The 144,179-nt window shown below is 40.5% G+C and overlaps 6 protein-coding genes and 5 long non-coding RNA genes across 13 annotated transcripts; 4 read left to right on the plus strand and 7 right to left on the minus strand.

The window, feature by feature from the left end:
- Window positions 1-6,999: 6,999 nt before the first annotated feature.
- Window positions 7,000-9,845, minus strand: LOC120717694 (coxsackievirus and adenovirus receptor homolog). Its single transcript, XM_040005896.1, has 3 exons — window positions 9,532-9,845; window positions 7,989-8,348; window positions 7,000-7,750 (listed from the first exon to the last, which is right to left on the minus strand). The coding sequence occupies exons 1-3, from the start codon at window positions 9,599-9,601 to the stop codon at window positions 7,638-7,640; spliced, it is 543 nt and encodes a 180-aa protein (XP_039861830.1). The 5' UTR covers window positions 9,602-9,845; the 3' UTR covers window positions 7,000-7,637.
- A 3,106-nt stretch (window positions 9,846-12,951) lies between these two features.
- Window positions 12,952-23,571, plus strand: LOC120717697. The gene is made up of 5 exons (XR_005692260.1): window positions 12,952-13,001; window positions 13,088-13,279; window positions 14,094-14,192; window positions 19,110-19,202; window positions 22,196-23,571. It is a non-coding gene; the product is annotated as an uncharacterized LOC120717697 (long non-coding RNA).
- A 4,704-nt stretch (window positions 23,572-28,275) lies between these two features.
- On the plus strand, window positions 28,276-60,698 carry LOC120717691 (programmed cell death 1 ligand 1-like). The gene is made up of 4 exons (XM_040005892.1): window positions 28,276-28,374; window positions 30,832-31,191; window positions 58,029-58,364; window positions 59,002-60,698. Exons 1-4 carry the CDS (start codon window positions 28,305-28,307, stop codon window positions 59,208-59,210), a joined length of 975 nt encoding a protein of 324 aa, XP_039861826.1. The 5' UTR covers window positions 28,276-28,304; the 3' UTR covers window positions 59,211-60,698.
- Window positions 43,479-50,094, minus strand: LOC120717696. The gene is made up of 5 exons (XR_005692259.1): window positions 50,047-50,094; window positions 49,823-49,960; window positions 47,932-48,009; window positions 46,979-47,063; window positions 43,479-43,727 (listed from the first exon to the last, which is right to left on the minus strand). It is a non-coding gene; the product is annotated as an uncharacterized LOC120717696 (long non-coding RNA).
- LOC120717700 lies at window positions 50,255-59,460 on the minus strand. Its single transcript, XR_005692263.1, has 4 exons — window positions 59,450-59,460; window positions 59,181-59,183; window positions 50,372-51,522; window positions 50,255-50,292 (listed from the first exon to the last, which is right to left on the minus strand). It is a non-coding gene; the product is annotated as an uncharacterized LOC120717700 (long non-coding RNA).
- A 7,256-nt stretch (window positions 60,699-67,954) lies between the features above and the next one.
- Window positions 67,955-76,861, minus strand: LOC120717690 (alpha-2,8-sialyltransferase 8E-like). Its single transcript, XM_040005891.1, has 7 exons — window positions 76,538-76,861; window positions 74,709-74,780; window positions 74,233-74,307; window positions 70,827-70,968; window positions 68,712-68,824; window positions 68,543-68,635; window positions 67,955-68,464 (listed from the first exon to the last, which is right to left on the minus strand). Exons 1-7 carry the CDS (start codon window positions 76,621-76,623, stop codon window positions 67,987-67,989), a joined length of 1,059 nt encoding a protein of 352 aa, XP_039861825.1. The 5' UTR covers window positions 76,624-76,861; the 3' UTR covers window positions 67,955-67,986.
- A 10,019-nt stretch (window positions 76,862-86,880) lies between these two features.
- Window positions 86,881-87,488, minus strand: LOC120717702. The gene is made up of 2 exons (XR_005692265.1): window positions 87,306-87,488; window positions 86,881-87,067 (listed from the first exon to the last, which is right to left on the minus strand). It is a non-coding gene; the product is annotated as an uncharacterized LOC120717702 (long non-coding RNA).
- A 7,265-nt stretch (window positions 87,489-94,753) lies between these two features.
- On the plus strand, window positions 94,754-111,099 carry LOC120717677 (hepatitis A virus cellular receptor 2 homolog). Of its 2 annotated transcripts, none has more exons than XM_040005874.1 (3): window positions 94,754-95,212; window positions 98,081-98,429; window positions 110,759-111,099. In XM_040005874.1, the coding sequence occupies exons 1-3, from the start codon at window positions 95,143-95,145 to the stop codon at window positions 110,916-110,918; spliced, it is 579 nt and encodes a 192-aa protein (XP_039861808.1). In that variant the 5' UTR covers window positions 94,754-95,142; the 3' UTR covers window positions 110,919-111,099. The 2 variants fall into 2 exon arrangements, with proteins under 2 accessions (XP_039861808.1, XP_039861809.1); XM_040005875.1 differs by lacking the exons at window positions 94,754-95,212; window positions 98,081-98,429 and adding exons at window positions 107,642-107,906; window positions 110,320-110,673 and having other exon boundaries at window positions 110,767-111,099.
- Window positions 111,100-119,681: 8,582 nt separating this feature from the next.
- Window positions 119,682-124,354, plus strand: LOC120717678. Its single transcript, XR_005692252.1, has 2 exons — window positions 119,682-123,163; window positions 123,706-124,354. It is a non-coding gene; the product is annotated as an uncharacterized LOC120717678 (long non-coding RNA).
- A 2,617-nt stretch (window positions 124,355-126,971) lies between these two features.
- Window positions 126,972-130,773, minus strand: LOC120717671. 2 transcript variants are annotated; one of them, XR_005692247.1, is made up of 4 exons: window positions 130,544-130,767; window positions 128,951-129,012; window positions 128,614-128,737; window positions 126,972-128,407 (listed from the first exon to the last, which is right to left on the minus strand). XR_005692247.1 is itself a non-coding variant. In XM_040005871.1 (3 exons), exons 2-3 carry the CDS (start codon window positions 128,670-128,672, stop codon window positions 127,615-127,617), a joined length of 852 nt encoding a protein of 283 aa, XP_039861805.1. In that variant the 5' UTR covers window positions 128,673-128,737; window positions 130,544-130,773; the 3' UTR covers window positions 126,972-127,614. The 2 variants fall into 2 exon arrangements, 1 of the variants encoding a protein (XP_039861805.1); XM_040005871.1 differs by lacking the exon at window positions 128,951-129,012 and having other exon boundaries at window positions 130,544-130,773.
- An 8,429-nt stretch (window positions 130,774-139,202) lies between these two features.
- On the minus strand, window positions 139,203-140,355 carry LOC120717687. The gene is made up of 2 exons (XM_040005885.1): window positions 139,411-140,355; window positions 139,203-139,329 (listed from the first exon to the last, which is right to left on the minus strand). The coding sequence occupies exon 1, from the start codon at window positions 140,286-140,288 to the stop codon at window positions 139,620-139,622; it is 669 nt and encodes a 222-aa protein (XP_039861819.1). The 5' UTR covers window positions 140,289-140,355; the 3' UTR covers window positions 139,203-139,329; window positions 139,411-139,619.
- Window positions 140,356-144,179: the final 3,824 nt, after the last annotated feature.

Raw genomic sequence — 144,179 nt, forward strand, 5'->3', positions numbered from 1 at the left:
TCATTAAGTGATTTTTTTATTCATTAATATTTGATCATGTTATTACAGTTGATGAATGTATGCAAACCTACCACCTTGGTTACACAACCTTCAAAATGGAGCTACCTATAGAAAAATATCCTTTATTATAGTAATGTCCTTGGGCAAGACACTTCACCTACCGCCTACTGGTGTTGGCCAGAGGGGCCGATGGCGCGATATGGCAGCCTCGCTTCTGTCTGTCAGTTTGAATGAAAACACACGCTGTTGTGACAGTGATGTACACTGTCTTGTTGGTATATGTATGATTTCTATACATTTTACATCAGATAAAAACTTTGGTCCCTGTTAATGCCCTACCTGGCCCCCTGGCAACACTTTGCTAGACCCGCCCCTGCACAGTTACCAGCTGTCAGCTACATAGAAAAGGTTCCTGGTGTTATTTGTCAGAAACAGTTCATAACTTCCCTTCAACTCATTCATGTCACCTACTGTACTTCATCAACAAAAGAGTCAGAGAAACTGAAGATGTCTTTGTGTGTAAGCGACTAGGGTGAAGACCTTTATTAGATTTCCATGGTCTTCGAGCCCTGAGAACAAACTGCATCACTCATCTGATTGTATCTCTCTAACATTACTAAATGGCCCAGGAATACTTCCAGAAATCTCTGTAGGTTAACACAATCCACTGTGCCACCTGCAGATGCCAACTAAAGCTCTATGATGCATATTTAAACATAGTCCAGAAGTGCCGTCATGTCTTGTGGGTAAAGACTCATTTGAAATGAACTGTTTCATAGTGGGCAAGTGTTCTTTGCTCATAACGGTCCAAATATACATTATTTTTGGTAATCATGGACGCTGCTTTCCCTGGTGCTAAAACAGAGGAAGACTTTCCAGTGTGTTATCAGCGCTTAGTTTAAAAGCCAGCATCTCTTATGGTATAAAGGTGCGTAAGCGCAGTATGGGCAGCTTGCATGTTTTAGAAGGAACTATGAATGCTGAAAGGTTTATAAAGCTTTTAGAGCAACATATGCTGCAGTCCAGATTACTTCTGTTCTTAGTTGCCTAAAACATGTCTTATAGGAGCCACTGTAGCTGCGATTATACACTTGAATTGGAAAGAAAGTTCAGCACACCCAGGGCATCTTTGCCTTATCTGGATTCTCTTACCCTAACAGTGGTGATCGGGATAAATGATCACACAAAGCTGATTATCAGCTCTCTAAGTTAACCCAGGGTTTACTCATTCACGTAAGGAATGAATTTGGAAATCTCTGGCCAACTAATGTACCAGCAGCCTAGTGACTGATTTTACCAAGACAGAGTAAATAATAATATAGGAAAACATGAAGAGGTTACAAATACAAAATACAAGTAACACAACTGCTGTGGATAAGCCTGTGGTGTGAGAGGAAAAGCAGTGTAGCACTTATCAATATCAAAACTTTATCATTAAGACATAGGAGAGTCAGAGTTATAATAAAGTATAAGAGTATTCTATTAGTTTAATATTAAAATACCATAAAACTAATTTAGTTTTATATATAAATGACCCACACGCTGCAGTGTGATTGCAAACTCTTTACTTTCAGTGTGCTTTTTCAACAAGTTTGTGCTTTTCAGGAGCAGCTTTTCAGCTCCTCGTCTCTTAGCAGTGCCTTCCTACTGCTGCTCCTGCTTCTCCCTCCTCTATGCTTTCGGTGGCTACTCAGGCATGATTAGTGCTCCACCCGTCCCCTGCAGCAGAGCAACTAACCACACCCCACTACAATTAATACTTACAGAGCAATACAATGAAATTAAAAACAAAAAAAACAAACAGGAAATTGTGTCTAAGAATCTAGCTTACTGAAGCTCATAACACAAGGACACCAGATGCTATTTAAAAAATACAATTGAGTTAATCAAGTAAATAAGTTACCATGGTGATTTACCCCAGTCACCCTGTCTTCATAGTTAAGAAAACCAAGGATTCACCCTGCATGAGACAAAATCCTGCTTTGTAGTACAGGCCTGTGGTCGTCTGTGACCTGTTAACAGTTATAGTTAGGTTCACATTTACGCCATCTAGTGGATCATTGGGGAGTTAGTGGAGAAGTAGAAATGAATGAAGCAGGAGCTGGCATACATATTGCACAATTCACTGCAGAGAGTCTGTTTATATTTTGACATGTTTGTCACAGACCAGGTCTTTGACTGCTGCAGGTTATAACATCACCTCAAGCAACAGGTAGTGAGTACATCAGACTGCTATATAAAAAAAATCAATCAACACTCATACAGGAAATATATAAAAGTCTGTGAAGTACACACAGAGGTATGTTTGTCTTTGCTTATTGTTTAGCATAGATGCTTGGTTTTTCCACAAGGTATATGAAGGTTTTTTAACCCGTTCAGCTCCACCTACAAAATGCATCATCCTTGGTTACAGACTTTAAAAAAAGTCTATAAAGTCAGGATTCATCTGGCTTCATTTAAAGCACTTTGAAGTTAATGATTTGATACCCTGGATGTTTGAAATTGCCTGGATTTAAATAGCTAACCTTTTTGAATTCACACACACCTTTTGTTTTCTGTCAGTGTCTGTGCTCTGTGATATATCAACTTTATTGATTTAGCTGTGTGATTATTGAAAACTGTAATTGTTTCTTTTCTTCTTTTTTTTCAGATCAAAGAAAAGTATCAGTCACACTTGGAGAAGATGCCACTCTGCAGCCATCATAATGTTAAAGTGGAAAAAGCACGGCCTGCAGTTGCACCATGTATTTTACCTTAGACATGACCACATTCATGATGACTACCAGCATGGATTTCTTAAAGGTCGAGTGACACTGAAAGATCCGGAGTGGAAGAAGACAGGAAATCTTTCAGTGATTCTCAAAAACATCACCATGAATGACGCAGGAACATATGAATGTCATGCTGGATACAACAATGATGTGAAGCTCAGTAAACTTGAGTGTTGTTGATCCTCCAGGTGAGTGAGTAGAGTTGAGTGTGTGTGTGATCAGAGGTGAAGCTGCTTCCTGGTTGTTGATGTTTGTTTCTAAAGATGTTGTTGATGAGACTTTGTAGAAAGCAGCTGGTCTGAGTGATGTGATCAGAGTGCAGTAGATAATGTCTGACAGCAGTTTGAAGAGGAAATGGATTCTGTTCTGTTCTTCACTCATCACCTACCTGACAGCTGACACCTCACACCTGTTTCTCACCTGCAGGTCAGACAGGAGGACACACAGAGGATGGATCTGTTGGACTGATAGTTGGTCTGCCAGTTTCAGTTGTGCTCCTTGTTGCTGCTGTTGTTGTTGTTGGGTTTTTGATCTACAAAAGACAAACAGGGCCATACCAGTCTGGACACACAGTAGAGAATGAGCTGCAGACTTCAAACATATAAAATCTGTTTCATTTCTGTCAAACCTCCTGTTTTGTTCTGTTTGTCAGTGGCTCTGTGAACTTCAGTGTGTGTTCATGTGTTTTGTTTGAAGATGCTGCTTAATCTTTAACAATGTTCTGTAGTCAAAATGATTCAAAGCTTTTCTTTTCTCAAGAAGGTTCAGAAAGTGTGTGGAGGTCTGTAATAAGTGACATTTTTAAGTTATGCGAGTGTTCCAGTTTGTCCTCATGGTGGCAGCTTTGTGTCTCTGTCATAGTGCTGCTGTATGGTAGGCTTAAAAAGCCCAATGCGTTTAAGCTTTCTTCCTGTTAAAGAGAAATTTGTCCTTCCCACTGTCACTGAATGCTTGCTCACAGTGGGGCGTCTGTTTGTTGGGGTTTTCTCTGTAATATTGTAGGGTCCTGAGGTGATTGTTATTATGTTTTGGTCCTCTATAAATAAAATTGAATTCAACTGACCTCACTGTAAACAATTTATTTTCCTGTGTTCAGTCACTGTCAGCACAGAAAAAGAAAGCAAAACCAAACAGAAAGTTTCCTTCACCAACGCTCCACTAGTCTTCTAGATTTATCACAATTGCACTGTTATCTTTTAAGTCATCTTGAGTCTCATTTTACCTCAGTGGAAAAAAACTAAAGAGAAAAGCTGTCACAAATACTGGAGTGGACTCAAGGGCAGGACTCAGAGGAATCAGAGTTCAGTGTGTTTATTTACAGTGGTCACAAAAAACGTGCTACGTACAAAGTGGAAGAGGAAAAGGGAACAGGCAACTCTATTCAGCTCAGGTAGGCTCACCACACTCCAGGGAGGTGACTCGGTGAACATCTGTACACAGGGAAGAACGAGGTGAATTTCTTCAATGCTGATGAGATCATCAATGACCAGTCAGGGATTTCCACAGGTGCATAAAGCCATGGGCGGGAATCCAAGGGAACAAACAACAGCAAGTGATCACAGATAGACGAGAGGAGAGACAGAAACTGAAGCAGAGAGAAAGAACAGATAAAACCTGGTGACATCAACCAGGAAGAAGCAAGTAAACGTGCACATTTAAGGAAGCTAGAGTCATGAGATAAAGTGTTTTTCTTTTGTTAATCATGTGATGTAGAAAAATAGATCACATGGTTGGTATTTTTAATGATTTAAAGCCTTGCCGTAATGGTCTATTTGATTCACCTTTTATTGTTTTTTTTATTTGTTTTTTATTTAAACTTGCTAGATACAGGACAGACTTGAATGAGGAAAAGAAAAGGGAGAAAGGAAGAGGGGGGAAAGACAGCGGAGAAGAGGGACGGGGATAAAGGGCAAAAAAACAAGAAACAACTAAATAAGCAGACAAAAAAATAAAAAGAAAGTTTGAGCTCGCTCTATCCTCACTCTCTATTTGACTAATTATTTAGCATGCTGGCTTTATACGTTTTTGTGCGTGTGTGAGAGTGATATGAGTATTCTGAGTGAATTTTAGGATCATGCTGTTAACACATATTTATCCAAATAACTGATCTTTTAGTAAAGCTTTTGTACAGTTATGGTTACAGGTGATCTTCTCAGCCCCAGAAACACTCAGCCTCCAGGGTTAATACAGCCTCGAGATTCATCTAAACACTATATAAATGATGACAGAATTTTATCAGAAACATGCATAATCATTAAAACATTTTTATTTTATTTTAAGCAGTGTTTTACAACATGCACAAAAATGTAAATAAATAACAACCAATGACAAAAAAATTTAATAAAAGTCAAATATTTGGAAATTTGCTCATTGTTAGGTTACTTAGAAGTGATGACTCATGTGGGAAAACGTAACTTTTCGTGTGACTTACTGTCACGTGATCTATAACCACCTTCTTGTTGATCTACACACAGCGAACATTCCTCCTTCAGAAACTTGTCTCGACATGTTCGGAAAGCTGTTTGAACTGCTATTGTTTGCATCTGTTTCTCATGAAAGAGGGTGTTCACACTACATACCTGAATCAACTTGTTTAATAGCTTTTACAAGTGCAAACAGAAACCCCCGGCTTATTGTGACTTTATTTTTAGCTGCTTACTTATTTACAAGAAGTCACAACATTTAATTCGGCACAAATCTTATACCCGATTCCCTTCTTGATGCAACCCTTCCAGGGACTTGTGTGTCATCCCAGTATTGAACTAGTGATCCTTCATGTCTTACACAAACATTATGGAGCTATTGAACCCTGCTTATTTCTCCCCATCACTAAAAAATGCATTCAAAACAGTTTTAAATCATTAGATGGACATTATGTTTTAAACACATCAGGGAGGAGTGGAAATTTTCTTAATTTCAAAACTTTCCCTGCTGCTGATACATGCAGCTGTGTAGAACACACACGCTGCTGATCAAGTGCAGATATCTCGTCATACACGAAGTACACACTGGTACAGAATGAATTGCCAAATGTTGCAGCACATTAGAAGACATGGACACAACAGCATCCTCATAGATGAGTACTCACATCATTATTGTCATTACCATTGACCAGAAAGTACCACTGAGATCAAGATTACCTGATCAAAGCAGAACCCACACAAAGTTAATAAAAGTCATAAAGAAAGGAAATGCAACAAATACAACAAAAAATATAACAGCAATAAAATATAACAGGTTTACAGCATAATATACAAAAACATGTGACCCCAAGTACACCACCCACAGATCTTCTTTACTGCATTACTTGTGATGCACGTAAAGTCTCCATAAATCAGAGTCTCTCTGTAACTGATTCCACATCCAACATACATAGTAAGAAAATGCTGTTTTTGACAGATTTACTGTAGGTCCCTCATTCAGAGTGGCTGATTAACTTTAACTATTGGCAGTAGTGCGCAGAAGGGTACAAAGGTGAACTGGAAGTTTACCTGGTGTCACTTTATTGAGAAAAATATCCCAAATCTGTTTTCTGTGAGTGGTCAGTGATGGCCAACCCACCAAATCATAAAGAATTCAATGGCGTGTTAGAGTCTTTGTCTTTTTAAACCTAGCATGCAACGCTGAATCAAGCCGCAACATACAAATAGTCACACAATCAATCCATTATTATATAGTAAAAATTCACTAGCTGGGACCACATCTATGAAACTATGAACTGGTGCTGCGGTTTGGGGAAGGCCTCGACGGGGACTGGAAGCGACTTCCGGGCCAAGCAGATCCCCATGTACTAGCAAGAAGTGAATGACGGCTGGAAGGGGCGTGAATGAGGTCCCGCTCCTGAAATTCAGATGATATCTCCACGTAAAGCAAGATTTAAGATTCCCAACAAGATTTTGTTAGAGAAAAAGAAACTTGTCATCTGTCCATATACCCAAGTACCTCAGATATATATAAGATATAACAATATGTTTACAGTAATATAATTTCCACAGTACTGAAATAAAATGTGTTCCTGAAACCAACTAATTTTATTTGCTACACACATGAATCTAAACCTCCTACAAACACAAAGACAAAAACAGCAGCTGTAACTGTACTGTTATAGCTTAAATGTGTTTAATGAAAAGTAACATGTCCCCTTAATGTGCAAACATAACAACAGTTTTTATGTATATGTTCCCTTTTTCACCAAATAATTAAAGAGATTTTTCACAAAGATGCTAGACACCAAATTCAGGATGTGTTTGATTATCTACAGCTGATGTGTATCTGCTGGTGTTTAGCATCTTTCTTTCTGTCTGTGTCACATCATCTGCCTTTCCTGATGCTTAAAGACATCTCACCTTCTCTTACATTGTTTCAAATGCTATGCTCATATACTCATATGCTATATGAACATAGATCTGAAGCTTTCATTTTCATTTTTGTTATAATAAACATGAACAGATATAAGAGCTGCAGAAGCTGATGATGATTTCTTTAAAGGGATGCAAAAGGTTTTTGCACAAATGATTCAGACCAAAAGACTAAACTTTGCTCAACAAGGTTGTGATGTCCACTTACGAGGACATTATGCCACTGTTCTATTGAAATTTAAAACGCATGTCCTCATGTGGATCTCATGTTTCTCTGAAACAAAAATCAGGTTAAAAAAACAAACAAAAAAAACATCTGGTAACTTTTTTTTTATAGTTTTTAAATATGTATCAGGTCCCAATCAGCCCAAATATCAAAGAGAAATTAAAAATGCATGCCATGGAAGAGTTCGGTCCTTAGGAGGTTAATGTCAGAATGAGCCAACTGTGGTTTATCTGCAGACAGAAAAAAAAAGAAAAACAAAAAAGACATACAAACTGTCTTGCTTCAAACTAGCTGAAGAGGTTTTAGTTTTATAAAGATCACCAAAGCAGCAATCACAGCAAAGAGTGACAAAGCCGCCACCAGTCCAGCATGTCCTCTGCTGACTCCTGTCTGACCTGCAGGTGAGAAACAGGTGTGAGGAGTCAGCTGTCAGGTAGGTGATGAGTGAAGAACAGAACAGAATCCATTTCCTCTTCAAACTGCTGTCAGACATTATCTACTGCACTCTGATCACATCACTCAGACCAGCTGCTTTCTACAAAGTCTCATCAACAACATCTTTAGAAACAAACATCAACAACCAGGAAGCAGCTTCACCTCTGATCACACACACACTCAACTCTACTCACTCACCTGGAGGATCAACATGAAGGTAGATGATGCTGATGAGGTTCAAAGTTGCTATTTCTTCGTTTGTTTTTCTCTGGGCTACTCGACACTCGTATGTTCCACTATCAGCAGTCGTCACATCCTTCAGAATCAGAGACACGTCTCCATCCTTCATCTGTCTGTCCTGCAGATCCACCCGGTCCTTAAAAGATGGATGCTGGTTGGCAGGATCAAAACCCTTGTTGCGGTAAAAAAAAACATATTCGTTCTTCAGATCAGTTCTAGTCCACTCTACAGCTGTGATGGTTATGTCGTCATTTGGAGCTCGACATGGCAGTGTCACGCTGTGTCCAGACTCAGCTGTGATGTGTTTTTGGTCTGAAACTGGAAACAACACAGAGCAAAGAGGTTAAAGGGACGAAAGTACAACTGTTCACCTGTACAGCATCCCATCAGTGTGACTACTAAGCTCTGCTGAACTGCAACATGAGGAATTTAAATTCGGTGGATATGTAAGAATGACTTTTCTAACAAATGATGCGCAAAAAGTTAACTGTGTGTTTTTATTTCACCATTTTTGTGAGCAAACATATTTTGCTGCCCTTTCTGTAATCATGAGAAAGAAGTAAATGAGGAACAAAAGCTTTGCTGTAAAAATGTTGGTAAGATACCAACACTGATACTGGTATATGATCAGTACCAGTGTGACAGGACTGATCATCAAGGTTAATGTTTCTTGTTACATCACAAAATAGACATGTCTGTGCAAACAGCACTCCGCTCACAACCCGTGTGACCACTTTGCTCCTGCTACCTTGCTCTGCTGTGTTTTGTGTTTTGACTGCGCAGACAAACTCCACCCACTGAGGTGGTGACAGAGAGAACTATGAGATGTCCGTGATAACTGTGAATGAAAATACTGACAATACTGCAGAGTTTGTAGGAGAGAAACTGTGGCAACAGTCTAATTTATACAAACACATGAAAAAGAGCAGAAGAAAACCGAAGAATAAATATGAAGAGAAATCCTACAAACTCCTTCACGTTTGTGTTTTTCTTTCTTCTGACCAGATGCAACTTTCTGCACTTTTTCTTCAATGTCCATATACTTTAACACGGTGACTATTTTTTTCCTCAAAATGAATAATAACAACAACAATAATAATAATAATAATAATAATAATAATAATAATAAAAATGTGCGTTTACTGTTTTTCTTGCTGTGGCCGTCCTTGGTGGACGTGGTTCATCAAATCAATACGGTAACAAAGAGATCTGATAATCTGACCATCAGAAACTGAAGCACAGCGGGTGATTTTACGAATAAAACTCTTAAAAAAAACAGCAGATGTGTGCGCGTGTGTGAAGAAAAGGCTTAAACTTGCTTCATGAGCTCCAAGAGCACCAATGTGTAAAACTACGAAGTTCAGCCGAATTTTAACCACGTCAGTTAAACGTCAGCATGCTCTTTTATTTAAACATTCAAACCTAGTCGAGAGGTTATGCTCTCCTCCTCTATATCACAGAGCGAAAAACTGCTTGTTTTAATTAATCAGATAAACCTCACCTGAAGAGACCAGCAGGAAGAAGACAAACAGTAAATTGCGCCAAAGTGGCGCTGATCCTCCAGCAGACATTCACCGCACCGAGTATTTGGGCTGTTCCACAACTACTGCTCTTAATGTCCGACAGTGCATTTCCAAAGAGTTTGATCTGTGAAACCTTACACGATCATCTAAATTCTAAGCTTTTATAAATTTTTGTTTGGGTTGAACTAAAAGTCACAGATGCCTATCTTTACCCTTACAGCTTGATTGCTGCGATCCCTGACGCACTCTGACGCACGCTTTCATCTCCGAGAAAGAGATGCACACAAACAACATACCACTGACCAGTCATAACAAAGTTATTAAACACATTTTTTGGAGGGGGTGGGGAGGGGGGTATTAGCACGTCATATCAGCCAGAACAGGCGGTAAAACATTTTTGTTTTAAGAAAAGGAATCATGGTGGGTCAGTCATATTGTGTCGTTAATATTATTATTGTTATTATTATACCTCCGACAATAGAGCTGAAATGTCATATCTCGGTAATGCGCAGAGACTGAGCAACTTTTGCTTGAGTTATATCTGGATTGTCTGCAGGCACGTGCGGGGGGGGCTTGAGCACCCGACCCTTTCCTGATGGTACCCAAAGTGCCCTTCTGTTGAGGCAACTTTGTTTTAATTTTTTATTTTTTAAAAATGTATGTGTGCGAATCCTGTCTGTGCCCCTCAACAATACCATTTAACAATTAATCACATTTTTACTAAATAAAAGGATCTGGCTTGCTTCAGTCACATGATCACATTTAACCAATGATCGCCCTTGACGGCAGAACGCGCTGGTTACGATCCGGGAACGAGCTCACAAAGAGCACGCGCATTTTTTGCGGTCTGGGGCTGTAGGAGAAACACAAGTTAACTCAGAGACGCAGACTGATGCGACAAAACCAGTAAGTAGGTGTACTTACTGGTTAGGAGTATTAGCTTATTATGGACACGTTGGTAAGTTGTCTTGTGGCAACTGGTGAGTTGAAACAAACGAGCGTGCTGTGTGTGCAACAGCGCGACAAACATTACCTGTCCTTTTATTAACTGCACACATCATATTATTATCAAATAAAACATGTTTTTATTTAGAGACACTTTTGATTAAATTTGCAACTTGGAGTCGTGTGACAGATATCACATCTCTTTTTTTTCTTCAATCACACAGAAAAAGTGAGGGGCAGAAACTCTGATCATCTTAGAGAACTGAAATAATTTAAAAAAGAGGACAAGCTGGTAAAGGAGTCCTCCTACCTCCATGGTCTCTATATTCCAGCTGTGGCCACACCTGCTTTAACCTGTGCATCCTCCATCAGCTCTTCCCACAGCCTCCCCTTTCATCCATCCTCCAGATACATTTTAGGAACTGGAGGATATTTCAGCATGGAACAGTGAGACTGAATTCTGTGTCACAGACAGGACGGTGGAGGAGATGAGGTCTCAAAAGCTTAGGTCTCAGGTGGAAATGTCTGGTTGATCTCCTGTAGCATTTAAGGTCAAAGGTCACATTAAAACTGTCAGGCACTGCTAAAACTAATGCTCCACTGCTACCACCTGCTGGCTGTTATCATGCAGTGACTGATGCCTCTATCCATTTACACTTACCGGCCACTTTATTAGGTATACATGTCACATAGTCTCTGTAGATTTGTCCATAAGGGGGCTCACCTGCTCCACCACATACTGGTCTGTTGGACTGATATCTGGTCCAGTCATCTAATTTCAGATGATTTGAGCTTTAAGGCATGGTGTATCATCTTGCTGGAAATGGCTCACACAAGATGGCTGACTACACTGATGGACACTGTAGTCATGAAGGGATAGACATGGTCATTAACAATACTCAGATATGCTGCAGTGTTTAAATGACCCTCAGGTGGTACTAAGTGGCTCAAAGTGCGGCAGTAAAAATGCCCCCACACCATTACACCACCAACAGCCTTAAGAAGAATGGATTCATACTTTGCTGTTGTTTACACCATATTCCGATCCTTCCATTGGAATGTTGCATATTCCAATTTTGTGAAGTTTTGATGAACTCATAGTTTTAAGCCCTTTAGTCAGAAAGGAATTTTCTAATACTGGACTGATCATACTGGACTGCTTGGGTTACAGTGTAACTGAAAGCTGCTATACAAACTGCTACTAAAAAAAACTATGATGCTGTGTGTTTTTATGCATATTTTCTGAAACTATTTTATAAATTACATCCCTACATAGTTAAAAATGGTAGTTACCTACCAGTGTATTTGCAAAGAAGGGGCAAACCCTCAATCAGATGAAGAGGGCGGGCTTTGCTATATATCGCTGACAAAAAGAAAAGCTCAAATGAGTGAGAAGGACGATGAAGGAAACATCTGTGCTGTGTCTGCTCTGTAAGTAGAATCTCTGTGTTTGTTTGCATTCTTGTACTTTGACTGTCTGCTCTCCTGATAACTGATGATGGAGGAGAAGACATGAAAAACAAATCAGGCTGAATTCAAGGTAAAAACAGCAGGCAGTGAAAAGCTCAAATCATTCAACTCATTACATGAACACAGCTGGACGGTGGACATGTGACTTTACTGTGTTAATTAAAAGTATCTATGTATGTATTTATGAGTTTGTATACACTCACAATAGAGCCAAACTTTATTGAAGCATGTTGCATCAATGCGAGTTTGTGCGTTTTTCAGCTGTTTGTGTCGAGTTGTTCTTCATGTTCACCTCAAATCCATCTGAGTGTCAATTTTCTCTTTAGTTCTGATCTCACTGCTGAGCTGCACAACAAGCCAAGGTCAGTAACCTTCTTCTGTCACAGTTGTAACAGTTTGAGACATTAAAAGATTTTATTTTATTTTATTTTTTCATTTTAACCCTCACAGCTCGTCTGACTGTGAGACCCATTAGCTCTCAGTTCTTTAAAGGAGCCTTTGTGTCTCTGAGCTGTGAGGAGGACGACAGCTCTGCTGGATGGACTCTGAGGAGAAACACAAGCAAACAACAGGGGACTCAGTGTGAAGATGGAAAATCAGAGGTCTCTTCCTGTAACATCAGCTTCATCATCCCATTCGACAGTGGAGTTTACTGGTGTGAGTCCAGAGAGGGTCCCATCAGTAACATGGTTAACCTGACAGTCACTGGTAAGCTGAGTGTGTGGAGTTAGTGTTGATGAAGCTGTGTGTAAATGGATGAAATGCTGTAGTTTGTCTCTGTGTTGAGGTGGATCAGTGATCCTGCAGAGTCCTGTCCTCCCTGTGATGGAGGGAGATGACGTCACTCTGCTCTGTAAAACAAAGACCACTCCCTCCAACCTCCCAGCTGCTTTCTATAAAGATGGCTCCCTCATCAGGAAGCAGCCTACAGGTCACATGACCATCCAGCATGTTTCCAGGTCTGATGAAGGCCTCTACAAGTGTGACATCAGCGGTCATGGAGAGTCTCCATCCAGCTGGATCACTGTCACAGGTGACACACTCACCTGTCTGTGTTTCTGCAGGTTTCAACGTTCACAGTGTCAAAAGAACTTAATGACTGTGTTTGCTTTGTTTTAGACAAACACACCACCACACCTCCACCTACATCCACACCTCCTCCTACGTCAGGATCGATCCCAACATCCTCATCTGCTTATGGCTCCTCTCCTGTTCTTGCTGTAGTGGTATTTGCTGGATTAGTCTGTTTTGTGGTTCTGCTGGTGTTTCTGGTTCTGCTGGTGATACGATGTGTTCGTTGGAAACCTGAAGGTGAGACTCAGACATCTGGATTTTGCATGTATGCCTTTATTTTGCAGAATAATCTAAAAATTTCTACCAGTCATTATATACTTTTGTATTTACATTTTGTGCAGATGTTGTCATTTCTATGTTTGTGTTATTTTTACGGATAATAGTTACAGAGATGTAGTTTCAGACCGATTAAAGCTTATATAAAGTGTCAAACTGTCAACTGTCATGTAATTTTTATAAAATGGGAATATTTTGGGACATCCATCCATCCATCCATTCATTCACTTCCGCTTATCCATTTCAGGGTTGCGGGGGGGAACTGGAGTCTATCCCAGCTGCCTTAGGGCGAGAGGCGGGGTACACCCTGGACAGGCCGCCAGTCTGTCTCAGGGCTAACACACAGGGACAGACAATCATGCGCGCTCACATTCACTCACGGATTCACACCTTTGGGCAATTAGATTTTTCAATTACCCAAGCACGGTGGTTAGCACTGTTGCCTCACATCAAGAAGGTCTTGAGTTTAATTCCACCATTAGGCTGGGGTCTTTCTGTGTGGAGTTGCAGGTTCTCCCTGGGCGGTCCAGCTTCCTCCCACAGTCCAAAGACATACATTTAGTGGGTTAGGTATTTTGGGGACAATTTAGGGAAATATTGTGAGGAATTTTAGAACTATACAGTATAATCTCTAGCTGTTTGGAAAGCAAGTACTTAAAAATGAGTTGAGCTGGACATATTATGAGAGAATAAGAATTCTGGATAGAAATCTATTGGAGCTTTGGTCAGATATATTACCTGCACTGATGTCCTCTGTATGCCTTTTGATATGCAGAGAATGACCCAGCTGCAATCTACTCGGGAACTAGATCTGAAGATGTCAGTTATGGACAAATCATCATCAAAGATAAGAGCAAAAACTTGCAGATAAGAGGTACACCTGGTCTTCTTTCCTTTTTGTCATGGTTCAGTTCTAGAGCCAGAGCTGTGAACCTTTGTCTTGCAGTTAATTAATGCAGGAACTGTTGCTCACCTAATTTAACTAACTGCTTAGTAAACTTTCATTAATTGTGATTCTACTGAGTCTTCTGTTCCTAGCACTACACTCTTCTATATTGCATCCACTTATCCACTTCAGGGTTGTTGGGACGTTCAGTTGGTTCAGTTTTAGTTCTATAGCACCAAACCACAACAACAGCCATCTCAAGTCCCTTTAAACTGTAATGTAAACATTGCATAATAATACAGAGAAAACCTCAACAATTAAACAAACTTCTTTGAGCAAGCTCTTGGTGGCAGTGTGAAGGGAAAAACCCTTTCAATAGCAAGAACTCTCCAGCAGAACCAGGCTCAGGGAGGAGCAGCCATCTGCTGCAACCAGTTGGGAGTTTGGAGACACTTCTCTGGTGTTGTACTTTGAATCTGTTTGAGCCACACTTCTATTTTGAGGATTACATCGTTTGATCACTGACACCAATTTTGACTTTCCACACCTGCTCAAGTCTTTCCTAAAGATGTACTTTCCATTTTTCATTTCTCTATTTTCTTGTGCTCCTTCTTCCTGATGTTGCTGTCTGCTGGGGTTGCCACATCTATCACAACTGCAGTCTTCTGCTCCTTGTCAACCACCAAATAAAGCTTGATGTCATCTATGTACTGAACAGGAGATCCAATCCCAAGTCTACATTTTCATCTGCTCATATTGATGAGCTGGTCCAGAGGGTTGAGGTCCATTCAGAACAGCAGTAGGGATAGTGCATCACTTTGGTATATTCCAGACTTGACGTTGACTTGTGTGATTGCGCAACACAAGCTTTTAGCTTGATGAGTTTGTTGATGTCTTGAGATGTGTGTAAGGAGGAAAAGACCTTTAATACAATGACTCATTTTCAAAGTTCTGCATGTAAAACCACAGCAGCTACTTCCTGTTTTTGACTCCAGCTTACTGTAGTTTTAAACTGATAAAAACTCTCACCATGGCCTGTCCTCGTTGTAGAACGTTTTTGCTTTGCACCCTGTGCAGAAGTGTGTCAGCCTGCATGGAAATATGATGGCATCTTTGTGGTCGTTCAATTATCTTTTTCACGGATATACCCTCGACTCTTTTTGGTTTCGGGGGTGGGGGAGATGCAGTGTCACCTCAGAGATAAAAACTAATAAAAGAAATCTGAAACTGTTCATAAAAGCCATTAAACAACATTATCATTATGCTGCATAAAACGATATTTAATAACCATTAGTGTTAAAATATAAATTACTGTTATACAGTTGAGCTGGATCACTTTCTGCATAATAAAAATATTGCAATTGCTGTAGGCACAAGTCTACTCAGAGATGAGGATAGTAGACATCAATTGTTATATCATCATCAATGGCAAGGGAAAATAACCTAAGTGGTACATCAGCTTTAGTCTCCAACGAGAGGTTTTGTGCTTGATGGTTAAAGAAAGTGAATCCTCAAAATTATGATTATCAAGTGAATTATTTTGGGAAACCATGATAGAAACTAATTCCCACAAAATATAGTGCACTATATTGCATTGCATGCACTATATTGCCAAAAGGATTCAGTCACCCATCCAAATCACTTGGGCCATGAGTCAGGCTCGAACCCAAGCCAGCTGCTCTCAGCCATGCACCATGTGGTGATCTGGAAAGCCTAGTGAGCAGTTGCTATGAGAACGGTACTTCCCTGACTGCATTGTGCCAAGTGTAAAGTTTGATAGAGGGGGGATTATGAGGGGGGTTGTTTTTTAGGAGTTGGGCTTGCCCCTTTAGTTCTAGTGAAAGAAACTCCCAATGCTTCAGCATCCTGAGACATTTTGGACAATTGCATGCTCCCAACATCGTGGGAGCAGTTTGGGTATGGCCCCTTCTTGTTCGATCATGACTCCATACAATGTGCAAAGTAAGGTCAACATAGATATGGATGAGTGAGATTGGTGTGGAAGAACTTGACTGGCCTGTGCTGAGTCCTGACCTCAACACAATGTTATACCTTTGGGAATACTGCGAGCCAGGCCTTCGCTTCCAACATCAGTGCCTGATGTCAGAAATGCACTTCTGGAAGAATGGTAAAAATTCCAATGAAAGCACTCCTAAGCCCTGCCAGAAACCTTCCTAGAGGATGTAAAGCTGTTATAACTTTAAAGGGTGACCAAACATCATATTAAATCCTATGGATTAAGAATGCCGTTCAAGTTCACATATGTGTAAATGCAGATAAGCGAATCAAAATTAGCCCCACATGTGTCTGCTGTCTGATTTTGGTACAAACACATGTTTTTAGCTGGATGAACAGAGAAAATCTGAACAGACCAAACATTCTTCACAGTGTGTTCTCAGCCCCTCAAACCTGTTCTTTAATACAGACTCATTTTCAAACATCGGCATGTAACCACAGCAGCTATTTCCTGTTGTTGACTCCAGTTTACTGTACTCTGAAACTGATAAGAGTTTTTACCACAGTATGGCCTAGTTTTGAAACATGTTTGCTTTGTGCTCTGTGCAGAGACATTTTGGAAGTCAGAGGGGCTTCAGAATTTTTGGTTACTGTGTGGTTCATGTAGAGTTGAAATACTTCAGAAGTTTTATAGCAGACAGCTAGAATATGTAAATACAAGGTAACAAACAGTAGCGGTTTTAGATACGGGCGACATGGGCGGTTGCCCGGGGCGGCATCACGGGTATCGGCAAAAAAAAAAATGCTCGTACTCATGCTGCCCCGACGTCAGCCAGCGCATATTGGGAATGGCATAGGCACCGATCGGTTTTCTATCGCCCATTTGCTGGGAGTAAGGGCGCCCTCCGTTTGCGAGGTGCGCCTGCTGCTTGCGGCACAGGGAGGAGAGGGCGGGACGGCGGGGGATTCCCTGAACGGCTGGAGCATCATCTAATAATCAGCTCGCAAAATAAAACAAAATAAAAACAAACTAACAAACACGTAAACATCAGACATTATGATACACACTTATAATTTGCACCGATGTTTTTCGAAATTCTATATACGAAAAGTGAGCGCGAGAGCCCTCGGTGCGCCTGCTCACTGCTGAAGTCAAAGTAAACTTTATTGTCATCTTCGCTACATACAGTCCAGTATATAGAGAGACGAGACAACGAGGCTCCAGTTACAGCAGTGCAAGTAAAAAGCCATCAGGTCCTCAGTTTAGAAAAAAGAGAAAAGAAGAGGAAGTGAAACGAGCAAAAGATACAGGTAAGCAGATGTGTCGCTGGATAATGGCAGGTCATCCTGAAACAACCAGAATCAGAATACTTTAGTAATCCCTAAGGAAATTATGTGGGTTACAGTTGCTCCAAGAAGAAATGGTAAAAATAGTAACAGTAACAGACTAAACTCCAAACAATACAATATGTTACAGATTTTAATATTAATTAGTAATTGTCAATTGTTGATTTATGCTGTTCTCGTTGTATAACGAATTATGATGGCTGTTTGGTAGCTGTTTGCATACAATGCATACTCTCCCTCTCTTCAAATGTGTGTCTGTGTACAACAGTTTTATGTTAATGTACAGTCCTTAATATGTTTTGTCTGTGTGTGTGTGTGTGTGTGTGTGTGTGTGTGTGGGGCGGGGGGGGGGGGGAGTGTCCGCCCAAGGCGCCAAACAGGCTAGGACCGCCACTGGTAACAAAAATAGCTTTTTTGGTATTTAGTGATCAAATAATAGATTTATGTAAATAGTTTGTATACCACAGAGAGGTACATGCACTTAGGTCAGGGTATTTTTATTTATAAGCCAAATGCAAACCTCGTCTGCCTTCTCTAGGTATTTTAGAGTAGTCATTCATTTGTTTGAACATTAAATGCTAATAAATCCAGCCCGCTAATCAGTCAAACCCTTATATGTATTACCATACACTGGGATAATATTATGACAGCTGTTGAGTGAAATAACTCATTTTCTCCTCAAAGCTGATGTGTTAGAACAGAAAAAAGTGGCCAAGTGTAAAACTTTGAGGGAGTTGTACAAAGGCCACATTGTGATTGCTAAATGACTGGATCTCACAAAACTAAAGTTATTGTCAGGTGCTCAAGGTCTGCAGTGGTCTGTATCTATCACATCTGGTCCATGGAAGGCAAATAGTGAACCAGTGACAGGGTCGTGGGTGGTCAAGGCTCACTGATGCATGTAGGGAGCAAAGTGTGGCTTCTGTTGTCCGATCCAAAACATAAGCTACTCTACCTCAAAGTGCCAAACAATTTAATGCTGGCTTTGGTGTAAAGGTGTCAAAATATAGAGAGCATCACAGTTTGTTTTGTACCTGGCAGTGCAATGGGCATATGAGCCTCAGACGTGCCAATGGAAGAAGAAGGGCTGGTGCTACGTTCCAACACCAACACCAGTAGGGTAAAGTGTCTTGCCCAAGGACACAACGACCAGGACAGAGAGGCCAGGGATCGAACCAGCGACCTTCCGGTTACAGATGCGCTTCCGAACCCCCTGAGGCACGGTCGCCCCAAAAAAGGGAGACAGGGAGGCACAATGGTTAAATTAAAGGGTTTTGATAACGTTCCTGTTACTAAATAAACTAAAAGAGATGGACAAGATGCTATCATCTTTTAAAGAAAGAAAACAACAAAACCCAGGTGTTGGTCAACAAACTGAAAAGTAATTCACAAAAAGCTGAGTCCCACCTTGCAAGTTACGGGGTTTAAAAAATCTGTTGTTAACATCTTGGTGCCAGATAAACCAGGACACTTTCAGGGGCCTAGTGGAGTCCATCACTCGACAGGTCAGGACTGTTTTGAGAAGAAAATGTTCAACACAGTGTCAGATTAACTATATGTTGTGCACGGACCCCTGTAATCTCTATGTGTTTTATTAAGCAGAGAGTGATCCAGCTTCAGTCTACTCAGCAGTGAGCATAGAAGACATCACTTGTGGATATCATCAGACTACAGGACAAGAGGTAAAGAAAAGAGGTAAAGTTGCCCTTTACTTTAAACTTTGAACAAAGCCAAGCTAGCTGCACAACCTGTTTTATGATGCTAAGCTGAGCTAACTATGTCCTGAGTCCTTATCAAACTTCTCTGCTGTCTTTTAGAAAGACATCAGTTTATTTAGAGCTACATGGGCAGCAGAATGTAGTTAATGATTGACTCAAAGCAATAGGTACCAGACAACAAGCCCCAGTTTTGAGATGATACTTAAGGGCACAACTCCGTATGATATTTTTTCTTATTACATAGAAACTGTGTAGTTTATGTCCTATATAATATAATTTTAGGAGTCGTTTTAATTTCATTCTTGCTGATGTCATGGAGTTACTCATACTCCATACTCCACTACTCATTCAGCAAAAAACTATTACTTTCATAATAGTTAGATGCCCTTAAAGTACATTTCTAAATGTAATATTTTCCAATCAGTACCAATTTCTAATACATTGATACATACAGAAGATAAACAGATAAACACTCCAGAGCTCAAAAAACACAAATTTAATCTTTGTTAAAAATGCAACCAAGTCAATATTAGACAGAATTTAAAGACAAAATGTTTTTGTTCAGCACAAATTAAGTTAGACTACTACTACTTGGACTCTTTTGATTATTTTAGGTTCTGTGATTTAGTGTTTGTATTGCTAGTTTCCTTACTTATGCCTTAGTTATTTTCTAGTCCTTTGGTTTTGTCACTGTGCCTTCCTTGCGTTTCATGTGTTACGTCTAGCGTTCCAGGTTTCTATGTTTATGTATTTCCTGTTTTACTTTGACATTCCCGTGCCTTCAGTTTTGCTCTCCTTTCCATCTCGTTATGTACGATTTGTCTCACCTGTGTTCCCCTCCTGTTTCCATTTTCCTCATTACCCTCCGTGTGTATATATATTGTGTGTTTCCCTTTGTTTCTCATTGGGTCGTCTGTGTTTCCCCTGCCATTACTCCCGATGTAGTTTCAGGTTTCTTGTTGAGCTTTTCCAGATTAGGGTTTTCTTTGTTTATCTCAGTGCCCTATTGTAGTGATGGGCAGATGAAGCTTCATGAAGCACTGAAGCTTTTCATCCAATTGGTTCACCCCAGTGCAAAGCGTCTTGAAGCTTCATTTGCTCTAGTAGGACACCTACTGGACGTAAAAATATTAGTTGGCATGAATTTGAAGAGTGTTGCATTTTGCACACAGCCTGTAAATGTCAACAACAAAAGGAGTGTGTAAAACATGTATATTGTAGTGATGGCAGTATACTGTGTATATTCATACTGGCAGTATGGAAAATGATCATTTGGAAATGCTTAAAATGGAAATGATCATTTACTGTGAGGTGAGGTGTGGTTGGGTGTGGACAGTGGTTGTGCTTTTGTAACGTTGAGGTATGGACAGCTACACACTGAGGCTTTGAGCCTCAGTCCTGCCTGTTCACATTTTATTCTGTAAAAACTAAATTTTCACTGCTTTTATGACCTTTTTAGTGGGGAGAACATAGCTAGGATTTAATGATTTAAAAAATCTTTTAAATCCTTTGTCCTCCACAATGCTAAATGGCTGGGAGTCCTCAATCACCATGCTAACCAGGTCTTCATCTATTGGAGATTGTTCTCCTGAGGAAAGACAATAAAGACAAAGCACAAATATAAATATCACACACGTAACTTATTGCATTGTATGATATTGTTATATCATTTAGTAACATTACAGCATGCTATATTATCATTGCATTTGATGGCTCACCTGGTCTTGCTCCACAATCGGTGTTCCCCTTATTCTCATGCAAAGCTCTGTAGTGCCTAAGCATGGATGAGGTGTTGTTGTTATATCCCAGCTCCCTGGCACATAGCAAACACTTCACCTTGTACAAAAGTACAGACAGCTTAACATAAATTGTATTGCACCATCAGTATTATGAAAATACATCTTCTGTAGAAATTTACATACCTTGTTGGGAGGAATAAGATCAAAATGTTCCCACACTAGCTGGCTCCATTCTTCTCTCCTCACTCTCATAAACCTCCAAACTGTCTCCAAACTCTCACATCTCGCGGCAAAGTTCGAACCACTTCATGAACCAGTCACGTGGTACAGCCGGGCAGCGAGGCTTCGGAACGTCATCATTTTCAGCTCCTCCCATGAATGAAACAAGCCTCGATACGTGCATCGCGGAAACGCCCCCTAAATTACTCGACACAAGCTTCGATACAGAACGTCACATCACTATCCTATTGCCATATTTTAGCCTATTGTTATTACCCACCTCATCTCTGTGTGTCTGTATTTTGGTCCACATTCACCTCACTCCAAACCATTGTCTTTGGCATATATGACAGTTAAAATAATAATCTTCAAATGTAGTCTTAATCTAAGACTCTACAAATTTTGAATTGGAAAATCACTCTTACTGCTAGCTAGTGTACCCCTAGTGCTGGTCCAGAGAACTGTGTGTAGTAAATGGTAAATGGCCTGTATTTATATAGCGCTTTACTAGTCCCTAAGGACCCCAAAGCGCTTTACATATCCAGTCATCCACCCATTCACACACACATTCACACACTGGTAGTGACAAATCACTCTTTATAAAATAAGGGACTATTTGAAAGAAAGCAGGTGAATGAAATAAAACTGAGTTTTAACCCTAGACAGATGTTAAGAGGTTAACAAAGCTCCATTCAAACCTCAAATGATGCTGCTTGGCCTGCCTGTATGTCAGGGTGGAGAGAAGAGAGAGAAAGAAAAGCAGAAAGGAACAAATGTTTTGATGCAATTTAATGTAGTTCCAGGTTTAAAATTTGTGAATTTAGTGGACGTCTCAAGAAATAATTAAACAGTGAAAAGTATGAAAGCTTAGTGATTTGTAGCTGAGCTGGTTCCCATAAAGTGTGAATCTACACTGTGTGTATCACAGACATATCAATGGAGATTGGAGGATTGAACTACAAAGCTTGCAATCATGTTTCCTGTTGTTTGAACTGTGCGTGTTTGTGTTCAGACTTTAAACCAGAGCCAGACGTTGTCGAAGCTTCACTGAAGTAGTCCACCAGTCCAACCACTGACATTCCCTACTGGTCTCCCCATCACCTCAAAAAACAATCTTCTTTTTTAATGGAATTTTTAAAAGTCTGTAAATTCTTAGTTATGCATATCATGGTAGTCTAAGGAGCTTGAAAACAGACCGCAACTGCTTTATTTAATTTTTTAGTTTTGTTTTTTATGATGTTTCACCTCACATTCACGAGGATTCTTCAGTTCTAAAACCACAAGGTTGAGAGTTTCAGGAATCCCGGGAAGGCAATCTGTCACTGTAGGTCCGCAGTCATCCAGAATTAAAATTTATATTAATCATGTGATGACACACAAGTTTAATAGCGGGTTAATGACCACCTCCTAAGGGAAAAGCTCCACCCTCCCACTCCAGTAGGGTAATAAGAACCTGGGATGCTCAATTTTTTTTTAAAGCTGAAACATCTTCAAAAAAAACTTAAACTTAAAGTCCACACACCTTTTATTCAAGCTCCTCTATTGTTGTTTATATGTATTCAGTAAATTTACTGTTACTTACTGTATATTTTATTCATATGTCATTATTTATTTCTATTGGATCCTGTTCTTGTTCCCACAGCAGCTATCTGGTAAATAAAACTTTGCTCTCGTTTGTATTTTTCGTGTTGTTGTGTCAGTTTTAATGATTGTGTGTGATGGGAAATTGTCTGGTTGTAGCTAACTGATACATGCCTGACTTTGGTGGAGAAAACAAACAGTAAGCATTGAACCACCGACTAAAAACACCAGCAACACCACTAGAAGATCTTGCATCCAGCCTATATCCTCACATTTGTTCTTTTAGAATTTCTATTATATTATGTTAAGTAAAAATATTAATTTAGTTTAAATGGGGACATCTAGTGGAGAGAGCAGCATGGTGGCCCGGTGGTGTTGGGATTCAGAGATTCTTTTATTGCTACCATATAATTTGCCTTATGAAGAATGTATTAATAACATGTTTCACAGTATCATTTATCAGTAATATTTCCTACAGGGTTTATATTGCATTGAATATGTCTGTCATCACATTGACCTTTCTATTTTTACAGGTTGAGTTCATTTTATACACAATGCATAAATGTGCTTGGTTAGAGTTGATGTTCCATTCTAGAAGGTTTTAAGCTTCACTGGTGAGAGTGTCCAGATGATACATGCTGAGGGGAGATGAGAACATAGCAGGTTAATTGCATGCACGCTTACGATACACATATTAATCTAGTAGCAGGTCTGTGCACTCACACTAAGAAGGCTTCATGGATACATATAACTGAGCATCATCAGCATAAAAGTTAAACTGTTTGCAGTCATTCACTATAATATTGACTAGGAAGCATGTGGAATATAAAAAGAAAGAAAAAGTACTGATTCAAATAACTAAAAATATTTAAATATAAAGGTCAAAATTGTGTTTTTTTCTGTCTAAACCCACTGGACTCATTGTGCTCTAGTTCATTGAAATTAGCTGTTATTAAAAATAAATGATGTCTGCCACAAGCCCCATCCAAAATTGAATTTTTACATGTTTACACTAAAATGTCACAAAGTCAGGGATAGCAGCTGTGTTGGGCATGCTGGAGCACACCCTAGTGGATACTGGAGGATCTCTATATTCACTGGAACTAATTCAAAAACCCTTAATGTGTATTTAAGGGGAGTGTGTAAGGACTTAGAGTTTGTAAAAGAACATATGACAACATATGATTCAACCCTCTGCTATTACATCAATCTAAGTGGCAAAATTAGGTGACTAAGTGCACAAGTTGAGAGATGATGACTTGTGTAACTTGTGTGAGGGAAAATCTCTTCAAATGGACAGCTAACCACATTTTCCAGACATATTCTGGCCACTTAATTCTCATCATGAATTCTTGTCCAGTTGTTCTTTTGCATGATAAACAGATTCATATATTATAGGAGGAAAGGATTTCTTAGTATCCAACATGATATAAAATTATATAATGATATATGATAAAATGATATAAGGAATATAACATAAAATAAAATATATTAAATATTACAGGCTGCAGAGCACATTTGCTAAGCAGGGCGACCATAGATTATGTGCATGTAGTTCTCCCTAAAAACAGTGAAGCAATTCAGATCAGTGAGAGGAGGCTGAAGAAGAATCGATATGTTAACAGACAACTTTTCATATAGAAACTGATGAGTCTGTGCCCGTGAGCTTGGTGACTGAGTTTCAGGTGGAGCTCAGGATTTACCCAGAGGAGAGCTGAAATATTGCAAACTGTTCTATTGTAGGAACCTGACATCTCTGCAAATATTATTTGCAAATAGATGTGTGTTAATTAGTACTGTTACTGTGCCACGTGCGCAGGTTTTAAAAATCTTTTATTTTATATTGAAACATTCAGACATGAATTCAGCACACTAACATAGTTTGACGTGATGAAGGTGATGGAGAGATTGGTTCTTGCCTGGCTCCGGACCCTTCTCAGTTTGTTTACGAGTCTCAGGTTTGAGACAACCACCCAAATGTCCTGTTACGCACTCGCTATGATAATATCTAACAGATAAATGAGAGGGAAAGGATAAACACTCCTAGAAGCAATTATCATATTCACATTAGGCACAGCACATGCTCTTTGACTTTTCTGGCAATTTGGAATAAAACACATGCAGCAAACCTTTGTAAATCCCATTTGTATGTTTATTTTAAATGTCTGCCCTTTGAAAAATAAACTTGTACAAACACAGATGTTGTATAGCCAGCCACAAAAATACCCCTGTCCACAACATTGAGTCATAAAACTTATACTGTGTCTCTTAAGTAAATCCAGCACCTTTTAAAGTCTGTTTATGCAGAAACCACAGGGTAAGAAAACACTATGGTGATGTACGATGCTGAGGTTCATCTTCTGCTCATAGCACTTTAAACATTATAATCATTATTTGACCTCATGGCCTTCAAGATCAGTAAAAAACAGTTAGGTGATATAAGGTAATTTGGGATGTTGTTTCTACAATAGCAACTTTCAGTTAAGAATGGGAGTCAGAGTTTAAAAGTTTTTTTTTTTTATCTTTCCCTCTTTTCTCATAGCTCGTGTACATCCTGTACATCCACCCAGAGAAGAGAGCAGAGGAGGTGAGGAAGAGGCAAAGATGAAGGCTGAAATGAGAAATCTTCACTTTAGAGCCTCATTTTAAAGTGACTGACACAACTATGTTTCATCATATTTATGACATTGTATATATACATTGTATATATTTAGATTTAGCTATTTCTAAGAAAATTACCAACATGAAGTAATGTGACCATTTTTTTCATGACATGCAGAAAATGTGTAGGGCAGAAAATTTGATTATCTTAAAGGACTGTGTGCGTTGTCTTTTATATTCCAGCTGTGCCTCTTATATATGTTAAAGGTAAAAATGTTTCTACCAGATCCACAAGTGAATCCTTCATTATGGTCCTCTTCCCACAGTCGCCTCCAGTTTAAACTCGTTTATCTCCAGACACTCCTCAGTCTTGGATTGTCAAGCCATGTGAAACGTCTGTGCTCCTCCTCTACATTTTACCACTTGCAACATCTTTGTTTACCTAAAGATCGATTTATGCATTCATAATTGTTGGGTATATTGTTGCATCATAAATGTACCACAGCAGTTAAAGCTTAAAGAGTTAACATGAGAACAAGTCAACAAGCTCTTTTCCATTCATTTTTCTTCATAAACAGTGTGCCCAGGAGATATTGTATTTTGTATTCTTATAATCAGTTATCATTGATTAATCATTTACCATTGTTGAATCAGTTGACAGAATAATCTTTGAATCACATCTATGTTACTCTGAGCAAATATTAATGCACACAGATTATCAGCACTTTAATCAGTCTATTGAGGTTCTGTATTATTCTTGTTATCTGTTTAAGTTGTTGCACCTCATTGCAATCACACCGCTCGGACCCATGAGTCCTGTTGGATTCGGGCCTGTCTGCGTTCAGTTCTGCACGTACCCAGGCCTGTAACAACATGCACTCTTATATAAGACACGCACGTTCACATACACACTTAGTAATAATAGGAGGGTCGTCTGAGGACAGTTTTTCTGATAGATACACTTTCACAAAATGCACAATGTAATACACACTTGTTTTTCTCTAAAGTAGCAGTTGATGTCTATATAAGGAGAACTTTTTGAGAGGTGGGGAGTTGTTATCATTTCCAGTAAACATCTAACTGTAATGTCATTATGGCAATATAAGGACGCGGGACGGTCCATTCGAAGAAGGATTGTATTGCAAATTGTCTTTCCCACACTGACTGCGCAAAGTGTGTAATAAAGATCACTATTTTTGACACCTACCTCGGATTGAGCCTGCTTTCTTCTCTTACCCAATCGAACCGACTTTAACAACAGCAACAGATGGTAGACAGATGGTAGCATGCTGATGTTATCACATTTGCTGTAACCAATCACAGGGCTACAGCGCCTAGAAAGGTCATTCTTATAAAGGCTGCCATTCCTTTTGATTGGGAAACAGAGAAGCAGCTTCGGAAATAGATTCAAGCTTTTCTCATCTTCGGGTGGATATTTCTGATTGGATATGTGAGTGAGTAATAACTGATATTTTATTGAATTAATATTTACTTTTATTTTACTGTGTCCTGTTTAATCTTTTTATTGGCTAATATTGGCTGAATTATTTACATTTATTATGTAAATATTAAATTATTATTCACATTTACAGAAGCCAAACCTGCTGTAAACAGCTGTTGGTCCTTTAAGGGTGGTGTTGTTGCCCGTTGTTTTTATTTCACCTCTGAACAGCCACCTCCTGACCCATCGGGGGTTTTTGAGGGCACAGGATAACCTGGTGGATAATGAATGGCAAACAGGTGGTTTGCTGGCCTGTTGGCTGGTAGGATAGGATAGCTGCTGGCTGGGTAAGATTAGAGGAGATAAAACAAAGGAAAAATTTAGTCCACCCTATTTTTGTCTTTTGCTTTGTGTTTGATAGCCCTATAACTGGGGTGTTTATGTTAACGAAACATGGACCACCCTTTTTTTTTTCCATTATCATGTGGTTTATCATTTAACGTCATCCTCTTCTTCTTCTTCTTTTCTTAAAGTAAATGCCACAAAATAGGAAAGAGCCAGCGACTGGCTTTAATCATTTAATGTAATCTACAGGTTACAGCTAAATGCTGCCTCCTCCATAGTACAATATACATGTTTATACAGTGACGTCACGTTGAAGTCCTTTTGCTGATGATGGTCTTTAGTACGTAGCTGATGATTGATGATGAGGTTATGTTTGTGTTGTTCTGTGGAGATCATTGAAGAACTGAACCTGTTAAACACTCTGTCACGGTCCGGGACAGCGGCCGTGTGAAGAGTGGAAGGAGGACTCAAATGCAGCACTTATTCGGATGTGAAGGGTGATTTATTAACAATACCAGACATAAAGTGGAGATGGCAAACAGAACTAAGGATGAACTAAACTGGGAGAAACTAAGCCGAGGAGTAGCAAACCTGAACATCGAAGTGAGAAACAGCAGGGAGAGCACGCAGGGAATTTCACAGGTATGAACACAGACGACGCGACGAGGAGCAGAGGAAATCACACACTATAAGTACACAAAGAGACACTGGGAAATCACACACAGGTGGGGGAAACAGCTGGACCTGATTAACCTGACGAGACAGGGGAACACTAACACCAGGGACCAACAGAGGGAGCACAAACCCAGAACCCAGTATCTAAAATCCCAAAACACAAACCATCCCAAAACAGCCCATGAATAATAAAGAGAATAATAACAATAAGGGACACAAACACAAAGTCACTAATGGCGCAGACCATCAGACCTGCTTCAGATTTCATCGCTTTGTTAGACACACTTATATCCTCGTCCAACTACGCACGTCACTTCTAAGCCATCACATCACGTTGATTTTGGTCCAGTCCAAAAAGAACATCGTTCTACATTAGAGATTTCAGATCAAAACATTCACGTGGCATTTAACCAGGCAGTTATTTCATAAAACATCCAACATTTAGAACATCGAAGCGTCGGAGTTCAAGAACACGGAAATGTCTGCTGTGCCTGCGTCGCTCTGCTCGACTTTGCTGTTTGTCGGCCTCTTTGTGTTTGTCTCTGCAGGTGAGATTCACTCTGTGGGACAGAGAGGAAAAGCATCAGTCTGCTTTACATGTTAACAACATTTCCTGAAGAGTTATTTTCATATTGATTCAGTTTTTCCGTGTTTGTGAAGGAGACACGAGGCTGGGTGGAGTCTGTGTGGACCTAACATGTCGGTGTGATCAGAGCCCACAGAGACAAAGAAGTGTGATGTGTGTGTCAGTGTGATGTGTTGTAGTTTCAGGAGTCAGTATACAGCTACAAAGCTTTTTTGTTCAGTGTAAACAAACAGCTGTAGCTACAGAAAGGCAGCATGCAGAGACTCACAGTGTTATATAATGAGAGGGCTGCTCGTCCACTTGGCCCTTCCTCACAGTTTCTGTCTGATTTCTCAGACTTTTATCTGATTTAGTGCTCAGCTCAGATAAAATGATAATTGTGGCTGATTTTAACATCCATGTAGATGCTAAAAATGTTGTTATTATTAACATTATTTCCTGAAAACCCTCTCTTGTCTCACACATTATGTTCACTTATTATCAGGACGTGTTTTTGTTTTTGGAACAGAGCTATTGTGTTTTTTTTCCTACTTAGTTTTTATTCTGTTTTGACTTTTTGTGTTTAGTTTAATTTAGATTCCAGATGATTTTCTTCTTTCAGTTCAAGTTTTATTATTTATTGCTTGAAAGGTTTTAATAGTTTTATTCTTTTTTTATTATTACTGTATGGAGGTTTTGTGTCAGAGGCAAGTTTTAGGAGCATCAGTCCACATATTACAATAAAAAGCAGGGACATCCAGAGTCTCAATGAACTCGACCATGTATAGGAATTTCTTTTACTTATGTATTAATCACATTATTTTATTGTATGATGCCTTGGTGCCACTGGATTTTAACATGTCTCACACTCATACAGTAAGACAAATGGTGGGGGTCTAGTAAGGAAGTTGGGGGAAGCAGACCACTCCACAGGAAGAGTCTTTTGTCTCTTTGAGGTCTCTGGGAGGTAGCAAGGGAGTGTGAACCTTAAGGTGTGAAAAAGCTGAGTACTGCCTTTTGTTCCTGGGGAAGGTATTTAACCATGTTAGGCTCAGGGAGACTGCTGACCGTCTGCCCCGCGGTCATGCAGGCTCTCCACAAGCTTGGTTGTCTGTTCTTTGTGTGTTTTGATTAAAGAATGTTAGCTACCGCTCGTCTGCAGGCTTTATTTAAACGGAAAACTTCCACAACAACCATCAATAAAACAAACAAACCAATTCTAAAACTAAAACTGGGCATACACCGTGTGATTTTTGGCCCATTTTGAGATGGCTTTTCACCTGTGTAACCATTTTGGGGATCCACCTGAGTTTCCCCTTAATCGTGTGTCATGCATCGTGTAGTATACATGGGGTAATGAGAAGCGATTAACACCTCACGACCGGCTCCCATTCAATGGTTATGATTGCAAGAAAATCAAACCTGTTTGAAATCCTGGTCACCCCTCGTGGAGGTATCACACTTTTGAAGCAGTGCCATGAGCCGATTTAACACAACCTCTCACACTGCACATGCGCAAACACAGAAATGGAAGTGAAAAAGACGGAGCAGCATGGCAGGGCAGCATGTGATCTGGAAACAAGCGATAGAGGCCCAATTTGTAGAACTTTGGCAAGTTCGTCCTTTTCAATGTCATCATTAAGCCTGTAGACTCCTGGTGGAGCATAGGGCATAGTTTGCTCTTCTCCACATCTGTTTGGGTCTCCCCACTTTCCTTTTTCCTTGTGGGTTCCAGTCCAGTGCTTGCCTTGTGTCGTTGTCGAATGGTTTTCGAAATGTGTGGCCTATCCAGCCCAATTTTCTATTCTTGATGTCTTGACCACCCGGGTTCTGTCTGGTTCTCTTCGACAGGTCTGTGTTCAAGACCTTCTCAGGACATCTGATGTTGAGGATGTGTCGCAAGCACTTGTTGATGAAGATCTCTATTTTGCTGGTAATAGTGTTGGTCACCAGCCACGTCTCGGACCCCAGCCTTTTCAATGGGGCCTCCCAAAATGATGTGTGTGCGTGTGTGATTGTGTGTGTGATGAGTGCTCACATCAAATTTAACATGCTCACAGTGTGAGCACTCAGGTCGTATCGGGCCGTATAGTGTGAGACCCTGCATTGTGACCTATGAACTTCTAACCCGATTCAGTCGTGCAGTTTTTATCAGGAGCTGAATAATGGGACTGAAAACATACACATACACACTGTATGCCCAGCTTTAGGATATATTTTGATTTGAGTTGCTGTCCTTTTGAGATAAAGAGGCAGAAGATTTGCTTTGGTGACCTCTGAAGGGAGCAGCTTAAAGAACACATACAGAATGAAAGGCTATCATCTAATAAGAGATCTTTTGTTGTTGTGTGTGTATTTCTGCCTCTGTCTGGCTGCTGTAGAAGTGAACAGTTGTACTTTGACCTTGAACCTCTCTACTCTGTGTTGTTCTCTCTTTTAGACAAGAAAAACATCACAGCTGAGTCAGGACAGAGCGTCACTCTGACATGTCGAGCTCCAAACAACAACAATGACATTGTAGAGTGGAGCAGACCTGACCTCGAGCCAAAACATGTCCTTGTGTACCGGGGTGGGAACTTGGTTTCAGATGACCAGCATCCATCTTTTAAGAACCGGGTGGATCTGCAGGACAGACAGATGAAGGATGGAGACATGTCTCTGATTGTGATGAATCTGACAATAAATGACACTGGAACATACGAGTGTCGTGCGTTCACAAGTGGAACAAACTGCAGGAAGAAAGCAAATCGCAGTGTCGAGCCCATCAGCATCATCAACCTGAGTGTTGTTGATCCTCCAGGTGAGTGAGTAGAGTTGAGTGTGTGTGTGATCAGAGGTGAAGCTGCTTCCTGGTTGTTGATGTTTGTTTCTAAAGATGTTGTTGATGAGACTTTGTAGAAAGCAGCTGGTCTGAGTGATGTGATCAGAGTGCAGTAGATAATGTCTGACAGCAGTTTGAAGAGGAAATGGATTCTGTTCTGTTCTTCACTCATCACCTACCTGACAGCTGACACCTCACACCTGTTTCTCACCTGCAGGTCAGACAGGAGGAGACACAGAGGGTGGAGTCAGTGGTCTGGTAGCAAGTCGGTCCTTTTTGGTGCTGGGTTTGTTGTTGTTGGGAGTGTTACTGGTTTTATGATCAATAGAAAAACATAAAACCAGTAGTTCATGTTCTAAGAGAACATGAACAACGAAACTTGTGAAAAAATCAGGTCAAAATTCACAGCAGTATACATAATCACAAGAAATTACACTAAATATTCAGTTCAGTAGAAATGTTTGGTGATTTCAAGGAAAAATGTCATCCATTAAAAATAACTGGAAACATTAGTGATGGAAAATATGTTTAAAATGATCTAATCTTAGGACAACTACAAAAAAGAAAAGAGATTAATGATGTGTTGTTCAAAGATCAATGCATTGGACTAAACCAGCTTGTTTAAACAGTCTGGTCACTCAATTTGTGACAGATGGATTTCAGTCATTAGTTAACACAGCATCTCAGATCATCTTTTTATCAGCAACTTAAAATAACTGCAGTCAGAGATCTGAGAAACTGACACTTTATTAATTCACACCATGTTTTTTCATCAAGCTACGACACGCCTAAAACAGATTCAGCATTAGTACAGTTACATGAAAACAACCATAATAGCTGTAAGCATGGGACAGAAGAGAAAGCCTCATCAACCACAGATGCTAACAAGTCAAAACCTCAACTTCTGGGCCCTGCACTCAGCAAAGTCACTGAGCATCTTTACAGACTTACCCCCCTTTTCACTTATGAAATGAGTATTATGGCTTGTGAACTTTGGAGTGTGTGGAATGAGCTGCTCTGCTTCTGTTTTGTAAACATGTTTCATTTTGGGAATGCTTCGTAAGCTTTATTTCAGTTTTTTTTAGTGCAAACTGGGATTCCATAACCAGCTAACTAAGGCTACGTCCACACGTATACACGGGTAGTTTTGAAAATGCAGATTTTTCTATGCATTTGCACCTTTCGTCCACACGTAAACAGCGTTTTCGGTCACTGAGAAAGGAGATTTTTAAAAACTCCTGCCAGGGTGGAGATTTTCGAAAACTCCAGTTTTGCATTTACATGTGGACGAGGAAAACGGAGAAAACGCAGCGTCGAAGGTGTGCACATTTTCTGACGTCACACTGTGCGCCACGTTATTGTTTTCGGTGAAATGAATTTCTACAATGGTGGACTTGGACAAAGTACTGTTACTGTTTAATTTTGCTCTCTGCAGTGTTTAAATGCTTACATATACACACACAGTTACTGTCCCTCCACACATTGGACTCCTTTCTGCTTCTATGCACCATCTTTGTTTATGCTTTCCCACCCAGGCTTCTACGCTTCTGATTGGCCAACATTTCTACACGGTTAGGAATATATCACCACCTGTAGCTTCGGCATGTTCTTAGTAGCATTTTCGGCGTTTATGTGTGGACAGGTTTTTTTTTTTTTTTTAAAGACGAAAACGGAAAATCTCCATTTTAAAAAATACCTGTGTACTTGAGGACGTAGCCTAAGACTAGTGTGAGGGTATTTTTGGTACCAACCAGCGAGAGCATGAGGCTCAAAGGATGTTGGTCAACATTTACTATATTTTATAGGATTTTTTTTGTTTTGTAAATAGCGAGCTACGTTAAACAAGAAGAAAAAAACAACAAACAGAAGGAACAAATGGCTACTGAAGTTTTATGTAGGTGTGTATTTTGTTTATTTCCATTATCTTTAAGTTTGATGGTTAACGTTAAGATTTACTGATTCATTGACTGATTCACATTTAATTTTACCTGTTAAAGTGAAAGAGGGAAATGCTAATGAAATTACCTGTTTATTTACAGCGCTTAACAAATTCACGACACCACTGATCACTTATCTAATGTACGCTTTAAGGCACAGCTGCCCTAAATTAAGTGTTGGTAATTACTGAAATACATTTTTATGTTTCTGTGATGGCTAATCCACCACTAAGTCCAAGCTCTTTAATAAACATGACTATTTATGTGACATTTTTTGATCTTTTGCATGTAACCTGCCAAGGCACTGAAAATGCAAATCAGCTTTAAGCTAACTACACTACAATGCGTACAGAAAAGGTCCCTTTTCAAACTAAGATAACGATAAACTTGATTAATCTCAGACTTTTCAGAGAAGTCCAATGTGCTAGCTCAAATCTGGGTAACAAATGTTGTTAGAGTTTGTATTGTTGATTGTCATTTATGCTTAGAAATATTTACTTATATATGCTTAGAGTTTTGTAATTAGTTGTAGATTGGTAGAGGTTTTGATCCTTGATAGTCTGCAAACTTTGTGTGTATTAGACAGCACTTTGGGAGCATGAGAGGTCACACCGTGTTTTATTGTTTTATGGTAAGATTAACGTAGTTGCGTCTGTTCTACTCTAAGTGCTCTTTGTTTAGATGAACTGCTGGACTTCCTTACTGTGTTATCTAGGATGAGGGGGGGTCTACCCTCTTCCTGACCAAGGATGTTTGCTTGTGTGCTTTTATGACCCTTTGATCAGCAGTACACACACACACACACACACACACACACACACACACACACACACAGGCAAGGTACTCTTTGTATGAATGTAGACGTCATATGTTAATGAACCTATGCATATTCATGTAACCTCAATAAAAGGACAGTGGTACGGGAGAACGGACGAGAGCAACTGGGGTCAAGCGAAGGAACGGTGCCTGTCCGGTTCTCTCCCGTGCACGAGAAACATGAAGAAGCTTGCCTACTTGTGTCTTGCTTTGCAGTGTAATTATATTGTCTTCAACGTTCCAGCGGATAGATTCAAGCTACAAACCTATCAAATGTAACTTCAGTTTGATATTTGCCTAAAAAGTAAAAATATAATTTTGATTTTTAAAAATCTTTGTAATACTTCTAATGTACTTGTGTTTTCTAATTTTTCTGAAAGGTGGTCAAACAAATTTCATAAACACTGTACTTGAGGGAAAAGTGAAAGTGAAGAAAAAAAAATCCTGAGAGTGCAAAGAAATGTTTGCATTATTGTTAACGTGTTACACGCTGAGAGAAGTTTTGTATCACTGTAAATATTTCATGATCAAACTGAATAAGCTGCTGAAAAGCAAACATCCGAATTGATTTACCCCCTTTTCAGAATGCAAAAGGTGCAGTTTGTGTTTGCTTTGCTACATTTCAAATTAAAATGACCAATTTGAGAATCAAATTTCACAATAATGCAGTAGTTGTCTTTCATATATAAAGGTTTACCAGGACAGCGTATTTTTAAACATTTCAAAAGTAGCAGCAGTGTAATAAGAACGAACTGATGTCAATCTGTTTTTATTTATTTTATTCATTATTGTGTCTCTTTGTGAGGTTTGATAGTGACTCTATGAACTACTCTGTTTAGTCATCATCAGTGATTTCATGGGATTTGCTGGTAAGTTGGGAAGTCCACTACATGTATTTAATGTCCTGTATGTTACTGTATGAGCGAGTCAGGCTCAGCTATTTGTAAAATCAAACTTGTTCTGTGGCGTTCGAACAGCACAAACTGATCCTGTGTAGAGATCAGCTGTTACAGTATAATTGCACACACGTACTGAAACAAGTGAGGACAAAAACACTGTATGTGATGACATCAGTGTAGATGGAGTGTTCTGTATTATGAACCCAATGAGAGAAGTATGTTCGACTTAACTCCAGAGGGAGCTCATATCATTTTAATTTAACTTTAAAGAGCTTTTCACATATTATTGATTCATCTCCTTTAATATAATAAAATGCTTCATCATCAAAAGTTCTCCATTATGTGAGTCTGTCTGTTCATTGCTAATAAAGTTTTGCATAATATTTTTATTAATTTAGTCTTTATTGTTTTTGAGATTTCACTGGTTTTATTGAAGATACTTTAATGCTACTGTCACGGGACCGAGTGGTCTGTACTGAACAGGACTCAGATGCAGAAACCCAGAGCAGAGACAGCAGATGATGTAACAATAATTTATTAGGCTTAAGTGCAAGAAACGTAACAAGGACTGTGACAAAGTGGGTGAGAAGACCATTTGTCTACATTCTTAGTTAACATTCTTGTTTTGATTTAACCATATTTCACATGTAATCTGCAATAGGCAAACATCTACTATCCCGGGTTTGTTTATGTTCTGCACTTTTACAGATTATATAATATAACATCTTGGTTTAAATCAATTCATACAAGTTTGTTAAGTTAACATGTTCTTTATTTTAACTGTTAATTTGTATTGTTTTGAACTTACCTTACCTACCTGTCTTGCAGAAGCAAAAGGAGGAAATGTAGTTTTACTTCCTGCTTTATACCTTCTGGGTTCATCTGAGGTCACAGGAAGAGACCAAGTGAGGAAGGGGAAGAATTCTTATAATTTAATAAAGTTGATTTTAAAGGGTTTATAAAGAAATAGATTTACTGTTGTGATATGTATTGATTACACCAGAGTTTGTTGCCAGTCAAGAAGAGTAGTAGAGGATTGAATATGATCATGTTCATCTTACGTACCTACTGAATGGAATAGTCCAGAGCAGAAATTGTTTGATTAAGTGGACTATTTAAGCAGACAAACTCAGGTGTTTCGGAAGAAAGGTTCAGGTCAGTGTAGCTGTGTGCAGTTTGACCTTAATTTCTGTTGATTTAAGTTTAGTTATGTTTATTTGAACTGAGTTAATTATAGAGTTGAGTTTCTTATTTGTTTCTTCGTAAATATTGTTGGGCCACAGAATGGTGAATAAATCACTTGCTACACTGGACAGCATCAGTCTCCTGCACTTCTTTGACCGCTTAAGTCGAGTCCTACCACATTTGGTGGCAGCAGTGGGATTCCAGGCCAATTAAGGAGTGGAGAAGATGTCTACCCGAGCAAAGAGCAGGCATGTTCCAGAATGTGAAGCAGATGATTTACAAGATGGCAGCGACCAACAAGGGGCAATAAGTGGCCATATTTCTGGACAAGAGAATGTGGCTGAATTGTCCAAACTTTTGCAAACTCTGATGCAACAGCAGGCTGAACGCGATGCTAAACTGGAGCAAGAGCACAAGCGCCAGGATGATAGATGGAGGCAAATCCGGCATCAGTTTGCCCAGCTTCAACAGCAGATGCAGCATGGCAATCTAGAGCATCAGTTACTTGAAGTACAAGCATCTACATCGGCTTCTTCGAGAGCACCTACTCCAGAACCATCTGCCAGCACACAAGAATCAAATAGGCTTGACTTGGAGCCGGCACATCAACGCAGTGAGGCACAGCTTTCAACACTGGTGAGACATTCAGGCTGGAAGGGGCCGAAAATGCAACCTTACAATGAAGGTGAGGACATTGAACATTATTTAATCACCTTTGAAAGAATTGCTCACGCTTGCCAGTGGCCGCGAGATGAGTGGGCTCTTCACCTAGCACCACTGCTAGCTGGTAAAGCACGTTCCGCTTATGTAGCCATGGATATTGATGACACTATGGACTATGCAAAAGTAAAGTGTGCTGTCTTGCAGAAATATGAAATAAGTGTTGACACCTATCGAATGAGGTTTCGTTCTAGTACCTTTGGAGCAGAGGAAACACCAAGGGAGCTGCAGGTCCGCCTAAAGGACTTGTACATCAAGTGGATGAATCCTGAAACAAAGACAAAGGATCAAATCGGAGATGCCATCATCATGGAACAGTTTCTCAAGGTTCTGAATTCTGATCTTCGGACGTGGGTTAAGGAACGTAACCCAAAGACTTCCAAGGAAGCAGCAGAACTGGCTGAAGCTTTCTTAGCAGCTCGTCGACCATCAAAAGACTTCACACCAGTTAAGTCAAATTCCAACATGCCATTCAACAAGTTAGGTGGTGGCCCTGACTTGAAAGTTAAGCACACAAGACAGAACTGGTATAACTCAGATCCTGCCAGATCTGAGACAAAAAATAAAACCAATAAAGCATGTCATTTGTGTGGTCAGATAGGTCATCTTAAAGCTCAGTGTACAAAGATGTCTGTTAGTAAAAATTACATGTGTTCTGCTAGACAAACTGAAGTCAGTGAGAATCACAAAAATGAAATTGAATGTCAGCAACGTGAGCCATCAATTGGGGTATTTGTTGAAGACAAACCCTGTGTAGCTCTGTTAGATTCAGGAAGTAATCGCTCTCTGGTTAGACAAGACAGTCTTCCCAGGGATGTGATCTTTTCAGGAGCAACAGTGGATGTGTGCTGTATTCATGGTGATAAGGTATCATACCCAGTTGCTGAAGTTGCAATTGAAGTAGAAGGCCAGTGTTACACTCTTTCAGTGGGAGTGCTGCAAACGCTGCCTTATCAAGTGGTGTTGGGCCGTGATCTCCCAATACTCACAGAGCTAATAGCCAAGCATCCCTGTCAGACTGAAACCGTTGAAAGTTTGTTAGCGGTCACAAGGTCAAAAGCTAAGGAGCTACAGGTTAATGCTTTGGGTTGGGATGAATTACCTTTTGCAAATGAGGATGTACCATTGGACGAGTCTAGCACTCGTTCTAAACCAAAAAAGAGCAAGAGACAGAGAAGACATGAAAAGGTGAAGGGAACAAGAGTAGCTGAACACATTTTAGATCCTTTAAAGACTGAATCTCTCCCCAGTGCTAGTCAGGTTGCTAGGCTTCAGAAAGAGGATCTAACACTTAAACCATTGTTCTCTAAATGTGTTCCAGAGTCAACTACAGTTGAGGGAAGGCAGGAAGTGTTTGTGGTTAAGGGAGATTTGTTGCATCGCCGTAGCAAGATTGGTGACCAGTTGGTGATTCCCCAGAGTTTGAGATCTACCATTTTGAAAATGAGTCATTCCATTCCCTGGGCAGGACATTTGGGACAATCTAAAACATTTTCCAGAATGATTCCCAGATTTTACTGGCCCCAACAGTTCAGTGATACGGTACAATACTGTAAAGCTTGCCCACAGTGCCAGTTAACAGCTCCAGGCAGGAAAGCAGATAGAGCTCCGCTTATCAGTATGCCCATCATTGATACACCCTTTTCACGCATTGCCATGGACATTGTTGGCCCATTAGAACAGAGTAAAGCAGGTCATAAGTACATACTTGTGGTTTGTGACTATGCCACAAAATATCCTGAAGCCTTCCCCCTGAAGAAAATAAAGGCTCGTCAGATTGTTAACTGCCTGATTCAGTTGTTTTCCAGAGTAGGTATCCCAAAAGAAATCATTACAGATCAGGGGACCAATTTCACTTCTAAGATGCTTAAAGAAGTATACAGTTTGTTAGGGATCCAGGGTGTCAAGACCAGTCCCTATCACCCACAGACTGATGGCCTTGTGGAGCGATTTAACAAGACCTTAAAATCAATGCTCAGGAAATTTGTGAATGAAACTGGGTCAGATTGGGACCAATGGCTCCCATTTTTGTTATTTGCCTACCGAGAGGTTCCACAAAGTTCTACTGGGTTTTCACCATTCCAGCTACTTTATGGGCATCCTGTCAGAGGTCCAATGGATGTTCTGAAAGAAGCTTGGGAGGGTTCGATGTCAGAGCGGAGGTTTAGTGAACTCTCACATGTCCTCAAAATGAGAGACAAGCTAGAACATTTCCAAGAACTTGCTAATAACAATCTGGCCCATGCGCAACAGCGGCAAAAACAAAGATATGATAAAGTGTCAAGAAGAAGAGTCTTCTGTGAGGGACAGAAAGTTCTTCTACTTTTGCCAACTTCCGAGAGCAGTCTTCTTGCAAAGTGGCAGGGGCCATATGAAATCACAAAGAAGACAGGCCCAGTCACATATGAGCTTCATTTACCAAACCGTCGAAAGAATCATCAAGTGTTCCACGTCAATCTTTTGAAAGAGTGGACTGACCAGCCACAGGACTCAACATCCATGTGGGCATGTACAGTTGTGGATGAAGAAGAGCCTCAGGAGCAGTACTTCCCTTCTTCAGCTGTCAAAACTGTGTTTCCGGATTTAAACCATTTGCCTTTGGAAAGACGTCAGGAGGTGCAATCACTTATGACCAAAGAACTCTTCAGTCTAAAGCCAGGTCGTACACACCTCATTGAACACAAAATCACTTTGCATTCTCCAGACCAACGGCCAATTAGAGATACCACTTGCCGTATCCCAGCTAGGCTATTGCCTGAGTTGAAAAGTGAGCTGGAGGAGATGCTGGCTGCAGGAATCATTGAGCCATCGCACAGTGAGTGGTGTAGCCCTGTTGTGCTTGTACCAAAGAAAGATGATCCTAAGCTTAGATTTTGTGTAAACTTTTCTAAATTAAATTCTGTGTCTGCTTTTGATCCTTATCCAATGCCGAGGGTTGACGAACTAATTGATCGTTTGGGAAATGCTAAATTTCTGACTACCCTTGACCTCTGTAAAGGTTATTGGCAGGTTCCCTTGACAGACTCATCTAAGGACTTAACAACATTCAGAGTGCCGAGTGGACTGTTTAGATTCACAGTGATGCCCTTTGGTTTGCATGGAGCACCAGCTACATTCCAAAGGTTGGTGGATCGAGTGTTGAAGGGTGCGGAACAATATGCAGCGGCCTACATTGATGACATTGTTGTTTACAGTGGTACATGGGAAGATCATCTGAAACATCTTGCTGATGTGTTTCGACGTATCGCAAATGCTGGACATAAGAATGTCATTGCTGATTTTCTGTCCCGTGACTCAGAGGAGTAACGGTCTTAAGGGGGGGGGAGTGTGACAAAGTGGGTGAGAAGACCATTTGTCTACATTCTTAGTTAACATTCTTGTTTTGATTTAACCATATTTCACATGTAATCTGCAATAGGCAAACATCTACTATCCCGGGTTTGTTTATGTTCTGCACTTTTACAGATTATATAATATAACATCTTGGTTTAAATCAATTCATACAAGTTTGTTAAGTTAACATGTTCTTTATTTTAACTGTTAATTTGTATTGTTTTGAACTTACCTTACCTACCTGTCTTGCAGAAGCAAAAGGAGGAAATGTAGTTTTACTTCCTGCTTTATACCTTCTGGGTTCATCTGAGGTCACAGGAAGAGACCAAGTGAGGAAGGGGAAGAATTCTTATAATTTAATAAAGTTGATTTTAAAGGGTTTATAAAGAAATAGATTTACTGTTGTGATATGTATTGATTACACCAGAGTTTGTTGCCAGTCAAGAAGAGTAGTAGAGGATTGAATATGATCATGTTCATCTTACGTACCTACTGAATGGAATAGTCCAGAGCAGAAATTGTTTGATTAAGTGGACTATTTAAGCAGACAAACTCAGGTGTTTCGGAAGAAAGGTTCAGGTCAGTGTAGCTGTGTGCAGTTTGACCTTAATTTCTGTTGATTTAAGTTTAGTTATGTTTATTTGAACTGAGTTAATTATAGAGTTGAGTTTCTTATTTGTTTCTTCGTAAATATTGTTGGGCCACAGAATGGTGAATAAATCACTTGCTACACTGGACAGCATCAGTCTCCTGCACTTCTTTGACCGCTTAAGTCGAGTCCTACCACAAGGACAAAAAAAAAACAATAAGACGTGGAGTTTGACATGGCTAGGGCGAGGGAACGGGGCCTGAGATGCAGAGCGGAGCTGAGCAGGGAACAGTCGTTGATGTGTTGATGACGAACTGACAGTGAATGAACATCAACGTGTGGCTTAAATCCCTCTGGCTTGATTGCCTGCAATAGGCTCCAGGTGTGCAGGAGCTGGAGGAGTTGGCCCTGCCCAGCGGTGGATCCCAGGTAAGTTCAGGAGCCTTATGGAAATTCCAGCTACCCACCGCAGACCATGACAGCTACTTCTTTAAAAGTGTATAAGAACTATTTTTTTTAATATTATTTGGTATTTTCACACAAGATTAAGGCTACGTCCACATGTAAGTTTTTGAAATGTACTGCGTAAGTTGCGTATTTTTGAAAATGCAGCTTCTTCTGTGCGTTTCGGCCTCTCGTCCACATGTAAACGGGATCAGTGAAAACTGAAATTTTTATAAACTAAACTGGAGCAATTCTTGAACGGTCTTTTAGTTCAGTTAGCCACACAGCAGCCATATTACTGGTCAGATAATTGCATTAAAAAGAATACAGCAGCACAATCACGGTCAGAGGTCCACATCCAACAATTAGCTGCCTAGTTAGCAGCTAGAGATGCCCGTGTTACCATGCTGTCAATCGAAGAGGCCACACCCCTAATAATGAAAGGGTTGGGCTTTAATACAAATTTAAAATATATTATATAAATAAATTTAAAACAATCTCCATCTGAGCTGCAGATACAGACCTCAGTCCTGGAATTAAACTTGAAGAATTGGATTCTTTTAATTTGAAGGACTGAATCAGAACGTTTATTCAAGAATAGGGGAGAGTGGAGCACTTTATTCTCCATCTGGCTGTTTTTCTGGCAAAGATATGTTTTGTTTGTGTTTAACCCTTTAAGAGCTACCATAGAACCAAGTCCGCCAGAGCTTATCTTTATATTTTTAGATGCTGTAGTGCCATTTGTGGGAGTATTTCAAGTTGCTATATATCAATACAACCATCACATCCCAAATTTTAATAATATGTATGCATTAAGTCTATAGTAACTACATCAATTCATAAAAAGTGCAATAAACTACAAAAAAACATGAAAATAGTTTTTGTGTTTTTTACATATATTTATAGTTAGAGAAATTTCAAACGTTTATCCCTCAAAACTGTAAATAGAAAAATGATGCACAAAGTAGTTTCCAACCACAGGAAGTTTATTTTGAGTGTCTTCATAATTTTATTTTTGAGATACACCAATTTTTATATACTGCAGGAAAAACGAAAGTAAATATAATGCAGATTTGCAAAAAGACAGCATGTGCATCAAAATAAACTACTTCAGTGTAACTTGAGTTCAACAGCCGATCAGATCGGCAAAGCGTGTTTCTGGAATATTGTGTTTTTGTTGCTACAAGTGCTTTTTATGCAGTTTTTGCAAAGCCACATGTGGAAGGAAACCGTGACCTAGGACAAGCTGAATGCATTACATGTAAGTACAATTCCTCATATGCAAAAAAAAGTGCCCTGGAGAGTAACAGCACCCTCTAGCAATCATTTCCCTGTACCTTATTAAAATTGGTATATTATTGTGAGAAGTATTATTATTATAACCTTAATTCACCTCAACTACTGACCATAAACAACACTCTCTGATTCCTTCTCCTTTTCCCTTCTCTGACAGCCTTGCAGTGTTTCAGCAGACGGACACTCAACTTTCTGTCCAGTTATTTTGAAACTTTTTCATAGAAATGAGAAAAGAGAGGGCAGCATGGTGGTTAGCACTGTGGCCTCACAGCAAGAAGATCCTGATTTCAATTCCACCATCAGGCCGGGGTGTTTCTGTGTGGAGTTTGCATGTTCTCCCCGTGTTTGCGTGGGTTCCCTCCGGGTACTCCGGCTTCCTCCCGCAGTCCAAAGACATGCAGCTTGTGGGGATAGGTTAATTGGTTAATCCAAATTGCCCATAGATGTGAATGTGAGCGCGAATGGTTGTCTGTCCCTGTGTGTTGGCCCTGCGACAGACTGGCGACTTGTCCAGGGTGTACCCCGCCTCTCGCCCTATGACAGCTGGGATAGGCTCCAGTGAAAAGGATAAGTGGAAGTGAATGGATGGATGGATGAGAAAAGAGTATTTTATTTAAAGCTACAATAAGATGTGAGGAAGATGAGACTAAGAGACAGATGACTGATAAAAAAAAAATCCCATTAACATTTGATCATGTGATCAACCGCTGTGGCTACACACACTCGGAAAAGGGGCAACGACTTAATAATGTCTGTGCACCAGATGCCATTACATGTCTGGATGTGACAGAAAACCACATGTGATCTCTGAAATTTCTGTTTAAATTAATTAATTGATAAAAGTGGAAACTTTCATGGAAAACGTCAAGCACAACAGAGGCTGTACCTAATCTTTTCTGTGCTGTTGTTATTTTGGAGTAGGGGTTTATTCTAAATAATAACCACAACCAAACCTAAACAAGTCAAATTTTCCATCTAAAACCTTTTTTAAACCCACAAAACCACACGAGAAAAACAAATGAGATAAAAAGTTTATTAATCCTGCAGAGAAACCATATTGCTGCCACAGAAACAAGAGAGAGATCCAACAAGCATGACTAATATCTAAATAACAGAGAAGCTTCTGAGGACATTAAAACATAATAACAACATAATAATAAAAGTTTTCAACCTAAAAAACCAGCTGTCTTCTGATCTGTATTGCAGGGGGATTACAGACCAGCAGCTGGACGTCAGTGGTTGGACTGGTGGACTACTTCAGTGAAGAGTAGACAACGTCTGGATCTGGTTTAACGTCTGAACACAAACACACACAGTTCAAAAAACAGGATTACAAGCTTGAAACAATTAGCTCATCACCTGCATTAAATGACATTAAGAAGTCAAACTCTCTCCACCTCGACAGAATATTTCTCTGACAAGCTGAGAAGTGAGATTTTGAAATGGGGACCATCACCATAGCTGCAGCCTGTCTGCAACACCTGAGAGTGAGCAATAACATTTGGTCACCCTTGTGCTGTGTTCAAATAATCTGCCAATGCTCACTGGTCTGGTGGACCTGCCAGATTATAATTTTATTATATCAATACAACCATAAAGGCGCATGTAAAGATATTTCAGGCAATTCCAAGCAATACAGACCACATGCAACACTTAATCCTTGGGATTTGTCTGAATTTAGAATTTACAGAATTACCAGATTCATATATATCAAACATACAAAACCAAGCCCATAATTATTCATACCTTTGACAATTTATGACTTAAAGTTAGTTTTATTCAACCAGCAAGTTATTTTTTGACTGGAAATGACACAGGTGTCTCCCAACAGATAAAAGGACCTGTGGCTGCACGTTGTGGCTGCGCAGTCAGGAAAGAGCTACAAGGCCATTTCTAAATGTTTCAAGTTCCAGTGGCTACAGTGCAAAGCATTATTAAAAAATACAAGATGTTCCGCTCAGAGGACATGGTCGGAAGCCAAAAGTGACACCTGTGCTCGCCAGGAGGATAGTGAGAGAGGTGAAAAAGAATCCAAGGATCAACACCAAGGGCATCCTGGTGAATCTGGGCTCTGCTGGTGATGTCTCAAGGCCGACAGTCCAATGGACGCTGCACACTGCTGGGTTCCACAGATGCAGACCAAGGAGGACGGTACTTCTCCAGATGAGGCACATAAAAGCTCACTTGGCCTTTGCAAATGCTCATCTAGACAAAGAACAAGACTTCTGGTCTTCTGTGTTATGGTCAGATGAAACAAAAGTTGAATTTTTTGGTCACAATGTTTCCTTCATTTGGCATGAAAACGGAGAAGCCTTCAACCCAAAGAACACCATCCCCACTGTCAAACATTGTGGTGGGAACATAATGCTTTGGGGGTGTTTTTAATCTGGCTGTCGGATTCAGCTCAGCTTCACGTTCGTAACCGCTACAAGACTCCTTTTTCTAACAACATATTAAATCATTAGCTTCACATATAAAAGGTTTTTAAAACTATTTACAGCAACTCAAATGTCTACTGTACCCGAATTTCCAGCTCGCAGAGGGCACGAGAGCAGCATGCGCCTCATTGGACGAACGGAAGGAAAAAAACTCTGTAGCTGGACTAGAGAGTGGCTATGCGCACGGCACAGTGGTGCGATCAGTGACTACAAATAATCAGAAATCCCATACTCAAACAATGATCTGGGTTACATAAGCCATGTACTGCAGAGGCCTGCTGTAAACTATTCCCTGTGTGCCATTCCCCAGCACTCTCTCTCCTCCCTCCGGTCTACTCCCTGTGTTGTCCAGTGAAGGCAAAAAGCTTCATGTTCTGAATACTCTTCATCTCCATTTTTTTTTCTGGCTAAACATTGGAAAGAATAAAAAAACACAGAGGTCCCAAAGACTCAAACATCAGTTGTTGTCAGAATTTCTTATGCACTCATGGGCTTGTTGGATGTCATGATACTTTGGGGCTTTTATTAATTTCTTTCAACTGTTATTTTTCCCGCATGTATTGGCTTTACAGGTGTTGCGAAATCAGTTTTACCCCGGTTCTTTTATTCGTCGAAACTTCCAGAGACGGCACCGGAACTCAGTAGTCATTTTCACAAAACCTTTATTCATCTTTCTTCATCTTCATTTTTAAGCATGCACTTCTAGAAGGGAAGACGAGGCCGGTGTGTCCCTCTGCAAAAATCTTCACCCCTTTGTTCGTTACAGCCAGCTTTATAGAAGCGACCCCATCATAAAACCCCCACGGTGTTCTGCACAACTCTGTCGTGTGGCTATGTGCACGAGCACATGCATGCCTACATGTGTCGTTCCCACGGTGTCTCTGTGAGTGACTCGTGTGTGGACGGTTTACGCATACCTGTGTGTATGTGTGAGTGCACATGCGTGAGTGTGCGTGTGGCTGTGTGGGTGTGACGTTTAAACCACTTGGGTGTAGGTGACTTCCTATTAAAGGTCATAAAAACCCCTCTCCCTTCCAGACCACAGTTATCCAGTTACAAATGTTGAGACCCCCACCCCAGCATCCTCTGGGGAATTTCCACTCAGTGGGGGAGGTCTCCTACAATCTACTCCTAAGTTCACAACACAATGAGCCCTTTATTATATCAAGGGCAGTATCAATGTCTCTACAATAGTTCTACATTCTATGATAACACATTTCTAACCTCTAAAATAAGCTAAACACTCCTACACAGGATATATTATTAATGACTTTAAAAACAATAATTGGAATTGCAAAAGTTGGAATTTATTTTTGAATTGTTAGTGACTTATTTTTTTGAATGGTTAAAGATGTATGCTACTTAGATAGAGAAAAAGAACCAACCAATGTTCATCCAGTAGATGGCTACATGTTACAGTTATCATGTCCAGCAAGTTCACAACTATCTTTTATATTTGGCTCTTTGATAGGAAACTGGTTGTTATCAAAATCTATTTCCATTGTACAGGATTTCTCTTTGTTAAATCAGACACCACAAAAAGAGGTTATGTAACCAAATTTAAAGGAGCTTGTTTGCTTCTTTTAAAATATTAATTTGTATTGCTGGACTCCAGGGTATGATGCATGATTCACAGTTTATTCTGGCTCTTGGTGCAGCCCCTCACTTGTTTTACCCCCCCCCCCCCCCCCCCCCCACACACACACACACACACACACTTCTTCTGATTATGAAAATTCACCAAGAGAGGATTTGGGTGGAGCTACTGTCCCTGAGGTGAACATTTTAAGTCCCCCCTCTTTGATCTCATATGAGTTAAAGAGTAGAACAATAACTGGTTCACAGGGATTACTTGTGCATGCACTAATGTAATTATTACAAATGCTGGTCATATTTGATATGAATATGTACCACGAACAGGATATAAATGACAGGAAATCAAATAAAAAGAGGTCCAGTTAAAAAAAGAAAATGAGCATTATCTGAATAAAAAAGTTGGCTTCTGTTTGGTTCTGCTTTTATTGTGCAGAATGTTCATTTTTCCCCTCTGAAAATACAATGTCCAGATGGTTAATTGAACATGCATTAAGACATACAGAGCAGCTGTACCTGGGCCTTCTTGTTCTGATGGTTTTTAGCCCATGACTGATGCCTTCAGTTCTCATTGCTGAGTATACAGCGACTGATTCTGTGTCTGCAGAATAAAAAGATTTCAGTTACTACAACAGAATGACTGCTGTTACATTACTGAACTAAAACAAAACCTCTGTTATTAATTTCTTTTATGCAGCAGCATGAAAAGATTTAGTGATGTTTTTCACAAACCACAGCATCTGATGAGCTTTTTTTTTTCCTAATCCTAATACCTCTGCTGTACCTGTGGTGTGAAACACACGATGACCACGTAGAAGTGGGGGAGAGTTCTTTGAAAAGGCAGGTGGACGGCCGCAAAACTGGCAACTTTTTTTTAATGCAGACTGACACTCTTCACCACAGAGCACAAAGTAAGCATGTTCTCACACCAGGAGGAAGCTGCAGCTGTGGTTTTAAAAAGTTCTTGTATTAAAGGACTGTGTGAGCTGATTTTGGCAATTATGTCTCATTAACACAGATTATAAAATATTAACTAGCACAGATATGAATCAAAAGTCCCAACACACCTTTCATTTAGCACATACTAGGAGGGTGAATCAATGCAGTAGCACCTTTAAGGTTACATGTGTCCCTAAGAAAATGAGCTGCAGGTTGAACAAAAAGATATTCTGTTCCTTCTAAAACAGTAATGATCACCATTAAACCGCCCGATCTGTTCCTACATCAATATTGAAAATATAACTGTAGTCGAATCAAGATTCTTTGCTTGAAGCCTCACAGACAGTGTATTGCTGTTGACACACACACACACACACACAACCTGTGGTGTTCCCACCAATGCACACAGTGCTAATTACTAAATATTAACAAGCTAATAAGATGGTAAAGATGATGAATTATACTATACCATTTCAAAGGTTTTAAATTGTTAGATCAGCCTCAGTTTTAGCTGTAAACTGGAGCTGTACCTCTCATCTTTGATTTGTTTTCCTTGTCTTTGATGTCTTCTGTTCTTGCTGTTGAGTAGACTGCATCTGTATCAATGCCTGCACAATAAAACACATATGAAGAGCATCACTGTTGGTTGTGCAGCTGATAATAGAGCTCTTTGTAGACTATTGGCTGCTGCAGAAATCATTATGTGAACATGAATCAGATCTTTTCATTTAAATTATTTAGTTTATTACAGTCAGATTTAGAATTTATATCTAGATGCTTCTAAAATGTTGGTATCATCTAAATATAAAGCACTTATGTATAACACATATATATTGCTATTTTTATGATGACAAACAGGAAACTGGACGGCTGCAGACCCATTAACATCTGTTAACCACAAACCACAGACAAACAGTTCAGCACACAAAGAACAACACTTGGTGATACACACACACACACACACACACACACACACTCAAAAATAATAATAACAATTTTGATTTCAGGGTTAAACTTGAGCCCTAATTATGAAATAAAGAATGTTCATTTAGTTCCTAATCATTCACCATTTTGTGTTTATCTAACTATTTATAATGCATAATCTCTTTAGTCTCTTAAGCCCCAAGCCTACCTGATCTCCTGCTTTTTGCCCCCGTATCAGGGGGCGTTGGGGCTTAAGAGGTTAATCGTCTATTATATTGTATAAACTATTATGAAAACACAGTAATATCTATCAACTTAAAACCAAGTCTAAATCATTGGAGGTTAGACAGTGTAGTCTTGTAAACCATGTTGCCAATTTCCTTACAAACCAACAGAAGATTTAAAATCCCGTCTTTCCTAACAGACCTCACTAAGCAGGCACACAGTTTTGTAACATTGTTGCTTCATTAACCCTTTAAGACCTACCATAGAACCAAGTCCGCCAGAGCTTATATTATATTTTTACATGCTGTGGAGCCATTTTTGGGAGCATTTCAAGTTGCTATACATCAATACAACCATTATAGCCCAGATTTTAATAATATGTATTCATTAAGTGCATAGTAATTACATAAATTGCAAAAAAGTGCAATAAACTACAAAAAAATTGAAAATCGTTTTTGATTTTTTAACATATATTTGTAGTTAGAGAAATTTAAGAGGCTTATCCCTCAAAACTGTAAATACAAAAAAGTTGCACAAAATAGTTTCCCACCACAGGAAATTTATTTTGAGTGTCTTCATAGTTTTATTTTTGAAATACACCAATTTTTATACACTGCAGGAAAAACGAAAATAAATATTATACTGCAAATTTGCAAAAAAGCAGCATATGCATCAAAATAAACTATTTCCAGCAGTGCAATATGAGTCCTAAGCATCCCAGAAACGACACAGAAAGTCATAAAGTCAAAGATAACTTTTAAAAAGACCAGTATAGGCCCTGAGGCCCTGATGGTAAAAAAAGACTACATTTCCGCGAAAATGACGTCACTTCCGGTTTCGGGCAGGTAATGGCGGAAATGCAAAAGTTCGCGCTGACGTCTATTCCAATGTAGGAAGTGTTATGAACAGCTGATCGGACCGGCAAAGCGTGTTTCTGGAATATTATGTTTTTGTTCCTGCAAGCGCTTTTTATGCAGTTTTTGCAAAGCTTTATGTGGAAGGAAACCGTGACCTAGGACAAGCTGATGGCATAAGCTGTAAGTACAACTCCTCCGGTTTCATATGCAAAAAAAAATTTTGCGCTAGCTTACGTGGTTGCAGAGCTACCAGGATTTAAAAATAGTTACGCAAAATGGAGCGTGTCCGCTCCGATCGGCTCTAAAGGGTTAACAGGTTAATTCACAGTCAATAAAATCAGTAGGCACGTACACACATATATTTATATTGAGTACAAACTCTAAAAAAGCTCAGACATCCGAATATCAACTTTACCTTTCCTATGAATATATCTCATGACCACTACCAGGAGAGCAAACGCAATGACTGATCCAACAGATGACAACACAGAGAGAACAGGAAGGGAGAGTGATGAAGGGACGGATATATCTGGAGGTGTGGTGCTGTGTTTGTCTAAAATAAAGCAAACACAGTCATTAAGTTGTCGTCACATTGTGAATGTTGAAACCTGCAGAAACACAGACAGGTGAGTGTGTCACCTGTGACAGTGATCCAGCTGGATGGAGACTCTCCATGATCGCTGATGTCACACTTGTAGAGGCCTTCATCAGACCTGGAAACATGCTGGATGGTCATGTGACCTGTAGGCTGCTTCCTGATGAGGGAGCCATCTTTATAGAAAGCAGCTGGGAGGTTGGAGGGAGTGGTCTTTGTTTTACAGAGCAGAGTGACGTCATCTCCCTCCATCACAGGGAGGACAGGACTCTGCAGGATCACTGATCCACCTCAACACAGAGACAAACTACAGCATTTCATCCATTTACACACAGCTTCATCAACACTAACTCCACACACTCAGCTTACCAGTGACTGTCAGGTTAACCATGTTACTGATGGGACCCTCTCTGGACTCACACCAGTAAACTCCACTCTCCAGTGTGTCAATGTAACTGATGTTACAGGAAGAACCAGCTGGTTTTCCAAATCCAGCTCCACACTTTGCTTTGGTGTCTGTTGTCGTGTTTCTCCTCAGAGTCCATCCAGCAGAGCTGTCGTCCTCCTCACAGCTCAGAGACACAAAGTCATATTTAAAGAACTGAGAGCTGCTGGGACTCACAGTCAGACGAGCTGTGAGGGTGAGAATGACATTGCCATTGTTAAAAGGATGTTTTGCTGTATCTGCATTGCAACTATCCAGTTTTAAAGATCCAATATGCAAACATGAACCCAATCAGGTCATATCAGTGAGCATTTATCAGGTTTAAACTGTGACAGAGGAAGGTTACTGACCTTGGTGTGTTCTGTAGCTCAGCAGTGACATCAGAACTAAAGAAATAGCACTTTGAGGTGAACATTCTTTTTTTTGAAAAGCCCATCCATGCATAACAGAACCAAAGAAGGTGCTCACTGTAGGAGTGGATGCTTTATTTTATCATCTGTCACATTTCCAGTTTAGAAGCCTTAGATGATGCAATAAAATGCTATCATTTTTTAGCAAACAGTATAGGATAAAAAGAAAATGTACTTTTTATTATAAACTGAGAATATTGCTGCAGATTTTACTTTTTTGTCATATTTTTCATGGATAATTTGAAATGAAATGATTGCAGACTTAATGAAAATATGAAAAATGGAAAATTAAGGTCTATGTTAAAGCCAGCTGTGAACACTCTTTTCTTCAATAACAGTGAAAATCTTTTGTGTCCATCTGATTTCATGCCTGTGTTTGCCTGTCTTTATGTTGAGTGGGGAGCCAATGTGTTGTGACTAATTCGTAAGGTTGTAGACAGGTCTGGCCTGGATCTGGTGTCAAGCCCGCACTGCTGGCTGACTTCTGGCGTGATCAGTGGTCTGTCATTCAGATGTGGGCCAGACCTGACGTAAATGGCACATTTATGTGATGCCATGCCACATCTGGACCGATTATGATTTGGTTTATGTGGCCCAGGCTCATAGAAAACTGTCTGGCCTGGATCCGGCATCAAGCTGGCACGTCTGACTGACTGGTGTCATGGCTCGGTGTATATCAACCAGATTGTTGCCAGGTCTGGCAATGATGACACTATTTATGTTCCTATTTTCCTATTTTAGTTAGAAAACCCAAATGCCATGTTGCAATACTATACTGCTATGGTAGCCAAAGTTTTTAAATGTACACATTATCCAAATCTTAGTGACGGTTTACTCATGTTTACCACTGCGTGGCTGTAGCTCAGGGGTACAGCAAGTCAGCTACTGATCAAAAGAAGTGTGTCTGCAACTGGCCTGGTGCTGGCCCAGATCTGGGCCACCAAAGGGCCGTCATTCTTTGTGGTATGTGGGCCATGTGTAAGCACATTGAGTGGGCCAGTTTTGCTATGTGCGATTAAGCACCATCTCTGATTGTGTTTCATTATGTCTTTGCCAAGATCTCTATTAATGATAAGAAACAAAGGGCCACATTGCTCAGACAGGGATCTGCAGAGAGAAAATGTCTTGGATACAGTTACTGAAGAGTAACTGTATCCAAGTTACTCTTGGATACATTGACCCACTCATGTTTCACATACTGTTGTTTTCTCAACAGACAGAAGCTACACTGAACTTTGGTTGAAAATATGGATGATCTGACTTTGCCTTGATGTGCAGGAAAGCTTAACTTAAAAAGCCCAAAATGTTTCTTGTGCTATTGGGACTGAAGTCCAAACACTTGTGTCTGACTATCTGTTTTTAAAATATGAGGAATCTATTTTGTAATCTGTTTAGTCTTCATTTGGGACAACTTCAGATATCTGAACTCGTGGGTCCCTTCCTAATTTCTTAGGTTTTTGTCACACTTACATGTTTCAGATCAGTAAACAGGCTTAACTTGTTTTGGGTGTTTTCTTTCACCTCAATTTGTTGTCAGCAACATGTTTCAATAAAGTTTTGATGAGAAAATAATAAATATGAAAATTATTAATTAAATAATTACTTTAAAAAACAGCTGATGAAACAAACACAGAGATTCTACTTACAGAGCAGACACAGCACAGATGTTTCCTTCATCGTCCTTTTCACTCATTTGAGCTCTTTTTCATTTCTGTCACTGACACCAAGTAAAGCCCGCCCTCTTCCTCTGAGAAGGAGATTTTCTATTGGTTCAAACACAGCGATGTGTACAAGTACACACATATACACAAAACTCGCAGCTAAAAACAATTCCCATCTAGTTAAAGAGAAAGACTTGTTTAAATGACTTTGTGGTTCACACTGGAACAATGCAGGAGAAGGACTCACAGCTTAAAGCCTTTTATCTTTTTCTCTTTCCTCGGTCTGTACATCCTGTTTTCATTTCCCGTGTCTCAGTATCTCACACCAGACGGGTAAGCATGTCAGGTGAGGAAGATTTATGAGGAGATAGGAGGCAAGGCAACAAGGGTTTAACTAAATGAAGTGTTCTCGGCAAGGAGTCTAATTTTAAAGTGATGTCATATATAATGTCTAAAAGAAACTGCATCATAAATTGTTGGTGTAGCCCTGTATTAGCCTATGATTTTATAATGCTAGGTGTAAGATTTTATACATGTAGTCTTCCTCCCTCCATAGTTCCAGCTGTGTCCCACACACTTCTTTTTACACAGTGGAGGTAAAAATTCTTGTACAGGATGTAAATGACCTTTAAATTTGGTAAATATTTTTACGTTTGTTTGAAAGGTACTTCGGTTTTATTTTGAAATCCAAGCTTTTATTTTGAAACAGGAAACTGGCGCAAAACCGTTACAGGGCTGTTAGTAACGTTTCTTTTAGGATATGGTAAATAGTGTGCCTTAAAGTGAAAAATATGTACGTTTACTTTGCCAATTAGTACCTGGCTGACAGTGGCACAAGGTTTGTTAATGTTTCCGCTAACGGAATAAGTTACATGCAATCAAAATGTCGTTTAATAGAGTTTATGTTGTTAACCTTGACCTTGACCTTTATGTGTAGTTGTAAGTTAGTGAGGTGATATAATGAATTGAGTGATGTAAATTTGATGTATATGCTATATGTGAGTGGGAGAAATTTGTTTCCTTTGATCTTATGGTATTAATATTGCTGGTTTTGTTTTGCTCCTAGCTCTTACGGTGTCTTCACTGAAAGTTTCAATAAAAACATTTCCAATAAAACCTCTGTGAAGCATCAGTATAAGAGACCATCATTCAGCCAGGGATGCTACACAGGATATACCTGTACATCCTCCATTGTGGGCCCTGCTGCATTATGGAGCATTATGGATGTAGGAGGCCTCAGAGTTTAAACACTTTTTATCTCGTCTTGAAAATCAAGCAAAAGTGTAGAACCTTTTCTCCACAGGTATAATGACAATTTATTTTCATCTCAAATCATTTATTCATTTATTTATCTTTTTTCATTTTCTCTTTTTAAAGACATGAGCAATGTTGTAGATGATCATGCCACACTCCAATAACACCCTACATTGAGTCACTCATTTTAAATGTGTTTGTGTTTGTAGCATAAACGTTCTGCACACATTCAAGTTTGTATCAAACGACGATTAAAATATCTCTTGTCACAGTGTTGGTTTGAGAGAAAGTCAAACAGGTTTTTTTTTCATTAAATCCTTTCTACCTGCAGGTTTCTGGCACTGCATTCCTGCTCAGTGGTTTGTTTGTTTTAAAGTAATTCCAATAATTCCAGTTAGAAAACGTCTGATCAAAACCCACAGCCATATGAAGGTAGTTCAGAATGGCCTACAGTATCTGAGTTGTACAAAGTCAAAACAGCATCAACAGAACAACAAGTGAGGGACAGGTACAGGATCATACTGATATGCCTGTACTTTGACTAACAAAGTATGGGCGCAACACAAAGTTTCCAGCAAATGTCAGTATTCAAACATTCAAAATCTTTCACCAGGATGTTAGAAGGATGTTGTCAGACCTACATAGTAAACCTCTACAGCAGTCTGTATGTGGGACTCATGCTGACTGCTTCCACAACATCCTTTATTGACTGGAAAACAGAAACAACACTTGGAAAATGGAATAAATGGGATTTCTAGCTTTTAAGATTTAGGTTTTTAAGGGAACAGCAGTAAGTGTTTTCCACTGTTTTCTATCTTTAAATAGAACAAACTGAGATACAAAACATGCAGAAGTCATTCGAAGCGTAACATAGTTCTTAAAAATTGGAGGCTGATGGATGAAATAAAATAGCTGTTGAGCTGGCTGCTGGGATGTTGTTAGCTGGTAGGATAATCAGAGTTGTAGAGTGATGTTGTTTGCAACGAAAGACAAAGAAAGTCCCGCTTTTTATTTCTGCCTAAGTCATTGACAGACACATATATACACACATGTACATACTGCAACAAGGGATATACAGTATATAGTAGAGCACTGGTTTCAGGGTGTGGTGTCAGGGGAGGCTGACATGCACCTGATCTCCATCAGCCTCCCCTTTAAGGATGGTGCCGGGACCGGAGGAGGGCGGTGTGTCAGTGTGTGCAGAGCAGCTGAAAACCAGCTCGAGTTACATAAAGGTAAAAAAAATAAAATAAAAGCCACCAGAACGTGCAAAGCTCGTCACAATATCCCTCACTGTTACCATTGTGACTCTTTTCCTACAACGCACTTATTTCGGTTCATCCAACAGTCCAGCCTACCAAACGTCACTCTGATGCGACTTGCATAAAAGTGACGTGTTCAAGGTGTTACAACAGTATCAGAACTCGAAATCGAAAATGGCTGCCATGAGAGCATCATCATGGTCCATTTTGTTCAGTGTTGCCCTCTTTGTGTTCGTCTCTGCAGGTGAGATTTTAGCTGATAAAAACCAAATGATGTTTCCGTGATGTTTACAGAAGATGGCTTATATTTTAACTATGTTTCCCTTAGGAGTTAATTATGAATGGGCTCGACATGTCCGTGTATGTGAAAGCAACACGAGGCTGGGTGGACTTAACATTTGTCACTGTGATCCAGAATGCACAGAAACAACAAGTCAACTTGTGTGTCAGTGTTACAATACAATAAAAAAGTATTTGCCCCCTTCCTGATTTTTTTATATATATATATACATATATTTGTGGAAAATGGCCCGTGGTTCAACGGAGTCCCAAAACCTTAGCCAACTTCACTTTGTCAGACAGGATCTATTTAATGGATTTCTTGATTCAACGGGTCTGGCAGCGATCAGGCCTGGTGGTTAATCACAGTTCCAAAAGTTCATTCTGATCAAGTTTCCTTCACTGAAAATGTTACTTCCAGTTAAACAAAATCAACTTTTGGGATTTCCTGGATGATTGAGCATACATTAAGGATTAAATTAGGATTTAACAAGGGTGGAACTTATATAACTTTTCTACACAAGGCCGAGAAGGGTTGGATAGGTTTGACAAACATGCCAAAAGTAAGAAATCAGGGAGGAGGCAAATACTTACACTGAACATGTAGTTTTAGGAGTCATATACATATACAGTCATATGTATACAGCTACAAAGGTCTTTGTTAAGCGCTGTACTGTAGCTACAGAAAAAGCAGCATGCAGAGACTTGAGATATAATGGCAGGGATGCTTTCTTTTCTGTACTGTGTTGGGTCGATATATAGACATTGCATATCAGAAATCTTCATATCCATTCTGACAAAATCATACAACAAACTGAACCTGGTAGTTCAGTTCAATACACAATTGTTGAATTCGAAGCTGTCGGCTAAGGCAAGTTAGCTTGGCTAGTTGTGTTGATGCATCACAAACATACTAGTTCATGTTCAGCTATTTGTGATGTGTTTATAGTTTTAGGGAATATTTTCAAGTCTTAAGAAATACAAAAGAAACCTATGGTCTTTCAAATTATTTTTAATTATTTGCTTATTTTTCTATGGTCTCATTAGAGTGAAAAAAGACAAACGTATCAATAGCTAACACAACTTGTCAATCACAAATAACCAATTAAGATTCAATGTGCCTCATATTCTCAGTCACACTCAGTTTCCAGACACCAACATGCTCAGCAAAAGGTTTGATCCTTTGAAGAAAGGACAAACCGATGAATGCTGCAAGCATGGTTATGTGTATTGTTCATATACAGTCTTTATAAAAAAAAAACCTTATAATAATTGCTTAACACACATCGATGCAAAGTCACCAAAATTAGTCAAATTTTGTGTAAAAGCAGCAATTAGTGAATTAATATTTGCATTTATTTAGTTTATTTGACAGTGTACACTAGTACACTGGATTTAAATCAAACAATCAAGATGCTAAAGGGTTGACCTTCATCTTCAATTAACAGGAATTTTAGGGTTTTTTTATACGCAGTCCCCTATTTTCAAAGGCTCAAAAAGTAACTACACAATTTACTGACAAAGAGATAAACTGAGTATGTGCTCATAGTTATTTACAAATGTCATTTGTATGTTTTTAGGCCTTTTTTTTTGGTTTGTTTGTTTCTGTTTTCTTTGCTTTGTGCAGACAGTAGTTTAAAAGATAAGAGTTGTGTTCAAAATAATAGCAGTCCAACATGACTAACCTGATGAATCAGTGTTTTTGGTATAAATCACATTATTACATGGCAAATAATTCACCAGTAGGTGTAGTGCAGAGGTCCCGAACCCCCAGGCCACGGACTGGAGTCGTTTGGTACCATGAGAGTTGAGGCTCGGGTGTGAAATTTATGGTTTTAAGGGTTTTTATTGGTTTTCATCATTTTTATCATTAACTCAGTTTCCCTGGGTCTTTTCCCGTGTGTTAGGAATAAATCTTCTCTTTTTTTGGTACTGCTACTGTTTTTATTTTGTTGTGTTTATCCACAACACCTTAAAGGTCGATCCATGAAAATATTGTCAGACATAAAACGGTTCTTGGTGCAAAAATTGCTGGGGACTGCTGGTGTAGTAGATTCCAACAGAAATTTCCAATAGAAACCAACAGACCCAACATTCATGATATGAATAGTGTGTGTAATTGAAGAATTAAGTGAAAGAGGCATGTTCAAAATATAGCAGTGTAGAGTCTAATCAGTGAGGTCATTCATTATGTGAAGAAACAGGTGGCCATGTGGTGGTATTTAAGGTGGTATTTTAGGATGAAGCACATGTTGTACATGCAATTCTCTCTGAAAACCTGAGAAAGACAGGTTGTGCCAGACATTGTTCAGAAGAACAGCATGCTTTAATCAAAACGTTAATTGGAGAGGGAAAAACATGTAAAGAAGTGCAGAAAATGATAGGCTGCTCAGCTAAAATGATCGCCAATGCTTTAAAATGGAAAGCCAAACCAGAGAGACATGGAAGAAAGTGGAAGACTACCATTCGAATGGATCGAACAATAGCCAGAATGGTAAAGACTCAGCCAATAATCAAGAGTAGAAAAAAAACAGGGCAGGAAAGAAATGTTCAGACAAATTCTTTACCATTATTGAATTCTTTACCATTATAAGTAAGAATAATACTTAGCAGGAAGAAAACAGCATAGGCTGCTATGTTACACCATTACTAATGCAAAGCTGCATTGTGTATTTGATTCCTTTAACCTCGCTGCTCTCTCAGTTTCTCTTTCAGACCCAAAAATCATCACAGCCGAGTCTGGACAGAGCGTCACTCTGCCATGTCGAGCTTCAAACAACAACTTCATAATTCTTGAGTGGAGCAGAGCTGGTCTGGGGACACAGCATGTTGTTGTGTGCCGGGATGGTCAGTTTACTCCAGACGACCAGCATCCATCTTTTAAGGACCGGGTGGATCTGCAGGACAGACAGATGAAGGACGGAGACGTGTCTTTGATTCTGAACAATGTGACAACTGCTGATAGTGGAACATACGAGTGTCGAGTCTTAATGGGAGAAATACACTCGTGGGAGCTCAACATTATTTACCTGAGTGTTGTTGGTCCTCCAGGTGAGTGAGCAGAGTTGAGTGTGTGTGTGATCAGAGGTGAAGCTGCTTCCTGGTTGTTGATGTTTGTTTCTAAAGATGTTGTTGATGAGACTTTGTAGAAAGCAGCTGGTCTGAGTGATGTGATCAGAGTGCAGTAGATAATGTCTGACAGCAGTTTGAAGAGGAAATGGATTCTGTTCTGTTCTTCACTCATCACCTACCTGACAAACCCAATATCACAGCAAAGCATTTAAAAGACACGTCGCTCCACTGGGTCCATTTCACACTTTGCATAAAACTGACACGGATGCACTAGCTGTAGTACTGGAAGGAGGAGATAATATATTTAAAGCCAATAAGTCGCTAGTGACAGAGGAAGATATAAAATACATTCCAGGCTCCTTCTTTGCCACAAACGATGAAGGTAGGCAACTAATTTGTACATGCAGGTAAATGTTTTAATAATGTCTGTTTCTGTTTTCATGTTGGCTTGAAATAATATATCTCCCTCTGCTGGTTCTGCATCCATGTACATTTCACACTTTGGAGATGCAAATCCATGAGATGGACATGGTGGATCAGTGTGTCTGTTACACGCCATGGAAGGATGCTGGGTTGACCTGACAGCTGATACCTCACACCTGTTTCTCACCTGCAGGTCAGACAGGAGGAGACACAGAGGATGGAGGGAAGAAGGATGGAGGGAAGAAGGATGGAGGGAAGAAGGATGGGTCTGTTGGACTGATATCTGGTCTGTCTGTTTGTGCTGTGCTTCTTGTTGTTGTTGGTGGTTTTTTGATCTACAGAAAATGTAAACAACAGAATGATGGTTCATACCAGCTTCCAGTTGAACTGCAGAAGGTTTGAAATGTGAGTCTCCTGCTGTTTTCACTTCTCAGTTTTGTCATTCAGCACTGCAAGATTATCTAAATGGCGTTATTATAAAATTCGGCCAGAATTATTTTTTTTCTTTCTTGAAGGACAAAACAAATGTGGAAACATCACAGTGAAGATGACAGTATTGTGATACTTGTGTTTACTGATGAAGTCATTAACAGATTCTGAATATTGTGATTACGTATCCTGTACATTACAGTATCACAAACAGAGAATGTGTTTGTTTTATCTTCTGGTTCAGCAACTCTTTGTAAGATCAAACTTGTTTAAACCACACAAACTGATCCTCACGTTGCAGTATAATTACATGGGCCAAACCAAGTGACGAGATAAACACAGCATATTACAGCCTAAGTCTGAGTGTACACAAAGTTGTGTCAATTATACTTGAGTTTAAGACCCTTTGATTTCTGGCGGAGATCAAAGATCTCCAAGGGAATCAACTCAGACACTAAAGAGTGTTATAACAGTTTCATTTATCAGCTAGTAAGTGGTCTTTAATGTGGTCTTTGTGGAATTTAATGTGTGTACTCTGATTTTGAAAGTTGTATTTGATTTTTTCTGACCTTGAAACAACTGCTTTGAATGTAAAGAAATTTTAAAGTCTGAATGTTTGGACTGAAATACTTTATAATTGGAAGTCAGAAGTGATCAAATAATGTAGATGTTCATGCTGAACTTGTCTGTGCAGTTTGCTGTTTGTTACGTTTCGGTGTTGTCAGTGTTTTGTTTTTGCGTGACTGTCATGTGTTTCCTGTTTTACTTTGAAGGCCTGTTGTTAGAATGTGGCAGTGTTACAATGCATATTTCATTTGTTTAAATGGAGCAGTTGTTGCTGTGTGTGGAGACACTCTGGCCCAGCATGAGCTTGCAGGATTTAAGGAAGGAGTTGGTTTTGCGTATAGCAAATGTCGTCATTGTGAGTGTACTTTTGATGAAATGCAAGAAAATTGGACGGACACATTAGGCAGTGCATTGAAATAGAAAGGGCAACTACTGAATTTTTTAAAATCCTTGCTCAAAACGACTTTTGGCATAAATAGACAAAGAAAATTAGTTGATTTCCCAGGTTTTAATCTCATAGAGCAGATGCCACAGGATATTATGCATGTAATTCTTGAAGGAGTGGCACCAATGGAATTTAAGTGTGTGTTGAAATACCTTGTTTTATCTGGAAATTTGGAATTGGACTTGTTTAATTCTGCCATGCAGAACTTTCCTTTTTCATCAGTGGACATACGTGACAAGCCTTCACCAATTAGTATTGCTACTTTAGCTTCAAGTGACAACAGACTCAAACAATCCTCTGGACAAATGCTTATATTGATCAAGATTTTGCCATTCTTATTGTACAGTGTTGTAGAGAAAAATCCCTTTATCCAGTTTATTTTGAATTTAATTGAAATTGTTAAAATACTTTTTGTCCCAGTTGTGTCTTTACAAACTTTGTCCAAACTAAAAAAAATGATAGAAGATCATCTTAAACAATTCAGGCAACTATTCCCAGAAAAAAAATGTAATCCCAAAGCAACATTACATGCTGCATCTTCCCTCTCAAATTATTGCCCTGGGACCTGTAATACGTCATATGTGCATCAGATTCGAATCTAAGCACAGTTTTTTTTTAAACAATGGTCATCCAAATTAAACTTGAAGAATGTGTGCAAGTCTCTTGTAAACCACAATCAGCTGCTAGAGTGTTGCCAAAGTAAAGCAGGAACTGAGCATCTGATATTTGTAAATTAGAAAGAACTAGGTCCTACAGTGGGGCAAAAAAAGTATTTAGTCAGCCACCGATTGTGCAAGTTCCCCCACCTAAAATGATGACAGAGGTCAGTAATTTGCACCAGAGGTACACTTCAACTGTGAGAGACATTGATGATGTATTGATGTAGAAATACTGAAATTGTTACTTTACAGAATTGCTAGATGACCAGATGCTGGGGGCAGAGGAAGCATGTTCACTGCAGACCAAGTAACCCATATAGTCATTATGGCGATTGCAAATAATCCTATACTTGGAAATAAACACTTGTGTTTGTTTTGATGTGTTTGAATAAACACCAGTACTTGAAGTTTGGATCCCTCTATGCTTATGGATCTATGACAGAAGTATGAGCTCAAACTGACATAGCCTACAGTGGGGCAAAAAAGTATTTAGTCAGCCACCGATTGTGCAAGTTCCCCCACCTAAAATGATGACAGAGGTCAGTAATTTGCACCAGAGGTACACTTCAACTGTGAGAGACAGAATGTGAAAAAAAAATCCATGAATCCACATGGTAGGATTTGTAAAGAATTTATTCGTAAATCAGGGTGGAAAATAAGTATTTGGTCAATAACAAAAATACAACCCAATACTTTGTAACATAACCTTTGGTGGCAATAACAGAGGTCAAACGTTTACTATAGGTCTTTACCAGGTTTGCACACACAGTAGCTGGTATTTTGGCCCATTCCTCCATGCAGATCTTCTCGAGAGCAGTGATGTTTTGGGGCTGTCGCCGAGCAACACGGACTTTCAACTCCCGCCACAGATTTTCTATGGGGTTGAGGTCTGGAGACTGGCTAGGCCACTCCAGGACTTTCAAATGCTTCTTACGGAGCCACTCCTTTGTTGCCCGGGCGGTGTGTTTTGGATCATTGTCATGTTGGAAGACCCAGCCTCGTTTCATCTTCAAAGTTCTCACTGATGGAAGGAGGTTTTGGCTCAAAATCTCACGATACATGGCCCCATTCATTCTGTCCTTAACACGGATCAGTCGTCCTGTCCCCTTGGCAGAAAAACAGCCCCATAGCATGATGTTTCCACCCCCATGCTTCACAGTAGGTATGGTGTTCTTGGGATGCAACTCAGTATTCTTCTTCCTCCAAACACGACGAGTTGAGTTTATACCAAAAAGTTCTACTTTGGTTTCATCTGACCACATGACATTCTCCCAATCCTCTGCTGTATCATCCATGTGCTCTCTGGCAAACTTCAGACGGGCCTGGACATGCACTGGCTTCAGCAGCGGAACACGTCTGGCACTGCGGGATTTGATTCCCTGCCGTTGTAGTGTGTTACTGATGGTGACCTTTGTTACTTTGGTCCCAGCTCTCTGCAGGTCATTCACCAGGTCCCCCCGTGTGGTTCTGGGATCTTTGCTCACCGTTCTCATGATCATTTTGACCCCACGGGACGAGATCTTGCGTGAAGCCCCAGATCGAGGGAGATTATCAGTGGTCTTGTATGTCTTCCATTTTCTGATGATTGCTCCCACAGTTGATTTTTTCACACCAAGCTGCTTGCCTATTGTAGATTCACTCTTCCCAGTCTGGTGCAGGTCTACAATACTTTTCCTGGTGTCCTTCAAAAGCTCTTTGGTCTTGGCCATGGCGGAGTTTGGAGTCTGACTGTTTGAGGCTGTGGACAGGTGTCTTTTATACAGATGATGAGTTCAAACAGGTGCCATTCATACAGGTAACGAGTGGGGGACAGAAAAGCTTCTTACAGAAGACGTTACAGGTCTGTGAGAGCCAGAGATTTTCCATGTTTGAGGTGACCAAATACTTATTTTCCACCCTAATTTACAAATAAATTCTTTACAAATCCTACCATGTGGATTCATGGATTTTTTTTTCACATTCTGTCTCTCACAGTTGAAGTGTACCTCTGGTGCAAATTACTGACCTCTGTCATCATTTTAAGTGGGGGAACTTGCACAATCGGTGGCTGACTAAATACTTTTTTGCCCCACTGTATATCAGAGGTTGCTAATATGGACCATTTGCAATCAAAGGTTGTAGATTTTTGGGGGATTGAAGATGCTATACATCATGCCGTTAGAGTAAAGTGGCTTATTTTACATGGAAACAAATACATCTGTGATAGGTCTCTTATACTCATTTCAGCAAATGGTTTAAACCCTATCTTTGGACTTGTAAAAAACATTTTTATTGTTAATAGTGTACTTTATTGTTTTGAATACCAGGTGTATGAAACCTTGGGTTTCAACAAAGACTTTCTTGCCTATGAAATTGCAATTCCCAACCTTGCCCAAGCAACTGAACTGACTGTTGTTGAAAACCTACTTGATTTTACGTCATATTACCCAGTCAATTTCAGAAACAGTGTCTATGTTATGACAAAATGTTGAAAGATTTTTAGTTTTGTGTTATGTTTATTTGTAGCTTCATTTAAAGGAAGAAGAGCTTGTGAATTGGAAACACCACAGGAAAAGGGAGTGAGACCATATGTGCAGAAAAAATGCTGTGACATACCATGCTACCTCCTGTTTCAACAGACAAGCTAAAGGTCTCTCCTTTTAAGGAGTTGTTATCAGTTCCATACATGCCACACCTATTGCTGTGAAAGCTTGTTTGAGTATAAATAAAGGATGTACTGAGAGCCCCGTGCGATTCCGCTGTGGCACACACACAGTGCACACGTTGGTGCAGTGTCGGGGCATCGTCCATGCGCATGTAAAAAGATATCTGAGTCTGAGTTTCTTTGCCTTCTAACAATTTTCTCCTCACATTTTCTTGGTCCTCCGAGCCGGAGAGGAAGCATCGGCCACTGTATCCTGCCGTTGTGGAAAGCCCGCACTGAAGTCTGTCGACAGCCTCTTCTAGGAAGGAGTGAAAGTCCAGGAACGTTAAAATTCGGGTTCTGGCCAGTGTCATTAAGTGGTCCACGACATTGGGATCCAGTGGCTGACCTTCAACATAGCCAGAGAATCTTGGGGAGGTAAAGAAACCACTCACTTACACTCGCATAAAACAAACTTAGGTCTCACCCGCCGAAAGGGTTTAATTAGTCTGATCCACTTCACGAATCTGTAAAAATAGGAGTAATCCGCCGACAGGATTTCAAATTAAAAGTTTTTTTAGGACTGATCCGCCAAAAGGATCTGCACGACTGTTGTTGTAAATGTTTGTGTTTTCTGTGTGTTGAGAGTGAATTGATTTAAACAGCACAATACGCTGCTGAATCACTCTCACTGTTATTGTAATTTTATTTCCTGTCAGTAGCCAAAGTACTGGTGACAAAGGAGAACGGTTGAGTTTCATCTCATAAAATTGCCACCGCTCCAGAATAGCTGGAGTTGAAGGGCGTGTCAATAACCACTCTTATTCGTCTAATACCAGAGAAGGCTCTGCAGTTTCTATCATAATGGGTAATCAGCCCACTAAGTTTACTGTTGACGAACAGTGGTTAGAAAAAAAAAATGTCCAGGCGCCGGACAAATTAGTGTGCAAAGATGGAGAAATCCTAAAAAGATCAAATGTCCCACCTGGGAAGGAAAATGTAGCCCATCTGCACTATTACAACTTAAAGAAGCACTACTAAAAGAAGTAGGAGAAACAAAAGATTTAAAGAAAAAAAAAGGAAAACGCACGCAAGAATTAGAATATTTCCAAGTGTGGAAGCGAGAGGTAACAGACAGGGACAGGAAATAGAGGAAGAGGAGGATTTAGAGGAAAAGGGCCAGAGATACGTAGGACAGACAGACTTACGCGAAAGAAGTGAAGAAAGAGACAATACGTGCTGGAACTGTGGCAAGGAAGGGCATTTCACCAGAGATTGCAGACATAAAACAGACAAACAACAATATTCAAATGAATGACTAAATGAAAAAAAGCCAAATGAAAATGACAAAAGTGACGCAGAAGTATTTAATGTCGATCAATTAGTTTCTGAAGTAGAAGGCAAACCTACACTGACAGTGTATGTTAATGGCAAACCAGTGCAGATGTTATGTGACACAGGAGTTTGTAAAACCGTTTTGAACAGAAAACCACAGGAAGTACAATTCTCAGAAGATACTTTAATAGTAAAATCAGCATCAGGTCACACTACAGTGCAGTGACTGACAAAACCCTTGTTAAGTGAAAACTAGAGATCAAAGTAGTTTAAAGTAGTTTAAAAAGGTTGGAAACAGACCCCACCGAATAGATATAAATATAAGAAGTACAAAAATAAAATAAACAAAGACAAAATTACATTAGAACTTATTTTTAACGTATTGAAACTAATAATAGGAAGGATAACAACCTGTAAACTGATATTAACAATGAAGCATAGTTGGCATGACGACCAGACTGAAAGCACTCACAATGTAGGGTCTGTGTCTGAAACACATTGATGTATCTTTAAATTCGCTACAAACAGGAGGGAATGTTGAGAGATTTTTAGTTTTGTGTTATGTTTATTTGTAGCTTCATTTAAAGGAAGAAGAGCTTGTGAATTGGAAACACCACAGGAAAAGGGAGTGAGACCATATGTGCAGAAAAAATGCTGTGACATACCATGCTATCTCCTGTTTCAACAGACAAGTTAACGGTCTCTCTCCTTTTAAGGAAATGTTATTGAGATCTATACATACCAAGCTATCTCCTGTTTCAACAGACAAGCTAAAGGTCTCTCCTTTTAAGGAGTTGTTATCAGTTCCATACATGCCACACCTATTGCTGTGAAAGCTTGTTTGAGTATAAATAAAGGATGTACTGAGAGCCCCGCACGATTCCTCTGTGGCACACACACAGTGCACACATTGGTGCAGTGTCGGGGCATCGTCCATGCGCATGTAAAAAGATATCTGAGTCTGAGTTTCTTTGCCTTCTAACAATTTTCTCCTCACACAAAATATAACCTTGAAAATGTCCTTTCTTTAAAAATCTGAAATAAATACCTTCCAATGAGGGACTTTCTTATTTCAAGGAAAAAGGTGAATGTTTCTTATTTTGAGATAATTTTTGTTTTACACTCTATCGTAAAGCTATTGAAATAAATGTAAAATGGTTCATTTTTAGATATACAGACTAAATAAGAAAAAAAAGTAATATATACTTGAAACATGTTTAATCATCTAACACATGAGACTGGAAACTAGCTTGTAATGTTCAAAACAAGATGGACAAGATAATCTGACTAAATTTAAGACAATAAATCTTGTCAAGCTACAAGGAATTTGCAGTGTATCTATGTGCAGGTTAAAATCACCGGTTAAAATTATCTTATTATATTTTGAATGTATGTTTGTTAAAAATTCTGAGAATTCCTTGATAAAAGCAGCGCTGTCTTTAGGTGATCTATAAATGGTGACAGATGAAACTGGAGGGCTGCTAAAAACAATAGCATGGAATTCAAAAGTGGTAAAATGATCAACTAAAATTTGTTTGGTGGTGAGTGTGTTGTTGGTTAAAGATGCAGTACCACCACCTCTCTTACCACTTCTAATAGAAGAAGAGAAATTAAAATTTGGTGGGGAGGCCTCAGTGAGAACAACTGGTGCATCCGAGCCCAGCCATGTTTCAGTTAAAAATAAACAGTCAAGTTTATTATCTAAAATTAAATCATTAATAATAAAAGATTGTTCAACAGAGAGCGGACATTTAAAAGTGCCATACTGATTGAGACTGGTGGATTTTTGACAGTAGAGTTCAATGGATGTTGACATTTTTGAAGAGGCCGGAGTTTTTGTTTTTGGAGTTACTGGATTTATGATAATTCTGTTGCTCTCTGTTTGTGATTATGACGGGTATTGTGTTGACTGTGGGAGAGAGAGGTCCGAGTCCAGAGTTCTGTTTATTACTGTTAAAATTGGAACAAATACAGGAGCTGGGACCAGGGGGACATCAGTCAGTGGCAGACAGATCAGCAGATAATGTCGGTTTGGGGTAATGACGGGGCGATGTGCGGGAGTGTTGTACGCCAAATGCCAAATTGGCGGACAGCAAACGGCGTCCCCAGGCGTTGAGGTGAAGCCCGTCTGCCCCAAAAAGATGCCTCCTCTCCCAGAAGGCATCAAAATTGTTAATAAAACCCACACCGTGGGAGACACAGGCGGAGGAAAGTCAGGTGTTAAGGCTGAGCAGCCGGCTGAAACGGCCTATCCCTCTGCCACAGGTGGGGGTGGGCCCGGAGATAAAAGCACTCACCTGCGACTGACAAAGGAGGCTGAAGTCCAGCTTCAGCAGCTCAGATTGCTGTTTGGGGATGTCATTGGTGCCGATGTGGATGATGAGCCGGTTGGCCTGTGGGTGGGACGCCAGAGTGTTGGGAATTCTGTCCACTATGTCGACAACGGTGGTCCTAAACACTACAGATTACCACACAAAGATCACTACTCTCCTCGGTGAAAACCATACCTACAAAGCCTTAAAGCGAGACCCCACAAGCAGCTACAAAAAGAAAGTTATAGCTTGCCTTCAGGACCTTGAAAAATCATTGACCGCCTTACATATCACCGCCTTTATCCAGGGGATGCCATACCCTGCATTTACGGACTTCCTAAAATCCACAAGGAAGATGTCCCACTCCGACCCATAGTCAGTAGCATAAACTCAGCCACTTATAGCATTGCAAAACACCTTGCTACCATCCTTGCACCTCTCGTGGGGAACACCCCACACCACATCAAGAACTCCACCGACTTCACCGACAAGGTCCAGAAACTTACCCTGGATCCAGATGAAACCATGGTGTCCTTTGATGTAGTCTCTCTCTTCACTTGCATATCCACCACGGAGGCTGTGGAGACTGTCAGAAAACGACTACAAGAAGACAGCTCCTTGGAGGACAGGACCAACTTCACACCCAATCAGATCTGCACACTGTTAGACCTCTGCCTTACCACAACATACTTCAAATTCCCCCGTGTCACCTATTGCAGCCAACCTTTACATGGAGGAAGTGGAAAGGAAGGCTCTTGGCTCTTTCAAAGGAAGAGTACCTCTTTTTTATTTTATTCCATCATATAAACTAGGCCTGATCTGATTTACAGTCTCCAAGATGAAGCTTGAGAATGCCCTTATTGTGCAGTTGCACCCAGTAGTAAAACTCATCTGACATTGCATGGATTCTACTATTATAGGGTACATTATCATAGTAGTGGTTAGTCAGGGGAAAGAGCTTATATGGATGATTACTAAATGGCCAGAATCCATAAAGATGAACTGTTTCACATAATTCCAAAGCCAGACTAATCATATAAGCTCCAGTGCTAGCCCGAAGTCCCTTTACCCCCTGAGATTTCCAGAATTTGTCCATACTTTGTAAGTACTGAGGGTTTGTGAAGATTGGTTGGATAGGAATTTCCATGTCTTCAATGGCATACACAGCCCGCTGACACACTGCACGACTACCACTAGAAGAGAAGCAAGGGAAGAGGAGCAGGGAGTTGCCATACTGGTGGAGACTGTCTACAAACGCCCGTCGACGTGCCATCAGTGACCCATACCTGCAAAATAATATATTAGTTAAAGAAACAAGACAAAACTAACAGGTCAGTTCAATGTTAGAGTCACTCTTGGCTCACTTCTTTGTTAAGATGCTTGGGTTTGCTGTCACAAGGTTAGTCTTCATGCCAACATCACTCTTAAATTCATTTTCCAGAGGAGGAAGGTTGCACCTGAAAAAAACAACAAAATATTACTTACAGAAAGAAGAGTCCTCATCATGATTTTTGTTCTAAACATCTTTCTCACCTAATGACAAAATCAGTTGAATCAATCGTTTTTCCACAGCCGCTGTTTGTCAGAATCCCACTGCTCCCAACAACTGAACAAGTGTCCCATCTCTTTTTTGAGAAAGGATTCTCCTGGAATTGACACCAACAGATTATAAATTACAAAAAGAGCAAAATTTAAACAGTTTGAAATGTACTTTGTGTGAAAGACAAGTGCTCACTGAATTTAATGGAAGATGGCAAACATGTAGGAAGAGGTCAGTGATAAGGTTATCACGTTAAAACTTTTAGGGAAATGTATAGACCTGTTTAATCCGATTGCCTTTAAAACATTAGAACTGGATTATCAGTTACTTGGAATTGAAATCTTTCATGATATCATTATATATGTGATATTACATATACGGTGGTTAGTTCTAGTTACTGTGCAAACCCTTTTGTTATTGAAAACAATGAATTCATGAGGTCCCTGTTATCAAAATCTGTTTTGAAAATCAGTCTCTTTTATAGTCCAAATGAATCTTTGGCCCAGTATTTGTGAATCTCTCCTAGAATAGAAGGAGACAATAAGTGTAGGGCATACTTGAAAGTTGAAGTTTAAAATGATAGATAAAACAAGAAGCACTCTGACACCACAAACCAAGGCAACCTACCTTCTGGGCAGTGTTTACTTTCAACAGAATAGTACTGGATATTGTATATATTAGTTTTGTTTTTGTTTGTTTTGTACTGCAGTAAAACTTAGATTAGGATTACATGACAGATGTTTATGTGGATTTTATTTTTACACAAACATTATTTAAGAGTTGGTAAATCGATAATAAACTGGTAATGTAAATATCTGTATAATAAATTGAGCTTGTTAAATATTATTGTGCCACAGTAAATTTCTAAATACGTCAGCTAATTCTTTACATTCGTTCTGTTAAAGATTTTAGGTCAATTTGAAAGAGAAGCAGATGTGAAATGTAAAGGTTAGGTCAAATGATATTTGGAAACTATAATCCCCATATACCAATGTCACTTCCTAAATGTTGCAAGTGCAAACACAAGCAGTTAGTTTTCAAGAAAAAAATCCACTTTATACAAGTTTGACCTTATTTGAGCTTGAAGAAGGAGTCAAAGGTCCAAACGAATGTGAAACTTAGTGAAACCCCCATATAATTCCTTACATGGGGCGATCAAGGCTCAAGAGTTGGCAGTTCGTCTTGTAATCGGAAGGTTGCCGGTTCGAGCCCCGGCTCAGACAGTGTCGGTCGTTGTGTCCTTGGGCAAGACACTTCACTTGTTGCCTACTGGTGGTGGTCAGAGGGTGCCTGTTTTTGTTTTTTGTTGTTTTTTTTGTTTTTGTTTTTTGTTTTTTTGGGGGGGGGGGTTGTCAGTTTTCAACCAATAAATCATTAACTTAGACTTGGAGACCTTGGTGGATTTTTTTAATATACTGACAAATTTGTAGGTGGCTGTGGCTCAGGTGGTAGAGCAGGTCAGCTACTGATCGGAAGTTTGGTGGTTCGATCCTAAGCTTCCCCAGTCTGAATGTCAAGTGTCCTTGGGCAAGATAATAACCCCAAATTGCCCTCCGATGCGTTCATCGGAGTGTGACTGTGTGTGAATGTACTGTGTGCTGTGTGCACTTGCGTTTAGAAGTGCTTGCATGAGTGGGTGTGAATGAGGTATGTTGTATACAGTGCTTTGAGTACTCTGGGAGAGTAGAAAAGCGCTATATAAGAATCTCTCAAATATTAAAATGTATTACAATTAAATATGCTATAAAGTTATAGCAGTGTTACATTTCGCACAGCCTGATAACTAAATTTCAAAATTAAGCTGTTGCCTGCTCTATAAATTAGCTAGTGAGTGTAAGAGGCAGAACTCAGGATGAAACAAGGAACATCCACAAAGTTATTAATACAGATGAATTGCTGCAAAAGTACTCTAGGCAGCTAATTTCAGAAGACACTGAAGAATTATATTTGATTTAATCCATTAAGGGTAAAGGGTCCCTGTTTATCAAAGATTTAACATGTGACTAAACATGTGATTTCAACACATGGGGATATCATGTTGGAACATTTGATGAATAACGAAGACCTGAAATTAAGAAGAAAAAATTAAGAATTTAGGAAAAACATACTTTTATTAAGATCTTGAAAAGCTCTGGAGTCACAGGGATGACAGTTCTGTCCCTGTCACAAACAATCTTAGATCCCACTGGAGTGTTTTCCTGAGTGACAATGGCATTGTTGGATCCATCGCAATTAATTCTCACCTGTAATCTTGAAAAAACAAACAAACAAATAGGACCCGACAAAAAATAAATAAATAAAGTTAGCTTTAGTATTAAGTGGAAAGATTTGCAATCTTTAGAGTAAAATACAATGTATCTGTTTTGTCATTGTCATTTCTGCTAATTCTATATAAAAGGCTTTTATTTTATTTAAAACACTATAATGTGAGACATTAAACAGATGGTGGGACTCCTTGTCCTTATCTTGGCACAACATGTAATTAAACCCACTTCAAAACGACACTCACCAGGTGTTTGCAGTTTCTTTAAAACTTCCACGACAGAAGTTTCAAAGTATGAAAGGATGATGACCGAAAGCACACTGCAAAAGTGATCCAAGAGTTTCTCAAGGCAAAGAAATTGATCTCAGCCCACTTAAAAGTTATTAAATGAAAAATTGATGCAGAAGTGGAGAAGTGGTTTCTCTGGCACAAACTGCCATACAGGACACTAGCTTGTAAAACAAGCCTACTGTGGCACTATGCTAAAGACAGAGACGTGAAAATAGTACACCCCCCCCCGCCATTTTATTTTATACTCAAAGACACTTTCTTTTAGTAAGGCCACTGCAATGTCAGTTTTACTGTTATATAAGTTCCTCCAGCAGCGGGCGCTCGGTCCTATACGCATCGGTAGTTGACTCTACACTAGAAGAAGTAGTGTCAGCGGTGGAGAGGCAGGGTACGGCCTGCGCGCCGAAAGAACTGACTTCATTGAAACTGGGCTACTCAGTGACTCTTATCAAGTATCAGCTACTGTCCCTCCTAAACGACATAACCATAAAAGATGAAGAACTGATTGAGAAAGTCAATGAAGCTTCAAAGCTAGAAAATGAAAGATTTGAGAAACGGAAAACGTCCGCTGCAGCCAAGATTCCCAAGGTCCAAGAGCTCCAAACAGAATGCCAAACAGCCCTGACATCTGCTCAGAGCCCCTCCAAACCCAGAGAATCCCCCGCTACAGTGGCCATGACAACAGTGAAAAATAAAGAGACTAAGTCAGACACGCAGCAGATTATAGAAGAACTACATAAAGAGATGAAACAAATGTTTATGGCTGCTATGGAAACCAGTCCCCACACCATGGCACCAATACAACGAAAAAAGGGCTGTAAAAAGTACAAAGAAGAGGGGAAAGGGGAGAACTGCATGCACTGTTTCAAATGTGGGCGAGAGGGCCACTACTCCCGTGGATGCCGAGCACCGAGACTGTCATCGGGAAACGGGGAGGGACAACAGTAGTCCAAAGCCCACGGTCCCATTACGAACAGCCAAGCTCACCAACATCCTCCAAAGAAACTGCAGCTGGTGTCCCATCAGCTGTAACTGAGGTTCACTATCTACCCCCTCAACGAAAGTCACGGTTAGTTAGCCTGGTGGGAAATTGATGTACTGTGAACTGTTTTATGGACAATCACCCAGCCAAGGTGTTATGGGATTCAGGGGCACAGTCCAGCATAGTAAATGAAAACTGGCAGCAAAACCACCTCCCTCACACAGTCGTCAGACCCGTTTCAGAGCTGTTAGACAATGAGACGCTCACAGTGTTTGCTGCAAATGACACACCCATTCCCTGCATTGGCTGGATACAAGCCATCTTCAGATTAGGCAGGGATTTGTCTCCAAGCAGTGAGCTGCAAGTTCCAATATTGGTATCCAGTGACCCGGCTGTGGCCAGTGATCCCATCATCGGCTACAATGTCATTGAAGCTATCGTGAACCAGCAAGAAGTAAAAACCAAAGGAGGAAGAAAACAGCTAGCACACTATGTGAGTAAAGCATTTGAAATAACTGTACGCACTGCACATAATGTTGACAAGCTTGTGCAGAACAGAAGTGAATGCCCAGAGACAGGTGTGGTAAGGTAAGGATTGGCATAAGAAGAGTTCCTTTGTCAGCTAACCAAGTCACCACAGTTTATGTGCGGGCACACATTAGTTCACATGCCCGGGGCCAAGACATGCTCTTTCTACCTGATGGGGCTGACCCACCACCAGAGGGCGTAATATTCAATGATGTAATGGTGAAAATCCCAGACAGAAAAGTACCATATGTGCCCATCCCTGTGACTTACACTACAGACCACACCATTTATCTGGAGAGCCGTAAAGTGATTGGACAGAAGCCCCTTCTCTGAGGAATTTGAGGGGGATGGTTTGCCTGGACTGCTGATGGTACCAGAAGGTACACTTTCCTTTTCCTTCCCCCCCTCCCTATCTCTGTATGCAGGCCTGAGCAGAGTGCAAGAGGTGGTTGCTGTGGTAATGGGATTTTTTTTTTTCCTGAAAAAGGCTCATGTCTATATAAGAAGACGTCCAGAGAGGTACAAGAAACCTGAGCAGATATCAGACCTAAGGCCACCCTCAATTGTTTCAACCAAGCATGTTAAGATTCTGTTTAAAGGTGTACACTGCCTGGGTGTGGTGCTCTTTGTTCATTTGGGTCTCCTGAGTGAGCACAGACAAGGTAGCCGTTTTAACCTTGAACCTTGAATTGCTTAATAAATGTAATAAAATGTACTTATTTGTCTTCTTTCTCAGAAACCCAACAATTTTGTAAAACCTTGGGCCCGCTCTTGTCTGTCAGATGACGATTATGTTGTCCTCACTAAGTGACACGACCGCCTTCCTCTCCTCCATGGATGCTGGAACATTTGCATTGCCGAGGAGGCCAAAACCATCATTCGCAGTTGCTCTGCGTCCACATCCGCAGTGTTGGTTCAGATTTCTGAATCTGTGGCTGCGATCAGCTCCACTAGTGGAATTTGTCTCTACATCACAGCAAAGTTCAACATTTTTGCAAGAGAATTTTCTCTACTTGATTTAGTTGCCTCTCAGACAATTTTTTCACCCACTTGTACACATCCTGAGTGTGAGTCTGCTAAACAAGTAAACCAAACCTTTATTTCTTTCTGGCTGGTCTTAGACTTTTAATTGTGGGCTGGTCAAAGGTCCCCTTTTCACGTGTCTTCTTAACTAAAACTAGTATTGACGGGAAAATTTGTTTAGCCGTTTCGTTTAGCAAATGGCTCTTAGCCTTGACTGAAGAGCTTGTTTAAAGACCTTTAGGAGTAATCCTGCCTCATCTGCATTCGAGGATAAATAGCAGCTGTTTCCTGTAGTCTGCCGTCTTCCATGCTCGTACTCACATACTAGCTTCAGACAATTTTTATTTATTTAGTTATTATTAACCAGAAATTCACATAAAAATAAAACTCAACGATCAATCAATAATATCAGGATGTTAGGTCTTACTTGAATCTTTGGTAATTCTCCTCATGCTTTTCCCACGTTTGATTGTAGAGCTTTTTCACTTCATCAATGACTTCCCTGTAATGCACAAGCATTCCAGTACATTTAGTAACCTTCCTGCACTGGGTGTCTGTGAAGGTTCTCAGTCATCCAGGTCATCATAGTCTAAGGAGCTTGAAAAGAAAAGTGTCTGGACTTTTTAAAAATTTTCTTTAAGACGTTTCACCTCTCACCCGAGAAGCTTCTTCAGTTCAAAGAGCAAATGGTGGATGTGGTGGCAGTGTCCCCCAAGGGGGTCATGTTGACCATGTTGACCATGTTGACCATGTTGACGTCTTCAAGAAAAATAAAGAAGTTCTGACACTTTTCTTTCCAAGCTCCTTAGACCTACTCCTTCCTGCAGGGGGCTTACATGACTTAATCTTGACATAAAAATTGTAACTTCTTAATGAACAAGTCATGGCAATGTTTGCTCTTACTTGCAGCCTTTACAAAGTTCAGAGGGCTTTGGGGCCCTTCTTTGAGGATTTGGTCGGTGAAGCTCGACAAAACTGTGAGAAACAAATAAGAGATAAAATTATGTTCTTATGTATGTTAAATATTTAAGATATTATTAGAGGGGTATATGAGTTGTTGGAAATTTAAAGATTACAAAGTAATGCCTTAATTCACTTGAGAGATGTTTGTATCAGATATTGTATCTATACACAATGAGGTTTTTGTTTGTTTGTTTTGTTTTGTTTTTTAATAGTCTTAAATGTCAACTCGAATATACCAACTGTGTTATTGGCAGCTGCTGTGCTATAAAGCACAGACAGTTTGGTGCAGGCTAAACAGAATAGAATAGAATAATCCTTTAATTGTCCCCACAAGGGGAAATTTGGTTAGTCTGCAGTGTTGTATTGAAGTTTACAGCATTGCTGTTGTTGTTGAACAGTTGCAGAACAGCTTTCGTGTTTACAGTCATAGTTCAGTCACATCAGTGGTGCCAGAGATCAGTTTCAATTTAAGATGATGAGGGTGTTTAAAAATCAGTGAGTCAGTGTAAAAATCAGAGCTCAAATGTGACATGATATTTGGTTACAAGCTAGAGTGTGATATTAACCATCGCTAGATACCAATAGAATTCCCTAAATGCTGTCACTGCAAACAAAAGGAATTGAAGTTTTAAGTATAGTTTTAATGATAAAAGAATTAAGCTTATTTGAACTTGAAGAAGCGGTCCAGAGTAAGTTGATATTTAGAATCCCCATTTAGCATTCCTATATGGCTATATATACTCAATATCAACAGTGACAGTAAGAAACACGTATAGTATATCTGCATATAGTAATCGGAATATGTTTCTGGTAACATTTGTGTGTAAACGTGTGCGATTGTGCCTGTAAGGACACATAAATACAGGAATACAGGAACTACCAGATAGCTGTTATAGGTCTTTTCTACCAATAGTGCAGTGTTGATTTGATTTACAGTTGTTGGTAAAAAAGATTTGTTACACAATAAGTGAAGGCATGTGCAGGGTTACTGACCCCATTGGAAGCACAGTGTTGGTTGTTTTTTTATTTTTTTTTTATGTGCTGAATGAAAGAAGGTCCTCTATGTCTCGCTTTGGCTACAGCAACATCTGAAGGTTCAGTACCTCTTTGTAGATTCCCCACTTTGTGGTTTCTCAGCTCTTTACAACACCATACTATATATGAGTGTGTATTTCACTTTTACACTTCACATCTGCCTTTCTTTCAAAATGAATCCTAACTAAAAAAAAAAAGTATTGTCAAAAGAAATTAAGTGCAGCCAAGTTAATTAGAAATATACTTTTGTGTAATACTACGTAATATACAAGTTATTCATGTCCAGTTATTTACAAATCAGTACCAATAATGTTGTGTAGTCAGAGTAAACCGGTCATGTGACTCTAACTTTATTTTCACTGCAAAACAAAACTCGTATCAAAAGAACAATGCAAACAAAACAAACATACCAAATACTATGTTATTTCCTTAGAAGGAAATACAGAGTGAGAGCTGAGGTTTGTGGTTACGTGTGAAAGAATGAATGACAAAGACATGAAGACATGTACTTCAGCTTTTACCAGAGTATTTTTTAACAAATATGAAATGTGTATTTCTACTTAAATTAAGCATGTTTGTATTTCTGCAACCTCAGGCTTATATTAGCATTTTACACAGCTTCCCAACTGTTGGGAAGCGTTTATCACAGTGCCATAAGCTACTTTTGATCAGAATACTTTGTTTCATGACCTCTGGCTTTTATCTGTAAAATACAAAGGTAATTACTCACTCACCTGTCCTCGAACTTGTACCAGATAAGAATGGTCAGCAGACTCCCCAAAGAGAGAAGATTGATCATATTCGAGAGCTTTTTCCTCATGTCGCTCTAGTGCTTCACCTTTCTTAACACTTAGTTTTAATTCAGCTTTTTTTATGTACTTTTACCTCATATGTTGATACGGTTATCTGCCCGGTATTAAATCCGGTTCTTTTATATTCTTTACGACCAAAAAGACAAAAGTGCTCAAAGTGGTCAAACTCGAAAAATGATCTTTAATTTTACATATTCCAGAATATGGAGACCCAGCAGACACACAGACGCGTCAGCCAAAGTCTGAAGCACAAACAGGAAGCCTAGTTATATTTATATACTCCCTCTAGACGTCACACCACACTTTAAGTTTCAATCAAACACTCTGCTTAGTTTCACTTTCTGCCTGCAAAGGTATGCATGTAATATCCTGTCAGTACTTTTGGAACAGACTGTACTAAGAGACGGCCCTTTTAAACTATATTAAAAGCAAGTAACAATAAACACTAAATAAGGACTAACAATATATTTATTTCATGACAGTTCTTCCCCTTTTCGTGTTTCCCAAGAAACACGACATAATTCCTAATCTATCCCATTAAGTCTACTTTCATGTGAGAATAATAGCTAGAATATAACAAAAGAAAATGTTATATTCTAGCATATTCCTTTCAATTGCCCAACCCTTTAGGTCCTCCATCCCCTCAACGAGTTGTACATTTTCAATGTTCCCTTATTACTATAGCATAATTACTTGTATCCACAACAAATAAATCAAGCCCTAATACAGCAACTCGCGTTTACGCTGGGCTGTGAGCTATCGTTCCTTCTGTTCCGACCATCCCCTTTTGACCCCACTTCTGACTCCCCTCAATGCTCACTATAAAATCCAATCATATATGATTAACTTTATCCTATTAAGAGGTCCCATATTACTCTTTGGAAACAGCCTCAATAGAGTTGTTTTTTCACCCTCTCTACGGGTAATTGTGTGGCTGTTATATTTTTTTGCAGATTTTTTTCATTTAACAATAAATTTAGACCTGTTATTGCCAACTCTATATAGGTATGGAGGAAAATAGAACCATGGTTAGGTGGTCCAGTGAAATTTTGTAGAAGTTCATCACTTTGGCATAATTTGACGTTACTGTGTGGTAGCCAACCAGTTGTTCAATCGTCTTGGTTTCCACTCGGGATAAACCTGTTTGATGATCTATTCGATGCCCAAGGCCTTCATTTATTTCAGAACTTAAGGACACGTTTTTCCCTTCTTGCATGTTCTTACTTTGTGTATCTGCTCAGATCAGATTTAAAAGCATATAGTGTCCCCTAGGACTCTCCTATCTCTTCTCATAACATGCTCGAATGGATCTTGCCTAACTCTGGCAGACCTTCTGGTTCCATAATCTACAACAAATTAGGTGAACATGGTGTAAAGCCCCTGCCCATTGAATCTATTTGGTTTAGGGAACTGGGAGAATTGCAGGTTAATATAGACTGGGATACAGTGTGGTCTATATTATTGCTAATATATATTGTAATATATCTACAGGGAGTGCAGAATTATTAGGCAAATGAGTATTTTGTCCACATCATCCTCTTCATGCATGTTGTCTTACTCCAAGCTGTCTAGGCTCGAAAGCCTACTACCAATTAAGCATATTAGGTGATGTGCATCTCTGTAATGAGAAGGGGTGTGGTCTAATGACATCAACACCCTATATCAGGTGTGCATAATTATTAGGCAATGTCCTTTCCTTTGGCAAAATGGGTCAAAAGAAGGACTTGACAGGCTCAGAAAAGTCAAAAATAGTGAGATATTTTGCAGAGGGATGCAGCAGTCTCAAAATTGCAAAGCTTCTGAAGCGTGATCATCGAACAATCAAGCGTTTCATTCAAAATAGTCAACAGGGTCGCAAGAAGCGTGTGGAAAAACCAAGGTGCAAAATAACTGCCCATGAACTGAGAAAAGTCAAGCGTGCAGCTGCCAAGATGCCACTTGCCACCAGTTTGGCCATATTTCAGAGCTGCAGCATCACTGGAGTGCCCAAAAGCACAAGGTGTGCAATACTCAGAGACATGGCCAAGGTAAGAAAGGCTGAAAGACGACCACCACTGAACAAGACACACAAGCTGAAACGTCAAGACTGGGCCAAGAAATATCTCAAGACTGATTTTTCTAAGGTTTTATGGACTGATGAAATGAGAGTGAGTCTTGATGGGCCAGATGGATGGGCCCGTGGCTGGATTGGTAAAGGGCAGAGAGCTCCAGTCCGACTCAGACGCCAGCAAGGTGGAGGTGGAGTACTGGTTTGGGCTGGTATCATCAAAGATGAGCTTGTGGGGCCTTTTCGGGTTGAGGATGGAGTCAAGCTCAACTCCCAGTCCTACTGCCAGTTTCTGGAAGACACCTTCTTCAAGCAGTGGTACAGGAAGAAGTCTGCATCCTTCAAGAAAAACATGATTTTCATGCAGGACAATGCTCCATCACACGCGTCCAAGTACTCCACAGCGTGGCTGGCAAGAAAGGGTATAAAAGAAGAGAAACTAATGACATGGCCACCTTGTTCACCTGATCTGAACCCCATTGAGAACCTGTGGTCCATCATCAAATGTGAGATTTACAAGGAGGGAAAACAATACACCTCTCTGAACAGTGTCTGGGAGGCTGTGGTTGCTGCTGCACGCAATGTTGATGGTGAACAGATCAAAACACTGACAGAATCCATGGATGGCAGGCTTTTGAGTGTCCTTGCAAAGAAAGGTGGCTATATTGGTCGCTGATTTGTTTTTGTTTTGTTTTTGAATGTCAGAAATGTATATTTGTGAATGTGGAGATGTTATATTGGTGTCACTGGTAAAAATAAATAATTGAAATGGGTATATATTTGTTTTTTGTTAAGTTGCCTAATAATTATGCACAGTAATAGTCACCTGCACACACAGATATCCCCCTAAAATAGCTGAAACTGAAAACTACTTCCACAAACATTCAGCTTTGATATTAATGAGTTTTTTGGGTTCATTGAGAACATGGTTGTTGTTCAATAATAAAATTATTCCTCAAAAATACAACTTGCCTAATAATTCTGCACTCCCTGTATATTTGAGGGACACATAGCATGTTTAGCATTTTTTCAGCTGTCCATTTTGCTTTTCCAATTTTTCTATTTAAGTTATTACAATTGTGCTAAATCATACTATTTCTGCTATTTTATAAGATTTGTGCTAAATATAGTATTTCTACCAAATATATTATTTCTGATTAATCATAGTTTTTCTACCAAATCATAGTCAAAGGAGCTTGCAAAGAAAAGCGTCTTGACTTCTTTAAGTTGCTTGAAGACGTTTCACCTCTCATCCGAGAAGCTTCTTCAGTTCTAAGGTCAAAAGTTGGCGAGTCCCAGATTTAAACCTAGTGGGAGTGTCCCCCCACAGAGCAACAAAAGGCAAGTGACCTTATGCTAGCAGTCCACTTCGTGCCATTTGCGTAAAAATACAATACTGTCATTACAGTGGTCATTATTAATCTAATTTTGATGTATACTGTTTAGAACTTTTACTCAAAACTGTTATACGTTATTGTTTAAAACGTGTCGTATATTCGTACAAATTAAGATAATCTTACCTCGGACAAAATGGAGATCATCCACTGCTGAAGCGTGTATGTCCTGCACCAAAAAGCAGTTCATTTGCATTTATTTATTCCATTAAACACTTCTGTGAAAATCAACTAGGTGTTTGTTAAAATAAAAATTTGAAAATTTTGAATCAGTTGTTTTCTCATAAATGTACTAAATAACCATACACAAAGAACTTTGACATTTTGGTAACCTTATTATGCAGTTCCAAAAGGTTCATTCTCCCCATCTGGACCAGAGGCGGAGCCAGACATTTGAAACACCCGGGGCTTAGCCCTAAAGGGTAGTATGCATGTGGGAGTTGTTTTTTTTTGGGGGGGGGGGGTTGTTAAAAATGACTGAAAGATTAATTGGCTCTGTTTTGAGTTTTGTTCAAAAAAGAATGACTTCATATAGGGAAAAATATATATCACATGTGCAGGAAAACCTTAAACTAGTTTTTTAATTAAGCAGCAAGGCAGAACAAAGTCGGGGCTGTATCAAGACACGGTGACTACACCCCAATTCAACCAGACCCAGAACTGATCCGGAATTAAAACAGGACTACAACAGTTCACAATAAGGACTACTGAGGACTTAACCAAGACAAAACCAGAATCAGAAACTGCTGGGAGAAAAAGATGGATGGTATACCCCATTCAGTTCTGTAAATATCTGGTTGGACACCATATTTCTGGAATTTTTAGGGACAAATACTGCAACCTCAATTGTCTGAATTTGGAAATTTAAAAAAATTAAGCACATTCAGGCATTTATAGGTTTAAGGCACGCTTGCAATAAAATAGACCTTTCTTCATACATAAATATACAATTACTGTATCTCTGCATAGCCAAGAAAACTTAGTCTGTGTTTTATTATAATGTTACCTAATTCATGCACAAATAGCAAAAAAAAAAGTAAAAAAAACTAAAAATAAACTATTGTTCCAATTACTAATAACCATTACTCCAAAACCATGCATAAAAAGAAAAGAATAATGTTTTTATTTCTCCTTTAAAAGAATTACCGTGCTTGGATGGATAAACACTTGAAACAAAGTGAACTGAACACTGTGCTGTAAAACAAAATGGAACAAGTTAATCGCCTACCAGCAGATCTCTCTCACCTGCACGCCGCTTTGTGCTTGTTTCAGCCATCTTCACACTGAAACACTGAAAGGTCAAGGAAAGCAGGGGTGTTAAAGCTCCTTTAGCAGTCCCTGGAGGTGGATGGAAGTCCTGCATGTTCACAGCTACTAATTTAAAAACATTTTCGTTAATGTGAAAGTATTTTTATTGTCTTGTAATTTAAAAAAATAATAATAATAACGAGGTGTAGTATTTGGGACTTCTGGATAAATCTATGCATATAACAATGTAAGCCAACCACCATTCTTTTAAATCAAATTTCAACGCAGATGTGAGAAAGTTGATGATGATTTATTCTTCTTTCACTGGGTCCTTTTTGTCTGTGATTTGCTTTTTTACTGTCATTATTAATCATAAAAATGGAAACAAGCTAGCAAACTTTACTAAGCAACAGTGTTGGACTATATCTGTGTGAAATAAGTGTGTCTCAAAGCAGGGGTGGAGCCAGACATTTTATACACCCGGGGCTTAGCCCTAAAGGGTAGACACGGTATCAAGACACGGTGACTACACTCCAATTCAACCAGACCCAGAACTGATCGGGAATTAAAACAGGCCTACTTTAGGACTTAACCAAGACACTGAAAATCATCATAGACCTGCACTACACTTATTTTTTTAATTCTACCAAAGTCCACTATTTAGATTGAGAAAAGTTTATATAATTATTTAGCCTTGTTGTGCAAACAAGCCTACATAACTTAATAAATATAGAATTTGAAAAATAACAAACCTAAAAAGTTACACTAGGTACTAGATACATGAGTACCTATGATATGGTGATACTTTTGGTAAACGACCATTTGACTAACATATGTGTCTCACCTGCTCTTGTTCCATCTCTGTTCTGTCCTCGTTCTCCTCTCTCTCCCTCTCTGCTCCTCTCTCTCCCTCTCTGCTCCTCTCTCTCCCTCTTTGTGCTGACAATCAAGCCAAACACCAACATCATCAAATATACAGTTGAAACCAGATATTTACAAACTCTTCAGATAAAAACACTTTTTTAATCGTGAATCATCAAATCAGACTAAATGTTTATTTTTTTTGATTGATAAATATAAAAATCATATTTGTTCAATTTAAGAGTAAAGTGAGAAACTATCTGTATTTCTTAATTGCAAATGGCACCAAATTGTATTCAAAATTGAGCCACACTTATGGAGCTCCACAGTTCTTTTCATGGTGTTTTGGTTGACATCTCTTGATTTTCCCATGTAAAAGAAACAGGCTCTGTTTTCCATCCACAGGTGTGCCACCAATAGGGCTGCCACAAACGATTATTTTGATAGTCGACTAGTCACTGATTATTTTTTCGATTAGACGTGAAACATAACACTTATATAACTATCATTAGCTCACAGCTTATAGTGTTTAAGGTCTGTGATAACTAAAATAAAGACAAGATGACAGTTTATTAAACTTTTAATGAAATTTGCAGATTGTCTTGGTGGAGTTTAATAAACTCAGCCATCTGCTCCTTGCTATCTAAAATATAACAGGACACCGGAGTAGATTCTCAATCATCTCACACTTCTGTTTAATCAGTTTTCTGTTTGACGTTTATTCAGCTGTGTGAAAACTATAACTTTAATCTCAGCCAAACCGATTTATTCAGGAACAAATAAAACACTGAAAAAAGCCAAAGAGTAACATTTTCAAGTTATTTAAGTGACTTATATATCATGTTTAACCTGAGTAGCGATAGAACGCGGGGGGTTTGGAAACGATGTCCCGGCGGTAGTTCGCTGTTTTCACCAGCTCTAGTGAGCCGGCTAGTGATCGAGCTGGTGCGTAACAGTCGTCTCCAAAAACGTCGGAGCACTTTTGCTAATACTAGCTGCCGTCATAGGTCGTGTCCAAATTCATGGGCTGCATCCTCCTGAGGCCGCATTTGTAGACCGATTACATCACAGCGACGTGCCGAAGGCTATTCAAATTCGTAGACTGCTCCGAATGCAGCCGACAAATGCGTCCTCCTTTTCCCCGAATTTGAAGGATGGGTCGGGTGTGTCCTTCGTGGCCCACCATATCCCAGAATTCATAGCGCGGCCCAGCCAAACTCCAGTTTCCAGCAATGGCGGCCGCTACTAAGTTTTAAAATTACTCATACTAATCTTTCTGGGTCACAAAATAAACTTTTAACATATTTTCAGGCAAGAATGTAGCTGTGTAAACATCAAATATCTGCTCGGTTTATCAAGATATCGCATATTTGCCAAAGTGCTTCGACGTTTTCGGAGACGTCTGCTACCCACCACACTGAAAAAAGTCTAACATGCAGTCATTCATTCAATCTAATAAGTGCCATTCAAAACAGAATAAAATCATTGATTTGATTGTGAAACCCTTTCTTTTTGCATTTTAAAATACCACTTTTGATTTGGATGAAACTAAATATCTGTACAAAGGACACAACGCAAAGTTTTTGATTTCTCTCAAAACATATATTTCTTTTCATGTTGAACAGATAATATCTTTAATTTGAGTCAAAGTGATTTGCACTTGAACACGCCCACCAGAAATAGACCGGGACCCATTTTTATTCTGCATGGCTGCTGGAAACATCGTGTCACATCTTTGATTAATTTCATCTGAAAATAAACGTAAGTAAAGCCAAGTGTGTTACAAAAGCTTTTATAATTTGTATTGCCAAAATTGCAGAAAATAACCCCATTTAAGCTGGGTCGACAGCCACCCCTAATTTTTGCATGATTGTAGCTGCTAGCTATAAGCTAGCTAGCTATCCTGTGCAACGTTAGAACTGGTTACCAGAAACCGACCATCACAGTCGGGAATGCAAGTTAGGCAAAAAGCCGTTTTTTACCAGTATACTAACTAGCTAGAGTTACCACGATGCATCGGTGGTGGATACAGCTAGCTAGCATAAGTTCATAGTTCATAACATTCATAGTATAACTCCGTGCTCCGCTTCGTTTGAATGTTTCTGGTGAGCTCGCGGTTTCTAGACACAAGCTTGTGTTTGTGCGCGCACGTTTGTCTCTCTTCATATAAATATCTGTGTGTTATGTGTGTGTACACCGAGCGCAAAAGATAATTATTAATGTGCATGATTTAGAGACAGAAATAACACGCCAGCATATAAGATCAATGACATAAGACTAATTCCTTCAATTGACTTTCAGGCGCGGCTCGGAAAAATGTGCATTTTCTGAAGAAATTGTAATTTTAACAGCAAAAAATTGACCCTATGCCAAACTTAGTCGCTAATGGCTGGTCTGTAGACTGTTTGGTATGTCATGTTACGTATTTCTTGGTTTTTCTATGTAATGTGCTTTATAGAGAAGTAACATTATTCTTTTTTTTTCTGTATGCTTTCAGAACCACAGATCGCTCCATCCATTCCATGGCTGAAGCATACGTTTTCATTTAATCTGAACAGGTATCATTTTGCATTTACACTGCACATCCTTTTTAAACATTTCATAATAATCTAGACTCTCCCTCATTATCCTCTCATTCACCTTGCTGATGTGTTGAGGACTTGATAAAAGAATACATGGTATGTCCATATCTGTTCTGTCTCTACATGAGATGCAGTCTCTTGATGTAAATTTGACAACTCTGCTATTAAATGCAGTGATTAATGTAGGACAGCAACGATTAATCAACTCATCAAGTTAATATCTTAGGGTTCTGTATTGTTTTCTTTTTTTTTTCTTGGGCTTTGTGGAACACCCCATGCAGCAGACTGTGACAGCACTGAGCAGCTCCTTCAGTGGGAGACTGCGGCACCCACGGTGTGGGACGGAGAGATTTCGCAGGTCTTTCCTCCCCACTGCTGTCAGACTCCATAATAAAGACTTTAACTGATCAAGCACACACATCCATACATATGCAATAATACTAAGTGCAATAATCCTTTCTGTCATCGTTGTATTTTTTACTCAGTTGTACAGTGGGGCAAAAAAGTATTTAGTCAGCCACCGATTGTGCAAGTTCCCCCACCTAAAATGATGACAGAGGTCAGTAATTTGCACCAGAGGTACACTTCAACTGTGAGAGACAGAATGTGAAAAAAAAAAAATCCATGAATCCACATGGTAGGATTTGTAAAGAATTTATTCGTAAATCAGGGTGGAAAATAAGTATTTGGTCAATAACAAAAATACAACTCAATACTTTGTAACATAACCTTTGTTGGCAATAACAGAGGTCAAACGTTTACTATAGGTCTTTACCAGGTTTGCACACACAGTAGCTGGTATTTTGGCCCATTCCTCCATGCAGATCTTCTCGAGAGCAGTGATGTTTTGGGGCTGTCGCCGAGCAACACGGACTTCCAACTCCCGCCACAGATTTTCTATGGGGTTGAGGTCTGGAGACTGGCTAGGCCACTCCAGGACTTTCAAATGCTTCTTACGGAGCCACTCCTTTGTTGCCCAGGCGGTGTGTTTTGGATCATTGTCATGTTGGAAGACCCAGCCTCGTTTCATCTTCAAAGTTCTCACTGATGGAAGGAGGTTTTGGCTCAAAATCTCACGATACATGGCCCCATTCATTCTGTCCTTAACACGGATCAGTCATCCTGTCCCCTTGGCAGAAAAACAGCCCCATAGCATGATGTTTCCACCCCCATGCTTCACAGTAGGTATGGTGTTCTTGGGATGCAACTCAGTATTCCTCTTCCTCCAAACACGACGAGCTGAGTTTATACCAAAAAGTTCTACTTTGGTTTCATCTGACCACATGACATTCTCCCAATCCTCTGCTGTATCATCCATGTGCTCTCTGGCAAACTTCAGACGGGCCTGGACATGCACTGGCTTCAGCAGCGGAACACGTCTGGCACTGCGGGATTTGATTCCCTGCCGTTGTAGTGTGTTACTGATGGCGACCTTTGTTACTTTGGTCCCAGCTCTCTGCAGGTCATTCACCAGGTCCCCCCGTGTGGTTCTGGGATCTTTGCTCACCATTCTCATGATCATTTTGACCCCACGGGATGAGATCTTGCGTGGAGCCCCAGATCGAAGGAGATTATCAGTGGTCTTGTATGTCTTCCATTTTCTGATGATTGCTCCCACAGTTGATTTTTTCACACCAAGCTGCTTGCCTATTGTAGATTCACTCTTCCCAGTCTGGTGCAGGTCTACAATACTTTTCCTGGTGTCCTTCGAAAGCTCTTTGGTCTTGGCCATGGCGGAGTTTGGAGTCTGACTGTTTGAGGCTGTGGACAGGTGTCTTTTATACAGATGATGAGTTCAAACAGGTGCCATTCATACAGGTAACGAGTGGGGGACAGAAAAGCTTCTTACAGAAGACGTTACAGGTCTGTGAGAGCCAGAGATTTTCCTTGTTTGAGGTGACCAAATACTTATTTTCCACCCTAATTTACGAATAAATTCTTTACAAATCCTACCATGTGGATTCATGGATTTTTTTTTTCACATTCTGTCTCTCACAGTTGAAGTGTACCTCTGGTGCAAATTACTGACCTCTGTCATCATTTTAAGTGGGGGAACTTGCACAATCGGTGGCTGACTAAATACTTTTTTGCCCCACTGTAACTGCTCAGACAAGAAGCACAGAAAGCTCACAGTTCAGTTATTGAATGATTTGTTTTAATTTTCAGATTAACAGCAAGATGGTTTGAATTCTGATAAAACTGCTCTTTGTGTTTTCTTTAGCTCACGAAAGCATCCAAATACCACCCCCATTCAATGCGAGGAGAGCTGCAGCTCCTGCTGACGCACCGATTACCACTCCAACAGGTAAATCTTGCTGAGCTGCAGGTGAGAAACAGGTGTGAGGTGTCAGCTGTCAGGTAGGTGATGAGTGAAGAACAGAACAGAATCCATTTCCTCTTCAAACTGCTGTCAGACATTATCTACTGCACTCTGATCACATCACTCAGACCAGCTGCTTTCTACAAAGTCTCATCAACAACATCTTTAGAAACAAACATCAACAACCAGGAAGCAGCTTCACCTCTGATCACACACACACTCAACTCTACTCACTCACCTGGAGGAACAACAACACTCAGTGTGATGCTGCTGATGAGCTTCTCTTGGTTTATTCCTCTCTGCATGACACGGCACTCGTACGCTCCAGCGTCATTAATCGTCATGTCCTTCAGAATCAAAGACACATCTCCATCCTTCATCTGTCTGTCCTGGAGATCCACCCGATTCTTAAAAGATGGATTCTGGTATGATAGAAGAAGTTGCTGACCGTGGTACTTCAAGACATTTTCGTCTGTTATGTCAGATCTGCTTTGAGCTCGACACAGTAGAGTGACAGTTTGACCAGATTCAGCTGTGATGCTTATCGGGTCTAAAAGAGCAAACAGCACAGAGCAGAGAGGTTAAAGAGTCCAACATACAATTAAAGACTTCACAGTGAGGAGCAAGTTTTGCAGCCCGCTGAGCTCTGCTGATCTGGAAATGCAGAAATAAAGTACAACGTAAAGGTGGCACACTGCGACTACTATTAATTATTATCAATCTCACTGTAGACTACAATTGTGAAGGGACACATGAAGAAATCATGCTGCTGTATTTACAGTTTTTATAGGCAAATATTAAATGTACTTTTACATAAGGGGAGAATACAAGCAATAAAAACATTAAAAATCTATATGACTGCATGTTCAACCAGTCACACAAATGTTAAAGATTCCTGATCAGTTCTAATTCAGCTTTAACTTCATCGGCCCTGAGATCAGAGAGATCACATTAGCTACTCATATTCACAGTGGAACTTTTAATATAAAGAGAATTCCACAAGAAATTAATTGTGCATTTAAAGCAAATTCAGTCCCACCTGCAGAGACGAACAGGATGCAGACAGAGAGCAAAGTCCAGCAGAGAGACGCAGATGTCACAGCACACATTTCTGCTTATCTAGCCCACACAGATTATTAGAAATGTCCAACGGATGATGGTATTAAAACTTGACAAGATTCAGGTTTTTTCTTTAACCTCAAAGTGTCAGCCTGTGAGAACCAGTGTGTCCGTTCACAGCAGCTCATTGCCTTTTTCTCTTGAAGAAGGGAGAGTTGTGGGGCTACAACCATCCCATCAAAGGGTCCAACCCAACCCTCTGGGCAGCTTTACGAAGTCTGGAAATTTCAGTAAATTCAAGAATTTCTCCGGTTTCTCAATAGAAGGGAATAAAATGGTGCCGGGCAGGTTAAAAAGGGGACAATGTTAAGAATTAAATACTACACATATAATTTTTTGTTGAAATACCAGCTAGGATATAATATCTCCTATCAATAAATAACTTATACGGGATTAAAAATGCTGGAAAGGAAAGCACAACATCGCAAAGGTTACAAATGTAAATTCTAGATGCCTTCAATGAAAATAATAAAGGTGTTGCATGAAAAAAAAATAAAAAATAAAAAACATAAACTGATTCTGGGGGATCAGGTTGGTGGTTTTCAATGATTTTTCATGAAATGGCCCTTTTAAATAACACAATACTTCTTTGGTTATTGTCCTAAGTGACTTTCTGCTTCTTTTCATTCTTCTTTCACCACATTCATTTGATTTTTAGTTCTTTTCCGGATCCTATTCGGTCTCTTTTTCATAAGGTGCTGTTGCAGTCTGGCAGTGGGAGCAGTGTTACAGGTCAATTGTTTAGGAGGGAGATGGCGAGGGGAAAGAAACTGTTCCTATGTCGGGTGGTCCTGGTCTGCAGGCTTCTACACCGTCTGCCAGAGGGCAGCAGGTCAAAAAGTCTGTGTCCAGGGTGTGAGGGGTCTGTGATGATTTTCCCTGCCCGTTTCCGGGTTCTTGAGAGGTACAGATCCTGGATGGAGGGCAGGGGGGCGCCGATGATCCTTTCTGCTGCCCGTACAGTCCGCTGCAGTCTGCTTCTGTCCTGTTTAGTGGCTGCACCATACCAGACTGTGATGGAGGAGCACAGGACAGACTCAATGACCGCAGTGTAGAACTGGATCAGCAGCTCCTGTGGAAGACTGTACTTCCCCAGTTGTCTCAGGACGTACATCCTCTGCTGGGTCTTTTTGAGGATGGAGTTGATGTTGGTCTCCCACTTCAGGTCCTGGGAGATGGTGGTACCCAGGAACTTGAAGATCTTCACAGTTGACACAGGGCTGTCTGATATGGTGAGGGGGAGCAGAGTTGAGGGATGTCTCCTGAAGTCCACTGCTGTCTCTACAGTTTTAAGAGTGTTCAGCTCCAGATTGTGCTGACTGCACCAGAGTACCAGCCGCTCAACTTCCTGCCGGTATGCAGACTCATCACCATCCTGAATGAGGCCAATGACGGTGGTGTCGTCTGCAAACTTTAGGAGTTTGACAGCCAAGTTATTGGAGGTGCAGTCGTTAGTGTAGAGGGAGAACAGTAGTGGTGAGAGGACACATCCTTGAGGGGCACCAATACTGAGGGACCGCGTTTCAGAGGTGATCTCCCCCAGCCTCACTTGTTGCTTTCTGTCTGTCAGGAAGCTGGTGATCCACTGACAGGTAGCTGAGTTCTGCATGCTTGCCCATGTTTCTTGATAAAAGGAGATAAGTTTACTTAGAGATGGGCCATGAGGACAACAACAAAAGAAAAGTCTGAAGTACATAAGCAAAAATAAATGGTATTGCAAAAAGCCAAAAATCCATCTTTTAAATGTTCTGTGAACATTTTATGTAAATGTGAGCATTAAACCTTCAGTTTATAGAGAGTTTGTGCCATTACTGGATGAAAAATGTAATACAGATGTGCCAAATTCTGTGTCTCACTGTGTGTGTGTGTGTGTGTGTGTGTGTGTGTGTGTGTGTGTGTGTGTGTGTGTGTGTGTGTGTGTGTGTGTGTGTGTGTGTGTGTTGAACATTCATTAATTCTGAAGGTGTTTTCATAGCAGTCAGCTTTTTTTAATGTCTGTAGAGACCGACTATCATGAGAAAGATCGATGGATCTGTTTGTGTCCCGGTTACCCAGAGGTACATTCCTTATGACAGCAGCGGTAATAAGATATGATAGCAGCTGCTGCCAAGGCTCCTCTACCTCAGTCGAGGAAGAGCCTGCAGACTGAATGCAGTTCATGTCTCCTGTCTCCTCTTCTTCTCTATAAAACAGCTCAGTAGTGTGAGTTACTGAAGCACAATGAATAAATGAGGACGTAAAAGATGTTGTGTTTTAGTCTGATGATCTTGAATTTTTAAAATACATTTTCACAGACAGACAAATGTGAACTTTGCCACAGTTGCTGTTCCACATGTATGTAGTGTAACAAGATGGCCCACCTTACTGTATATGCTTTTGTCAAGCAAATACAACTCCAGGCCACACCTCTTGTATTCCAAAGCTTACTGAAGGTTTTCTGATCAACTAACAGGATTTCTAGACAATCTTGTTTTTGAAGCTGGAGAGCTGCAGAATTCAGCTGTGAGATGGAGTGTACATGGTGGGGGTGGCCTTAAAGCATCATGTGGAATTTACCTGTGGGCGACAGGGACACAGACAGAATAACAGATCCCTTAGATGACAATAACTTTAAAAACACTCCCATTACTAACACAACACACACAAAAGAAAACCTGTCTTGCAGAAAAGGTACGAAAAACATTCTGTGCTTAGCAAAACACCAGAAACGAAGAGAATCTGCTTGTGACGAAGAACACATTATGCTTTCATTAAGACATAACAGACTTTATTTAATCCCACACTGGGTCTGCCCTCCTCCTGGTGGGACATGCCCAGAACACCTCGATTGGCTCCTTTAGGTGAGGAGGAGTAGTGACTCTCCTCTGAGTATCTCCCCAATGTCCAAAGGCCTGACGTGTGTTAAACACGCGAATGAAAATGAGCTTACAATTTTTGTCTGCCTTAATAATATGACTGGGATAAGGTGGAGTTGTTGGAGGTCTAATAATATTTCACATCAAGTATTTACAGTAGAAGTTGAAATATATGAATTTGAAAGTATATGAACACATTTGCTCTGGCAACCTTTCAAATTTCTTTTTCAAATGAAATTGAATTGAATTTGGCATAATGTCGCAACAAGTTCTCACTGCTGAGTGAACTCCTCGTCCTCTTTGTGTTTGACTGTCACATTTGGAAACAAAGTGTAACAACCTGAATTTATTTGCTTAAATCTTTTATTTGAAGTTTAAATAAGCAAATATATCCTTCTCAACTGCGGTAATGAACACTTCCATTGAAAGCACTGCAAATACCTAAAAACAGGTCAGTCTGCTCTCACAACAGGCACTGCCAGATATGTACAGGAGCATTACACACCTTTGGCTTGTGTAACTGCTCTGACAGTGTTGTCTATTATACAAATCACAGTTTGCAGGTGAAATGTGACACCCCACTCCAACTCCACCCAAGAAAGAGCCAAAACTATGCAATTGCAAACCCCATGCAGCCTTTTATTGACTTTGGCAGTGAGCTATGCCAAAATTACAAACAAAAGATCTCTAAAGCTCCATAATCTTCCATGCACAAAATAAAAGTCGAACAAAAGACACTTTGCTTACATAAATGTCTACTGCGACAAACAAGAGAAACCAGGTTTCAGGAGAAAAAGTTTCTCACTCCTACAAGGCTGCTGCAGTGTTAAATACAGTGAAACAATACGAGTTGTCCAATTCACAAAACTACTTCCAACTGTTTACAAAGGTCTGGTCTAGCACTCACAACACCACACACAAATTGGCTTCTACTCAGGAACGTTTTGACCTTTTTCACACAGAAACACTCAAAGCTACCAGGAAAAACTCAGGCTGTTTGTTGGGTGGTGGAGGCCAGGAGGGAGGAGCGAGGCGGTTAAAAGCCTGTTCTCCAAGTAATTATCCAGTCCAACCACTCAGCAGGCACCTGTCTCCATCAAGACATGCTTCTCCCTCCCAGGTGTAAAGAGAGAAAGACCCAAATCACATCCTGTGGTGGGACGAGTCATGCATATAAAACCACACACATAGTTAATTCAATAGTGGACACAGATATTATGCTTTGGCAGAAACTTAAACAACTGAGTTAAATCAACACAACTTATTCATGTTCAAATAAACCTGTGCATTTTGTGTTCATAAAACACACTTCATCTAAACGTGTTTGAGTCAAGTTGAGCTTTTAAATTTTAATCCTTCACAATTTTGTCTTTCTATTTCAACAGTATTCAATAACTTTTACCCCAATACTACTTGGTCACTTAAATACTACACGTTGTCTTCATTTTACATAATTTTCAAAGTCTAGACGCTGGTTAACATAAAAAAATTGAATGGATCTACAACAAAAACCATTAATCCTATAGGATAAAGTTGCAGGGGGAAGGCTGGGACACGATAGGTAACAAGGTAGGGTGCACCCTGAACAGCTCATTAGTCCATCACATAGAGACAAACAACTATTTGCACTTACATTCACCGGCAATTTAGAATCACCAATTAACCTAACTCTAATAACTGCATGACTTCTAACTATGGGAGGACACCAGAATACCCAGAGAGAAATCACTGCAAACCAGCCAGATTGTGGAGTTGAACCCAGGCTCTTCTTACTGTGAGGCAACAGCACTAACCACCATTCAAGACTTGATGCAGAGTTTTCAGTACATGTTTGTCCTTGACAGGTTAAACCACAATAAAAAGCAACTAGACAGCGAACTTTTCAGAAGAAATTTTAGTGTGCCTATGCTACTGCCAATGAGTGTAGTTTGCCATTCATACGACTACAGGGAACAAAACGCAGCAGAGCAGCTATTCTCCACCATGAACTATGGTAAAAACCAAACACCGCTCGCGCCTCACAGATGACAGCTTACAGTCTTGTGTAAGGATGAAGTAACTTCGTACAGCCCCGATTTGCAGACATGCACAGAGGTTCAGGAGCAGAAGTCCAAATGTACCACGGCAGACTCGACGATTTTTGCATTAACATGCTTTTTAGCATTTCTTTATTGACCACTTTTCACACATGGTTGCTGTACCCACACAGCCGGCTGTAGCTTTTCAACTCACAGCCCGACACACACCAACACAACAGCCGAGAGAGCACAGACTTTAAGCCGGAGAGATGCCGCTCAGGTGCGTATGCCTCCCCTGCAGTGGCACTGCAGGCCACGCCCTGCCACAAACATCAAACACGTAAAATAAACATTTATCCAGATATTTTGTTAATATTTATTTTTCATTTTTTAGCACCATAGTGCTTTTTTCCAAATATTTTTAAAATTCAGGTCAAGGCTCTGCTACTTCGCTGATTTCAACTATCGCGGGCTCTTTTAGTCAGCAGTTTATAACCCAGAGCAGGACTGGGACAAAAACCGGCCCGGGCATGTTGACTAGAGACCGGCCCACCAGGTATTAAAGCCATAAAGCCTTTGAATGAAAACAAAAGCTGTTGCGACAGTGATGTACACTGTCCTGTTGGTATATGATTTCTCTACATTTTACGTCAGATAAAAACGTTGGTCGTAAGAGTCAGATAATTATTTAATAAAAGCCAGATATTTTAAATGAGAATAAGAAAGAAAAGTATTTTTTTGTGTCCCACTTTCCCTGTTAATGCCCTACCTGGCTGTTCCACATGTATGTAGTGTAACAAGATGGCCCACCTTACTGTATATGCTTTATTTTTCATGCACATGTAGCTTCAGGTCACACCTCTTATATTCCAATGTTTAGTGAAGGTTTTCCGATCGACTAACAGGATTTCTACACAATCTAGTTCTCACTTGTTTTGTTTCTACACTGTAAATACAGCCTGGTATATATTTCTTTCGGAGATCGTGGAACATGTTTGATGGTTACTGTCAGATGTGATGTGTTATTGCATGTGTTAAAAGTTAAAGAGATCCCAGTGATAATGCACAGATATATTTTTGAAGGTGGAGAGCTGCAGAATCCAGCTGTAAGATGGAGTGTATATGGTGGGGGTGGCCTTAAACCTTCATCTGATAACACCTGCTGTCATGTGGGCAAGAGGGACACAGACAGAACAACACATCCTTTAGATGACAATAACTTTAAAAACACCTCCATTACTAACAACACACACATACGGAAACCTTTCTTACAAAAACACCAGAAACAAAGAGAAGCTGTATGTGATGAAGAACAAATGTAAACTTCCCTTCATTAAGACATAACAGAATTTATTTAATCGCATAATGGGTCTGCCCTCTGCCCTCCTTCTAGTATGACAGGCCTTGAAAACCTCGACTGGCTCCTTTAGATCAGGAGGAGTAGTGGCTCTTCTCTGAGCATCTCCTAAATGTCCGAAGGCCTGATGTCAACACATGTGAATGAAAATAATCTTGTAAATTTGTGTGCCTTAATATTGTGTTTGGGACAAGGTGGAGCTCTAATATGATTTCCGATCAGGTTTTGACAGCAGAAGTTCGAATATATTTGAAGTTCCCACTGCTGAGCGAATTGTCCTCTTTGTGTTTTACTGTCACATTTGTAATCAGAGTGTAACAAACTGAATTTATTTACTTTTCTTTTATTTGAAGTTTAAATATGGCAATTTATCTTTCCACTTACATAATGAACACTTTTGTTGAAAGCACTGTAGTCAGCGCACATGTGGAAATACACACTGCAAATACCTAAAAACAAGTTAGTCTGCTCTCTAAAATGACACTCCCACATGTTTATGTACCAGAGCATCATTTGCCCTTTGGGGTGTCATTTGAAGACTGACACGGAATACAGACTGAGAGAGCAGCTCATGAAAAAAAACACACCCGATGTCACGCTGACTAGTGTTTGATCTAGTCAGGTTTAATTATGTCCTTCCTAGGGGAAAAAAAACATTGTCGTTTTGAAATTTAGCACAGTTTTAAGGTGCATCAAGTTAGCTTTAGATGACGAGAAGTGGATGAAATGCCTCCTGGGCCATGGGCGTCTCTCTGTTGGATTTTACTCTCTGTCTGCCTCCTGTTTGCCTCTACAGGTGAGACTGATCTTGCTTTAAGTTCAACAGGATTCACAACACAACCCTAGGAGCATCAGTTTTCTGTCTGATGCTTCCTGCTACTCCTGTTTCATTCATACTGTTTTATTTAAATCATTTTCTAACTCCATGACTCTGTAGAGATTGAGGCTACGTCCACACGTACCCGGGTATTTTTGAAAACGCAGATATTTCTATGCGTTTGCACCTTTCCTCCTCTGTGAGATGTTCTCAATCATTGCCAGGTCTTTATCCCTTGAGTTCTGACTTGCTGGGGTCGCAGACTTAAGCAAAAAGTCTAATCGAGCTCTGGGTTGGTTTAGGTGGATTTGGAGGTATACTGCAACTGATGCTGTAGATGCAGTGGCAGCAACAGTTGCAGTAGACACACTGGCACCTTCATTAATATCACACTCAACTGACTGTTTTATATTCCTATTGCACTGATGGGTGGACAGTTCTCAGGTGCCTGTGCAGGTTGTTTGTAGAGCCGGCTCTGTATATCTTTTTCTTACAGACTTTACACTCTGTCTTTGTTTTCAGTAAAATTGAAATTGCTCCAGATTTTGCTTTGTGTCTTGTTGCCCCTGGCTCTCTTTCTCACTCTGTTCCTATGCTACTGTGAGTGTAACCACCACCCCTCCCCCCTCTGCTCAGCGCAAACACAAGGCTCAAGTGCGGTGTGAAGTGAAAAGAGTGAGACAGAGCGGGTGAGAGAAAGGGGAAAAGAAACACAGCTCGTTATTCGTTACTTCGTGTGTTGGCTATTGCGGAGCTTCCACAGGTTCAGTAACATTAGCAACCGGTGGAGGCCAGCAGGTGGATGAGGGAAATGGTGAGGCGGCCTGAGGCGGCCGCTGTCCAAGTGTCAGGTGAACTGAATTCCAGGTAAGAAGTTATGACCTGCAGTCTATCTGGGTCAGTTCAAGTATAGTTTATTTTAGTTATGCTGACTTTTTTGTAGCATAACTACGAAAAAGTCAGTACTATTTGTTTTGTGGAAATATGGACTTTATTTTTTTCCTTTCTAATCGTAGGTGGCACAGTGCACTTGAGGCAAGTAAGCAAGCTAGAAGACTGGCACTCTTGCTGGGTATCCAGTTACGGAAGCAACACATTAACAAGAGAATTCTGAGTAAAACCAAAGTTACCTTCCTGAGTAACTAGTTACTCTGAAAGTAATGATTAACTTGAAGTAACTGAGTTAATGTTGATAGAAGTAACTAGTAATGTAACTAAGTTACTAATTTAAAGTAACTTACCCAACACTGCTCACTTCAAAGATACGGCTCTAAGAGCTCTTTCGTTCATGACCGACACATCACTACATGGGGCACACTCACCCTTGACCCACCTGCTTTCCAAGGTAGGTGATGGTTGCATGGTGCATGTGGCGCACGACCGACTGTAAGCAACAACATGTTGTTTTTTTTTAAACCAGGCCAAAAGAAGTTGCTCAGCACTCAGTAATACTTTTTATTTATTCCGAGATGCCATGCCCATATCATGTGCTAAGCTTAGCACCTGATCACGATGATGGGATGGTACCACCACCTGCATGACGTTCAATGTTCCACTAATCTGAGGACCACCACCTCGTGAGCAGGCCATCCTGCAGTAAAAAACGGGGAATGGTTGCGCTTTGCCCAGAAGCAATAGTGGCGGCAAAACAGGAACTCAAAGACTTGCCATTTCTCTGAGTGCTTACCAAAGCTTCTTTACTCACATCTCCAATTCCAGCATTAATTTTACCACACTTTGTTCCATTTTCATACTGTCTCTCTCTTACAAAAGGCTTTTGCCCTGTAGCCACAAACGTATCCGCGATACTAAAATCAGCAAATTTGCACTCTTGCGCCCATGTGACAGTTTGACAGCTTAAAGCTCCACATTATTGGTGGGATAAGTTTATCAGGATGGCTTCAAAATCTGCAACCACAAGTGTTTACATTTCCATCGGATCTCAAGAGGAACAAACGAATAACTCAGACTTACAAATGGACTGCAAGTCAGAAAACTAGGGAATGTGACGACCTCCCTGACTAAGGCCCATAAACGTTGTGTTCACATCATACACACATTTATATTTCTACTCTCCCTGGATGTTTTCCACTCTGTGCTGCTATTGTAAGTCTTCTTGGTCCTTGTGGGGTGATCGTGGCTCAAGAGTTGGGAGTTCACCTTGTAATCGGAAGGTTGCCGGTTCGAGCCTCGGCTTGGACAGTCTTGGTCGTTGTGTCCTTGGGCACTTCACCTGTTGCCTACTGGTGGTGGTCAGAGGGCCCGGTGGCACCAGTGTCTGGCAGCCTCGCCTCTGTCAGTGCGCCCCAGGGTGGCTGTGGCTACAATGTATCTTGCCAGCAAAGTAGTAGTAAAGCACTATACAAATACAGACTATTTACCAGACCATTTGTACTCAATGCATTTGGTTCAGATGTTAATAATATTAACTCATATATCCAGGTAAGGCTATTGATCCAAGATTGAGTAAGGAATAACACACACTAGATCTGTCTTATTTAGAATATGAAAATATGAAACGTATTTCAAGTTTTTGACAAATATACGCATCCATTGATCAGTGAAGTGTCCATATTTGCTATTACTAACACACAGTTATCCTATAGAGTTTGAGTCAGTCCAAACTTAAAGTAATTATTTTTGTGGTCAATTGCAAGAAAACTGTAACTTTTGTTAGAGCTACTTCCATTAGCTTTAATAGCTTTAATAAATTGGATTTCCATCCTGAAATGCGTGCCAAATAATTTACATTTCAATTCAAAAATATGAAATTAGGTTTCTTTAGTTCAGCACATCTATCTCTCTGTTTGCTCCTCACTGTGTACAAACACTTTTCTCCTTTTTCAGATGGGAAAATCATCAAAGCTGAGCCTGGACAGAACGTCACTCTGCCATGTCGAACTCCACATATCAGCGTTCCCATTAGATCTGTGGTGGAGTGGTTCAGACTTGACCTGCAGGAAGGACATGTCCTTATGTACCGGGATGAGCAGTTTATTTCAATGAACCAGCTTCCATCGTTTGTGAACCGGGTGGATCTGCAGGACAGACAGATGAAGGACGGAGATGTGTCTTTGATTCTGAAGGATGTGACAAGTGACGACACTGGAACATTTCAGTGTTACGTGGTCCAGAGAGGAACAAATGGCAGGAAAAGCACTGTTGATCATATCAGCACCGTCTACCTGAGAGTTGTAGGGAGCAGCGATGGACATCTAACAATGAAATGTAGACGTTTAACACAAATACAATTGAATTCTTTAGCGTTTTTCTCTTTTTTACTTAGAAGTATTGTTAAGGAGATTTAAAAACAAAGTTAATTTTCATTGTCTTCTTCATTATTACGTTGCTGTTAAAAGGTAATAATGCCAATGAAGTCTGTATAGTGCAGCCAGTCCCTTAAACACTGCTGCAATCCCCTTTCACCAAAATACGTTTTTTCCTAAGCTTTTTTTTCTTTTATCACTTTTGATCTTTGATTATTTGCTTGCTGAGGTTAATTCGTGATTAACAGCTTTGATTCTGCTGTTTGGAAACGTGTGCTCCAGTTTAGTTTATTTCCAGCAGTAATAAATTTGTTAAATGTTGGGTCTGTGTTTCCACATGCCCCGCTAGTTTAGAGACTTATTCCTCATGACGAACACAAGACATAGCAGAACATCTTCAACCGGTTATTAACTCGCTAACGAAGGAGAGCTTTGGTCTGAACCAGGCGGTGGAGCATAATGCTCATCACTCTCTAGCCCAAATCCTTCAAAGAGCAGCTGTCCTCGTAGCCTTTTTATTGACATGACATTTACAGTACACATGACAACACAACACAAGCACCTCCCATCGTAAACCCCCCCCTTGGTTCTAAGACAAGGCACTATGTGTGTGTGTGTGTGTGTGTGTGTGTGACAAATAACTTTGTTGTTTGCAAAACTTGTGCATAGGATTTTAAAATTGACAATTTATACTTGTATTTAAAGTTATGAAATATGATTCATTAAACATGTTTGTGGTTGTTACAGTAAAAAATATAACTTTTTTCTACTCTGATTTTATTTTTTTTCTGATTTTAGATCTATTGTGTTAATACAATAAATGTACAAATGAAAACAAGGCAAAGTAAATAGTTTTTAAAGGTAAAATGTTGAGGGACAATCAAAAGTAGTTAAAAATGGCCAATTATACCCTGGACCCCAGAGGGTTAAACATTTTTTTCAAAGTAACTCAATAGTTACTTTTCAAGTAATTAATTAATTTTAGAATATTGTAACTCAGTTACTAACTCAGTTACTTTTTGAAGAAGTAACTAGTAACTATAATTAATTACTTTTTCAAAGTAACTTGCCCAACACTGCCCACATCTAAAAACTCTCTCTCTCTCTCTCCCTAACTTGCTCACTCTGTCTCCTGCCCTGCCTTCCCCTCTTCCTAAACAACCCTGGTGGTGACTTTTCTTTTTAATTTAATTGGTGGACATGAGACATTTTTTGACAGAACGGGAAAGAGGTGACTTTTTTTCTTTCTTTTAGTGTTTTCGCGCTGTCCTTAGAATACGCTTAAAAAAACACACAAAAACAAAACAAAACGTGACAACAGTTTTTGGCATGGCATGGCTTATATAAATTATAACAACTGTGGATTTACTGGCTGGTAATTAAAATTTAAAATGCAATATATTCAGTTTTAGCATTTATATTCACTGCTGTCTGTAACTATGCTCAAAGTGTTAATGCTATCTTATTTTAACAAACAATAATGTCATACAGAAAACTGGGATGGCACTTGGGGTGGCAAAGGATCATTTTATTTTATGACCCCATGCCACCCTTCTAGATCCGCCCCTGAGTACATGGCACGATCAGAAGCTCCTACACATAAAGAGTTTAAGTAGTAAAAACTCTGATTTTGTTAATACTGAGATATGTTTAAGGAGGAGTGTAAAGTCAAACCATGAGTCTGATTTACAGCAAGACTGTCTGATGCTTCCCGCTGCACCAAAGGGCAGTTCATTTAAGAGATAAGATAAGATAAGACTTTATTGATCCCACAACAGGGAAATTTTTGCGTCACCTCAGCTCAGGTACAGATATATGAAGGAAATACAAAAATACAACTAAGTACAATCAATGAAAAAAGTAAGATAATGCACTATATACAATGGTAGCATACACAGTATGTGATTATGGATATAGTTGGAAATATGGAAGACATAAACTATATAGCTTGGAAGGTCATGGAAGGTCTATTATGCATGAAGTGGTCCATTTGCATTTATTTATTCCATTAAACACTTCTGTGAAAATCAACTAGGTGTTTGTTAAAATAAAAATTAGAAACTTTTGAATCAGTTAGTTGTTTTCTCATAAATGTACTAAATAACCATACACAAAGAACTTTGACATTTTGGTAACCTTATTATCAGAGATGGGCAGTAACGCGTTACTGTAATCTGATTACTTTTTTTCAAGTAATGAGTAAAGTAAGGGATTACTATTGCAAAAACTGTAATTAGATTACCGTTACTTTCCCGTAGTAACGCTGTGTTACTAAAACCGTGATTTTTTGCGAGAATGTCTCACGACAGTGACGTAAGCGAGTGCGCCGTTAGTGACAACAGCTGTGTGCAGATCAACAATGGATCACATATCGATTGTGGGAGAGAGTATGAGCGTGCAGCGTTTAAAGCGTGGAAGTACTGACCTTACTTTGAGTTTGATTCCATAAAAAGCAGAGGTGTGGACTCGAGTCACATGACTTGGACTCGAGTCAGACTCGAGTCATTAATTTTATGACTTTAGACTTGACTTGAAAAAATGTTCTAAGACTTGTGACTTGACTTGGACTTTCACACCAATGACTTGGGACTTGAATTGGACTTGAACCGGTTTACTTGAAAAGACTTGATATTTTACCCCAAATATAAAATTTAACATGCATATTATATAGAGATTGAAAATGTGACGTCATTCAGGGGTAAACCGCAAAGGATTCTGGGAACTCGTGGCAAGAGGTACTAGCGCACGCAGGCTTTCAATTGAAATCAGTCACACAGCGATAAAAAAGAAACACAAAAATGGCAAGAAGCTGTTGTATTATTAACTGCAATAGCCGGTCGCATGACAGCCACGGGAAGCCGACGGGTAAAGAGATCGGTTGTTATCGGATTACGTCGTTGAAGAGAAATTGTTCGAGCCATGTTTCCGAAGTAACAAAGAGGCGACGGCTGGCCTGGATTGCAGCCATTCAAAGATCAAATATAACGTCCCAGAACACTCCAGCTCACAGGTTAGTCTGCTCCAAGCATTTCCACACAGGTCAGTCTGCTGTTGTAGTTAATACGTCATTTTCATAACATAATTGGTGATATAGGTTACAAGCAAGTCTGGCGCTGAACAGAAAATGTCGCGCTATGCTCCTTTGTTTATTGTGCATAAATAGTGAATTGTCCTGACACAATATTGCGTTTCGCTTCTGTTATTATGGTACATTGACAAAAACATATACTTTTATTCACAGGGTAAAACAGTTGTTTTGTATCACTAATTGCCCAGTACGATTACAGGATACAATATTATTGTCACTGCTACATTTCTGTGATGCTACCAGAAATTATTTCCACTACTAATTAATTACCCTTGAGCTCAAAGGTCCTATTAATAAACGGTTAACGAATGTGTATTTATGAAGACGATTTGTGAGACTGGTAAACTTATGATATGTACGATGGTCTTTACTTTCTACACGGTGCATTTCAAGGTCCTGCACCCATCCGTCGGTAAACTGTACCTGGGCTTGTTGCAGTGACCGGAAGTTACTAAACTTCATGAGTGTATGCACTCACTCCAAGAACCGTATAATTATAAATATGCATATAAATATGCTACGATGAGATAGCTGACTTCATCTAACTAGCAAATGTTTTCCAGGCTACGTTGGTGATGCAGTTTTTTTTAATGTGTATGATATTTTTGTCATGCGATTTTAAAGCCGGTCCTACAAGCGCATCCAAGAATAACATGCAGCTTATCTCAGAACTGTCGGTGAAAATTATTCTTGGAGCTAGGTTTAATAAAGCACAGTAGACCAACACCAGCAGATGACTCAACACAGACTGTGGAAACTTCACACTGGACTTCAAGCATCTTGTGTGCCTCTCCATTCTTCCTGCAGACTCTGCACTTTGGTTTCCAAATGACATGCAAAATCTGCTCTTACTGGCTTACAGCTTTTCATAAGTTGTAAGCCATAGTCATCAAAATTATAACAAATAAAGGCTTTAAATATCTGGCTTTGCAAATAATGAGTCTATATCATATATTAGTTTCACCTTTTGATATTCTATTTTTTTGAGCGTCACCTGTAAGGACAATTCTTCAAAATTGTTCAAAGCATCTTTTTCAACTATAAACTGTAAGTAACAAAAGCAAAAATTGAGAATCCTACATCTTACAGCACACCGCTCCCACGTCAGGTCCCAGCATTCCACTGAAATATGGAAGGCACTGCTCCAACTCTCACCCTGCTGTGGAGCCACAAACTACACCCCAGATCTGAAGAAGATTTTCAGATCAAAATGACTCTTAGATTATTCAGAGGTGATAAATTGCAGTGTGGAAATTTAGGGCTTTCGACTTTGAATCAATCTCCGAATCTGAAAACCCACACAGCTGAAAATCATAAATTTGCTCACACAGCGGGCCAACAGATCATATTTAAGGTGTTGAATTCAGTCTGATAGAAACAGCCTCAGGTCCATCTGAGTTTTAGAGGCAAACATTTTTTCAGGCTCTTTTTTTACCTCTTAAAAGCTTTTTTTTTTCTATCTTTTGGGTTTTTAATAACCCCAAAGGTCAGCCATCTGTTACCATCTAAATTTCTATGTGCAACCTTTTAGTTGAAAGTGATCTCCACGCAGTGAACAGTCCTCAGTCTTGTCTGCTCTAAAGAGTCCAAGAAAACAACAGTTTTATTACTTTGTGACTTATTAGTTCATTTGTAATTGTAGGTTTTCTCTTTGTGGCATAAAGAGACTAAATCTATTCAAGGTTCAATTAAGTATTGATAATATAAAAATATGCAGTGTGTCCTGTTACAGTTACTTAGTTATTTTTAAGAAAATGTTCTGTTTACCTGGTTTTCTATTTAAATGTTTTCTGGTGTTATTTTCTGCTTACATTAGTTATTATTATGCACTCTCCTAATAAATCCCTGGAGCCTTATGGGGTGGGTGGAAATAGAGAGAAGGTGGGTCACATGAATGAGACTTTGAAAGGCAAAAAGACAGAAGAGCACTGAGATGAGGCCTAACGAGTCTCAGAAAGCAAGAAAATCATAGAATCAGACTGATGAAATTAGTTTATGAATTTGGAAGTGATGCAGGCAGATGAGTTAATACAGATCTATCTTACTGAACTCATGCATGAGCTTCATTGTAATGCACCATTGTCTCCATTTTACGAGTCATTAAAAAAAGCTGATCATTATGTAAATGTATGCATGCTGCATGTCACATATACACATTTATAAAACATTTCAAGTGCAGCAGTAAAATGTAAAGTACAGTTTTATTATTTTGGATTTATTATGCATATGTTTTTTGTGCATCGCTGTGTGCTGTATGTTAGTGGAACTGCAATGTTTATTCATTTTAAGTATTTTGATTATATCATTTATCAGATATATCATTTAGTATTGAGATGTATGCACAGGAAGATAATCTGCATTATGTAAATGTATCAATTCAACGTCATCTATACCAATGTTTCCCAACCACTGTGCTGCAGCACATAGGTGTGTCGTGAAAAATGATCATGTGTGCCGTATCTGGTTCCACCTGATTAGTACTCTGAGGTTACATTCACACTGCAGGTGAAAGCGCATCAAATCCGACTCTTCTGGCTCAATGCGACCCATCATGGTATCCGATATCCGATATTTTCAAATCCGATCTGGGTCACTTTCGTATGTGGTACTGAATCCGATACATATCCAATGTTTTAGAAAGCGACTGCTGTTTGAACGATCATGTCGCATTAAATCTGTCTTTTACGTCACCGACACAAGACAGGCGCCAATTATCAGCGCCGGAGAAGACATCGCGAACACTTCCTGTCCATCCAGTGTTAGTGAAACTGTTTGGAAGACAGCATGAACATTTTATTTGTACAATGGCTGGCTGTTTATAAAGAGAAACACTTGGTTAGCATTTTTGTGCCAGTAATTCCCACTGCTGCTTTTACTGAAGTGAACTGGTTGCACTAAAGTGTATTAGGTTAGGAAAAGATACTTTTAGAACGCACCCTGGGTCTCTGTTTCTGTATTTGTCATGTTTTCTGCCTTATTTTGATAGTCCTTCTCCATCTGCATTGTGTTCTGATCAGGCTCAGTCCAAAGACGTTTTCATGATGATTTTAAGATCCTTTTTCAAGGGGAGGGAACTCCCCTTCCTGGAAAGGAAGCTGTCAGAGTGGCTCACACCACACTACAGTGGCTTCTTAGCAGTACAAAGCAGTAGAGTACAAAGTAGCAGTACAAAGCGAGTTAATCCGGGTCACCCTGTGCGTGGTGCTGGATGGCGCTAACGCGTTAACGAGCTAACTGCGTTAATGCTTTGAGGACGATCCGTGATAACTAGCTAAGTGCTGTCAGCGTTAATCTGGTTAAAATGACATTAACACCATAACTGCATTAACGCCTCAAATATCCATTAGTGAGTTATCGCGGGGCTGCACAGCCCCACACACGGGGCCATCCGCGATAACTCACTAACGGAGATTTGAGGCGTTAACGTCAGCATTACTATCTATCTATGTATCTATGTATCTATCTATCTATCTATCTATCTATCTATCTATGTATCTATCTATCTATCTATCTATCTATCTATCTATCTATCTATCTATCTATCTATCTTTATATATATACACTATGTACACACACACACAACCATGCATGTGATTAGGTTCCACTAACAGTTTAGGAATGCTTTAAACTGGATTTGAGTTTATTTGTATTTATAAGAGGGCTACACTGTTGTTTATGGTCAATTGATGCCCTCCAGCATAAAAGATTTCAAAGATTTTTTTTATTAGCTGCAATGTGATGTAGCATCCTCAGACAAATAACACATGGGATTTTAATTTCTAAGTTGTTCTCACACTTTCATAATCAAAAGTTAGATCAGTGCATGGAAAAAGCTCACTGCTACATTTAATCACCTGTTCAAATCCACCATGACAGAATGACTTGAACTTAATTCCCACATTTGGACATTTGGCACACATCAGGAAATAATCATGCTTCATCACTGCTGGAATTACTCCATTTAGGAGACGACACTGCCTGAGCAGAGCAGCAGGAGGCTCAGTGAAATGTCACTTTATACTACAGAGCAGGCGGGTTACAGACCGTCGATCTGACTAGTGACACATTTTTATCACCAGTAAATTAATTAGAGTAATTAACCCTTGTGTGGTATTTATATTTTTGTTACTCAGCCAGTGTTCATGGGTCTGGTGGACCCGCTAGAGTTTTGGCTTTCCAAATTAACACTATCAAACAGTTTTATGTTAAATTACTCAACAGATGTTTACTTCATCCCAATTACAAGCCATATGAACAGCAAACATGGTTAATTTTTTCCCTTTACCTTTGTTAGATCACATTTATGAATTAATGTGATTCTTGTTTTTTTTGTTTTTTTTTTATAAAATGTTATAAAAAAAATAAATCAGTTATAATCAAGCGAAGTGAGTGGAAAGACACAACACATTTACACGTGAAGCAATATGTTTCACAACTAAATGGGATCAGCTGCTCATCAATGGTGACATTAGGCCCAGAGTTGTAAAACAGGGGGAGGTGGTGCACACACTTATCCCACACTGTCCTGATGGCAGCTAGCTTGTCTCTCTGCCGTCGAGCTGGTCTGTCGTCTCTGTTATCAAAACGGATAATCCTGGAAATTTTGTGGAAGTTTTCCGGACACACTGATGCACGGAAAGGTTCGTGCCGGTTTCTGCATCCCACAGGGATTCTGTGGATTCCCCTTTGGACCTGAAAACTCCTGCAAGGATAAAAACCCCAAAGTAGGCCTTTGGGGTTCTTAGATGAATTTGGTCCATCTCCTTCCACCTCTCTCCAAAAACACACCTTCCTTCTAGATTACTGCAATCCAGAATAATGTTCTGGATGGAATCTGGGATGAAAAGCTCAAATGAAGACTTGATGTCCTGCACATGAGTAACTGTCAGCCGTGTTGGCCCTGGCTTATCACAGTAGCAGCTCTGCAGGGTGGCTGGTTTCTTGGGCAAGAAGACCATTCAATTTCACCAGTTATTGACATCCATATTTCTTCACTTGCTGTCTGGTGGGCTTGTTCTGGTCCTGGAGCTGGCAGCAGATAGGGTACTCGTCTTCGTTTTGTTACTAAATGGTGCTCAACCTCATCCTCTTCTTCAAAGTCACTGTCAGACTCTGAATTTTCAGAAATGTGAAATATTCTGAAACCTCTTTGTCAACATCATCATCCGAAGCCCCTCTCTCTTCCAAAATCAATTGGATGGCCCTCGCAGCAGATAATCTTTTGCCATCTTGATCAGTTGTGATAAAGAACCACACTGGCAAAGTCTTATTTATAGTATTATGCCCCTAATTTGCAGGAGGGACAGGGTATGAGAAAATAAAATTTGGATCCCTCAAGAAAGAGGGTAAAATGTGCGGGAATGTCAGAGCAGACGGTGTAGATAGTTGAATTTTCAACAATGTTGCAACTTTGTGCGAGAGCAGGACGGGAAGAAAACACTATCAGCAGCACCAGGAAGGAGGAAGACAGAGTGTGGGAACACAGGACCTACACTTTCAACACTTTTATTAGACCCAGCTGGGTCCAGTGGACCCGAACACCTTGTATGTAATGTAAATGCGTGGGGGGAGGTACAGTATGAGGTCATTGAAAATTAGTTCGGATTTATGTTCTTCACAGAAAATAAGCCAAAGCCAATGAATTTCAGGTTGAAAAAATAATTGTTTAATTTTTCTTTTGAAAAAAACTGAAAACGGGTCTCACAGACCCGAACACCATACAAGGGTTAAATGTTTTGAAAAAATTTTGAACACAATTTCAGCACCCCAAATGAAAAATAAAGTAGAATCAAACATAAAAATTCTGTAATCGTTGTCATCTGTTTTGTGCAGATACATAAAGTATATGTTTAAATAGTTAAACATATACTTTAAACATATATAATTACAAATATACTCTATTTGTAATTTAATAATTGATTCACACCTCACACACCTCAAATAACTAATAAAAGAAAACAAGTCAGTCTGCTCTCCCACAGGCACTCCCTGTTATTTTTATATACGAACGTCATTATCTTTGGCATTGTTTTTTAAATAGTCCCAGATTTCATAATCAACATCAACTCCTCTTTCCTCATGCGACAGTCAGAGAGAGAGGCTGAACATAAGCATGCAGAGCTGATATGACACTGACCAGTGTTTAACCTAGTCAGGTTTAAAACAGAGTTATTCTGTTCTTCCTGGGGGGGGAAAGCTTAATCATTTAGAATAGTTTTATTTAGCTTTGAATGAGCAGAAGTGGATGAAATGCCGGCTGGGAAAAGCTCGTCTCTCTGCCAGATTTTACTGTCTGTCTGCCTCCTGTTTTCCTCTACAGGTGAGACTGAACTTGCTTTAAATTCAAGAGGATTCACAAATAGAAACACACAACGAAGAGCCATGTTTGGATTCTTGCTGTCTATGAGTACATGACACGATCAGATGCTACTGAGGAGTTTTTAAAGATCTGAGCCCCTGCTCCAGAAAGTAGAGTCAGTGAAAGTTCTGATTTTGTTAAGCCTTAGATATGGTTGAGAAAATGGGTTCATTTAAACTCCAGAGATTTAGCTGGACATGTGCTGCGGTGATTGTGAGGTGGAGACTGCAGCTGCTGAGGGTGCACTACTGCTGAACCTTTGGATGGCTCTTTTGGTGTTTTCAGCTAAATCGTGTTTGTGCTGGTAGGCAAGAAGTGAAGCAGCTTATGGCGGTAAGAAGAACCGGACCACTACTGCACACTTTAGCACTGGAGGTTTTCGTAAAGCTTTTATTTTGGTATTTCCATTGACCGGTAATATAAATTTGCATGTTAGCTAAATATTTAGTTTCCTGTAATATTTAGATTACATTTAAAATTGTGTTTTAAATATACAAAGTAACAAATATTTTAGTAAATGTTGTACGCATTAGCTCCTTAACTCGTTAGCACTGTGCAGGACCATGCACAGGGCGATTCACGTTAACTCGCTAACGGAGATTTGCCGCATTAATATGGTTATGGCGTTTATGTCAAAGGTTTATGAATGAGAGGTCTGGAAAATGCTATCAAAACACATGTTGAAATCAAGTTCTTGTTTTTCTCAATTAGAGTTGCATCGCTTCCCTTTTTAAGGTTAACTTGAAATTCACCATTTTTGAACTTCTATCAGAAATTTCATCAGAGCTCCAATAACACCATCGTTTCATGTTATTAAAAAATATACAACCTCATTTTCATTCAAAGGAGTTGATCTCAGACATACATGAGCCTAAGTTTTAAGGGACTGTCTACAAATTGCAACACTGAAAAATAAAAAAATTAAAACAGAATATTAAGAAATATTAACTAAAAAACTCTGCTTTCAAACACTATAGAGTAAGAAAATTCATTTCATACCAAGTATTCAGTATAGTGACCCCAACTGTGTTATCTGCCACGCTGATAGTGTTGCGAAATCAGTTTTACCCCGGTTCTTTTTATTCCTCGAGCATCCAGAGATGGCACCGGACTCAGTAGTCATTTTCACAAAGCCTTTATTCATCTTTACTCATCTTCATTTATCCTCATTTAAGCATGCATCTTCTAGAAGGGAAGACTTGCCAGGCCGGTGCCCCTCTGCAAAATCTTCACCCCTTTGTACGTTACAGCCAGCTTTATAGAGGCGTCCCCATCATAAAACCTCCCACAGTGTGCTGCCAACTCTGTCTGTGTCTATGTGCACGAGCACATGAATGCCTACATGTGCGCGTTCCCTCGTGTCTATGTGAGCGCTCGTGTGTGACTGTGTACGCATACCTGTGTGTATGTGTGAGTGCACATGAGTGAGTGTGCGTGTGGATGTGTGTGCGTGACAGTTAAAACACTGTGGGTGTAGGTGACTCCCTAGAGGTCATAAAACCCATCTCCCTTCCAGACCACAGTTATCCAGTTACAAATGTTGAGACCCCCACCCAAACATTCTCTGGGGAATTTCCACTCAGCATTAACTCCTCTCTGTTTTACTTTCACAGTTCAAGTGGGGGAGGGGTCTCCTACAATCTACTCCTAAGTTCACGACAGAGTCAGGCCTTTATTACATTGAGGGCAGTGTCAGTGTCTCTACAATAGTTCTACATTCTATGTTAACACATTTCTAAACTCTAAAATAAGCTAAACATTCTACAATAGCCAGTTACTAAATAGGCTTTCTCTTTAGGCTCTGGGGGCTGTGTTTTGGTGACAGCCATGTTCTGGACTGACAGTCTCTCAAATAAATGAAGGGAATCCGTACAATGGGGAAGTCTGTGTACAGCTGTTGAATGTGTAATGACTGTTTCCGATCTGTGTTGTTGTTGTAAGTCTGGTTTGTCAACATATCCTGTTTGTTCGTAAAAATAATAAAACAGGTCCTTCTGATCTTACTGCAACAGTGAGTCTGAAATAAGGCTTTAAAACTGTTTTATTTAAAATAAGGTATATATTTCAACACTTTGGCAAATCTACACATAAACTAATCAATGATGTATGCGTGCTTGCCAAAGCTAACACACACTTATCTGAGATGAAAACTTAAAGTAAACATTTTTGTGGGTAATTGTTAGAATACTCAGTATTAACTATTTATTATAGATGTTCCCTCTGATTTAATTGAATGTATTTACATACTGCAGGAACTCACGGTGTGTCAGATACTTCTATCTCACACCATATCTCAGATTAAAAAGACTTTTTAGTTCAGCTGAGCTCTGCGGGCTCTCTGTCTTTGAACTAATAAGGTTCTCCCCTGTTTCAGATGGGAAAATCATCAAAGCTGAGTCTGGACAGAACGTGTCTCTGCCATGTCAAACTCCAAACATCAGCATGCCCATCAGAGCTGTGGAGTGGTTCAGACTTGACCTGCAGGAAGGACATGTTCTCATGTACCAGGGTGAGCAGTTTATTTCATTCAACCAGCTTCCATTGTTTGTGAACCGGGTGGATCTGCAGGACAGACAGATGAAGGACGGAGACGTGTCTTTGACTCTGAAGGATGTGACGAGTGATGACACTGGAACATTTCAGTGTTACGTGGTCCAGAGAGGAATAAATGGCAGGAAAAGCACTTTTGAGCATATCAGCACCATCTACCTGAGAGTTGTTCCTCCAGGTGAGTAATTTAGAAGAGGAAATTAATTATTTTCTGTTCTTCGCTCATCACCTACCTGACAGCTGACACCTCACACCTGTTTCTCACCTGCAGGTCAGACAGGAGGAGACAGGAAAGGCAAAGGGAACGAGGATGTATCCTCTGGACTGGACTTTTGTTTAACAGTTAGTGTTATACTTGTTACGCTAGCTCTTGCTTTTTTTATGACCTTCACAATACCCAAAACACAGGAGAAGAAGATTTGATCCAGACCTCAGATGACCCGACAGGTGAAACTTAAGTCACCTACCCACTAAACATTGGACATGGGATAGACATGCAGATCATGTCTATACTGGGCCCATCAGTCCATGACCAATTCTGAACATCTATATCTCCAAACTAGGTCCACAACTTGAAAGACCTCATCTGCTGTTACAGAAATGGCAGATAAAAGTCACTCCGAGGTCACTTTGCTCAGTGGGTTGTAGATGTCTAACACCTGAATTTATTTAATAATGTCTTTAGTGTTTCTTTAGAAACATTATTAAAAAGATAAAAAAAAATAAATGAATGAAATAAAGTGTTTCCTTTTCCAAGATTGTTTAGCTGTTAAAAAGCAATCATTTAAATCAAAGCTGGATGTAGTCACGTCTTCATAGAGCAGCCAGTCCCAAATGACTGCTACAATCCACTTTCACCAAAACTTATTTTTTATTTCCAGAATTATTTCTATCATTATGTTTTCATTTATTAATTTGATGATTTAATTTTTTGGGAAGCAGTGTGTGACACCTATAAATGTATGATCACATACATCATGTTGAAACAGGATTTCTACATGATCTAGTCCTCACTCATTTTGTTTCTATACTGTACATACAGCCTGGTATATATTTCTTTTGGGAGACGGTGGAATATGTTTGTTTGTCACTGTCAGACGTTGTGTATTGTTGTATGTGTTCAGAGATAAAGAGAGTTTACAAAGTGAATAATAAGCAGGTTAATCAGTGTTAGTGAATCTGCTCAGCTGCAGATTGTTTGTTTATACCTAAACAAACAAGGTAACCAGGTGGGTTTAAAGATCTTAACCTGAGTTAACGTCGTGTTTTTATGTGACGACAAGATGACAGTGTGTACATGGACAAAAAAAGATGGTGAAATTCTGTTTAATAAATAGATGAGGAAGAGTTTGCAGACTGAGCACAACTTGTGTCTCCTGCTCGTGTTTTTCTGTATAAAACAGGCCCATCTGAAGGCCTGCAACAGCTACAACGAGCTCTCATGTTCCCTGTTTCTCATGAAAACACTGCAAAATGTCAACATTTGGGACTTAGAGAAAATAAGACTCATTAGAGTCAGTCTAACTCTGTAAACACCCTCATTACTAACACAACCCACATACTCATAAAAAACCACTCTTGCAGAAAAGGTATGAAAAACATTCTGTGCTTAGGAAACAGCAGAAACGAACAGGGTCTGTGTGTGTTAACTATAACGTTTGGAAATAAAGAGTAACAAACAGTTTTTCCTGTCTTCCTTATCTGTGTGTTATCTTTAATTTCAAGGGAGTAGCATGTTTAAATGCACATGTGTCAAACGCTACTAAAAACACAACCCCCGCGGCGGAAGTAACAAATACTTCTCACTGCAGTCGGGGCACGTGTGGAAAATAAAATAAAAAAATAAAATAATTAGAGGCACTTATTTGTATTTATGTTTTGGTGCACCATCAACCCTTGGCATGTTTTTTGATTAGTCCCAGATTTCATAATAAAGAACTTTAACACATCCATCATCAGAAGACACAGAGATTATTCTGTTCATCATCTGGAAATTCAGAATAGTTTTGTTCAGTTTTGGTGAGCAGAAGTGGATGAAATGCCTGCTGGGACATGTGTGTCTGTTTGCTGGATTTCACTCCCTGCCTCCTGTTTGCCTCTACAGGTGAGACTGAACTCGCTTTAAATTCAGCTGGATTCACAAATAGTAACGCAGCACTGAGAGCCACGTTTGGATTCTCAAGTCAGTTACCGCTTTGTTTTCCATCGCGTTTTCTTCCTGCTGCACCTGTTTTTATTATTACAGTCACTCAATACAACATTAAAGTGTTTTAATCAGCAGAAGTTCACAGTTTGAGTTAGAAACACTCATCAATGTCACACTGTGAACTTTTTCTACTTCACTGATCCCAGCATATTTAATCCTGTTATAAAGGTTAAAAGGTTATAAAGGAAATGCTGTCAAAAAACATGTTGAAACACAGCTGTGAGATGTTGTCAAACAACATTTACTAAAAATATGCACACACCTGCTGCTATATATATATTTTTAGTATTCTTTTAGCACTATTTATATTATTATATTACCTTATTGTTAGGGCTGTTTTTGTTTTTGTTGTGCATCTGCACCTTATTGTTGTCAATGCCTACGCATGGGACAGTGTGAAACGTAATTTCAATTCCTTTGTATGGCAAGTACATTTGAAGAAATTGACAAATAAAAGTATTCTATTCTATTCTAACATTTAAAGTTTGAACCGAGTTATCTGTAATGAAAATAGGAGGCCTGCTACACCTTGTTAAATATCCCAAATCTTTGTTGTTTGGGCTGAAGGAAGAACAACAAGAGAGATAAGATAAGATAGAACTTTATTTATCCCTCGGGTGGATTCCTCTGGGAAATTCAGTTTCCAATAGCACAGCACCGACAGAAGTTGCAGAATGTGAGCAGAATAGCATATATACACATATATAAATACAGAGTATACAAAAGGGATAAATAGAATAAATAGGAATAAGAATACAAGGGAATTGCACATTTCAAGTATTGTGAGTCTGTTGCACCGTTGGTTATTAACAAAAAGCCTTGCACAGTGAAGAGGCACTACAGCTTAGTTGTTCCCCCCTCCTTTGTCCTCCTGTTTCCCCTCCCTCTCCCCTCCAGAGAGGAGTTAAACAGCCTGATGGTGTGTGGGTGTATAAACACTCAGTATATAAATGCTCAATCAACAATCTCTTTATTCCATACACTTCTCATAATTCCTTACACACTTTGAGCTTAAACGTCCTGACAGGAGATGAGCAAGGCGGGGTTTCCTGCAAAATGTCAAAGTGTCTGACTGTTTCTCACAGTCTTATAGCTTCAGCCCTCCTCCACACTAAGCATTCACATTCTTTCTCTCTTACGGCGCCTACGTGACGACCTTGGCTTCCTGTTTTATCTCCTCCTGATGAGATAGGGCAGAAAAGCTCTACGGTATGTTCTGTTCTCTTTGTACTCAGAAAAGGAAGGCCAAGATTCTTCACAAACAGTATTTCTTATAAATCAGCAGTATAGTGCATCATAAAACAGTAATGATTTCACATCTTTAATCCAAGACATAATGTGGCCTATAGCTGTATAATGATTCGACAATTCTTTGATCAGAAGTATAAGGTGGCATAGGATAGTATAATAATCTCACAACCTGCTTCCTGGGATCATTTCATTAAGCGCCTCCACTAACACACCCACTGTTCCCAGTACTGCTGAACACCTGTACGCTACACTGAAACAGGTTTTTACCCTCAATCTTACCCTTTGGTTGCAGAGTCAGAGCTCTGCCCTGCATTCAAAACACTTCCTGGTTCAGACAAAAACAAAAAAACAAAAACTGGAGGCTTCAAATTTTTCACAGTGACAGGCCCACACAGGTTTTTCTGGTTCATATTGTCTCTATTTGTAAAAGTAAATATGTTGCGGTATTATTAAAATATTATCTTTAATGTTAGGAAGGTTAAAGGGACTATTTTCAAAGGTTTAGTGATCATTATTACACCATGGCCTGAGTAAAAATAATTTTTAGTTACTTGATTATTTATTTATTGTGGGTTAGTCAGTCTCTTTCAGACATACCTCACACTCAGGTCACATTTTTACTCAGTTCCTGCTTCGATCAGTCTAAACTTACTATCTTGAAATCATGCTGGCATATTGTATGACTGGAAGATATTTATATGCAAAAAAAGGCTGAGCTGAGACTAAGTGATTAAATAAATAAACACACATACCATCCATTATACTGTCACAGTATAGATCTGTGCTGCTGCTCAGTGTCCCCAGAAACAGTCAAAAAGCTCACAGCTGGATTTAGCAAAGCCGTCACTCAGTAATAATACATGTTGAAAATTTGTTAATAATAAACAAATAAAACAAATATACTCTTACAGGAATATAAAGTAATCTACATGCTACCCCAGAAAAAAAAATAGATCATTGAGTCACTATAGCAGTGATTCCCAAAGTGTGGATCACGGCCCCCCTGTTGGTCCAAGAAAGAGGCACAGATTTACAATAAATCATTTTTTCAGCATTTTTTCAAGTTACTGGATTTAAATATGGCATCTTATACTCCACATTCTGACTTTTTTTAAGCTAGTACATTTCATCATCAGTGGGAATAATCTAAGCTGGATCGAAGATGTCAAACAGCAGCAGTAAAGCTGTTCATGGAGACTCAACCTCTCTCTCATCAGAATATCAGAATGTAGATCTTAAACTAAATGTGGCAGCTGTAGAATATTTAGCTGATTTAGAGTTTAGAAATGTGTTAACATAGAATGTAGAATTATTGTAGAGACACTGACACTGCCCTAAATGTAATAAAGGCTGACTGTGTCGTGAAGTTAGGAGTAGATTGTAGGAGACCCCTCCCCCAGTTGAACTGTGAAAGGTCTCAACATTTGTAACTGGATAACTGTGGTCTGGAAGGGAGATGGGTTTTATGACCTCTAGGGAGTTACCTACACCCACAGTGTTTTAACTGTCACGCACACTCATGTGCACTCACACATACACACAGGTATGCGTACACAGTCACACACGAGCACTCACATAGACACGCGGGAACGTGCACATGTAGGCATTCATGTGCTCGTGCACATAGACACAGACAGAGTTTGCAGCACACCGTGGGGGGGCGGGGTTTATGATGGGGATGCCTCTATAAAGCTGGCTGTAACGAACAAAGGGGTGAAGATTTTGGAGAGGGGCACATCGGCCTCGTCTTCCCTTCTAGAAGTGCATGCTTAAATGAAGATGAATAAAGATGAGTAAAGATGAATAAAGGTTTTGTGAATACTGAGTTCCGGTGCCATCTCTGGATGCTCGAGGAATAAAAAGAACCGGGGTAAAACTGATTTCTCAACAATCTGCAAAAGACTGATTGCCCTTACTCACATATATGTTGGCTTGGATTTGTCAGTATAAGTAAACTGGTTTGGTAGTATACTCTGGGAGAGCACTAAGATAACAACACAACAGTGCATTCCAGGAATGTTCCCAGACTGACCTGTACTGTGTGTAGCCATGTTTAGACCTATTTGTGAGAACAGAAAATTGGCATGCTACTCTACAACTCCACTTGTGGAGATCAACAGTCACTTATGGGCACAAAATATGGATCCCCGTGAGTTTGAAGGGATTTTTGAGGCACAAAATGTTGCTTTTGTGTCAGGGTGCCAGAGATTTACAGTTAACAAACAGTCAGGTGAGTAAACAACACTGAGACACTTAAGATTGGCAACGTGCGGCACGGGTGAAAAGCTCAGAGCAAATCACACCGAACTGCAGTATTCGTTTATTTTTATCAATATGTGTCAATATGCAAATATAATCACATTTCCTGTTACGCAGGTCCTGATGTCTGTCTGCATGCAAGCTGTGTGTGTGTGTGTCACAGAGTATGTGTGTTGCAGGTCAATTTCTAAGAATAATATAATGCAAGTCAACTTCTGCGGATATGTATTTCTGTACTGGTCTCTTGCGGTAAATCCCAGTGTCACAGGGTCAGCTTCCTGTTTCTACAGAAAACTGTCTGGTGAAATATGTATAACAACTTTTGAAGCATAAGCAAATAAAACAATAAAAACTCCCTAACATCCCTCCCTGTTGTTACCGTATTTCACCACTATGTTGGACTGGATTGTAAGATGGATTGTGAGATGGATTGTAAGATGGTGGTCATTGTATTTTTGCAGGTGTGGAGCAGGGAAATATTTTTACTGCTATTGTTAAATAATCATCATCATTACCATTGCATTAATGATAGAATCTGCAGCATTGATATTGTATTCAGAGGTTTAAACAGTGTGTGTGTTTTAGAAAGAATAAGTTGCAGGCTGACAGGAAGTTGCAGAGAGTTTGCAGAAGGGAAAGCAGAAGTGAAAGCAGAGTCTAAGTTATTCTGAGCAGGTTAAACGAGGCTATTTGAATTACTAGGTTATTCAAATTGTCTGTTATACTTTTATATTCTTTTATTAAGCTCTTAGTAGAGGTTCTTGATTAAAACATTTATTCAACATAGTACATATAGTTTCAGTTAGGTTATTACACATAAGGATGAGCCTCTGGTCTGGTAAAAGGTCAGAAGTGCAACGGGTGAGATGAGAGGGCATGTAGGGTCAACACATACACACACACACATTAGTAGACTCATTTATAGGTGAGAAGTTGGTCATGTTTGTCTCTGGAAAGAGGAACAGCGTCTGGCAGGATGTGGGGCTCGTGTTCCAGACGAGACGAAGACAAGGTTCAAGGTTCAAGGTTCTTTATTTGTCACATGCATAGTTATACAAGTATAACACACAGTGAAATGTAGCCTGACACGCTCCTCGACATGTGCAAAAATTGGGGGGGGGGGTGTAGAGGAAGAACATTATATATATATATATATATATATATACATACAGACATATAGTATATACACTGGGTGAATGTGCAGTAGTAGCAGCAAGCAGGTGAATTCTGTACATTAATATGAATAGACATCTGACTATTTTACAGGATAGACAATATAAACATATTTAAAATTAAAGGAATTGAAATGTACATTGTTCCTTGGTTTAGTGTCTGAAAGAGTCCTGACTCAGTCAATTATAGATGATGTGAGAGGGCGGGTGTGTGTGTTTAGGGCACGGATGGCTTGGGGATAGAAGCTCCTCTTGAGTCTCTCTGTCCTTGTCCGGAAGATGCGGAACCTTCTACCAGATTGCAGAAGTTGGAACAGTTTGTTGACAGGATGGGACGGGTCCTTCAGTATCTGCGCTGCTCTAGTCCGGCATCTCCTGGTGTAGGTGTCCTGAAGCGGGGGGAGAGCAATCCTGCAGCAGCGTTCTGCTGTACGGATCACTCTCTGGAGAGCTTTTTGGTCCTTCACACAGCTGTTCCCAAACCACGATGTCATGTTCTGTGTGAGGATGCTCTCCACAGCGCCTGTATAGAAAATCCTGAGGATCTTTGGAGAGACCCTGAACTTCCTCAGTTGTCGTAGGTGATACAGGTGCTGCCTAGCCTTTTTGGTCTGGACCTGAATGTGGGCAGCCCATGTCAGGTCTGAGGAGATGTGGACACCAAGATACTTGAAGGACTGCACCCTCTCCACTGGAGTTCCATTGATGATGATGGGCTTGTAGTCTCTGTGCTGACCCCTTCTGAAGTCCACCACCAGCTCCTTGGTCTTGCTGACGTTCAGCTGGAGGTGGTTGTCCTGGCACCACGATGCCAGATTCTTCACTTCATCCATGTAGGCCGCCTCATCGTTGTTGGAGATGGCACCCAACACCACTGTGTCGTCAGCAAACTTCACAATGGTGTTGGAGCCATGGGTGGCCACACAGTCTGAAGTGTAGAGGGAGTAGAGCAGTGGCGAGAGGACACATCCCTGAGGTGCTCCTGTGTTGATGGTGATGCTGTTGGAGAAGCACCTGCCCACCCTCACCACCTGAGTTCTGCCAGTGAGGAAGTCCAACACCCACTCACACAGACGGCTGTTAAGTCCCAGATCCCTCAGCTTTGTGAACAGTCTGCAGGGCACTATTGTGTTAAACGCTGAACTGTAATCAACAAACAGCATTCTCACATAGTTACCCTGTTTCTTGTCCACGTGGCTGAGAGTGGTGTGTAGGACGTGGGCGATGGCATCCTCTGTGGATCTGTTGGATCTGTAGGCGAACTGCAGCAGATCTGTGGTGTCTGGGATGGAGGAGGAGATGATGTTCTTCAGCAGCCTCTCAAACACCTTCATTACTACCGAGGTCAGTGCAACTGGCCGGTAATCGTTCAGGGATGAGGGTTTGCTGTTCTTGGGCACAGGGATGATGGTGGATCTTTTGAAGCATGTGGGGACCACAGACTTCGCCAGGGACTCGTTGAAGATGTAAGTGAACACACCTGCTAGCTGGTCAGCACAGCAGCGCAGCAGACGGCCGGTGATGCCGTCTGGCCTCGCCGCTTTCCTTGTGTTCACTCTCCTCAGTGCCGCTCGGACGTCATGCTCCGCGATGCTGGTCACCGGGCTCTCGCTGATGACGTCACTGTCCTCGGTAGTCAGGCGGTAGATAGCATTAGCCGCCTGGCTAACCTCGAAACGGGCGTAGAACTGATTCAGCTCGTTGGTGAGTGCAGAGTCGGCGTTGATCAGCGCAGTGTCCCTGGCTTTGTAGTCCGTAATGGTGCGTAGTCCGTGCCACATACTCCGTGTGTCGCCCTGGTGGAAGCGGGACTCCACACGTTCCCGGTACCTGCGTTTGGCATCTCTCACCGCGTGCCGCACGCCGTATGAGGCCGCTTTGTAGGCGCTCATATCGCCAGTGGCGAGACCCGCGTTGTAGGAAGCGGTCCTGGCGTTTACTGCAGTGCGGATCGATCTGTCCATCCACGGTTTCTGGTTTGGGAATGTGGTGACTCTCGCAGTGGGGATAATCTCCTCCGTTAGCATATTGACGAAGCATACTGCTACTTCCGTAAACTCGTTGATGTCGACTGCGCATGCTCTGAACATGTCCCAGTCTACGTCATTGAGTGCGTCCTGTAGCGTAGCTTCTGACAACGTTCTTTTAAACTGTGTTAAAAGTCATTGTGGTTTTGATTTGACGTGTGTATATATTCTGTCTGTGACGTATGAAGGGGCGTCATTAATTCAAACCCTGATGCTATAAAAATCTGTGTATGCTTTGATTAAGTCGAGGATCAATCCCTGTCTGCGTACAGAGTCATCTTCCCACGCGTGTATTCATTAAAATCAATTGTTTGACCAGGATCTTCTGGACCTGGTTGTTTGTACTCTCCTTCCTCAATATTTGAACCTTAACATTTGGGGGCTTCGTCCGGTGGTTGAGGAGGGAGAGAATTGGAGGTGTAGACGGTGAAATTCGGTGGTCCGTTGTGGTCAGACAGGCAGGCGTGACCCGGCAACCAAACTGAGGGGACAGGCGCCTTTAAAAAGAGGTAGGCACAGGACTGTTGATTTTATCCGAAATGTGCTGAATTGGATGATAAAATTAAATGTCTATTCAGTAAAAGTTGCCGGTAAATGTCTGCTTTGAGTTTGATGAGAATCTCATGACAGTACTGAGGATTTAAAGCAGTTGGACTGCTGAAAATGATTGAATACGGTTGGACCGTAAAAGCAGTTGGACTGCGGGAAATGATTGACTGCGGTTGGACCGCTAAAAGGATTTAATGCAGTTGGACCGCGGAAAGCAAAGCAGTTGGACTGCTCAATGATTTTAGTATGTTAGGGAATTTGGTTATTTTTTGGTTATAAGGTTGGACCTGCTTCAGTCATACACTTGGTTGGGTGTTTTACTGTTGTTCCAAAGTAGTATAAATTACTCAAGAACGCCAGTTGGACTGGTAAGAAGCGCATAGCCCGGAGTTTACGCTCCCTCCTTGTCGTGGACGCGCGACATTGACCTCTCGGCGAAGAGGGTTAGTTCAGTGTGGCTTAACTGTGGGGTACAGGGCATCCTGGAATAAGCTAGTGGTTGGACCACTTTACCGTTTGGAACGGTATCTGCGCTTTTTTGGGCAGCAAAGGTTGGACCTTGGGTGTTGGACACTCTTAAATTGAGTTAGGGACTTTAGAGATGAGGCCAGAAACTGTTGGACAGATACTGGTTAATTGATTACAAAAAAGTTGGACTTTTTCGGTTGGACCGTTAACTTAAATTTTTCGAAATTGGTTAGGCGCTAAAGCTGACAGATCTGACAGTGGTTGTAAATATAAGACGTCTTTGTAACATAAAATAAGAGAGTTTGGTGTGAGAGGAGGCTGTGTGTCGAGTCAGCAATGCACTGACTGCCTGCTGCTATTTTTAGACAGCGTGGGTGAGTGTGAAAATGCAAATGAGTAAGCAGTGAACTGTTTACGCCACAATTGGTTTTACAAATACTGCTGCAAACATTGTTGAGTGTGTGTTTAAAATGCCATTTATGTTTATTAGAGGACTATAAATAAAGTTTTGAGTTGCCGTAGTGGATGTATAGTAATTGACTGAGTTTGGATGTAGATATATAAATATATTGAGTGCACTGTATATACTTAAGATTAAAATATTACTCTCAGTAGTAGCTTCTCTCCAGCAATAGTTGCTGGTGTGTTTATTCTTTCAATTTCTTGTGTGTGCGGTGAGAAGTAATGGAGGTTTCAATTTTTGTTTGTTTGTTTTTGACTTGCTCTTTCTGATTATGAAAGGCATGTCTAAAATGTTCTTAGGAAAGCGTGTTTTGAGTATATTCCTCAACTCCTGTCACAGTTTAAGGGTGAATGCTGTGGTTAGCAGGCTTTGAGGGATTGGGTGTGAGGTGTACAAAATAATAAATAATAATAACACTATGAAAGATTGATAGTAGAGTGAGTGCAAGGCGGTGTGTGAGACGATTCCTGAAGTCTGAAAGAGCTCTGCGGAGCACGCTGAAGACTGTGATGTGAATGCTGACAAATGCAAAGAATTTAGTATATTTAAAAGAGTGTGTGCGTGAAAGAGGCGGTATTGTTTTATACATCAAGGTTTAGTAGAACTAAAGTAGAACGTCACAAACAAACAGATAAAAAAGTAAAATGAAGAGAGAAAATAACTGACAATTACATTAATGAATAGAAAACACACATACACAAAGTGCCATATGTGAAATTATTCTAGGAAAGAATCAGAAGTGAGATAGTTTAATATAAGATGCAATGAAGGAAGCAGCTTAAACTCCTTTAATTTCCAGAGCCAGTGTGTCCCCTCCCCTCATAGCACCCGTGCCCACTTGGTCCCCGTATCAGGCGAGTATGGAAGGCTGGATAGCCCATGACGGGTAAGATCCCACCTCAAAACCCTGGGACAACCTAAGGCAGGCACAGTCACGATTACTCGGGCCTCGGTCCCTGTGAGCTCAGACTCACTGGTGAGATGAAGTGAAGAAGACGGGGCTAAGGCAGGGGTGGAAAGTGGCAAGTGGAGCCCTACCTTCTGGCTGAGTACAAGGAATGCTGTTATTTAAGGTGGGAAATCAGAATTTGGGTTAGCAAATTTGGAAAGGAGAAAATTGACTGTTTAAAGGCAAAATTGTGAAGGAGTCTGAAACACTGCAAAAGCAACATATGCAAATTAACACACACAAACAGAAAATGCATTAACCCTACAAAGACAGGACAAGCTCGTGGAGATTAATGCATAGACATTGATTAAACCTGGCTAAGAACACAAACATACGCAATGAAGAACAGCTTGCTATTTGTATGAGTGGCTTTAAAAGAGTGACTTAGGAGTGCTCTGGTACTGAGTGATCAACACTAGTGATCACTGTAGAAAGAAATAAAATAAAATATAAGTTTGTAATGTAAACATATGTTTCTCTTGTTACGGCAACTTCTTGAGATATGACTCAGTATGCAAATTAGCTGGAGTGAGTGGTGACGAAGGAGTTTCCTGTGTGTGTGTGACTGAGGCTTTCAGGAGAGGAAGCATGGCAGACAAGAGAAGTGCAGATTTGGGTAGGAAATTTATAGTTTAGTGATTATATGTTGTCGTAAGGTGGTTATGTTTTATGTTGAATGTAGGTATGTTAAAGTGCATAAAGGGGGTGATTGTTGTGTGCGAATTGTGTGGTTTTAATGAGACTTTCGGTGTATTGAGGAGGTGAAATTATGTGGTGGCAAAACTTTTGTGTGTTTAAGGTTGTTGAGGTTGTTGTGGTGATGGGTTGATTCTGTCAGTTAGGTTCGGGTTGTTTTTGTTTTAATAGAGGGAGTTTTAGGAAATATGGACATGTCTAAGAGGGGGCCCATTATTTTTGTAACAGTGCACTTAGAGAAAACCTGTCAGGTGATTTTGTTTTGTGTTTTCATGAGCTAATAATCAGCTCTATTTTTTCTCATTTTTGTTCTAAGCAGGCCTGCAACAGTGAATAACAGCGCTGACAAATTCTCGGGGAGAGCAAATATAAGGTGGGCTTTCCAGATTACAACTGGCTGAGGAGAAAGCTACCTGTGGGGACCTGATCAGGTCGTAAGTCCCTGTCTAAAAGGATTGTAGCGAGTCAATCCAGTCCAAAAGCATAAAGAAATATTTTCCTATGGAAAATAAAAAATAAATGAGCTAATTTTGCTGAGGGTGGAGAATCTGATCACTTGCCGGGAAGCTCCACTATTAGCAAAAAATATGGGGTGACTGCATGTGAGTGAATGTGTGACTGGATGAAGGTGTGGATGAATAAATGTGGACAAACAATTTGCTTTTACCAGAGAAAATTTCTGTTTTATTGACTGAGGTTAGATTATGGGATTATAGTGTATTGTTGGGGGAATGCCAAATGCTAAAGGGGAAATGTTTTTTGATGTAACTCATGTTACCAATTATTGAAGAAACACATGACTGATAACTGTTCTGTTTTAAGTTTATTTTTATGACATAGATTGGATCATGAGTGGGGAAAACTGAGTATTTTTAGTTTTGTATAGTATTTTGACACATTTCATGTGTCAAAATAAAGGGGGGTTTAGGGTTTATTAATTTAATTGTTTAATAATTTAGGATCATTTTAGGACTTTTGGGTTTTTTGATCATTTGGATATGGTAAAACTGAAACTGTTATTTTTATGTTAAGGTTAAAGGATTAAAGTGAACTGAATCCTGTTTAGAAGATGCAATGCCAGTGTTTTAAAGCTGTGTACAAATCTTAGAGGGAAATTGTGGGACACGTTGACAAAAAATATGCTTTGGGGAAAATTAGTGAGGGTTGAAGGAGTAGAAAAGGTTTGATTTCTTTTTGATTTCTAGAAGTAGTGGTTATAATGTAGGCTTACACATACAGATATTACATAGATTTATTTTTAGGATAAAGGGGAGAGCTTATACGTAGAAATGATTTTTTATACATATTGCATTTTGTGCTTTTAAAGGAGTTGTGGCTCAATTCGTCTCTTGAGGGTCACGAGCCTTTGGCTAGCGCTATGATTAGCCAATCTACTGTGAGGATGATATGAGTTATTGAAGGATTGCACGCGCTTACAGACACAGAGTCCAGAAACACACATGAAAGTATTGATTCCAGGCAAAAGGCCTCAAATTCATTTAGCTTTTAACTGAACTTAAAGAAGGACCAAAGAGGAAGGAAAGCATATGTTTTGGTTAAGTCTGATAAACTAAAATTAGGAGGTATTGTTACATTAAAATGAGCAAAATGAAATAAAAAGGCTATACCAAAAACAGGTTATAACATAGGAAATGTGAGGTTAAAATGAAGTTAGTGTTAACACACAGGAGTTGTTTGTCTTATATGCTTAAACTTAATTGATTACAGTGGTTGTTTTCTTTTGGAGCTTTTAGTAGAATAGGCGCTTATAATGATTTTCTTGTTGAGCAGCGACAGTTCGTGTACAGGAAGTTGATGATCAGATAAGGGAAAATAGAGCAAGGAACCGGACGTGAAAGCGGCGCTTGAAGAGTTTTAAAGTGATGAGTAACGCTGAAGAATATTTATATAAATACAAGTCAATAAGATAAGAACATAATTAGGATCAGACTTTTGATTACAGAAGTCCCAAATATGATAAGTTAGGGAGGTGCAGGAAAAGGTGTTTTGTTTCCTTTGCAGAAGATCTCGGTGACCGCAGGGGGTGAGGATCCTGGAGGTCCGAGGCCTGATGGACCACAAGAGAGGGAACAAGAAAACCTAAGCTTACGCATGGAGTGTTCTCGAATGGGAGCTGGTGTTTATTACTGGACCAATTAGATGACATGAGGTTGTCTGATTTGCTGAGCCAGAGAGGGTCAGAGCGAGGACACAATGTATTGCGACCTCTGGTGTTCCAGAGGTTGAGAGAGGGAGTGTGGAGCAGGGAAATTATTTTACTGCTATTGTTAAATAATCATCATCATTACCATTGCATTAATAGTAGAATCTGCAGCATTGATATTGTATTCAGAGGTTTAAACAGTGTGTGTGTTTTAGAAAGAATAAGTTGCAGGCTGACAGGAAGTTGCAGAGAGTTTGCAGAAGGGAAAGCAGAGTCTAAGTTATTCTGAGCAGGTTAAACGAGGCTATTTGAATTACTAGGTTATTCAAATTGTCTGTTATACTTTTATATTCTTTTATTAAGCTCTTAGTAGAGGTTCTTGATTAAAACATTTATTCAACATAGTACATATAGTTTCAGTTAGGTTATTACACATAAGGATGAGCCTCTGGTCTGGTAAAAGGTCAGAAGTGCAACGGGTGAGATGAGAGGGCATGTAGGGTCAACACATACACACACACACATTAGTAGACTCATTTATAGGTGAGAAGTTGGTCATGTTTGTCTCTGGAAAGAGGAACAGCGTCTGGCAGGATGTGGGGCTCGTGTTCCAGACGAGACGAAGACAACGTTCTTTTAAACTGTGTTAAAAGTCATTGTGGTTTTGATTTGACGTGTGTATATATTCTGTCTGTGACGTATGAAGGGGCGTCATTAATTCAAACCCTGATGCTATAAAAATCTGTGTATGCTTTGATTAAGTCGAAGATTAATTCCTGTCTGCGTACAGAGTCATCTTCCCACGCGTGTATTCATTAAAATCAATTGTTTGACCAGGATCTTCTGGACCTGGTTGTTTGTACTCTCCTTCCTCAATTATGTGAACCTTAACACAGGTGAACAACGTATAAACAGGAGAAACTACAAACCTATAGGAGCTCGAAATACAGAACTAGAAAATAGAAAACACTAAACCACAGAATCTAAACCAAATCAAAACTACTGGGGCACTACACCCAGATACCCCAACATAATATAACATAACCTGCTGAGTTCTTGAATTTATCACTTGAGTGGGACCTGTGAGATGAGATGAAATGATTACTCGAACCAATGGATTAAAAAAAAAAGACAGCTGAAGCGGGGTGGCCAAAGAGTGAACTTTTTAAAGTAAACTACTGACTTTTATGTCACTTATTTATGGGCCGATACAAATGTTTGAATAACAAAGAACATTAAAACTGTCACTTTATCAATGTTGGTCATCATGCCCTATGCTGCTAAGTTATTTATTTACACCTATATTTATACCCATACTCTAAACCCATACTTCATACTGGTACTCAGGTTGTTGCACTCTAGTTATAGTATTATTTATTGTTTTGTTTTATTACTTGTCATTTCTGTTTGTAAAAAAACAACAACAACACCCAACTATTTATTTATTAATTAAAAAAAATTCTGTTTCTTCATTATTTTGCTTCTTTCCACTCCGGGACCGCGTGCACATAATTTCGTTCTACCTCATGTTAACATGTGAAGCGAATGACAAATAATGCTCCTTGAATCCTTGAAAACATTACTGTTGGCCACATGTCAGCAAAGTTGTCTGATATTAGTGATGTGAGTACTTAACGCGGTTCAGCTTATACTAGGTTTACTCACACGCTCAAACACAAAACACATTCAGTGCAGTTCAAATCCTTATTTTCCTGCTCTGTGCCATTAATCACCAAATTAACGAGTTTCTGCTACTTCATCTCTCAGCTTATTTACTGACTGAAGCGTGAGAAATGAGAAGTACCTTCATATTTGGTCTGATCTCAGCGTGCGGAGGACAACTTTGTTTAAGACATAATAAAGTATCTTGCGCAGAGCAGAAAAAATCACCACAATGCTGTTCCACCTCAAAAGTGTACTGCTTAAAGGCAGTCACCAGCAACTTTTAAGGTGGACTGTTTTCTTGCATGTGCACTTCATACCTTCAGTGGGATAGCTCTGTGCTCACTGCTTCTCTTCGATGACTGGACCATTAAAGGTGGAGCTTAATCAGCCTCGCAACGCCACCTTGAGATAATCTGATTTCCTCGCTCTGAGTTAAAAATGTGTCAGAGTGTTATCTGCTGCTCTCAGCAGCTCTACATGAACTCTTTGACTCGTCCTTGTCTGCAGTTTCCAGCTGGACCAGAGCTGCCACAGGTGGAGAGACCAGGCTCAGGTCTGCTCTGGTTTCAGTTGAACCAACCAACATTCAGGTCATGGAGACAAAGACCACAATCACTCTGCTTTATTCCAGGTGTTAGATCATTATAGTGTTACAATATACGTCATTACAGAATCACTTTAAATTGAAAATGATCCTAAAACACAATCACAGCATGTACAATCATTATTCCTTATCTCCCAGCTGAAGTGTCTCACTGATTAGTATGTCTGCAAAACAACCTCCACATTTCTGATTATTGCTGTTAAAAATTCAATTCAATCTTATATGTACATTGCCAAATCACAACAACAGTCACTTCAAGGCACTTTATATTCTAAGTTAGACCATACAATAATACATAAAGAGAAAAACCCAACAATCGTATGACCCCAAGTTCTTCTCCCTACTGAAGTATCTCACTGATTATTATGTCTTCAAAACAACCTCATTCCTCAAGCTAATCATTTTATTTTGTCAGTTTTAGTTTTTTTATATAGCACCAAGTCACAACAACAGCTGCCTTAAGGTGCTTTATAATTACCTATAAAGACCCTGTTAGATTTGAGCCCAGTAGTATGACAGTGTTAATCATACAGCTTCGCGGTTATATACTGGTTCATCAGAGTAAACTCATTAAACCATTCTCCTATCTAACCTTCATCTCATTTTCACTGTTCTTTTTTGTTTCTTTATTTCTCAGGTTTGAAACTTACTTTTCCTCCTGTGTTGCCAGGTTTCTCCATATGTTGAAAAGTACTGGAATATGATTGAACTTATCATGATTATCTTTGTCCACTATTGGATCAGAGATACAGACTGGATTGTTTTCATCCTCTTTGATGATGACCATATCTAGAATGTTTTTGTTATGTGTTGCCGTTTTTACACACTGCTTGAGGTTGTTTCTGTGTAAGAACTCTTCAAACTTCTTACATTCTTTTACATTGGGTGTGCTAGTTGGTATATTGAAATTTCCGGTCACAATAACAGCTTTATTTTCAATGAAAAGTTTATTCAAGAGGTTCTCTAACTTTTCCAGGAATGGCTCGATTTCATTACTGTGTGTACGAAACATATTGATGAATACAATAGGGTTATCCCATGTGTCATGTTTCAGATTTGCAGCCACATATTCAAAGTCTGGGGCTGGATCTGGAGGACCCATTGTCCATGGAATTTCTGTTAAATCCGTAGTGTTAAATGCGATTGCGTTCCCTCCCCCCCGTTGTCCCCTCACCTGATTACAAAATAAGAAGTCTTTAGGCAAAATATATGTAAAAGCAGTATCAGTTGTTCCCTCTTGTACCCACGTGTTTGTTATGAGGCAGATTTTCAGTTCTTTTGCCTTGATATAGTCACGGAGGTTTCTCTTTGTAGCGTCATTTAAAATTGAATGACCAAAGACCAACCCCACCTTCACTGCACCATCATTACCACCCTCTCCCTGTTGTTTGTTTTCCTCTTTTCCTTGCGGACCTTTGGCCTCATCCTTTAAATTCATCCTGTGAATGAAAGCAGGGAGGTTTCAGTCAGAATTATGTCAGCTCTAAGTCATCACCAAAAAACAAGGTTGACGGTGAATAAATTATAATAAAAATTTATAAATAAAAAGTCAGATTGAATGATATATAATCAATCAATAAATAAAAACCCTGAATCTGACAAGCATCTGACAGATATAAAGGAATTACTCTGGATGCTGTCATACTTTTCAATCTTCATGGCAATGTTATCCACGGTGTCCATGGTGGAGATCTCTGCATCCATTTAGAAGTCTGTCAGTGTGAGATCAGCAAAAGCCTGAAAGGACCCTCTTCCTGAGACTATGTCAGCTCCCAAAACAGACAAAAAACAAACTAAAAACCAGTAAAAAAAAATGACTTAAACATAAAAAAAATTACAAAGATAGAACAATACAGTATCCTCAACAGCATCAGAGATTAAAAAGTGAAATGTGGATTATTAAATATTAGGTCTCTCTCCTCCAAGTCTCTGTTAGTATGTGAGTTAATAATTGATCAACAAATTGCTTTAGTCTGCCTTACCGAAACCTGGTTACAGCAGGATGATTACGTTAGTTTAAATGGATCAACACCCCCACCTGCTCCTGTGAAAAATAGAGCCTTAAATCAGATGTACTTGACCCCTGGTATTATTCTCAAAAATGTGGCCTAAAGCCAGTCATTTAGCCTGGAAAAAATGTTTGCTCCTTTATAAAAATAAAAAAAGCCCTCCATAAAGCCAGAACATCTTACTATTCGTCACTGATTGAAGAAAATAAGAACAACCCCAGGTTTCTCTTCAGCACTGTAGCCAGGCTGACAAAAAGTCAGAGCTCTGTTGATCCAACCATCTCTTTAACGTTAACTAGTAATGACTTCATGAAGTTCTTTACAAATAAAATCTTAACCATTAGAGAAAAAAATACTCACAATCATCTCACAGAAGTAACATTATCTGAAGCTACTTTTAGTACCATTGATATTCATTCAGTCTTTTTTTCTCCAATTGATCTTTCTGAGTTAACTTCAATAATTACTTCCTCCAAACCATCAACGTGTCTTTTAGACCCCATTCCTACAAAACAGAAGAAACTGAAGTCCTGCCATTAATTAATTCTTCGATCTTAATTATAATCAACCTATCTCTAATGATCGGCTATGTACCACAGGCCTTCAAGCTGGCTGTAGTTAAACCTTTACTCAAAAAGCATCTCTAGACCCAGCAGTCTTAGCTAATCATAGGCCAATCTCCAACCTTCCTTTCATATCAAACGTCCTTGAAAGAGTAGTTGTCAAACAGCTAACAGATCATCTGCAGAGGAATGGTTTATTTGAAGAGTTTCAGTCAGGTTTCAGAGCTCATCACAGCACAGAAACTGCTTTAGTGAAGGTTACAAATGATCTTCTTATGGCCTCTGACAGTGGACTCATCTCTGTGCTTTTCCTGCTAGACCTCAGTGCAGCGTTCGATAATGTCTACCATAATATTCTATTTGAGCAGTTAGAGCATGCTGTAATTATTACAAGTAGTGGTACAGGTACTGTCTTAAAAACTCCCTGAAAAGCCTTCTGTTGATCCAAAATGCTCCAACAAGAGTACAATGTTCCTCCTCATACCTTAACCATCAGACCCTGTGGCTTCACTTCCTCTCTCTGACGTTGTTGTCTGATAGAGTCATTGTCTGGATTGCTCACTCTGACTCCATCCAGACTCTATGTTGTAGAGTTTATGGTGTATACACAGAGCTGAGTGTAATGCACTCCAGTACCAGAAACATGAGAACCTGAACATGCTTCCTTCACTTATTCTTTAATATATATTTAATAAAGCTGCACATGAGTGAGTCTGACTGATGCCTGAAGAGCACCATGTTTCCACCTGCACCAACCAAAACCACCAAAACCTTTGATGCATACTTTTACCGCTCATCATGTGACTCATTCTGTGAAAATGTTCTTTTCTCATGGGAGGAAAATGAAGTCAAACATTAAGCTCATTAACCTTTAAGGTTTCTCAGCTTAAAAAGAGAATAAACCCAATGTTAAAAATTGATCCAGCATTCATGAGCAGGATCTGTTTCAGAGAAGGATGAGAGTATCAGAGAAGAAATTATGAAAATCTGTCATCTTACTTACTTTGGAGAGTTGCCTGAGGCTTGAGGTCGTGTTGAGAAAAGGCTCGTCTAACACCAGCCTTTCAGCAGGTCACAGGTTTATATTCAGGTGGGGGAGGAGGAGCAAAAAAGATGATCCCTGTTTCTTTTTTCTTATTTGCTGCTTCAAAATCAGGTGTTGCAAAGATTTATCTGTTAAGCTTCTGAAAGTCTCCTGACTGTTTGACGGCTTCAGCTCTTTCACTCCAAGTGCAGTCAGACTCGCTGATCCTGATTTTGGCTCTGTGCACAGTGTTGTTAATGATGATTCATGAAGGATGAGTGATGGATGGTGTGGTGAGACCAGAAAGTTTGGATGTGACAGTTGCACAGCAACATTACATTCATATTTGGTAGCCACTGCGCATTAAAGACTGAGCCACTCTCAGTCCACTCTCATAAACACTGGGTGGTGTCCACGCACATTATTCTATATTTTCCACTGGACTGAGCCACTCTCAGTCCACTCAAATTCTCCAACATTATTCCATGTCACTGAACATAGCGTTCCCTGTGTTCAGTGACATGAAATAATGTAACATGAGTCAAAAATGAGGTCTGACTCATGTTGTAAAGGGCCTGTTACACAGGAAAGGTCACTAATGCTGTACCTAAAGTCTTAGGCTAAAGATATAGACAAGGAATACATTATGAAGCCTGCTGGTTGATAAATCAGCTTGAGCTCTGAGGTGTTTGGAGGTAGAGGACATGTTAGGTCTAAACTCAGACCCCGCTGTATCCATGAAAGAAAAACAAGGCAACAGCGATCGATCGTTTCACTTGCAAGGGAGGCCTTGTCGGTATCTCAGCTCATCACAAATGACCCCGACGACAACCTCCTCTTGCTGCCTTTTATTGACAACGTTCACACAATAAACAGTAGTTTACGACACGTACCTTCCCCACGTAACCCCCCTTGGTTACAAAGACAAGGCACTGGGTGTGTGTGTGTGTTACCTCCTGCTGACCAAAGGGTCATAAAAGCAGGAGCAACATCACAAGAAGCAGATCTTCCAGATAGGATGTATCTGCAATAAAACATTACAGCCCCCCACCCAGAACCTCGATAATCTGGGGGGAAGGACAGTGAAATTCCTTTCATCAGAGTTGGCAAGCATAAAAATGACAACATTTAACAATTCACTCTAACAGGACAGAGAGCCAAACAGCCAAACACAGCTCAGGTTTTTAACTCTCTAAGTCTGTTACTGAAATCTGAAATCGATAGATCTGCACAAATAGGCTTTAACTTGCCTATGTAAATAGGTTAAACAACAATACAGAGCACAGCAGGAGTCTCTGGCCCTTGACCAAGAATAATAAGCATTGAATTATTTATAGAAACAAGTGCTCCACAGGCCATGGTCACGGAATACATTCATTACATACAACCCATAGCTTGTACAGATATTATATCAACATGAAAACATGACACTGTTGAGCCTGGCTTTGAGTTACAAGAACAGAATAACAATATACAGAGGTCCAAATCTACAGTGGTGTGAAAAAGCATTTGCCCCCTATTGTTGTAACTCTGCACTTAGGTCAAATGTTCAGCAAATTTCGATTTTTCCTCAAGATCTGTTTGTCATTGTCAGATTATTATATACATCTTCTGAGAAGCTCAGCAATGAAAAAAAATGAAGTTCTTCTTAGAGCTCATAGTGAGAAAGTCATTACACCAGGAACAACTCCATATCAGTCGAGCCATTGCCTGGTCGACTGCCTTGCATCAGTTCAAGAGACCCAAGATTGCAGAAAGCTGTGAGATATTCTATGTCACATTTGCAAGCAATGAACATGATACAGAGGAAGATGCTGCTGCCCTTGGGAAGCCAAGGTGGGAGTTTTTCCGTTTACTGGTGAAGGCCATCTTCCAGGACAGTGGTGCTTTTGAAGGTAATGTAATTTCATAGACATAAACTAGCTTACTGTTTACTCAAGGCATAAAGGCTTGTTGATGTCACCTGTTTGAAATTTTGCAAACACAACAACCAGGTGATCTGAACATTGTTCAGCAGAACGTTAACAAGTTAAAAATGAATGACTACAGATAACAAATGTGAGAACAATCTGTTATGTTGTGTGTTTCTGAAACGGAAAAAAAAAAGCAATTTTGACAAATCTGTCAATCTCAAGATATCAGTACTGTGCAGAATATATGTTTTATGTGCGTTATATTTCAGCTATGCCAAATAGATATAAACTGACATACACTTGCAAAATGGAGTATATTGAATCTTCAAAAACTGATTCTGTTCATCTGGGCGTAGCATTTTCAGTGGGAGGGTGGATTCACTGGATGTTGTCCACGATAATAGTGCAAGGTGGAGGAGCACCTGCCTTTCTCTCTCCACATGCAGTTGGCTAAATTGTTTCAAGAGACATTCTTCAAGTTCACCTAACAGTGGATGATATAGGTGACCCTGAGATAAGAAAGAATCTGAAAAATGTGACTTGCAATATTATAAAATAATATTTTATATTTTATTAAAATAAATAATATTTTAATATTATTTAATATAATACATTCTTTTAATTCTTCCTGTTTTATTTTACTATTGCCTAGCCATAGTTTGGCTATAGTAAAAGGCAATTCCATGTATTATATTTTCAGTTTGTTTGTTGTTTTAACTTATATTGGTGAAATATAAACAAATAAACCAAAAAAACTTTCAGTCCAATTAAAATTAACCATTTGCAGCATTAGTGTTAGTGATGGGTCGTTTGCGAACAAAATGGCTCTTAGAGCCGGCTCTTTGACGTGAACGACGCGAGCACTTTATCCAGTGAGGGTTTATGTTTAACACCAGGTTGAGGCGGTAGAGCAGGTCACCTACTGATCGGAAGGTTAGTGGTTCGATCCCTGGCTCCTGCATGTCAAGAGTATAAATGTAGTTAGGAAGCACTCAGTTTATAGAAAGTGTGTGAATGTGGTATGTTGTATAGAGCGGGTAGAATATATATATATAGAATATATCATCTCAGGTAGGGATGGGTACTGGTAGTGATGGGCAGATGAAGCTTCATGAAGCACTGAAGCTTTTCATCCAATTGGTTCACCCCAGCGCAAAGTGTCTTGAAGCTTCATTTGCTCTAGTAGGACACCTACTGGATGTAAAAATATTCGTTGGCATGAATTTGAAGGGTGTGGCCTTTTGGGTCTTCATCTATTTGAGATTGTTCCCCTGAGGAAAGACAACAAAAACAAAGCACAAATATAAATATCACACACGTCACTTATTACAGTTGTATAATATTGTTATATGATTTAGTAACATTACTGCATGCTATATTATCATGGCATTTGATGGCTCACCTGGTCTTGCTCCACAATCGGTGTTCCCCTTATTCTCATGCAAAGCTCTGTAGTGCCTAAGCATGGATGAGGTGTTGTTGTTATATCCCAGCTCCCTGGCACATAGCAAACACTTCACCTTGTACAAAAGTAAAGCTGCTTAACATAAATTGTATTGCACCATCAGTATTATGAAAATACATCTTCTGTAGAAATTTACATACCTTGTTGGGAGGAATAAGATCAAAATGTTCCCACACAGGGGAGGACATCCTCCTCTTCTTAGCTGGCTCCATTCTCTCCTGACTTTCTCTCCTCACTCTCATAAACCTCCAAACTCTCACTAACCGCAACTCTCCATCAAACACCTACATTTTGAATGAAGTCTGAGTGGTTTATATCGCTGTCATAGCTCGCGACAAAGTTCGAACCACTTCCTGAACCAGTCACGTGGTACAGCCGGGCAGCGAGGCTTCGGACGTCATCATTTTCAGCTCCTCCCATAAATAAAGCAAGCCTCGATACGCGCATCGTGGAAACGCCCCCTCAATTACTCGACACAAGCTTTGAAGCCTCGATACAGAACGTCACATCACTAGGTACCGGTATCCGGACATAAATGGTAGTAACCAGACCAAAAAGCAGCGCACATTTTGGTGCTTTATTTTGGTGCTTTTATTCCCCTGAGATGTCACAGTCTTTGGATTCTAGCCAATCATTTTACCTTTCCAAGGATAGTAGGTACGTACGTTCTTTTAGAGCAGAGCTACAGATTAAAAATGACCAAGGTGAAGCGGTCAAAATCTGGCTGTACTTCACAGCAAAATATGCAAACTCAGCAGCCTGCAACTAGTGCTTTAGGCTGATACTGTGCAAAGGAGGTAACACCTCAAATCTGATGAAATGTCAGGTTTCAGTTAACGGACTCAGGCGCAGACCGGGACTCCTTACAGGATTTACAGATTTTATTTACACAACGACACCAGGTGATGCTATTTACAAAGTGCTGGAGGGAGGGGAGGGGGGTCCAGGGTTCCAGGGTATGTGAGGGAAAAGACGGGAATCTGACGCCCTCCAAAGGCTCTCTCTCTTCACTCCCCACACTGGGGAAACACCATCCACTCACTCGTCCACGGGATGACAGGCAGGCTGGGAAAGGTCCGGGATAGATCTGTACACAGAGATTATAGTTAGAGGCGAACAGATGGAACAAACTCACAGATCCTTATTTACAATCTACTGAGGGACTGACGCTGATAACTCAACGATCCAGCGACGAGTGACACAGTGCTGCTGTCTTAAATCGGCCTTGTGATTATCCCGATAGGCAGCAGGTGCGTGGGCCAGGGGCGGGAGCCCATAATGAGCATCGCCCCGGCAGGGGAGAGAGAGAGAGAGAAAACATGTTGCCTAATACAGAATCAGCTGGTGAGGCACAGGGACCATGACAGTACCCCCCCCTCAACGGGAGCCCCCCGGCGACCCACCAGGCTTATCCGGATGCAGACGATGGAACGCCCGCAGCATGCGCTGGTCCAGGATGGCCGCCCGAGGGACCCAGGACCGCTCCACCAAGCCATAGCCCTCCCAATCCACCAGGTACTGGAAGCCACGCCCCCGCCGCCGAGAATCCATGATACGGGTGATCGAGTAAGCCGGCAGACCGTCCACGAGCCGGGGGGGAGGAGGGGGCCCGGAAGGCGGGCACAGAGGACTGGACCGGAGAGGTTTAACCTGAGACACATGGAAGACATCGTGTATCTTCATGTTGCGAGGCAGCTTGAGCTTAACAGACACAGGGTTAACCAAAGCAGAGATCTCGAACGGGCCGATATAGGCAGGAGAGAGCTTCCTGGATTCTGCCCGGTTGGGAACAAAGCGTGTGGAAAGCCATACCTTCTGCCCAACAGTATAGGCGGGAGCGGAGGACTGGCGGCGGTCAGCGCAGCGTTTGTTGCGGTCCTTGGTGCGTAACAACGCAGCCCGGGTGGCCTTCCACACCCGACGACACCTACGCAGATGCGCCCGGACAGATGGCACAGAGTGTTCGCCTTCGATGGAGGGAAAAAGAGGTGGCTGGAACCCCAGAGAAGCTTCGAAAGGGGACCGGCCCGTGGCGGAAGAGGTCATGCTGTTGTGGGCGTACTCGATCCAGGGCAGTTCCTCGCTCCAGACGGCCTGGTTGGAAGAGACGACGCAGCGCAGGGCCGCCTCCAACTCCTGGTTCGCCCGTTCGGACTGGCCATTGCTCTGCGGATGATAACCAGAGGAGAGACTGACCTTAGATCCCAATGAGGTGCAGAACTCCCTCCACACACGGGACGTGAATTGAGGACCCCGGTCAGACACGATGTCATCTGGAATGCCGTGCAGGCGAAAGACATGGGTGGTGAGCAGGCGAGCAGTCTCCAATGCTGTAGGCAGCTTGGGCAGAGCAACAAAGTGAGCTGCCTTAGAACAGCGGTCAATGATCGTGAGTATGACCGTATTACCTGCAGATGGCGGGAGGCCGGTCACAAAATCCAGAGAAACATGGGACCATGGTCTGGTGGGCGTGGGTAAGGGATGAAGCGGACCCGAGGGTGGCTGGTTTGGGGTCTTGTTTCGAGCGCAGGTTGTACACGCGGAGACGTATTCTTTGGCGTCCCGGCTCAGGGTGGGCCACCAAAAGTAGCGCTGCAGGAAAGTAATTGTGCGGTGTATTCCTGGGGTGACAGGAGAAACGGGCTGTGTGTGCCCACTGTAATACCTGAGACCTGACAGGTTGGGGAACGAACAGGCGCCCCGCAGGGCCGCCTCCTGGATCCGGTTCGGCTCTCTGAGCCTCGCGAATGGCCGACTCGATTTCCCAGGAGACAGCCCCCACCACACAGGTGGCCGGGAGGATGGGAGCAGGGTCCGCCAGGTCTTCGGAGGTGGAGAACTGTCGAGACAGGGCGTCCGGCTTGACGTTGCGGGATCCTGGCATGTAAGTGATTGAAAAGTGGAACCGCGTAAAAAAACAGAGCCCACCTTGCTTGTCTGGCGTTAAGCCTCTTTGCGGTTTGCAGATATGCCAGATTCCTATGGTCTGTCCAAACGATGAACGGTTGGGCAGTGCCCTCCAGCCAGTGCCTCCACTCCTCCAAGGCGAGCTTGATGGCAAGAAGTTCCCGATCGCCAATGTCGTAGTTGCGTTCTGCGGGGGTGAGACGACGGGAGAAAAAGGCACATGGGTGAAGCTTACCATCCCTCTGTTGCGAGAGGACCGCTCCTACTCCCGTGTCGGATGCGTCTACCTCCACCACAAACTGCAGGGTTAGGTCGGGCTGGACCAGAATGGGTGCTGAGGCGAATCGCTCTTTCAGCTCCAGGAAGGCTGATTGGGCAGCATCGTTCCACTGAAAAGGAACCTTGGGAGAGGTCAATTGTGTTAAAGGCAGAGCTACCTTGCTATAGTCCCGGATGAACCTCCTATAGAAGTTAGCGAAGCCGAGGAACCGCTGCAGCTGCCGTCGGTTGGGGGGTTCAGGCCACTCCACCACGGCTTTCACCTTAGCTGGGTCAGGACGTAGGTCTCCCTGCTCGATGACGTAGCCTAAGAAGGCAACTGTGGACACGTGGAAGACACATTTCTCACCTTTTACGAACAACCGATTTTCCAGCAGGCGTTGCAGGACCTGTCTGACGTGGGTCTCATGCTCTGATAGAGATTTGGAGAAGATCAGGATGTCGTCGAGGTAGACAAAGACGAACCTGTTGATGAAATCCCTCAAAACATCATTAACGAGTGCTTGAAAAACTGCAGGAGCATTAGAGAGGCCGAACAGCATAACCAAGTATTCAAAGTGTCCAAGGTGAGTATTGAAGGCGGTCTTCCACTCGTCGCCCTCTCGGATCCGAACTAAGTGATATGCGCTCCTCAAGTCCAATTTGCTGAAAACTGTCGCCCCCTGGAGCAGCTCAAAAGCAGAGGTCAGAAGTGGGAGCGGATATTTGTTTTTGATGGTTATGTTATTTAATCCACGGTAGTCGATGCACGGGCGGAGAGACTTGTCTTTTTTCTCGACGAAGAAAAACCCTGCTGCTACGGGCGATGAGGATGCGCGGATCAAGCCGGCGGCGAGGGACTCTGAGATGTATGACTCCATAGCCTCTCACTCCGGTAGAGAGATGCTGTAGAGACGGCTAGTAGGCAATGGCGCGCCAGGGAGTAAGTCGATAGTGCAATCGTACGGTCGGTGAGGAGGCAACGACTGGGCCCGGTCCTTGCGAAACACTTCGGCGAGATCATGATAAACAGGGGGCACTCCGGACAAATCGGAGGACGCGGTCGACTTGGCGAGGGAGGCTGGTGTGTGAGGCGGTGAGGCGGATTTAAGGCAGGTCATATGGCACTCCTCTCCCCACCCTGTAATGCGTCCCGTAAGCCAATTAATGCACGGGTTGTGTTGACGAAGCCAGGGGTGCCCGAGAACGAGCGGCGTCCAAGTGGCCTTAAACACAAAAAAACATATTTCCTCAGTATGGTTGCCAGACAGAGTAAGAATAACGGGCTCAGTGACGTGAGTAATGTCAGGTAGGCGCTGGCCGGACAAAGCAGTGACATGCAAAGTGTGGGGAAGAGGTTCCTGCCCTAGCTGAAGGCGGTCTGCTAACTCAGAGTCAATAAAATTCTGTTCCGCCCCTGAATCTATCAAAACGGGGAGAACATGACCTTTGGTGTTGACCGTGAGCTTGGCAGACAGCATAAACCGTGGAGGAGATTTGTCTTGGCTGAGACCGCCCACCAGCACTCCTACCGTCACTGGTGGGCGCGACCTTTTGCTCGAGATGGGCAGGAGGCAACCACATGTCCCTTGTGGCCGCAATAGAGGCACTCACCGGCAGAGATACGGCGCTGGCGTTCCGCGGCGGAGAGATGCGAGCCTCCAATCTGCATGGGCAGGGGTCCGTCCGAGGGTGGCAGAGGTGGCAGAGGTGCCGGAGGTGCGCTCGCAGCGGCAGGCGGAGGCTCCTGGGGGGCGGGAGCCGCCGGCCGGGGATCACTCTCCAGAGGTGTTAAGCGAGCGACCGCCTGAGTAAGCGCCGCCATTTCGTGGTGGAGCCGCTCGAGCATTTGCTCATGTCGAGCCAGAGCAGCTCCCTGAGCGATGAGTGCCTGAGCGACAGGGTCCTGAACGGCTGAGTCCCGACCTGCTGAGTCCATGATGGCTGGATCGTTCTGTCAGGTTTCAGTTAATGGACTCAGGCGCAGACCGGGACTCCTTACAGGATTTACAGATTTTATTTACACAACGACACCAGGTGATGCTATTTACAAAGTGCTGGAGGGAGGGGAGGGGGGTCCAGGGTTCCAGGGTATGTGAGGGAAAAGACGGGAATCTGACGCCCTCCAAAGGCTCTCTCTCTTCACTCCCCACACTGGGGAAACACCATCCACTCACTCGTCCACGGGATGACAGGCAGGCTGGGAAAGGTCCGGGATAGATCTGTACACAGAGATTATAGTTAGAGGCGAACAGATGGAACAAACTCACAGATCCTTATTTACAATCTACTGAGGGACTGACGCTGATAACTCAACGATCCAGCGACGAGTGACACAGTGCTGCTGTCTTAAATCGGCCTTGTGATTATCCCGATAGGCAGCAGGTGCGTGGGCCAGGGGCGGGAGCCCATAATGAGCATCGCCCCGGCAGGGGAGAGAGAGAGAGAGAAAACATGTTGCCTAATACAGAATCAGCTGGTGAGGCACAGGGACCATGACAGTACCCCCCCCTCAACGGGAGCCCCCCGGCGACCCACCAGGCTTATCCGGATGCAGACGATGGAACGCCCGCAGCATGCGCTGGTCCAGGATGGCCGCCCGAGGGACCCAGGACCGCTCCACCAAGCCATAGCCCTCCCAATCCACCAGGTACTGGAAGCCACGCCCCCGCCGCCGAGAATCCATGATACGGGTGATCGAGTAAGCCGGCAGACCGTCCACGAGCCGGGGGGGAGGAGGGGGCCCGGAAGGCGGGCACAGAGGACTGGACCGGAGAGGTTTAACCTGAGACACATGGAAGACATCGTGTATCTTCATGTTGCGAGGCAGCTTGAGCTTAACAGACACAGGGTTAACCAAAGCAGAGATCTCGAACGGGCCGATATAGGCAGGAGAGAGCTTCCTGGATTCTGCCCGGTTGGGAACGAAGCGTGTGGAAAGCCATACCTTCTGCCCAACAGTATAGGCGGGAGCGGAGGACTGGCGGCGGTCAGCGAAGCGTTTGTTGCGGTCCTTGGTGCGTAACAACGCAGCCCGGGTGGCCTTCCACACCCGACGACACCTACGCAGATACGCCCGGACAGATGGCACAGAGTGTTCGCCTTCGATGGAGGGAAAAAGAGGTGGCTGGAACCCCAGAGAAGCTTCGAAAGGGGACCGGCCCGTGGCGGAGGAGGTCATGCTGTTGTGGGCGTACTCGATCCAGGGCAGTTCCTCGCTCCAGACGGCCTGGTTGGAAGAGACGACGCAGCGCAGGGCCCGATAGGCAGCAGGTGCGTGGGCCAGGGGCGGGAGCCCATAATGAGCATCGCCCCGGCAGGGGAGAGAGAGAGAGAGAAAACATGTTGCCTAATACAGAATCAGCTGGTGAGGCACAGGGACCATGACATGAAACACCTGGCCGAGAAATGCACCGTATTTGATAGCTTGTTGTGAGACCTCACACTGAACACATCTACTGCAGGTGTGGTGACTGTTATCGGACCCGGTGTTAGCAACATCCCCAAGAAACCGAAGAGTAGAGTCCTGGCCCCTAGCCCTGCCAGTGTAGCAGAAATGATGACGGATGATGATGGCAGCAGCAGCTGTTCTTCTCTGCATGAGTAGCTTAATGTTGTTCGTGTGTAATTTACGTTGAGTAGGCTAATCACGTTATTACATTAATGCATGTAAGGTGAACTAGCAAACACCGTCGTAGTTACATGCGCCTGTCTTCTTGTTTGATAGAGTGATACCATATATGCCCTATAGCTGCAGAAAAGGCTAACATTGTTATCTTTTTACAAAAAAAAAACAGCTAAACAGGAGAGGTTTTAGGAAAAAGTTTGTGTTTTCCATTGTTTAAGCAACGGTTCGAGCACCGTTTCACGTTTCAAAAGTACCGGTTTGGCACCAGTATCGGATAAAACCTAAACGATACCCATCCCTAATCTCAGGCCCTCCAAGGTATGGAGGCCTATCTGCTCCATAAGGGCTCCATGCCCTGGAGGACGGGGATATGGCTCCCCACACACTCTAAGCACAGTGGTTCCCAAACTTTTTTTGCTGGGCCTCCCTTTGTTTTACAAGAAAAATGTTCGCACCCCCCGCGCATGCACACGCACGCACAAACACATCCTCCAACCAATTAAGTAAACAATTAAGCAAACACAAGTAATCTGCAATAAATTACATGTACTAAGGAAATAAACTACTAACTCTTTTACGCTGCGTCCACACCTACACGGGTATTTTTGAAAATGCAGCTGTTTCGTCCACACTTAAACAGCATTTCGAATCACCGAAAACTGAGATTATTTAAAACTCCTTTTTTGCATTTACGTGTGGACGAGGAATACAGAGTTTGTCATGCAATGTCAAAGGTATGTGAGTTTTTTCACATCAAGCTGTGCGCCACGTTATTGTTTACATGAGATGAATTGCAAAATGGCAGATAGTCAGATTAACAGTATTTTGTCTCTATCTGCAGGTTTTACACGCTCACATACAAACACGCAGTTACTGTCCCTCTATTTACAAAAGCAGAGGCGTCACGGTGTAATTACTTTACGCGTAGTTGTTTTTTTCCTGCGTAATAATATTCAACATTACTATCAATACATTTTTCAAAAAATGCCTCTCTGTGCAAAATGGGTTTAAAAACATAAACAGCTGTGGGATACTGTTTGTCCGTGATTTAGACAGGGGGAACAAATTGTGGCAGAATCAGCCTGATATTATTTGTATCCCGCTGTAACTTTACTGTATGAAGAGCTAACATCTCTAAAATGTCAGCAGTAGTTAGTCATTACAACAAGTGTTTGTGAACTAAAAATCAAGAATGTGGGATACTGTTTGTCTGTGATTTGAAGAGCCCAGCGCTGCTCCTGATGAAGGGAAAACCAATTCTGCAGGGGAGATCTACCTCGGCACTTGTGCAGGTGAAGCCAAAGGGAAGATATGCTTCACCATATTTTCTAGTCTTTGGCTTAGAATGAAGTTGGTTTGGAAACATATTCAGCGATGCTTCATCTCCTGCTTTGCGTTCGTTTTGGCTCCTACCTCAAATCACACTGTGCGCTGTCGATCCTACGTGCTGCAAAATAATATTCAATATTTAGTGTTTCCTGTTATATTCACATAGATCATCGCAATAATGTTGTTTATTATATTGCTCTCTTTTTTTGCTTGTTTTCTCTTTTTTTTTCTCAACAGGTGATCCAGGTGATTGAAATATGTATTTTTTGTCTGTTTGTTTTGTTTTTTGCCCTTTATCATTGTTCCTCTTCCCCGCTGTTTTTCTTTCCCTACCTCTCTTTCTTTCTCCCCTTTCTTTCCCCCAGTCATGTCTGTCCCGTGTGTAGCAAGTGAAAAAAATAAAAAATAAAATAAGCAATAAAAACAAAGATTAATTAAATAGACCAATATGGCAAGGCTGGGATGGTCCATTTGGTAAAGTAAATCCGTTGGGCATCTTTCTTCGCCTTTAGACAACAATTCTGATGGCAAAAGAACCAAACGGGACAGGTGAGAAAAAAGAAAAAAAAAAAAGCACTATATAAGAGTCAGTCGATATACTGTCAAAACAGAGTTTTGTCATGTTATTTTTGCACTATTATGTTCTGGCACATGTTGTTATTACATGGCTTGATTGAGATACACATTAGGCTGACATCTGGGGCCAGAGCTGAAACTGTTCTGGGCCAGCACAGGTCAGCAGTGTGTCTGCAATTGGCCTTGTGCTGGCCCATCTGTGGGCCACCCCTTGCAAACCTGATCTATGCAACCAAAGGACTGTCACTATTTGCGGGCCATGTGTAAGCACATTGTATGGACCAGATCCTGGCTATACCAATTATGCTATGTAGTGACATGTGGGTACACACACCGCACATATACAAGCAAAAGAATACGAGTTATTCTGCCCTAATTATGGGCACTCCCTGATGATTTTATGCAGGTGCATAACTAGATTTGAAAAGGTTTTTTGAACTACCCCAGATTTCATAACGAGCATTAACTTGTCCTTCGTCTGGAGACAATTAGAGAGAGCTGCAGAAAAAAAACAAACATCTGATGTCACACTGACGAGTGTTTGATTTAGTCAGGTTTAAAACACAGTTATTCTGTTCTTCTTGGGAAAAACAATGATATTGCCATTTGGAAATTTAGAACAGTTTTATTTAGCTCTGGATGAGCAGAAGTGGATTAAATTTCTGCTGGGACATGTGCGTCTCTCTGCTAGATTTTACTCTATGTCTTCCTCCTGTTTGCCTCTACAGGTGGGACTGAACAAAAAACACTAGGGGCCATGTTTGGATTGCAACTCATGTCACAACTTCCCCAAGTTTTCGGTCTGATGCTTCCCACTACTCTTGTTTCATTCATACTGTTTTATTTAAATCATTTTCTAACTCTGTGACTCTGTAGAGATTGAGACAGCTCAAATCAAATTCAAAATTTTTTTGTCACATACACAGTCATACACAGTACGATATGCAGTGAAATGCTTACACAACTGCTCGTGACTTAAAGAAAAAAGAAAAGGCTATGAATAAGATAGGAAATAAATATGAAAATTAAAAAGGGTAAATTTAACTAGGAAGGAATAAAATAAAATATAAAAATGAAAGTTAAAAATGAAATAACTGTACAACACAAATTAGAATGAAGGGTAAATTTAACTGGGAAAGAATAAAATAAAATATATAAATTAACCCTTTAAAGCCGGTCAGAGCGGGCATGCTCTGTTTTGCGTAACTATTTTTAAATCCCGGTAGCACTGCAACCACGTAAGCTAGCGCAATAATTTTTTTGCATATGAAACCGGAGGAGTTGTACTTACATCTTATGCCATCAGCTTGTCCTAGGTCATGGTTTCCTTCCACATATAGCTTTGCAAAAACTGCATAAAAAGCGCTTGCAGTTTTTGCAAGCGCCGTTGATGGTGATGGGGGTGTGTACTTCTCTGCACCTCCGGAAGTCCACTATCAACTCCTTTGTCTTTGCGACGTTGAGTGTGAGATGGTTGTCTTGACACCAGTGGGTCAGGGCGCTGACCTCCTCCCTGTAGGCCGTCTCATCACCATTGGT

This window comes from Simochromis diagramma, unplaced genomic scaffold, assembly GCF_900408965.1.
Source record: "Simochromis diagramma unplaced genomic scaffold, fSimDia1.1 OVJJ01000507.1, whole genome shotgun sequence".
Taxonomy (NCBI): domain Eukaryota; kingdom Metazoa; phylum Chordata; class Actinopteri; order Cichliformes; family Cichlidae; genus Simochromis; species Simochromis diagramma.

What these genes read in the sequence shown, in the direction of transcription:
- LOC120717687 (XM_040005885.1), bottom strand. Translation starts at nt 140,288, where the DNA reads ATGACCTCCTCCGCCACGGGCCGGTCCCCTTTCGAAGCTTCTCTGGGG.
- LOC120717694 (XM_040005896.1), bottom strand. Translation starts at nt 9,601, where the DNA reads ATGTCTGCTGGAGGATCAGCGCCACTTTGGCGCAATTTACTGTTTGTC. An exon ending in CTTCCTGCTGGTCTCTTCAG is followed by an intron (nt 8,349 to 9,531) that starts GTGAGGTTTATC and finishes TGTTGTTTCCAG; the next exon opens with TTTCAGACCAAAAACACATC. An exon ending in CCTTCATGTTGATCCTCCAG is followed by an intron (nt 7,751 to 7,988) that starts GTGAGTGAGTAG and finishes TCTCACCTGCAG; the next exon opens with GTCAGACAGGAGTCAGCAGA.
- LOC120717691 (XM_040005892.1), top strand. Translation starts at nt 28,305, where the DNA reads ATGTCTGCTGTGCCTGCGTCGCTCTGCTCGACTTTGCTGTTTGTCGGC. An exon ending in GAGTGTTGTTGATCCTCCAG is followed by an intron (nt 31,192 to 58,028) that starts GTGAGTGAGTAG and finishes TTTCTCTTTCAG; the next exon opens with ACCCAAAAATCATCACAGCC. An exon ending in GAGTGTTGTTGGTCCTCCAG is followed by an intron (nt 58,365 to 59,001) that starts GTGAGTGAGCAG and finishes TCTCACCTGCAG; the next exon opens with GTCAGACAGGAGGAGACACA.
- LOC120717690 (XM_040005891.1), bottom strand. Translation starts at nt 76,623, where the DNA reads ATGAGGAAAAAGCTCTCGAATATGATCAATCTTCTCTCTTTGGGGAGT. An exon ending in GAACTTTGTAAAGGCTGCAA is followed by an intron (nt 74,308 to 74,708) that starts GTAAGAGCAAAC and finishes TGTGCATTACAG; the next exon opens with GGAAGTCATTGATGAAGTGA. An exon ending in CCAAGCATCTTAACAAAGAA is followed by an intron (nt 68,465 to 68,542) that starts GTGAGCCAAGAG and finishes ATTATTTTGCAG; the next exon opens with GTATGGGTCACTGATGGCAC.
- LOC120717677 (XM_040005874.1), top strand. Translation starts at nt 95,143, where the DNA reads ATGCCTCCTGGGCCATGGGCGTCTCTCTGTTGGATTTTACTCTCTGTC. An exon ending in CCTCCTGTTTGCCTCTACAG is followed by an intron (nt 95,213 to 98,080) that starts GTGAGACTGATC and finishes CTCCTTTTTCAG; the next exon opens with ATGGGAAAATCATCAAAGCT. An exon ending in ACCGTCTACCTGAGAGTTGT is followed by an intron (nt 98,430 to 110,758) that starts AGGGAGCAGCGA and finishes CACCTGTTTCTC; the next exon opens with ACCTGCAGGTCAGACAGGAG.
- LOC120717671 (XM_040005871.1), bottom strand. Translation starts at nt 128,672, where the DNA reads ATGGATGCAGAGATCTCCACCATGGACACCGTGGATAACATTGCCATG. An exon ending in ATTGCCATGAAGATTGAAAA is followed by an intron (nt 128,408 to 128,613) that starts GTATGACAGCAT and finishes TTTCATTCACAG; the next exon opens with GATGAATTTAAAGGATGAGG.